This window comes from Dermochelys coriacea, chromosome 3 (assembly GCF_009764565.3).
Source record: "Dermochelys coriacea isolate rDerCor1 chromosome 3, rDerCor1.pri.v4, whole genome shotgun sequence".
Lineage (NCBI taxonomy): Eukaryota > Metazoa > Chordata > Testudines > Dermochelyidae > Dermochelys > Dermochelys coriacea.
The window spans coordinates 201,010,439-201,154,617 of record NC_050070.1 but is presented as its reverse complement, the minus strand read 5'-3'; the positions used below and the strand labels follow the sequence as shown (position 1 = coordinate 201,154,617).

The 144,179-nt window shown below is 43.2% G+C and overlaps 1 protein-coding gene and 2 long non-coding RNA genes across 4 annotated transcripts; 2 read left to right on the top strand and 1 right to left on the bottom strand.

The window, feature by feature from the left end:
* Positions 1-1,732: 1,732 nt before the first annotated feature.
* Positions 1,733-5,284, top strand: LOC122459583. Its single transcript, XR_006280374.1, has 2 exons — positions 1,733-2,185; positions 5,025-5,284. It is a non-coding gene; the product is annotated as an uncharacterized LOC122459583 (long non-coding RNA).
* Positions 4,461-8,679, bottom strand: LOC119853644. Its single transcript, XR_006279677.1, has 3 exons — positions 8,223-8,679; positions 7,312-7,410; positions 4,461-5,254 (listed from the first exon to the last, which is right to left on the bottom strand). It is a non-coding gene; the product is annotated as an uncharacterized LOC119853644 (long non-coding RNA).
* Positions 8,680-50,367: 41,688 nt separating this feature from the next.
* Positions 50,368-142,789, top strand: SNAP25 (synaptosome associated protein 25). 2 transcript variants are annotated; one of them, XM_038396950.2, is made up of 8 exons: positions 50,368-50,777; positions 105,787-105,922; positions 106,736-106,777; positions 116,614-116,662; positions 127,455-127,572; positions 131,629-131,754; positions 134,337-134,481; positions 141,420-142,789. In XM_038396950.2, exons 2-8 carry the CDS (start codon positions 105,851-105,853, stop codon positions 141,486-141,488), a joined length of 621 nt encoding a protein of 206 aa, XP_038252878.1. In that variant the 5' UTR covers positions 50,368-50,777; positions 105,787-105,850; the 3' UTR covers positions 141,489-142,789. The 2 variants fall into 2 exon arrangements, with proteins under 2 accessions (XP_038252878.1, XP_038252879.1); XM_038396951.2 differs by lacking the exon at positions 127,455-127,572 and adding an exon at positions 127,199-127,316 and having other exon boundaries at positions 50,373-50,777.
* Positions 142,790-144,179: the final 1,390 nt, after the last annotated feature.

The window sequence follows — 144,179 nt, the reverse complement described above, 5'->3', positions numbered from 1 at the left end:
GAAAAGTTAATGTCTCCAGGTAATTTCATTACGAGCTGCAGAGATAATTCACCTAACAAACAACAGCATTAGCTGAAGCACACGGGGCCAATTCTGGTGACATGCCAGTGTCCACACGGATAGCATTTCCCCAAGGCACAGCCTTCTGTATAACAAATAGGTCATTCCTATGCCAGACTCTCCACCAAGTAGAGCTGGTGGATGATTTTCTGTTGAAACTGTGCCTGGTTGAAAATTGGATTTTTGACTATAAACACATTTGTGTGTGTGTGTGTGTGTGTGTGTGTGTGTGAGAGAGAGAGAGAGAGAGAGAAGTGTCTGTTTTCTGTGAGAAAATATAGATTTTTTTCATCACAAAAACAGTGCCCCAAATGGAAATATTCCAGTTTGGAAATGGAGTGAATGCTGTGGAGTGAAGCATCATAGGGGTATCCTCATGTCCCCATTTATCCTGTATGGATTGGGCTCCCCAGCAGAACTACATTTTCCGTGATGAAACATGACCAGGGACTCCCATGATGCACTGCCTGCCCTCTCCAGGAGGATGGTGCATCATGGTAGATGTAATCTGAGCAGGGAATCTGACCTATGGGAGCTTGTGGCACCCAAACTATAACACCCAGGAGACACTGTGGCAGCATTTTGCAATAGAACTTTTTTCAGTCTTTGGCTGAATTTTTTTTGGGGGGGGGAGGGGGAATTGGCCAAATCTTTCAGTATTTAAATTTCCACCAAGAATGACAATTCTCTGGAATCCCTCCCCCACCTTCTTCAACCAGCTCTACCAAGAAGTCTTGGTTTTGGTCAACAAAATGTAAAGTTTTGTTGAGAGAATGCAAAGGGGGCAGGGGCAGTTTTTGCTGCATGTGACCTGAATGTAACTAAAGTCAAAAAGGCCTCACCTTGTTCCATGTCCCTGCTTAACTGCTTGTCTGCCATAACCAAAAAGCAGAGGTCCTGCAAGGTGCTCAGCTCTCACTCAAGCCCCAGCTGGGTCCTACCACTTCAGCAACACATGCAGGGCAGTTGGTCATTCAGGGATAGCAGGACTAAGTCTCGCCAATTACGGCCCCGGGATGTAGTGTGGCTCATGCACTGCAGGGGGCAGCGGAGGGTAGCCCCAGAGGCTGCAGTGCATCTGGCTGCCAGCAGGGGGAATTCTGGTACCGCCATAGGTGGCACAAGAAGAGGGCAAGGCAGACTTGGGCAGGCTTGGACAGAGGTCTCCAAATAGGCCTTGCTGCCAGACAATTTATTTGGGACTGCCAGCTACCACCACGCACATCGCACGCTGGACTGCCCTGCTCCCCAGTTCCATGATTGACTTCTCTGACTCTGCGCTCTCACATGTGGTGCTCACGGCACCCGGAGAAAACAATAGCTGTTGTGCTCATCCGGAGGGACTGACATTTCAATAGACGGCACCAGCTGTCTGTATGTTTCCTGTCGCTTGTGTGGAGTTTATCCAAGCAGCTTTGTTTTTCCCTGATGAAATTACAGACTGGTGGCCTGAAGCATAGAGGCAGAGTTCCCTTTTTAAAGACATGACATATGAAATCTAGGTGGCCATGGTGTATTTTATAGGCTGTGATGGGGCGCCCACGCCGCACAAGGCCTCGAGGGGTTAAAGTGGCTAGGCAGGCCAATTAACTGCCCAGCCTGCACTTGAAGGAGGAGATGGGGAGCAGGCCACTCATTGCAGATGGGCTCAGCTGGGCAAGAACAGGAGGGGCCTGTGTAAAGCCCAGGAGCTGTGAGCAGCAAAGAAGTAGTCTTCAGTCACTCCCTGGGAGGAGGGAGCTTGGGCTGGAAAACCCAGAAAGAGGGAGAAGCCCAGGGAAACAGCAGCAATGGGTAGGACCATACAGAGCTTGGCTGCTTGTTATAGGGTTCCTGGGCTGGAACCCAGGGTAGAGGGTGGGCCTGGGTTCCCCTGCCAGCCTCTGGGAAGTGGTGCAGGGCCTTGGAGATGCCAGCCAGATGGCTGGTCCAGAAGGACTTTTATTTCCCCAGAAAGGGAGGACCTTAGTAACCTGGCCAGAGGGCCAAGCCACGATCAGGAAGCTGCAGCTCCAGGAGCAAGAGCAACCGCATGATGAAAGAGATCATGGCTAGAGAAACTGCCAGAAAGCAGCGCCTGGCCAGAGTTAATTCCCAGAGCTGACAGGAGGAGGTGCCACATGTGGTAAGTGGACCCTGTGACACAGATGTTAGGTATTATTACATATATTCCTCCTTTTAATGTGAAAAATTGAAATCCATTTCAGGCTAAGAACATGAGAAACCTGCTGTTTCATGAAAACTTAGTCTTTTGAGTTGTTTTGTTTTTTAAGTCTCAGGTTTTCTCTTAGTTTAAACCATTCTTTCACAAGATAACTTTGTTACACCTTTCAGACCTCATCCCCCTGCTCCCAGGGCTTCCTGCGGGTCAGTTCAACCCCTGGTGCAATTTATAATACACCCAACTACAGCACTCCCAAAGAGCTGTTCTGCATAAGGGATTGCTGGAGTATACACTATGGTTCCCCAGCACTGAGGCTGGCAAGGGGGTGCAGTAAAGCCATAGGCTGACTCTAGGCAGGCTGGTTATGCCAGACAAATGCAAGGCTCGGCCAGAACCAGGATCTGTTCAGCAGATTTATCAGGGGCCACTTGATTAGTTTTCCTATCCCTTCTTTGGTTATTTAAGGAAAAACTTGCAGGCCTTCCCCAACCCTCACTTTGTGTTTTGACATCAAATAAAGTTTAAGGTTCTGAGTATGAATCACTCTTTTCTTGAAGAGAAATCCAGCTAATTCAAGGTCCCCCAAATGATCCTTCTTATCACTATTTATGTGAGTTCTCACACAATGCGGTTTGTTTGCGCATATGTTTGAGGCATGGCTGCTCTTCAGAGGAAAACAGATGCTGACTTGCAAACAAGAGTTTTCATGCTCTAACAAGAGTCTTCACTATTCACTTGGTTCTTTCTTTGCCAGTTGTGTTTTTTCTTTAAAAATCCAGGTGTTTTTTAAATGCAGAAACAACATCATGTGACAAGGCATGTAGTTATCATGATGAACAATTTACAAACAACCCAGAGGGTGACTGTTATTGCATTAACTGCTCATCAGATAACTATTGGTGAATAGGTTAATCAAAATCCATTTGTGAACAGGGGGGAAAAGAGGGTTATGTATTGAATAAGTTATTCAGCCAAGCTCCTTGCATTGAGTAGGCACTTTAGGGAAGGTGATGGGTCAGAGCCTCAGCTGCTGCAAACAGACATAACTCCATTGATTGCAGAAGAGATGTGCTGATTTACACCAGCTGAGGATCTGCCCCATAGTTTTAAACTATTAGCACAAATATTCTCCTTGCAAAAGTGTCTGGCTTTGCTCACTGCTCTTCTTCCTTTCTTTCCCTAGCCAGGGGGTATGCAGGTGTTTGTGCATGGGAAATTCTTTCTGATCTATTTGTTTGCTACTTTTCATTTCTCTGTTGACTCTAAGCTCTCCTTAACTCTCACAGGCTTTTTACACTTTGTCAATTGCATGTGCTTGCCTGGCACATTTTTTACTAGAACTTTGTTTAGTCTTTTGACCTCAAACCACAGAAGTTCATCCATGAACTTCAGCCCATCTTTGTGTGCATGTGGGTTGAGTGGTACATAAAATAACCTCCCGCAAATTACCACACTGATTCATCCCACCAAATAGCTGTCCCCTTCCCCTAAGCTCTGGTTCAACACACCTGAAGACAAATAGGGTCCATTCCCATTCCTATTTGAAGCAAATAGCAAAACTCCAATTGATTTCAATGGGATCAGGATCTGGCCCCAGCAAGGCGGGTATAGGGAGAAACGAGCATGTCTCCTTCAGAAGTTCAAGTTTATCAGACTCAAACCTCCTAAGAGAAGTTGCAGGGCTTGATTCACTATCAGTTCCCATGACCTAGACTGTAGGGTTTGCTGAGTGAAGTCCATGAACTGAACCCTGCAGGCATCCATCAGCTACTGAGTTTTCTGAGCTGTAGCTGGGAAACTCAGAAAACATCATAACCAAGGCAACCTGCCATATCTCCATAGAAAAGAGATTAAGGCTGTTTCAGCAACGTGCAGGAAAGCTTTCCAATGGCCCATTCATGAAGAGCATGAAGGGATGTGTCCATTGACTTTCACACATAGGCTGCAAAAAGAAAAGGAGTACTTGTGGCACCTTAGAGACTAACAAATTTCTCTAAGGTGCCACAAGTACTCCTTTTCTTTTTGCGAATACAGACTAACACGGCTGCTACTCTGAAACATGACACATAGGCTGGTAGAAGTTCTGGTCTGGCAGCGCACAGGTACAAGAATTGTACCTTTGAAGGCAACGAACAAGGAATGGAGGGGACCTAATGAATGGTATGTGGGACAGTGAACAGGGGCGTGTGAAGAGAGGAGGATGAAGAGAGAATAATGCTGTACATGTCCAGGAAAAAAAAAGTTACAGGCTATAGGGAACTCATCACTGTCATGAAATGAATGAAGGGAAGACTGGAAAAGGTGTGTTTTGGCTCTTAGATTGAACTTGCATTGTTTGGCTTTATTAAACTGTGTATAGTCAGGAATGTAGTAAGATTTCACTCCCACAAGGCAGGGGGCTCCTGGCAGACACTTGTATCACACTCCTAGGGAAGCTGCTTTGGGAAGAGGGGGGTCCTCACCCCTGGGAAGCACAGTTTAGAATTCCAGCTGTGATTCCTTGCTGGTGAAGGTTGCCTGAGGAGTGTGCTCTATTAAGATTTTATAGGCCAGATCGATAGCTTGAGTCCATTGACTTCAGATGGAGTGACTCTGATTTACATCAGCTGAAGATCTGCCTCTCTTTGTTTGAGGACTCTTTAATTGTTCTTGCTATTGATTTCTATATTGTTTTTAGGATTCATAAGTGCCTTTATTTACAAATGAATTGTTAATCAAAAGTGCTTATGTCAAACTGTCTCACTCAATACATCTGCTCCCACTGTGTTGCAGTAACACCTGCCTCTTTTCCTTACACAAGCAGGTCTTTCTTAAACATTGTGAACATCCAAAAGTCAACGTAACTGTTGAAGAATGAGCTGGATTCCACTCCACTTTGTACAGCAGCAACAGTAAATCGTGTTCAGTTCTAGCTGAAGAATCTACATCTGCAGTGGATCACAGCCTGATCTTTGGATCTGACTCAAGTCAGCAAGGGCTGGCATTTGGAAAAGTCATCTTGTAAACTGAGCCATTCTGGCAGGGGTCTTCCTGAAAAAGAATAAACAAATTGTCCTACTGTGTTACTTTCCCCGCGTTATTTTTCAGAGCAGAACCAGGGCTTAGATCAGTTTGTGGTGTCTACTTACTCCATGGTCAAAGATCAAAGAATTAAAGCTGGAGTGCTGATCCTCAGTTGATGTAAAGCAACATAGATCCTTTGTCTTCAGTGGGTGCCAATTTCCAACTGATGCTCAGCTAGAATATTTTGGACACAAATATCAAAGCTACCATGGGGCCAAGCACTGGCAACTCCTACTGGCCTCAGTCAGTGCTGAGAATGAGCGGAGTGGCACCTCAGGAATTGGCTCATGGCACCTGGCATTACTAAATATTTCTCCCAAGAGCAGATAGGTGAGAGAGCATGCCAGGTATTTCACTATTTGTTATATTGGTGCAGTTGCAGTGTCTTCTCTTCCTGCCAGTTTGAGAGACAGTCAGCTCTGGGAAGTTTGTTAAGCTCAGTTAAATAAATACTAACCAGCTATAAATCTTTGGATGATGCGGCTCTTCAATTTGCAATAGCTAAAAAGCTATTTTGTATCCAAGTGCCTGGTGCAATGATACTTATCTGCCAGTGGTATTTACCAATCATAGAAGACTACTCCCTTTCCATAAACTGCTCCTATTACAAGTTCGCTGTGGCTGGAACAGAAGGTTCACAAGTAGCTGGCGGTTTCTTCCAAATAAAGTGCCTGTGAATTAAGGAGGGCTGGTTTTATACAGTAGCACAATCACTATTGCAATGTGCTATTGTTAATGGCCTCATGGCGCTAATTATATAATTCCAGAAGGTGAGCATTGCTAGACCACTCCTGTCCTCTTTAGCCAGCCATTTCTGCTTAAAGGAAAACATTCTTTTAAGCATGGATTGCAGAGTGCTGAGGAAGCGTTCCTGAAGAGCATAGTTTTGTGCGGAAGTCACCTGCAGAACACTACATGCCTGAATATGTATTACTGGAGCAGAAAGGATGAGGAAGAGGGGAAAAAACATAGATCCCAGCCTTTCAGACTTGTCTTGTGGATTACCTAACATGGCACAACAACATGCTCAGGGGTATGGCATAACAAATTTTCCCTGGGTGAATCATTGGCAGCAGGGATTGATCTTGGGGCCTCTGGAGTCTCTACTGCCTGAGCTAAAACACCCAATTGTTAGCCAAGGCTACAGCAGTGTCATCAACCTCTCTCTGTGGCCCTGCCATCTCCAAAGAGAAACAGAGCACCATACAGAGTGGGCATGGGTTACCCTAACATTAGCGCTAAATAGTGACTTTGGGAAGAGCAATGAGTACAGAGGGCTGTGTAAGCTGTACCACCCCAGGAACAGACTTGGGACGCATTTTGTCTTAGACACCCTTCTGAGGCTTCTTCCTTGCTCTAGAGTGATGCAGGGTAGAAATTTGCAGGTGGCCTATTCCAGCAGCACTTTATGATACCCCAGCACTGGCTGAGCTCTGTTGGCTGGTGCACGGTGGAGGCAAGGCCAAGGCTCCAGCCCTTTCCTGCCCTTCCACACCCACCTACTCCTGTGCACCCAACCCAAGGTTGAGGTCCTGTTGGGTTCCGAGAGGTGCCCACCCATGGCTAAAGGCCCCTCCCCCAGCCTAAGGACTCAAATAAATACCGGGGACAAAAGAAGTTAAAAAACCAAGGTTGAAGTGTGAGGGAGGAGGTCCTTCCTCCTTATATCCCTGTACATGCATATAGTCCAAGTTACCATATAGCTCTTGGCAGTTAGTGCTGACAAAGTCCAAACTGGCCATCATTGAAGGAACAGGTTATGTACAGAATTATAGGAAGACGTTTACAAAGCTATGATGTATAAGCAAGGTGATGTTCACATCACAGGTAGGAACAGCAGTTGGCTGTCTGCTCCATCATGTATTCCCAAGCCTAAATGTGGTGACCCAAACAATCCCCACTGATAACCAGTATTGTGGTTCAGGTGTTGCTGATGATGTCTCAGAAGCAATTAAGGGTCTTAATGAATTAGTGAAAGAAGCCATAGTGCATGCACATATAATGTCAAATAAAACAATTTATACCTTGCATATAAATAGTGCCTTGCAGCCCAGAGTCTAGTGCACCCTTTCCATGATTTTATTATCTCCATTTGCAGAATGGCATTTGAAGGAACATTCTGGCTGCAACACAAGAACACAGATGCACAGAAATTATGAATTAGGGCTGCTGATTGATTAATTTGTGAAGCTATACTCCATCAATTGAGACAGTACTAGAACAAGATTAATATTAACAAAACTTGATATATGATAACAGTACATAATGTAAAAAGTTTCATATGGTGGAGATACATTTTATTAGAATGGCTACTGAAATTATGGTTTATAGTTAGCTACTAACTTTCAAACATATGTTTTACAGCCACTTTCTATCTGCCAACTCTAGTGAAAAATGGGTTTTGTCCAAATTAAAGACTGGGAGCCAAATTCTGCTCTGAACTAGACATGTTTGAAGATTTTTATTGACATTAATGGAATTTGCACTTGTGTATATGAGAACCAAATTTGATCTTAATATTAGGTCAAATTTTATTTTTCAAAAGTTAGTTAATGTTCCTATAGATCATGGTAGGGGAAGGCCTGAAGCTACAGAAAATTCCATATGTAAGTTTTTGGGACTGAAGTAGAGAACAGCCTACTGATACATCTGGGTGAGTAGGGAGAAGAACAGGCCAGAACTGCCTGAGAAGGCCAGATGGCAGGGAGGGAGTTCTGTGCTGGCATCTCTTAGTAAGCAAGGGGAAACTACTAGCCGAATTTTGAGATTGGGGGCAACAAAACCCTGATCCAGAATGGGGAATGAAAGGACAAGAGAACTTCACCAAATGTGCCGGAGGTGAAGGATCACCTTGACTGCAGCTGAAGTCAGGCCTGGCAGGGTGAGGGAGCCTGGGCTGAGTTAAGAGGAGAGGGAAAGAGAGGCTGGCTCCTACCTCCTGATGGTAAGAACTCTGTTCAGAGTCCTTTATACTGCTGATCCCTTTCTAAAGACTCAGCACCAAGGTGGCTTGCAGGTGGTGGATGGCTTTGAGGCAGCAGACAGAGCTGAGGTGACTTGGAGATGGTGAATTGCTGAGCTGGCATGGGCTGAAGCCACAGGCAGCAGGAGTCTAGTTGAGGGACTCCGGTGTGGACTCCCCTACCCAGCAATCAAAGGTAAAATCCCATCAGCCGGTAGAGCCACAGAGCGACCAGGCAACACTTCCTCTAGGGCTAGAGATGGACCTACCAGAATTCTTGGATTCCTCCAAACCTGAATAATAAACGGTGAGCAGAGAGGTGCTAGCCAGAAGTGGTTAGAATATATTATCACAACTGCGAGTGGAGGACTGAGGTTGGGGCTATTAAGACACTCAGGTGGAAGGAGGGGAGTCTTACCTAATTGATATTGTGAAACACAGCAACCAATACATTAAGCTTATTCTGTTATGCCTTCCCCCGGCCCCATATAAAGTGGAGAAATGTTGCCTATGAAGGGCACCCAGAGTGATGTATGTAGTTTCCCAGGTTTCTGAGTGGGGGCTTGAGCTGGTGTTTAAGGTTTCTAAGATTCTTTTGAAAACTGAACCCAGCCCTTTTTGCTGCTGACAGCACCTGGCAGAAGAGTGGCTTGTAACTTAATACATGTAATGGTTTCCTAGTGTAAAACCATTGGGCCTAATTCACCTGTCCCCTGGGGCCTAAATTTTCAAAAAGTGACTAACGATTTTTGGGTGCCAACCTAGAAACACTTTTTAAAGGGGCCAATTTTTCAGAGGGAAGATGCTTGGCATTTTCTGAAAATCAGGTCCCTTTAAGATGTTTCAAGTTGGGCACACAAAAACTGAGGCAACCAAAATTGATATTCACTGCTGCAAATATAGACCTCTATTAGCTCTTCACTGCCATATGGACATAAAGCCACCAGACAACACTGGTCAGGTAAGTTAAGCTGGCTTTACAAAAGAGAGTTAACAAGAGAGTAGAACTAAGCTGCTTTTTACAACTCCTCATACTTTGACTTTACCTTTGACAAAATTTTGAAAATCAAGTGAATTTCTCTCCCTTCCCCTCTCACACATTGTTTCTAGAGCTGGTTGAAATTTAGAAATTGCCAATTTGGATAATAAAAAAGTGGGGGGTGGATATCAAAGTGCTTGCAATTTCCTGCCAACCCCCTTTTTATCTCTACATGTAGAAGAGGTGAGCAAATGGTATGAGGAGCACATGCAGGTGGGCTCAAAAGCCTATCAGGTCCAAACATAAAAGAGAAAGGAAGCAAACAGTGGCATTCTGACGTACTTCAATACTTAAAACCCAAAGAGTGAGTCTGAGTTTGTTTTGTGATTGGGCTGCTCTGGGGAGGGGGACACCATGTGTATCTAATGGCTACCAGTATCTTGTCTTCCATTTCATTAGCAACTAATCTGATTCTATTCTTCCTGCTCATCTTTGCAGTCACCACACTCAAGTTCTTGATATTTGATTTCCTTTCTTGGAGGATTCAGAGAAGCAGCCATGTTAGTCTCTATTCGCAAAAAGAAAAGGAGTACTTGTGGCACCTTAGAGACTAACAAATTTATTAGAGCATAAGTGAGCTGTAGCTCACGAAAGCTTATGCTCAAATAAATTTGTTAGTCTCTAAGGTGCCACAAGTACTCCTTTTCTTTTTTCTTGGAGGATGGTGCTGTAGGTTTAGATGTTGATGAAGGCTCACAATCTTGCCACTATCTGATTGTCAAAGTGCTAAAACAGCCAACAGGCCTGATTTCTCCATTGCTTTGCATCTTGTGGAGTTATTTATAGCTGTGCAAAGTGGTTGCAAAATGGGTATAAAACACTGCTGTGCTGTTTTGGCAGCATTTTACATTAGAACTGTGAGAATAATGGATTTTTTCCAATACACTGGAAAATCAGAAAAAATTGAAAAGAATTGTTTTGGGTCAACCCAAAAATGATTTTTAGAATTTTTTTTTGGTGAATTGAAAAAAATCAAAAGATAAATAATTTTGGATTAAACAAAACATTTTGTTTGACCAAAAATGAAATGTTTTGTTTGGAGTATTTTTTTTAAATTTAATTAAATTTCAAACCAGCAATTTTAAATTGAAACATTTTGTTTTGAAAATATCAAAATGAAACATCTCAATTCATAATTTTTTTTTAGTTTCTTTATCTAAGCAATTAGCTGAAATCTATGCAAATTCAGCTGACCCGAATCTGTATTTCTTTCTCTCACAAAATATCACCCTGCTCTGTTTTATACCTGGGTAAATAACCACACAAGGTGCAGGGCCGCTGAGAATCAGGTCCAATAAATGATCTTCAGGATGCATCTGTTCTAGAACTTCTAGTGGAAGAGGGTGATGTTGGAGCTATACCAAAACCACAGCATATGAAGATTGATCTCTGAGTAGTAGCTACTGCTTTCGGGATACAGAGTGAATTCAATTCCAACAGGGCAGGTGGAGAGCTCACTTTCAGTCAGATTTGCTACAGACATAACTTCAGTTTCATCTTCTTCCAAATTCCCTGACTTCATGGAAGAAGGGGTTTACTCTGGACAGTTGCTAATTCCTTCCACATCATCTTGAGCTGTGCAGTATATCAGGAATGTAACTGGCTTCAGAGGCATCTTGATTCTCTTTATCTGCTACCTATGGTGCTAATCACCTTGCGTAACCCCTCTACTGAGTGTGTTACAGATCACAAGACAGAAGATGATTTGTTACAGCACCCAGCTGCAGAGCCTTGGCTCTTCAGTATGAATTGCAGCAGCTCTTGTTTTGAGATTTGAAGGTCCCCATTTCAATCCCCAGTTCTATCACCCAAGATGGTAGCTATCACGCTCACTCTTAATCTCATTCTGATGCAGTTGGCTGTGTCGTACAAAATTTGATCATGCGGTCCTAGTATATACTATCTATGATCCATTTTTAAGAGCATATCATTGACATGAGCCTGTCCGCAAGATCAGTAACTCTTGGTTAACAACACACGCAAACCCTTTTAACTCCTTTTATGTCTCTGTTAAAATTACATATAAAAGGATATGACAAGATCCACCCTGGTAGGGACATTTTTTGGCAGTTCTGACATCATTCAGTCACACCTGCCATGGCAGTGACAATGTGAGATGGATTGATGACACTCTAAATATTTTTTGGGCAGACTAGCATAGTGCTACCTTGTGAACGGTGAGGTGTGTAACAGGAAATAGGCTAGAGAGAGTCATGAGAATGGGCAGTGTGTCAGGGGGTCTCTGTTTCAAATACAAAATCTGGTTTCCTCCTTCCTGCTGGTCATGTACTTCTTAAATAAAAGCATTCGCTAAGATGGGCTGATTCCTCAGGAATGCTACTCTGATAAACTAATACTGGCCCATCATCTTTCTATAAGTCCCTAATGGACTTTTCTGTGACTTCTCACACAATAATTGGGAATACCCAGCTATCCAACCTCATACCCGGGAGAAAATATTTTAAAATCAAATTAATCTGCAATTACTTCTTCAATGAAACAGACAATTTACCTGGAAACAAGGCTTCAGTAATTTGACTTTTCAGGAATGCAACAAGGTCATTGCCCTGTCACTGATCTTCTCACTGACCAGGCATATGCAGTAGCGAATGCATTCTGGCTAGAAGTGAACTTTGTGTTTTCAAAGGGCCTTCTCAGAAGGAAGGTCAATGAGAATTGTGATGTTTCCTCTTAGTTTTATTATGTTGTAGACACAGCCCCAGCTGCTGTTTCAAGCTAAAGCTTGTAGGGTCAGATCCTCAGCTGTTGTCAAAGAGCAATGTTGATTTATACCAACTGAGGAGCTAGCCCTGGAGTGTTGAACCTCTGCCAGAACTTTAGGCCTAATTCATACCATGTGGCCCTTGTTGTCTTACACCCATCCATGGGTTGCATGATGCACTCACTGCCTCCGTTGGAGCACTGAGCAGGATTGGGCTGTGGGATGCACATTCTTTCTGCAGGTGGGCAGATGGAGTGTGCACTGTGCACCAATCATTAGCATGGTGCAGCATGCTTGGCTCTCCACAGCTGGCCAGATCTGCTGGCTGATGCAGGGCAGGTGTGTGTGGCTAGGCTACTAACTCTCCTCCCTCTTTGGGGTGGGTTGTATCCCCAAGGGGTGCTAAGAAGGAGCAGTCACCTGAGCCTGGGAATAGACTGTCTATGTCAAGACACTGTGCCAGGGTTTGCAGAGGGGGCAGGTTCCTTGTGAAACTTTCCTACACATTCTAGCCTTTAGTGACTAGTCCATGTAAAACACTGCACTAATCTAGTTATGGCAGGTATCACAAGGTGATGCTGCTACTGTTTTTCAAGTTCTCTTTCTTAGCATGACAGCACTACTCAGTCTTTGAAGAAATGCTCTGCTGTTAGTTGTGATGCAGTTTTTGGGGGGTGGGGGGTGGAAGCTGCTGTGAACAGCAGGGGACTTTAATGTCTGCATTAAGCTCTCTAACCAAACTCAGTTCCTGGGACAGAGTTGCTTCCTGGGAATCAGACATTGGTATGTTAGCTGAGGGTCCTGAAAGAGACCGGAATTACCTGCTTGCTGTCTGACCACCCCTTTTCAGGGATTGCCATAAAGTATAAATAAACCATGTCCCTGATTTCTCCTTCCGTAGGAAACTGATCAGCAAAGCCCTAAAACCTGCCACTGCTTGGCAGAAAGGCACTTCTTTGACCCTGATGTGCCATGCAGTGGTGGTAAAAGGGAAGGCATTGTGAAAATGAAGCTGTATAAACCAAAGGGTGTGATGTTCCCTTTGTGCTGCAATGCTGCTCACTAAAACTCCCCAGCTGCCCTCTTCTTCATCACCTTCCTCTCCAGTCCTCTTGCAAATCCAGCGAATAATATAATAAATAAAACAGACAGTTCCTTGCCAATAAAAAGTCCTGTTGAACTGCCTTGCTGCTTTCACATTTCCAGCTTATCTACAATTTGAAAATATTGCACCTTTGATCCAGGCACTTTCTTTAAGGGTGCAGTCTTTGTGCACTGTTCATTTTAAAATTGGTCTCTGACTGAGAGTTTTCTGTGACTGAGAGCCTCTAAAATGGATTGTGCCATCACGAGACAGAAGTTAACAGCTTCTGAAGCATGCTCTTGATCTATAGTTATGTACTTAAAATCACTGTATACAAAATTAGACACACACGCACGATGGTCAGCCATGAATTTAAAATGTAGACAGACAAATTATTCGCTAGCGATGAGTATGTTGTGCATGAGCCATATGCTTACAGAATGATTATTGTCAATATATTTTAGAGGGTTTTTTTTTTAAAAAAAAAACAAGTTCATAGGGATAATTTCTTCATCTGTCTGCCTATAGTATTAAGTGTTTAAGCTGTCATGAATCTAACCATTCAGGGCTCTGAGGGAGACAAAAATTAAAGTTAATAGATATTTTAAAACCTTTTCTAGACATAAACTGTAATTTGTTTTAAAGTTCAATATCCTAGAATCAACCAGAGCTAGAAGCAAATGCTCTGTGACCTATTGGAAGACTACAAATCTCCTTTTCCAATAATGGCAAGTTCTCAGACAAGATCTGTCTTCAAAATGATAGCCTAAACTTGGGGCTTGTCTACATTGGCAAGTTTCTGTGCAGTAAAGCAGCTTTTTGCACTCAAATTGCAGAGACGTTGCCAAGCCAGTTTGTGCGCAGAAACTCCTCAATTGCAGTGCCGCAAAAAAAAAAAAACACCTCGACAAGAGTCGTAAGGCTATTTGCGCAGAGGCTCCAGCGATCTATTGCCAGCGTAGATGCTTGATTGCTTTCTGTGCTGTAATTGGTCTCTGGAGCTGTCCCATAATGCTTCAAGTGACCGCTCTGCTCCTTGTTTTGAACTCAGCTGCCCTGGAGACCTGCGCCCCTCCCCTTTCAAAGCACCATTTCGGACAGCTATTGGGTGCTGTGCTGATCTGCTCCAGGACACAAAGCAAACCATTAATGTGGAATGCTCCTGCTGTTGAACACAGAGGGAGAGAGGTGTGTGTGTGTGTGTGTGAGTGTGAGAGAGAGAGAGAGAGGTTGCTGTGCAGAGAGCCCAGGGAGAGAGGCGGGGGCTGCTGATGTGGTTTCCCCCTGCCCCTGCCTCAGGACTGGTTGCTTCCTGCTGCTGTCTGAACTTACAAGACAGCATGCTGACACACACTCTGTCCCACCAAACACACTGTCTCTGTCCCCCGCTCCATACACACACATACTCCCTGTCATACACTCTCCCCCCGCCCACACACACACTTCAGTCGAAAAGCAGCTGGCAATGTAGTAGGATATCCATGGAACAATGGGATTAGGAAACCTGCATCATGTGATGCTGTGCCTGCCCCATGAGGCATTGCAAAGCCTTCCCAAAGCACCCTGTGGCCAGTTGCGCCATAGGATAGTTACCACAATGCACTGCTGTCTTTGCCACTGCAAGAGCTGCTAATGTGGATGTGCTCCAGCATCACAAGGAGCACAGTGTGGACACGCAACAGCGGTTTAATTCCAGCGTTTTCATAAAAGTGGTATAACTTGTGGCGCAGAAACTTGCCAGTGTAGACATACCCTTGGATTCCTAAGTCCATATTTAGGCACATAAATGAGTGGCCTGATTCTCAAAAGTACTCAATAGCCAGCAACAGCCATGTAAGTCAATAGATCCATTGCCTTAATCACAAAACCATCCTGGTGCAAATTCACATAGTTCCATTGAAGTCAAAGGCCCTACACTAATTTACACCAGCTAAGAATCAGACCCTATCTTTCTAGCCCTTATAGTTGAGAAGAAAACCTTCCAAAAGTGAACCCAGGATAAAGTAATGCAGAGTTCTCTTACTGAACATGAAGACAACCTGAAACAATAGCTCAAAGATAGGTGTTAGCTGTTCCCCTTCAGCCCAGAGTGTGTTGACTCTGAAACTTAATGATGGAACCCCCCCACCAGCAGCTACTAAAATAGCCAGTTTCCCATGGCAGCTTTACACTGCAATTACATGATTTCTGTACACAATTCTGTGGCACGATGAACATTTATGAGGCAATTTAAGATATGATGAATCTGATATAAAACAAATAACTCTAAGGATACTGTACTAAGTGTATTATTCATTTCCATATTCATTTCAAAAAAGCTTCCATTTTTTTTAGTTTCCCTGGTAGCTGCTGCAGTAGTTATACTCTGCCTCAATAGGGTGCAACTGGGAAAACAATGGGGATTAATGCTGAATTTAGCTGCAGCTTGTCAATTATTTTCTATGGCCTGTGTTATGCAGAAGATTAGACTAGGTAGCCATAATGGTTCCTTCTGGCTTTGGAATCTATTAATCCTGCTCCTTGCCCATATAAAACATCCACCATTTTAAGCAACGGAACCACAGACTGCAAATCTGAATTTAGCAGACAGTTCATGAAGGAATCTTAACTTGTACCAACATCGGCAGAATGAAGAGAACTGAACCTAAGTTTTTTCCTGGGATTCACCATCAGGAACTGACTCCCCAGGAGGAACCAGGAATTAGAAGAGGCTCAGCCACTGAGAACTCTTGGGAAGGGCTGGCATTCTGTGAGGAGGGACTCCTCTGGGCTGGATCAGCAAGCGCCAGGAGACCACCCACAAGAATGTGACCAGTAAAGACTTCATCTTCTGGAAGCCCGTATCTAGATGGTCAGTAAAGGATGGGCCAATGGAAAATTCTTGGCTAAGAACAAGTTTGAAACCTAAGATCCTTAGGTACAGCTAAGGGGAAGTGACTGGCAAGGACTTTGGGGCTATGTCTACACTGCAAATAGACACCTGTGGCTGGCCTGTGCCAGCTGACTTGGGCTCGCAGAGTTCGGGCTCAGGGACTGTTTAATTTTGGTGTAGACATTCAGGCTGTAGTCCCAGATCTGGGACCCTCCCACCTTGCAGGGTCCTGGAGCCTGAGCCCTGTAGTCTACACTGCAATTAAACCTCCCTGAGCCCAGGCCCTGTGAACCTGAGTCAGCCAGCATGGGCCAGCCGCAGATGTCTACCTGCAGTGTAGACATATCCTTAGCCTCCATGTTGGCTCATTTGCATGTAGACTATGGGAGATCTTTGGTTCTCCCAAGACATTTCCCCTCCCTTGCCCATTGGGCATGCTTATTCCATCTCTTAGGCTGTCCCTGGCTGCCATGTTCTGTTGCCCTATGTGACATCTGACACGGAGCCAGGCAGCAGTTTCTAAGTTAAAGTGAAGTATAGCAACCATTTCTTTAGCTGCGTTTAGGATGCATTGCCCTCATAAGCCTCTCTGTACCAGCTGCTGCGAGAGAGGTCGCCGTGCATGAGCATGTGCCAGTACTAGAATGGGTGAGCATCACGGTTGCTTTTTAGAGACTTGGAAAGTTATTGATCTCCCTCTAATCTTGACCACAGACACGGGTCAGTTAGTTCAGACAGAGATTGATACTTTTAGATCCAGAGGCCCAAGGGGTTCAGCATTAAAAATGATGGCCAATCTGGGGATCAAACCCACAATGAATATCACTTGTAATCTAAAAGCATGAGCCTTCTCCCCAAGACTGTAGGAGGCTCCTCATCCTCTCATGGTGGCCAGAGGGGACAGAGTGGGTGGGTTACACTCACAGCTGACATAGATAAATCCCTTGTATACCTTTGTGGCCAGGAGATCTTCTTCTAGCATCAGGTTGAGCCTCATTCCCCTGCTTGGACACTGCTGAAATTCTGCATGATGTGGGCTGGCACCATCATTTAAATAACTCACCTGCAGATTTGGCTGGTAACTTCTTACCCATGGTATAGAATGGGTTTCTAGTGGGCAGTAGAATATGGAGTAGATTTGTGTGGCTCTGAGCTCTGCTCATGGTTGTTCTTGCCTCTCTCCGTGTCTCATGAAAAGTGTCCTATGTACTTACCCATTTCAGAGACTCGTGTGCAGATCAGAGATCAGAAATTACTATCATGTGGGTGACTCTGAGTCCGGCTCAATACAACGTTCTCTGATCTGAGATGCCACTAGCTGTAGCTCTTCCTGGTACAGGCTTGCATTTTGATTGGAAATGTTGTTGCTTGAAGACGAAGTACGCTGCAGTGGCCCTTTATCTGTTGAGCGCATGTTATTTTCCTGCAGCATGTCCCTGGCAGCTAGCCAGTGCAGATGTGATATGAGGGATTGCCCCTACCCGTCTGAGCTGCATTGGCACGTGTTTGTGTGTGTGCTTCCCAGTAGCCATTACAGAGACCCTGCCTGGCTTCCTGTGCCATGCTTGGGGCCTAGAGCAGCGGAGGGATGTTTCTACATGTCGCAACCACAGGGCATAGCCGTAACTGGGGAGCATTCACCACTGTGACAGCTGCCTGGTGGCCAGCATTAGAGTCTAGGCATTGAGGCAGCTGGGCACTCAGATGAAGATTCCCAAAGCCCCTGCATGGCCAACCCTCAGCTTCGAAAATTCTCCTGAATTCTGGACCACACAGAGCTGAGCTGTCGCATTCCTGGCTGAATCTCCAAATACCCTTTTCCTTTGCAAATCCCTCTTCATATGTCAAATGGCTGCTGGCACACAGAACAGCAACTTGTGCCTGCAAAACTTCAGGTCAGAAATAAGAGACCAAGAATTCACATGGTCTGATTTTTTTCCTGAGCTCATCTAGTTCCCCTTAACTTCAATAGGAATTATGGGTGTTCATGAGCTCTGAAAACATTGCCATCCATCAGGCTTCAAAGCAGGATGACAGATTCTTTGCACGGTCCCATGCCAGAGCAGATTACAATCCAGCCCTTATCATGTGTTTGTCTCTTTGATTTGCTGCCCTGACACTAACTACTTTTCTATTAGCAACGGATCCTTCATGGGCAAGATCATGCATGAATTTTCTCCGTCATGTTTTAACATGGTGTGATGGATAAAAAGAAACATTAGAAATGGGAAGTGATTCCGGGGGCAGCGGGGGGAGGGGCAGCAGGGAGGGGCCCCAAATACCGTGTCCCACATCAATTGTCACGAAGAAGGAGACCCACAACCAGGCCCCTCCCCCCTGCACAAACTGCGCTCGGCTCTTTTTCTCAGTGCTGGAAGAATGAGTCAGGTTCCTGACACTCAACACTGTACTAGAGGGAAGGAAAGACAAAGCGAGAATAGTGTTGCATGTGCCAAGTCAGGGCTGCAATGAATTGATTCTGCCATGCAGCAGTGGTTTGTTCAACCTGATGCTGTGTGGGTTACAGTTTCATTGCAGCAACCAACTCGGCTGCTCTTTGTTATCTGCTATTTACCATGTGGCTTAGGTCATTGCAGCTGTAAACATTTTACTTCCTTATTAATAGGGTTTTATTAGAAGAAGGTGAGGGAACAAATGCATGCAGGTCCTGGATACATGGATTGGAGTGTGTTTGTTTCATTCCTGGAGCACATTGTCCATTTCAGCTGCATTTTTTCAGTGGCATCCCCTGCTGTTTCTGCACTTGTAAAAAGAAGCAGATTGCAAAATGTTCTGAGTGGGGGTGTCTGTGCAGACAGAAATTCCAGCTCTGGTTGGAGGCTGAGTCAGTTTGCATCTGTAAAGGTAAGGATCTGCTAAGGATACTGCCCACCACCCTAACGCTGGTGTGTTGGTTCTGTTTGCGACTTCAATGGGGGGAAATGGAGTCTCCCTCCCTCCTGCCTGCTGGAAAAAAAAATCTATCTTTGCCAGCATGGCCTGCAAGGACAGCTCCTCTGAAATGGGGGAAGGGATCCAGAGGGGTAGAAAGGAAAGAAAATCTTATGTCCCACAAGCAAATATATCTTAATATTAAGGGCAAAAATGAAAAATCGCCTAGAAAAGTTGACTGTCCAGCCTAAAATTTCCACTGGAAGCCCACAAGACACCACTGCTATTAGTCCTATCTGCATTACCGGGGGAAATGCACCCTGTGCAGAGGGCCAGCATGAGGTATATGCACCACTTAAGTTCCACTTAGCCCTCAAAATAGGGCTTATGTCTTACACTGACTTTCTTCGGAATTTCACCATACAGGAGTAATCTGCAAAAGGAGTGTTTTTAGCCAATATCTCCATTGTCATCATAGTGTAATGGTCTTCTGCTCCATTATCTCTGTATATTGGCCATTTATACATCTTCCTCATCTCTGCTATGAGAACAACATTGAGAAGCAGAGGACCCAATGCTCTGGTGTGGCCAAGGAGTACTTAGCACAAGTCTTGAGCCATGGTGTTTGGATGGCTACAAGATCAGGCAGAGAGGTGCTTTTGCTAGCTTTGTACCCACCCCAATCCTGGCCAGTCCCTGACATAAATTAGAGCAGCCTAAAGGCTGCTCTAATCTATGCTAGCTACCAGTAGCTGACCTACAAAGCATTTTAGCTGCTGGAGCTTGCTAGATATAAGGATGCCCCTGCATGCTGCTCTTCTCCTGCCATGGTCCCTACACTGTGATGAAGTGATGAAGAAGCACTGCAGTGACTCTGTGCCACCTGAAAACTCCACTATGGTGGTGCAATCTTTGAATGGTCTACTGGATCAGCTGGTGTTCAAGGCAGGGTCTGGCCTGATGGGAGCAGACTGTGTCAATACAACTAGACCATATTGGGGCTGGTTGCTTGCATGGCCCTATACTACACATTATGGGTGGCTCTTTTTTTATGCTGTTTCCAGTGTAAAGTGTGCAAACTGTTTGTGAAATCCTTTTTAAGTGGAATAAGGCTTCCCCGATTTTATGTCCCTGCATTAAACATATTGTACCATCACACAAATCCCTCCCAGGCAAGAGGCATCCATTTACAGAGCGTTGAGATGGCAGTTTACCTGTCATGCCCTCTAAAAGCAACAGAAGATGAAAAATGTTTCCAATGAAAGTTCATTAGGCCAGACTACGGCCCCAGGACCAGCTGGTGTAAATCAGCATAGCTCCACTGATGTCAACTGAGTTACACCCATGTACGTCAACTGAGGATCTATCCCATTGTGTTTGTTCTAGTTGTCCGATATGGTGACAGTATTATCTGTAAATAGCAGTGTTGTGTGTAGTGAGGGCAGGCCAGAGGGAATGAGTAATGGAATATGGATCCTTTCACCTTTTGGTCAGTCCTTCAAATCTGTCTCTGATTGCATTCCATGATTGTGTTCCACGTTTACCATGTTTACTCCGGATTCCATGGAACACAATCATAGAACTAGAGCACTAGCTACTGACACATTCAATCTGGCTTCCACAGAGTTTGAGTTCCAGCTTTGTCTTCCAAGTTTGCAAGACCTACAATCGGTCAGTAATGACCAAAGGTCATTTCATTTGAGGGCCACTCAGTGGCTGCTGAGAAATGGATTGTTGGCCTCAGTCTAGTTCCAAAAGGAAAAGTATCCACATACATCACCACAATTGGCATCCTTGGGGCCATCTCATTGGCCAGGCCAAGGGCATAAAGACCAAGTTGCCCTTTTGTATTTAGGGAGGGGCGTACCAGAACAAGGATGAGACACGTGGGTAGGACAGGGTGGGGAAGCTGGCTTTGTACTCCTCCTGTGGAGATGCAAAGAGCTTCTTTCACCAGGGCTGACAATCCGCCGTCTTTCATCAGCACTAATGTGTCTTGAGGACATTTCAAGGCTATGAGAATCAGTGTGTTTTTAAGAAAGAACAAAACAGCTGGCTAGTGTAAATGGTGAAGACTAAGAGCTATGCGAGTTAAGCTAGCAGATTGCACTGACTAAATACAGATCCTACTGGTTTCCACACAGGGCAGGCAGTTCTCCATCTGCAAGCTACATTAAAGCATTGCATAGAGAAACACACAGCATAAACAGTCGGAGTTCTAAATAAACGTGTCCTTCTCAGGGACTCCTCATAGACATGAAGCCCACTGGCATTTCCGCTACTGCATCAGTGGCACCAGTGGATGTTCCCTACTGCTCAGTTAGCATCTGATTCTGCCAGGCCTCTACACAAGGGTGTAATGGGGGTAAGGGAGATTCCATGGAGCCTTTCTCCCCCATGCATTGCCCATGTAAGAGCCCAGCAGCACTGCAGTCCCTGCAACCCGGGCATGCTGGGGAACTGAGAAGGGGCAGCAGGGAAGACATGAGCCATGTGACACCCCCGTGCCCCACCACACCAGCCAGTGGAGGAGGACTAGCATGCAGGAAGGAACAGGCTGCCCTTTCAATAAGCAGTGTAGTAACACACTCCTCCTGGGCCCTGGGGAGGCATTCTCAGTCCTTAGGCACATTTGTTATCCTTAAGAGGTGGATCCTTCAACTGATGTAAATTGACTTGAAGCTATGACAGCTTACACCAGCTGAGGATCAGCCCCTATACCTCTAAGCCTCTATTTCTCCCTGTTACTCCAGGTTGTTCCAATATATGGTTATATCTGGAGATTAATAATAATTGCAGGGTCAGATGGGCCATGGGGTAGAATTATAACAAAGTTATAATTATCTGGTCACATCGTCACTGCTTTGTAGCAGTCAAACAGCTTGTATGTTAGGGCCCAATTCTGCACACACTGAAGCCAATGGGAGTTTTGCTGCTGACTCCTGTAGGGGCAGGGAGGTGGAGAAGACTGAGATTGTGCTAAACCCACAAGGAGCCCTGGAAATGATACATTAGCAAAAGCCAGAGATCCCTTTTCCTGCTTGGAGCTTGAGCCCCATAATATAACTGTCCTGATGAAAATAAAATACAAACGCAGGGTGCGGGGGTAACACTGTTATATTTAAAAAAAAAATCTTTTCTCTTTCGCCCTATCCCACAACTTCTCCACTTGGTTATTTGCTTGGCTTTCTGAAGCTGTTTACTGATCTCTCTCTTCAATTAGCTCTCAGACAGAACTAGCTGTTTGCCAGATTCCTAAGAACACTTCTGAAGTAGGTGCTTTGTTCCGGAGCAGCATTCCAGTGGCTTGCATCCCCCTACACACACATACCAAAGGGAAAGGGAGAGTGGGCTAAGCTGCTATTGCATCTTCTCTCGCTTTGTTTCTTTGATTTATTTTTAGCTCCCTTGCTGCCTGTCTTCCTTTGGTGCTCTGAGGAGTGGTTCTTGCGCACCCCTGTCAATTCTGAGTCTCATCCCCCTCCCCAGTGCATTTCTGATTCCTGTGATGTTTCAAGTATCCCTAGATGCAGATGTCAAGCCAGATGATTTTATTCAGCTCGATCCTAGTATCTAGCATTTTTATGTTTGCCCGGCTCTAGAAAAGTATTTTCCTTCTTGTTGTTTTCAAGTAAAGAACAAGAATGCCTCAGTTTCCCAGCAATGTGCCCTTCTCTGGGTCCTATTTCTTCTCCCCAGAGATTCAATGCTGGTTTGATTAGCTTCCCAATTGTAAAGATTCCTCTGCTGGTACTGAGCTCCCAAGATTCAAATGGACAAACCATTCTTGGGCTCACTGCACCAATGAGGGATTACATTCTTGGGCCACCTACCTCTTCCAATAGACACATGGTTTCTTGGGGTTGTGGAGAGTGATGGGGATGTTCAGGAAAAAAAACTCTCCAGCCTGTGGGCCTTCTGCTGAGTGCCTCTGGGAAGCACTTGGCACCTCAGAGCATGAGGTTTTACATCCTCCACCCATAAAGGAGAGAGACAGATTTCACAGCCAAAGCAGATGGGTAGTTATATTGGAGGACATCGAGTGAGAACAACAAGGGTCATTAACGTGGACACTAGAAAAGGCAGGTACACAGTACAATGATCTAAGTGCATACCAGCACCAGGATAGATGAAGGGGGCTTCAGTCAAGTATGGGTGAGATGTAGAACGCATGAAGAACGCAACCTGCGGCATGCTAAAGGAAAGCAAACGCTGCTGAAAGCAATTGATTGTCCATTAGAAAAATTCTAACCCCTCCACCGGCCCCCAATCCCAAATTATTCTATCTATTGCATACAGTGATCCCAGAGAAGTTTCAGAACTTGAGTATTTAAAATAGGATTGGAGCTTAAGGGATCCTACATGGCAGGAGGCGGGGGGTGGACTAGATTATCTGTTGATTATTATTGTTACGGTAGCACCTGAGGCCTCAGCCAAGATCAGAGCCTTATGGTCACTTCTTTCTCTAATTTCTATACTAATCCATAATCATCTGTCTGACTTTCCAGACAGCAACAGCTTTTGGGAATAGCTAGGACCTCCCAGGAGTCCTGGCACCGGAGGTGGCTCGGGGGTTGCTGAATAAGCACATCCCTGGCCAGGCCCCCTGTAGTAAATGTAATTCCATCCTCTGCCTCTAGCACTCCTATGTTTTGTGCCTTGAACTTTGAGCCAGGAAAGAGTGAAGTGGAGGATCTGAATAAACAGAGGGGGTGAGCTGTGATCTCCATTATGGATATCATGCAACCTTTGCAACCAGGCGGTGTTGGCCACACACTCTGCACTCTTGCTGCCAAGTCTCACTTGTTCTCTGAGCTGGCTGGCCCTTTACACAGCCACCACATGGTACTTTCTGACCCCAGGACTTCCCGGGGTGGAGTTGATGTCTCCAGGGATCCTTACCATACTTTATTCCACCGGGAGCCTGCCTAAAACCCAAGGGAATTGAGCCCATTTTCTTCCAAATCCTTCACTCAACCAGTAAGTTGCCAACATCATTAAAATGGGTGCTACTGCCCTTTTATCCAAGCAATCTCCTGCTATCCATTGACGTCAGCAGAAGCAAGATCAAGACCATCGCAGTAGAGTGAACGGCAGTTGTCCTTGGTGTCCTGCCCAGGCCTCTGTCATAAACATACAGCTAAGGGTAGCATAAAATCCCTCCTTTACCTGTAAAGGGTTAAGAAGCTCAGGTAACCTGGTTGGCACCTGACCAAAAGGACCAATAAGAGGAGAAGATACTTTCAGATCTGTGGGGGAAGGTTTCTGTGTGTTCTCTTGAGAGGCACTGAGTCAGGGAAATCCATCTCCTCCAAACAATCCTGAAATGAGTCTCTGATGTTACAAAAAGTGAAGTAAACAAGGCAAGGTGCATTAGGTTATCTTTTTGTTTTAGCTTGTGAATTTTCCCTTTGCTAGAGGGAGGTGTATTCCTGTTTTTTGTAATTATGAAGTTAATCCTAGAGGGGAATTCGTCTGTGTTTAAATCTTTTGTTACCCTGTAAAGTTACCTTCCATCCTGATTTTACAGAGTTGATTATTTTATCTTTTTTTTTCTAAATAAAATTCTTCTTTTAAGAACCTGATTGATTTTCAGTGTCCTAAAGACCCAGGGGTTTGGGTCTGTGCTCACTTTGTAATCAATTGGTTAGGATATTATTCTCAAGCCTCCCCAGGAAAGGGGGTGTTGTGGTTTGGGGAGATATTTTGGGGGAGATAGGGCTTCAAGTGGCCCTCCCTGAATGTTTTTGTTTAAATCACTTGGTGGTAGCAACGATACCAAGGGCAAGGAAGAAATTTGTGCCTTGGGGAAGCTTTTAACCTAAGCTGGTAGAAATAACCTTAGGGGGTCTTTCATGTGGGTCCCCACATTTGTACCCCAGAGTTCAGAGTGGGGAGGGAACCCTGACAGCCTCACAAACTTTCCCCTGATTTTCAACCCCTCTTCCTTCTGGCCAGCACTTCTGAAAGAGAACGGCTGCCATCTCACTCTGTTCTGGTGCACGGTAGCAGTGCAGGTGAGGAGCTTCGGTGGATGATGGGCTTTCTCTGAGCCGCTGAAGCTGGGGGATGCAGGTCTTTTCTTAGCATCGGGATTCAAACTAGGAAAAGCTCCACACTCTATTGGCCCTTGTCAGCCTGCCCCCATGCCTTCTGATAGACTCTGTCTAGTCCCATAAAGTACATCACTGCATGTGCGTGGCTCTCATAATTGTTTTATTGCATCTGAAAATATTAATGTTGTCCGCCTAGTCCCTAGTTTTCCGCCTAGTCCCTGATGAAGATTAAGCAAATGAAAGGAAAATTGCATTGCGCTGAAACACATTCATTTTGTGTTCTTTGCTGCTGCTTTTTTGTACAAAGGGATTGAGCTGTTATCCTGATGTAAAATAGGACAGCTCCCTGGAAGCTCATGGCTGCTCAGTCCAAAATGTGACTTACTCCCTTGCCTTCTACCTGGTTGCAAAGTCCACAAAGATCTTTCAGTGGGGGCACTGTTCCCCAGCTCACCCCACTCCAAAACAATTTGTAAGCAGGCCCCACTCTGTAGTACAAAGAGGATGGATCCTACCCACAATCCCCTGCTCTTATGTAGAAGAGTCCCCAGCAGGCTTAACTCGCTCTCCAAGGCCCCTGGCTGAGCGGGAGAAGAGGAGAGTGGTTGAAACGTGACATACTCTGGCTATTCCAGCTGATGTATAGTCACTATAGGACCACGGCGAGGGGTGCAGTTTAGAACAGTCCCCAGTCAGCTCAGACTTGAGTCCAAGAGACATACAGAGAACCAGGGAAACATCACTGGCTTGCTAACAGCCCCCATCCTCTGCTGCATGCAGCAGAAGCTGAACTCAGTAGAGAATCTGGCTTGATGCTTTTAAAAATTGAATTAAAATAAAAAATTACTAGCAACCCAGCTGTCATGAGCGATCCTGCAGTAACAAACTAGCGGGCTTGCCCAATTAAAGGAATGATTTCTGTTTCCAATCCCAGGGGTTCTATTATCTAATGCTGGGTGAGCTATTTTTGTGGCAGAGTGGCCCAGACTCATTCACTTTAACCAAAAGAGATTCAAAGAATTCTTTCCTTTTGTGAATGAGCAAATAAGTTGTAAAAGATTTATTACGCTGGATCCTATAGGCTACACTGCACTAAATAAATTGGCCTGTCCTATGGTCATTCCCCTTACAAGTCCCAATTATTGTAAAACCATCTCTAGGTGTGGACAATCTTATCAGATTATCCATTTGTTTTGAAACTCACTAGTTTGTGAAAACCTGATGAGAAGGTTGAAATGAGGAAAACGTCACTTTATCCCTAGTGTTTGTGTGTTCATAGACTCATATATTTTAAAGTCAAAAGAGATCATTCGATCATTTAGTCTGACTTTTTGTACCACATCAGATTTCACCCAGTTACTTCTGTATTGAGAGCAATAACTTGTGTTTGACTAAGCAGAGGCCCTCAACCTTTTCAGACTACTGTACCCCTTTCAGGAGTCTGATTTGTCTTGCATATCCTCAAATTTCATCTCACTTAAAAACTACTTGCTTACAGAATCAGACATAAAAATACGAAAGTGTCACAGCATGCTATTACTGAAAAATTACTGACTTTCTCATTTTTACCATATCATTATAAAACAAATCAAGTGGAATATAAATATTGTACTTGCATTTCTGTGTATAGTATATAAAGCAGTATAAACAAGTCATTGTCTGTATGAAATTTTAGTTTGTAGTGATTTTGCTAGTGCTTTTTATGTAGCCCAGTGGTTCCCAAACTTGTTCCACTGCTTGTGCAGGGAAAGCCCCTGGCAGGCCGGGCTGGTTTGTTTACCTGCTGCATCTGCAGGTTTGGCCGATCGCAGCTCCCAATGGCCACGGTTCGCTGCTCCAGGCCAATGGGAGCTGCTGGAAGCAGCGGCCAGTACGTCCCTGGGCCCGCGCTGCTTCCAGCAGCTCCCATTGGCCTGGAGCAGCGAACCGCGGCCACTGGGAGCTGTGATCGGTCAAACCTGCAGGTGCGGCAGGTAAACAAACCAGCCCGGTCTGCCAGGGGCTTTCCCTGCACAAGTGGCAAAACAAGTTTGGGAACCACTGATGTAGCCTGTTGTAAAACTAGGCAAATATCTAGATGAGTTGATGTACCCCCTGATCTGAACTTCACACGCATATAATAATACTTTGCATTCATAGATCACCTTCTATCTCAATCCATGAATTCGCCACATGTGAAATAATTTAGCCTCCCCCTAGCTGTGGGGAAACCAAGGCACAGATAGACCAACTTGCCCAAAGTCACATACAGGAAGTCTGAGACAGAGCCAAGAACATCCTGGTCTCTTCCCAGCTCTTTTCCTCCCTTCCAAGAGAGGCTGATCCTTTTGGAAGAACATCATGCACTGACTTATTGGCCTGGGATGAGGGCCATTAGGAAGTTAGGAATGTTCAGTATAATGGCTTCAATAAGCACTGTGTGTTTGTGTGAATAGAAACAGTAGCCCAGCTGAAGCTGTAGATGGGTAGCTTAGATTTAGCCATTATTTCCTCCACTTCTGCATATTGCCTATTTGATCATCCCAGTTTCCCAGCTAGCCCAATTCCACTTTTATGTAAATGAATAGAGAAAGTGTTGGAAGTGTCCTGAAATCTACATATTAAAATTTGCAAAGGCAGTTCTTTAGTTTGCCTAAAAGAATAGAGGCTAAACACTTTTTTTAAAGAGCAATTCAGAATCCAGCTCCTTGTACCTTAAAACAAAGGGGGGGGAAGCCTTCCAGATGCAAAGACTTAAGTCAAGGCCCCCTGGCCTGGTTCTGGGTTAGCAGTGACAACCTCTTCCTCTGCTCCTGAGCAACAGCAGGTAAGCCTTTTTAACTGGCCTGCTGGTTCCTGATTGGTCAGTATTTTCTCCTGACCCTTCTAGGCCTCTGGAGGACTGTCTTGTTGGTCACTCGGTCTGAGTGGATTTTCCTTGGGTGAGGAGTGTCAGGCTGCTTATGCCTCCCTCAGGCTTATGCCTCCCTCAGGCAGAGAAGGCCTGATAGACCCATCACATTGTGTAAAATGCTGCATCAACAGACCTGGAGCACAATGGTCCCCTGTGAATGGGCACACTGAAATTAGAGTTAAGAGCCTAGGAGCTTTTGGAAATCAACAGGAGTTAAGTACTTATTTGCCTCTTTAGGAGCCTGAATACCATTAAAAATCTGTGTCATATTCTCACTGTGTCTCAGTTCTCCATCCATTAAATGGTGATAAGAGCATTTTCCAACCTCACAGAGGTGTTATGAGGATGAGTACACCTCTGTGAGGTGCTCTGACACTATGCTAATGGGGGCTAGTAAGCACCTAAGACTGATGCTGCAAAGACATTTTATACACAGATGCATAGCCATGGACAAAGGTGGGGGGAAAGGAGTTGATTTAGGTGAGACTGCTTCTGTATGTAAAGTCAAATACATGTGTAGGCTTCTTTGCATGCTCTTTTACTAGTGACAGTAAAACTGTTCCAAATAAGTAAGACCCTGAGTTCATACGTGCACAGAGGAGTAATCATTTGCATCTATTCCAGAGCCTCCTTATCATTGTTGTTGGTTTTTATTATTAAAGTTGGGTATTTGTCACAGGGATAATAGCATCTCCTACTTCACAGGGGTCTTGTGAAGGTAAAATCATTCCAGGCCATGAGGTGCTCTGTTTCTATGGTATTGGGAGCAGATAATTCCTAAGATAGGGAGAGAATGGCAAAAACGCAGCATCTCCCTATTCACTGGGACGGAGGCCTTTGGGGGACACTCCAGGGTCCTTGCACCTACGCTAAGGTAGATTTCTAAGTCGGATCACTTGCCTCCTCAACACCCTTTTCTCTAATGAAGATGCACCACTCTGTCCCCCACACTTGGGTATAAAGCTGTAGCCCATAGGGCGAGGTCTGTCTGGGGCCCCCGTCTGATTGGGCCAGCGATAGCTATTTGGAGACACAGTCATTGCACTGCACTGTTTTGTGTGCCTGGTTTGCATATGTTCCATTATCATCTAATGAAGTTGCAGCCAATTTGCTGAGACCGTAAATCATGTGTGGAGTCTATTCAATCGACCTCTCAGGGACAACATCACAATACAGGCTGATTTGTTATTTATTTGTTAGTTTCTGATGGTGTGCTCAGCAGCAGGGTAACTCTGCATGTTGCATTGTATTGCAGGGGGCTGGCTCAGCCCCCACAAGTTGCCAGCCTGCTGGTTGATTCTATTGCAGAGCACACAGCAATAACATGCAAACGTAGCAGGAGTGTTGTAAGCAAGACATGAGAAGTAATTCTTCCGCTAGACTCCGCACTCATTAGGTCTCAACTGGAATATGGTGTCCAGTTCTGAGCGCCACATTTCAGGAAAAAAGTGGACAAATTGGAGCGAGTCCAGAGAAGAGCAACAAAAATGATGAAAGGTCTAGAAAACATGACCTATGAGGGAAGATTGAAAAAAATTGGGTTTGTTGAGTGTGGAAAAAAGACTGAGAGGGGACATAACAGTTTTCAAATACATAAAAAGTTGTTACAAGGAGGAGAGAGAAAAATTCTTCTTAAGCTCTGAGGATAGGAGAAGAAGCAATCGGCTTAAATTTCAGGAAGCGGGGGTTTAGGTTGGACATTAGGAAAAACTTCCTAACTGTCAGGGTGGTTAAGCACTGGAATAAATTGCCTAGGGAAGTTGTAGAATCTCTCTCATTGGAGATTTTTAAGAGCAGGTTAAACAAACACCAGTCAGGGATGGTCTAGATAATATTTAGTCCTGCCACGAGTGCAGGAGACTGGTCTAGATGACCTCTTGAGGTCCTTTCCAGTCCTATGATTCTATGAATTGCCATACCAGATCAGATCAGCATTCATCAAGCTCTGCATCCTCTCTGACCGTGTCAGTACCACCTGTTTCAGAGGAAGGTGAGTAGGAATTGATGGGATAACCTACCCTTGGATAGGTCTCTCCTTGGCCTCCATTACTTAGAAGTTAATTTATGCCCTGAAGCATGAGGGATTATATCCCTCCCAAAACTCTAGGCTTTTTAAAAACCCTTACTCTTTGGTTTGAAAGTCAAATCCACATTCAGACCGGGGACGATGACTCCCTTTTGCCCACCTTTTGTCAGTCTTGTCTATTTAGACTACAAACTCTATGGGACAGGAATTGACTCATTCTGTGCATGTTTGCAGCCCCCAGCATGATGCTTGGCTAAGGCACTACTGTAACACAAATAATACAGAATAATATAGCCTTACATTCAGATTGTGGTTGATTTTTTTGTTTGTTTGTTTAAGAACCTAATAGTGCTCCTGTGGGAAAGTCCTATAGAACATAAGGGAACGATAACCTTCTTATGGAGGTTTTAAACCAACCTATATAATATTACAGCAGAGCTATCATTCTCGAAGGCCCAGACAGTTGCTGTCTAACGCTCCTTCCCATAGAAGTAAGGGGTCACTGAGTTGCAATCAGCTTCCCATTCTGTTGCACGGGGGTGCTGCCCTCCTACGCTGATCTTGTGACAAACTGCCGTTCACCCCTACTTCCAGAGGCTGGATTAAAGAGAAAGAGAGATGCTATCATTTGTCATTACATTTTGATTTCTATAGGGTATCAGTTTGGGGTTACAACCAGGGTGTTGCATTTTCCTGGTGTACAGTCGTTTGCACAGGGACTTGTTTAAATGTGCGGGGTTAACAGAACGTAATGAATTAAGGGACTCCTAGGACTTCTCAGAATGGATCAGCTTTGAATTGGATCCAATATAATCTCGGCACAGAAGGACAAACCTCACTTGGTCACGAAGCGGGCCAGATGATGAGACTGACCATTTTCAATAATATTATTAATATTCTCTTCAGATCTCTCTTCCCTCCCCCCCGCCCCCGTCCCATGCACAGAAATCTAATGGTACTATATTATTAGCCGCCTTGGAAAAAAGATTAAAATGCAGAATTTAAAAACAACACATTAAATCAACACCTTGGGTAGGCATTTGGCAGTAAATCTGTTCTTTTTTGGTATGTGGGAGAATTCCTTTCGATTACAGATTCGTACTTAGCACTATGCAAGACTACTGTCTCTGCCAAATAAGCAATAGAACTGGTGCATAGCATGGCAGCCATCCCATTGGCTCTGTGCAGAAAGAGAACAAAGGCAGTGGTACAAACTCAAGCAATTTTTCCGACAGGTAAACTAGATCCATCTCCTTTTCAATGGGAAAGTGGTATGTGGTATATTAATATATGCAGGGTGCTGCTGCCTTCAGCGTCTACCTATGTTGTGGCGCTTTCCACATATGTCTGAATGTGTGAAGAAACTAACCAGCAAAAACAATATAATCTCACCACATGCAAATTCTAATGCCTTTACTCGTTCTTAGCTCCACCTCTGTCCCTTGATTTCAGTGGGGCCACTCAAGGAGCAAAGGACTTCTCATTGTAAGGAAGGATATGATTATTTGGCCCAAAATGGCTAAATAGGAGACTGAGAGTAACTGACAGTCTAAAGCAGTTGGGCATATGGCTCTGGTAGGCAGGCAGTGTTGACTCATAGTCTGGCTGCTACATTGCTCAGAGTACTGCAGCTCTTTTAATAATCCAAGTAAAGGAAGATGCTAGACACTATAATCACTGTGAAAGGCTAGACCCTGTGCCCTTATGGCAAAGCCCATAGTAAGGGGCATGGCAGAGCTGCACTGTCCTAGAGAGACTCCCAGGAGGAGTTCTCCTGAATGGCTCCTGCAGCTTCCCGGCATGCAAATGACCATACATCAGCTGGAAAGCAGTCCCATGTAAGACACAGATCCTACTCAGGTCAAGAATCTAGGGCCTGATCCTGCACCCACTAAAGTCAGTGGCAAAACTCTCCAGTGTTGCTGTCTTTCATGAACCTCCTGATATGTAGTGGGTTTTTTCCAAAAGCTCCAGCTCTTGGACTCATGTGAATACTCCAGAATCTCAGCAGTCGCTTAAAACAAAGTAAGTTTTCTAGCCCTCATGACGGCAGAGATAAGCTTGGAAACGTGCCCCCCCCCAGAAAGCAAATAAACATCCCTCCAAGGATTGTACATTGTCTTTCAAATCTTATGATGTTTAAGTCAATTGTATGATTTGGAGGGACCCGACTCGTGATTGTTTAATGCTTGGGGTTGGCAAACCTGACTCCCGCCGAGTTTGGTGCTGGAAGATCAGGAGCTTAGTGGGTGCAATGATACTGATATCTACCAAATGAAGGACTCCTGTGCTGAAAGAGACTTGGCTCCAGTTCGAGGCTATTGCTGCTTTAGTGGGATAGAATCAGACCTTACAAACATTAGGGAAATTTATTGTATGGGAAATCTTAGGGAGGTGCCGGAGGGTATATTCTGCAGATAGACTCTCCTCTAGTCAGACAGAAAACAAAGAGCAATGATATGCATATGCCTAACTTGCAGAGGCCAAGGGCCAAGAGACCCATAGGAATAGGGGAAACTCTCCAAAACACAATCATAGAGCTTAACTACCCTGCCTGGACCCTCTTCATCGTTGCCCTCTGCCCTTTTATGCTTGTTAAGCTGGTGCAGAGGGGCCACAGAGAAGGCGTATGAGCCCCTGGTGAACACCCCAGGGCAGAGACTTAGGAGCAGCTCTGCCAGCTGTATGCTATCTCCACTGTAGTCCCCGGCACAGGTGGTGTTCCTAGGGTGACTGGGGGCAGGGCAGAAGTGTGCCATCGGTGGGCCAGAGTAGGGAAGGGCCATGTCCGGATGGGGGTGGGATGTGGCCAGGATATTCTCACTCCCTTGCTATCCTGCTGTTGAAACAGAGATACAACTCAGAGCAGCCCTCCGGGGCACCACACCACCCTGCCTGCACTGGGGCCCACACGAGTCCTTGCTACCACTAAGCTGTGAAACTGACTCCCTTCTGTTCCTGAACTGATGAATACACCAGTGCAGGGATGAATCTGGCTTATGCTTTTCTCTTGACTAAGGAGTCCTGAGAATTGCTGAGCAACCACGGCTTCCACCCAGGGGAGTGGGTGTTGCAGGTACTCAGGACCTATCAGGATCAAGCCATCATTGTTCTGACAACACTGGAAAGGCCAGTGTACAATGAAAACAAATCAGACAGAATTTGGGGGGGGAGAGGTAGGGAGAATCTCACCTTGTAAAATAAGTCTCATCCTATAATTTTTCTAGAAAGAAGAGCTGACACTTCTATCTCTGCACCGAGCCATCAGTGGATGCAAGGCAAGAGCAAAGGGGGGAAAAATTGCTTTGCAATATTTATTATAGAGGCTTGACACACTTGACCTATGATAATAATAGTCAAATCTAAACATAATCATAGCTTAATGCTGTCTGTGCGGCCCCAGTGGAATAAAATATTACATGGGAATGAATTTATTAGATCATAATGCATCCGATGAAGTGAGCTGTAGCTCACGAAAGCTTATGCTCTAATAAATTTGTTAGTCTCTAAGGTGCCACAAGTACTCCTTTTCTTTTTGCGAACACAGACTAACACAGCTGCTACTCTGAAACATGGGAATGAATAAATCACCTCCAAGGAACTCAGGAGAAATTACATGCTTTGGATCTACAGTTATGTAAGTGTTATAGTTATTTGTGGGGGGAAAAAGCAAATCCTGCCACATGCCAATTGCTAACTAGTCTTAAATGCTAGACATGTTTCTGGGCAGTGCTGAGTGTTCAGCATCCCTGGATTTACATCTCTGAGCCTAACACCAGCGATTAAATAAAACGAGATGGCACTGGTACAGCATGCACAGTCTGTATGCGCACAGGGGGCCTTCTGTAGAATAACGAGCGTGGTCCAAAGTGTGCTCTCCGTTACACTGGTACATATCTGCAGTCATGCATCTGACTTCAAAGGGAGTGACTCCAGTTTTACAATGCTCTCTGTTGCCATCAGTTTTACAGCAATGCTCCTCCGTTGTCTTAAGTCAAAACGCTCTTGATTTACACCATAGGACGGGAGCATCAGGCCAATTTTCAGTTGTTTCTCCTCTGTGCTCAGCACAGAGAGTTGGGGCGAAGGGTACGTGTTTCAAAGGTGGCTTTAATCCTCCTCTGTGCTGCCTGTATTCTGGGGCAGTTCAAGGGCCAGCATCGCCTCTGTCAACAGTCATAGGCGTTTCAGGGCTGTTTTTACACTTGGCTTCCTGTGGTCGCCTAGGGAAGCAGAGAATAGCTGGAATGCACCATACTGATATCACAATGTGTGCTCCTTTGCAGAACTGTGGGACAAAATGCACGAAACTGGTACAAGGCGAGGGTCATTGGGCACCAAATCATGGATGTCCCTTTAAAATGAGGAATCATGGACTCCCCCCCACCCCACTTGCAAGGATGAATTCACATTTAGGTGTGATGTGGGGCCAAAAACTGAATCCTCTGTGAGAGCCTGGTTAGGAAATAAACATCCAAGCCACTTAGGATAGCTAATTTGGTGTGGAGCACTAATGTATTCTAGATTACCTGGCTCTTGGACAACATAGCAGGGGACATTTTGGAAGAGAAAGACATCTTGAATAACCAGCATGCTTGATATTTGAGACTGCTCTGATAGCCTGGGAAATGTATTTCCAGAAGAAATCTTCCATTTGAGTTAGATACTTGCACCTAGGTGCCTATTACCACAATCGGTAATGTAGGTATCCTCACAACAGCCCTATGAGATAGAGAAGTGAGGCACAGAGAGGCTAAGCAACATGCTCAAGGTCACACAGGAAGCCTGTGGCAGAGCAGGGAATTAAACTCAGGCCACCTGCAGGCAAGGCTAGTGCACTGTTCACTGGACCATCCTTCCTCCCTACTGGAAAAACGGGAGATGCTAAGGCCTTTTTGCCAGTTCTAGGCAAAGTGGGTAAGGGGAGAGAGAACAAAGGTTATGCTTGGCAAAGCCTGTGGAGATCGGCAGGTGCTAAGGAGCCTTTGGGGCGGCCCTTCTATTTATTTCTTGGAGGGTGATGTTTTGTGGTGGTTTGTTACAGTTAAATCTTGTGCCTTGTTTCTCTCACACTAGCATGGGGAAGTTCTCGTCATTCCTTAGTTTTAATGTCTCTAAGCCAGGGGTTGTCACAGCAAAATTTTTGGTGGCCTCAGAGTGCGGCCACCAACTTTTGATGGTGGCCGCTCTGACAATTTTTCCTAAAATACTTAATTAACTTGAGGAAGAACAAATAAATATGCACATATACAGGTCCAGATCATTGCAATTTATTTACGTAAGGTTTTGCAGACTCAATAATAAAAATAATGTACAGTTGTCTCTATTCTTTACTGGACCTAAACAGAATAGAAACACAAATAATGTGCTTTGCATGTTTTGCTTTCTTAGTTGATTGTTTCCCCCAGACTTGCTAGCTAGCAAGCCTGCTATTGTGAAAACTGATAGTTTTATATTTGTTAATATCACTTTTCATAGCAGACTTACTCAGACCCAGCAAGCTGGAGGACAAATTAAGCCTTGGATGGGGAGGTATGGTGAGGGGGATGGAGGAGGCAGTGGGGATCATGGCAATGGTGGGGAAATGAGCCCAGGGCTGGAGCCTGGGATCCTGCTGCACAGCTGGGGTCTGAAGGAGGCAGTGGGGTCGGGGCAACATGGAAAAGCAAGCCCAGGGCCAGAGCCCGAAGCCCGGCGGCTGGGGGATGGAGCCCACTGCTGCATGGCTACAGCCCGCCGCTCACTGCCCCGGGGCTGAAGCCCGAGCCCCAACACCCCTGGGAAGGTGAAGAACTCACATGGCTTGCCTGCCCCGACAGTGTTTGGGGCTCCAGAACAGGGGTAGAAACCAGGCCCGGGGGGGAGGGGCTACTGCTTCCCCCGCCCCCCATCATCACCCAGGAGGCTGTGGCCGCAAGAAAAGCCCCCGGTGGCTGCATCTGAGAAACGCTGCTCTAGGCTAGGCTTTCGCCATAGGCACCGCCCTGTCTGAGGGCTGGTGAGCGAACCGCTGTACTGCCCCAGGAGGTGCTGGGACTTGGACACACCCCTTCCATGCAAAACTCCTCGCCTGCTTCTTCCTTGCTCCCAGGAGCTAGTCATTTATCGCTAGTCTACACCAAACTTAAATGACTACCCCCGGCTGGCTTGGCTACTCTGGGCAGTGGACAGGAAGGCGGGGAGGATGGAGCCTGAAGTCTAACCACTGCTCACCTGCTTTGGAGGGGGAGTAAATGAGAGATTATTTCCAGGCAGGTTGGTGGTGAGCAGGTTTGGGTGGGCTGCTGGAATGGCAGGTGGGCAAGTCTAGAAATTGAGCAGGCTGTAAGACATAGAAGTGTTACTAAGTAGCAGACATGTTAGTGTCCACGGCTATGCTGACTGGATGAAGAAGAGGGGAACCAAGAGGTGGTGATGGGAGCGGAGGGAAGAGAGGTAGGCCTAGCGGAGGAGGACATGTCTTTGTTGTGATCTTTTATCTGCTTTTACCACGGTGCATCAGAACTAAAGGGCCATGTGCCCTCTTATCTCTAGATTATTTACTACACCTCTTGATGTCAGGCCTGCGTGTGCTGGTCAGAGTGTCAGAAAGCCTCTTCTGTTGTTCTAAAGCTCCTCTGAGCTTTCTATGCTCTTAAAACCATTATAAAGACTAACCCGCAAATCCTCACATATTAATTCCCCTTTAAAAACCAGGAGAACACCTAGCTGTTGTTAACCCTTTCAGCACAGCGGATGTGGCCATTTGTTGGTGCTGATCTTGCTTTCCCTCCCAGTAGGTGTTCAGACCTTCTCCCAGGTGTTGGTTGCTCCTTTGCGGACAGCAGATTCCCTTTTTCCTGCCTTGTTGTAAATGCCAGGAGCCTGCTGCCCCTCTCCAGATTCAGACTGATCCTCTCTAACCAGCCTGTTTCACTGAAGGGTCAGGCATAGGTCAGCAGCAGAGACCCAGATCGCCTGGAGAGAGCACAACAAGTATCTGAGAGGGTTTCTAGTAACTGAGAGGAAGTCCAAGGCTTGCTGAACTCAAAAGTCTTGATCCTTCATCACTGGCACAGTGCTTCCTTCCTGAGTCCGGGGGAGCTAGGAGATCAAAACCTAAGGGTGAACGAACCTCAGGTGCCAAAGGAAAAGCTTGTAAGATTGTGACTTCAGGCACAGTCATGAATGAGGGCTGGCATGAGAGCTTCCCCACATCAGCAGGGGCACAAGCCCCAGGAGGCACGACTCTCTTAGCCACAATGCTTCTCAACTTCCTCATTGCACCCAGGAGCATAGTAATGCGCTGTCGGCCTTTACCAGCAATGAATTGTTTTATATTCCCCGTGCCGGCTCAGCTACTGTAGCCAGCAAACAGGTGGGATGGCACCCAAGGTCCACCCATTCCCGGCCCACTTCCAACCCAGCTGCTCCAGTGGGATCTCTTAGGAAGTTCGCTCTTAGGAATCTGGGCCCAAGTAGTCATGTAGAGGCATATGAGAAGGTTCCGGTTCCTTTGCACAGGCACGGAGGCCAAGTGACAATCTAACCCTCCGTGCAGATACATCAACTTCATGAGCAGAGAGGTGAACTAACAACGAACCAAATATATTATGACTTTGGACTCCCCAGCCCCCTCTTCGTAAGTTAGGAGCGATGGCTGCGAGCTGGGATAAGTTCGGCAGTCCCAAGGCTAAGACCATTTTGTCTTGCCGTGTTTACTGGATGCACGCACAAGCATCGTCACTTGTGCCAACACTGAATATAGCTTTCAAGCTCTACAAAGAAGTATACCAGAAATAAGACCTGCCTCCCTTCTAGAGCTGTGTCAACTCTAAGCTTCCAAAGCGAGGCTTCTAGAGTTACAGCCAGAAGCCAGACAGCCCACAGGTGAACTCCATCTCCCTATCACTCCACTCCTGATAGGCCCAGCAAGATCCCTTATGAACGTAGAGCCAACTGCTCTCCCGGGGCCTGGAGTCACAGGGAGTCTTTCTATTGCTTTCAATGGGTTTTGGGTCAGGCCCTTGCATCACAGGTGGCTGCTTTGCCAGAGTAGCCAAACCATAAGAGAGATTTCTGATCATAAATGCTGTAGTTTTAAACAAACTATTTCATATAACAATCCAAAGCATCCTTCAAATGTATACTGCTGCCTTAAGACTGGATCCAAAGCTCACGGAAATCAATGAAGAGACTCCCATGGACTTTGAATGAGGCCCCTAACCCATTTTCTTAGTCTCTATTTTCTTGTTTTCTTAAACTTTGAAAGCACACAAGACAATGCAATCAGGCAATGTAAAAGCTTTCTCCTTACTCCATTAATGCACTGAAATCCTGAACTTCAAGAGCCCCTGCTAGTCAGTACAGGGCTTATCATTGGCACTGATTGTCAAGTACAATGACATTGAAGTGTTTGGTACTTATGTGATGTAAAAAATGTAGTTGAAGCATCAAGATGAGACCTCCTGGACTAATCTCTGTATTAAGCACTGCTGTTGCATGGGCTGAATGAATGCAAGTTACGCAACAAGAGTTTGTTTTATGCATATTGGACTGAGAATTGGGCTTATCAAAACATTTTTCATGGAAAATTTTTGATGGGAAAAATGGGATTTTGGGTAAATTTTTTTATTTTATTTTTCCACCGGAAAGCTAAAAACCTGAAAACTGGGTGGGGGGCTCAGTTTTTTGCAGTTTTTGACAGAAATATTTTCAGTATCCAGCCTAAAAAGTTTGGTTTCCATTTGCTGAACCCTGAAAAAATGTCAGTTTTGGATTTTCTGACAAAAGGTCAAAATATTCTGCTGAAAATTTGCAAAAAAAATATTGCAAAAAACGTTTCACTTTTATGTAAATTTTCCACAGGAAAAAAACCCCACACTTTTTTCACTCCCACTCAGTTCACACTTCTAGAGAGGAATGGGGAAAGCTTCATGCATAAAGCAAACCTGTTAGAATGTTCCTTTTTGCTGGCTTAAAAAACAGGTATAAAAATGTTCTTTTTGCCCTGTGCAGACTGGGAAATACTGTCATAGATTATACTAAGCTTCAAATTTTAATACCGATGTGGAGAAAAAGCACAAGCTGTAACATCCTATTCAAAATCATTGACTGGATATTGGTAAGGCAAAATTCTTCTCTCATGTGCAGTGCTTTAAATCCAGAGTAATTCCCTTTAAGTCTTTTGAGTTACTCTGGATTTATACCCACATAAACTGAGAATAGAAATTAGGTCACAAGAGAAGATTCCTGTGCTTTCTCCCTTTTTAACTTTTCTCTCTCTTCTGGAGTGATATTAAACAAATTTCCTACAATGTGGGTTGTGACTCTGGAGGATAAGGTGGGGTCATGATAGGTTTCTGGAGGGATCAAGGGGTTTACATGATTAACATTTTAATATCAGAATGTTTCCATTTCTCTAATAAAGAGAAACCTCCCCACTAGTCAATCTTAAATACAGTTCTTGTGTCCTGGTAAATAGGCACCTCCTGTAGTCTTGGGTGTATGGGAAAGAGGAAACATTCTTGGTCAGCTCCCAACCAAACAAAATAGGAATCACTGAAATGTAAGCAACATGAAGGCTGCCCTGACTCTAATCTCTAAACATCAGCCCCCCGTCCAAACCAGTAGTTTTGTTTCCAACTCCTGCATCACTCATACCCTACTTACATTGCCTTTCCACTGTGTTTATTTTGTTGGGAGTCAAAGAAACAATCACATCATATTTACAGAGAAAATAAAGTACTTTTCAGCATATGAAAGAATATAATGCACGTATGTAATGAAGAAGCTACTCAGAAGACCGTGTGGGCAATCTCCATTGTGGCGTTTCCTGACTTTTGAGTGCTTAATCACGCAACCTGAACATGGTTTTTAATGCAATATTACTATACTAGTCATATTCTAAGAAATAGTGTCTACTGCATTCTTCGTACCCAATTTTCAATCACTATTTTTCTCAGCTCTCATTTTGTGTTATGCCTGTTTTCCTGAAGAGATAAACAATAAAATTCAGGAACAGCTTACACGATATGTTGTTGTTATTTGTGTTATAGACATGCCCAGAGGCACCAACCAAGTCCCATTGCTAAGCACTGTACATGCACGCACTTAAAGACAGTCCATATCTGAAGAGGTTAAAATCTAAATAGAAGAGGTGGGGGAAAAGATAAGGGAAACCAAGAGGTGATTTGCTCAAAGTCCTCCAACAGCTCAGTGGCAAAGTTGGGAGTAGAAGCCAGGTCTCCTGAGTCCCAGTCCAGTTCCTAATCCATTCTGCCTCTCCATACAGCAAGTGAGAAGAGAATTTGAGTCTCTCCAGTACTGACAGGGGAAAGTAGCATATCTGGTCTGATGCATTAAAATCAAAGCAGGAGGTTAAGTTCAAATTAATAACAGAGTATTCCTGGCAGCTATCTGACAACCTTTCCTGATATATGATGGGCTCTGTGAAGAGGACAGGAGGCTTTTAGTTCTTTTAGGGTGTGTTATAAGCACAACACATCCTTCTTCTTGAGAAAAGATTAATAAAATCCTGTCTGGCTTATTGGTTAGGATAAGTCACCATGTCCTTCTGAGCTGCATATTCTGGATCTAAGAATGTTGCTTGGGCCCATCTGATCCAATGCATGATCCAGAGTTTCAAGCTGGATTTTGAACTCCCCACCACCCAAAGTCCAGAAGTGTTTTGATTTGGGGTTTGCCCCATTGAAGAGATGCAGGCAAGGCATGAGACACTCATATAGATCTAAGCCCAGATTCCAGCTCTCCCCGCAGTTCAGGAGATGGGTTCATATCCAGGATTGTGATTTGGATTATATTCATAGTATTATATTCTATACTTTTATTTTATTTATCCTGTTGTGAGTGATTAGGACCTAACCCACCGAAACACAAACCTCAATGAAGTCAATGAGACTATTCACATACTTATGAGCAACCACAGGCATTGCTGGACTGGGGTCTCTTGAGTTTTTCAGACTCTGAGCATGGCAAGCAGATGGGGATCCATAGCCCTGTTATGTGGTGAGCAATAAGACCCAGACATTGGTTTGCAATAAGCTGAAAATCTTCACCTCTTTCCCTTGGTAATTGCTAAAATCCCTGAAACCACAGTCAACACTGTATCTGCAATATAATATCCCTCATTTTTTTCTGTATACATGCATGATCCTCCTCATTGCAATAATTTGTGAGCTCCAAAAATTTTAAAAAAAAATCCCACCCAACTATCTTGCTTTCAGCCTGCTGAGTCACTTAGCTTCAAACTGATTTTGACTACCCGACTAGAGAGCAGCAATTGCTGTTACAGCAGGGAGGTTGTTGGAAGAGAAGGGAAGGGAGGAAATGATGCCAGCCAAGGAGTACAGTGAACAAAAAAACAGCTTTATAATTTGCCCAGAATAGGTGACACTTACGTATTTGTTCTGTTAAATGTTTCTGGGTTTGTCTAGGCTAGAGAGAACAAGCTATGAAATGAACTTCCCCCCTGTATGGTACAAGGGGAAGAGTGGGGAGTATTGGAGAAGGGATTGTACGGGAGGGCAGCTGTAAGGGAGCAAGCTAGGAACAGGTTAAATGAGGATGACCCAGTTTAAGGAAGAGGAGAGCATGAAATGCACTACGATAAACTGTGAACACCCACCCAGCCTCTCACACACGTTCACTCAGATTCCTCTCTGAAAAGAAAACAACAAGGAAGAGGAGCGGGAGCAAACACAGCAACTGTAGCACTTCTTTGTGCTCCTAACTCATTTCTTGTGGTCAAAGATGGCAAATGGCAAACACCACAGGTTGCCTATCCCCCTGTCTTGTTGCTTACCAGCATGCATGAGGCAGTGAGGGCAGACAGCAGGCCTGGGTGCACGATGCAGCTGCATACCAAGGCAGAGGTGGGTAAAAAGGAGGGCCAGATCCTCAGCTAGGGTAATTGGGTACAGATCCATTGAAGTCAGTGGCTTTAAGCCAGTTTTTACTAGCTGAGGGCCTATTTCTCTGCCATTTTAGTGGAAGCCATCTGGGGGCTTCTGCCCTTTCTGTCCCATAATCTCACAATAAGGAGCAAAGAGAAGATAATACTTTTTCTAGGCTGCCTGTGGTCAACTTGTGGAATTCACTGCTGGGGGATGTTACTGAGGCTAATAACTTAGCAGGATTTCAGAACAGTTCGATATTTCCATAAACAACAACTATACCAGCTCGGTCCAAAACATTAACCCTTAAAAAGGCAGTAAACTACTACAGCTGAATGAATTTGTCCCTACAGTGGCCTGTTAATAAATGACGTCTCCTCACCCCCGCTAGGCTTCTGTTATGCGCTTCCTCTCCGAAAAACACTTGAGTCACAATCGCTCCTAACAACTGAGCCAGTGCTGAGTCCTACGGCTTCCCCCCCTCTGATAGGCACCACAACCCTGCCTACCAGCCCATACAACATACAATTTCTAGATCATGCATTTAAAAGTTAGGGATATAACATTCTATAATAGGACTAGTAACACTCACACTTCAGAAATTCTCCCTGCTTCTCAATAGACACAGGGGCCCAATCCAACTCCCATTGATGGTGGACCTTGGTTGACTTCAATGGAAGTTGCGGTAGTGCGTTAGAAGGGGTAATTTGCCTTCCTCTGAAGTTTTGGGTGTGTGTTATAACAATTCCTAACAGCTGTACAACACTATTCAGCTTCAAAGCACTTTACAAATATTAACTGACCAGTGCCATGGGAAGTATACCGGATTTGATGCCCTCCTCTGCTATGGCAACTGCAATCGTCTTAGTAATATTAGTTGAGTCCCTGAGGGGAGGTTTTTTTGGTGTTGTTTATAACAGCAATCTGACTACTGAATTCATACCTCTGTTTGGGGAACCACCGGCTTTATCTCCTACTCTCACTAGAAGAGTAATATTTATTTCCTGTATATTTTTGTCCCTGAAAAAATTTTTCTTTATTTTCTGTGGGCCAGACCTCAGGTGGTGTAAATCAGCACAGCTCCCTTGAAGTCAATGGAGTGGTTGCAATTTATACCAGTTGAAGATCTGCCCCAGATATATGTTGCAATTGTAAGTGGACGGGGATCCACATGGCACTGTTAATTTGTTACTGTTGTTAAAAATCACAGGCCAGAGCCTCAGCTGGGGTTGATCATTATAGCTCTCTTGACTTCAAAATTACAAGCAGGCAACCATGGAACTAACTGGATTTTTCAGTTCTTGAACCCCTCTCATAGTTTTAAATGTCAGACATTTTAATAATTTCCTGTAGACAGTGGCTATATGGACAATATGTATCCATAGCTGTAACCATATTTTAAGCAAAGACAGGCAAAAATTGCTAATTTTCACTAGCGGAAAGCTTAGTGGCAAAAGAGGGCATTTGGTGGAAGTTTGGGGCTTTTTACAAATATTTTAGCATTGCACTGCTGTCTTTTCATCATCACAGTTATGCAAAAGAAAGCAAATGGGAGAATATAGCAGCAAATAGTGTGCATTATTACTCAATACACTATGAAGTAAAACCAAGAAATGAAATTAAAGAAGCCATAAATGGACTAACTTGTATAGAACTTTCTTGAACTATTGTCCTGTATCTTGTCTTTGTCTTATCTATTGTAAACTGCTATGGCAAGGAAATGTCTCTTCCTTAATGTTTGTAGTACACTATCAATTTCCAAAGATATTTAGGAGGAGCCAATTCCTCAGTTGTTGTTTAGCTCCATTCTGATCTCAGTTAGAGTAGTGCAAACGCAAAATAACTCTACTGAAGTCAATTGCGTCAGAATCTGACCCTCTATGTGAATGAATGTCATCATCAGCTTTTTAAAGTTAGTATTCCCAAGGGGAAATGAGTCTAGAGGTATGGAAAATGATTATTTATTTTTGATAAGACAATCAGAAAGTGGAGATTTGCATATTCAATCAGATTAACCACAGAATAAATCCAAGGGATAGTTTTATCTGCTGCTGAGGTTTGAATCAGGATACAGTCATTGGACAAAAAGAAAAGGAGTACTTGTGGCACCTTAGAGACTAACAAATTTATTAGAGCATAAGCTTTCGTGAGCTACAGCTCACTTCATCGGATGCTGTAGCTCACGAAAAGCTCACGAAAGCTTATGCTCTAATAAATTTGTTAGTCTCTAAGGTGCCACAAGTACTCCTTTTCTTTTTGCGAATACAGACTAACACGGCTGCTACTCTGAAACCAGTCATTGGACAAGAAGTCTCATTACTTAGCATTGTACTAGGACACAGTTAACCAGCATGAGGCAAGATTTTCTTTTCTCCTATGTAAAAATGCAAGTTGGCAGACTCTATGACATCAACTCTAGGAATATCTTTTTATTCAGTGATGTTAAACATCTGCCACCTCCAGAAATTCACTTTTCCTGTAGATACATGAGATGCAGGTCAGATATGACCTCAGGTGGTACAACTTCAACTTATGTCAATGGGACTTGTGTTCATTTATTCCATAGATAAATTTGACCCATTATATTTTGGGTGAGTACCCAAAGACACTCAAAGAGCTAGAGGTTATAGTGTGATGAAAAGTGCTGTATATGAGCTAAGTGTTCTTATTATTTATTAGTGCATGAGAGGTAAAATTTCCATTGAAGTCAATGGGAGTCAAGTCAACACAGACTGCTTTTGTAAATCCCACTTTAAGAGGCTATCACAATGTTCAGCTCTTGCACACTTCTACGTTGTTTGACAAATCACAGCTGGTTTTAATTGGTATTTACATTAAAGTTGCTTCCTCTGGGGTACAGCACTGTCTCTTATGGAAAGCACTAAAATATTGTAGTTCTACAGTAGAAATGGATTATTATTTATTATTAAGTTAATTTATGATGCCTTTGAAAAAGCATGGAATGACATGGTCTCTTTCCCAGGGAGCTCACAATCTACATTCTAGTTATGACACAGCAAGCCAGGCTGACTGTTACAGGAGTGCTGTATGTTTGTATATATGTAAATAGTTAATTTAGAGATAAAGTTCCAGTAGATGGCAGCCAAGAATATGTAATATAGTTCCTGGGCCTTGTAAGGCCAGTAAACATTATTGTGCAAAATGCAAATGGCTCCCTTTGTGCAGCCTTTACATTAGTTCTTAACAGTGACAAACGGTAAAGGAGCGGTGTGAGGAAAGGCAAGGGTTACAGTCATATGGTCATGTGATTACTCAGTTTAGGCATGTGAAATAAGATTTTCATTTCATTGCCCTTTTTATATTCCCTAGGAAAATCCATGGTGAAATTGATCCACAATAATAGCCCACCAACAGCTCTCTAGGTTTCTGCTTATCAGAATTTCCAGCCTTTGAAGGTCTGTTTGTTAAGGTAGGGGCCTTCCTGCTCCATCATCGAAAGTTGGTTACTGATTATGGGTAAGCATTTTTAAAGCACCTATTGACTTAGGAGCCTAAATCTTGTTGACTGTCAATGGGACATAAGTGCCTCAGTCACTTGGGTGCTTTGGAAAATGTTGCCCCATGTTAAAGCCCCTATACGTAAGAGGAGAACAATTTACAACAAATTATTATTTCTTTTATCATAAATGGTAGATTTTTAAACCTCTCTCTCTCACACACACACCTACACACACACACACCTTTTTCCACAACTACTTCATAAATAAAATATACAGAAATAGAGACCCATGTTGCCTTTCCTCATTTATCATTGAACCTCATGCTATATTTGATATATGTCATTCCCTTAATAGCTGGTGGGATTTGTCACAAGCCCACTTTTGATGTAAGTAATAAATGAGTAGTTTATTATTTGTCTTGATGGCGCGTCAGCATTGCTTTGATTGCATTCTGGTTATTTCTCCTTTATGTGTTTATTTGCATTTAAGAAATGTTGTATAACAGATGCTGAAGTTTATCATAATTGGAAAGATCTAAATTAGATCTGCCACTATGCACTGATTTCATTGGTAAATATTCAACCAGCAATCCTTCATTAGAAAGGTTTACTCTCTGAGTGAGAGCCACTCCAGTCTGCACTGAGCCCCTGTATCCAGTCCCTGTGCAGGGTGAGTGCAGAGTCATTGGGGGTGTGAAATCTATTCCCAACCCAGGGCTGCTGCACAGCACCCCCCGCCCCACACAGCTGCTGTTCATGCTAGATGGACAAGTTACTTGGGCCACGGGCTCATTGTAATTGCCCCTGCCAAGGGAACCCCCATGTAGCAGCTTTGTGAGGCCTGGGAGCGGAGGAGTTTGTGCTGACCTTCCCTCTACACCACAAGCAAATTTTGCCATTTGTGAACTAATACCACTCTCGCTTGTAATACAAGATATTGTCTCACCCACCTTGTCACTCTTGTCTATAGTCTTCCATATTGAAATTATTTTAGCAGTGGTGTTGTAGTTAAGGTCCTAATCCTACAGTTCATTTGAGCACATATCTCCCATGCAAGTCTTTGGAAGCTTTGCCTGAGTAAGGATGGCAAGACTAGGGACCAGAACTATCTGTCTATTTTAGGGATTTATGTAATCCTCACTACCATAGTATCGGAATGCCTCAAAATCTTTAATGTGCTCTCACAACACTCCTGGGAGGGAGGGCAGTGTACTTTACAGATGGAGGACTGAGACACCAAGAGGCTAAGTGATTTGCCTAAGGTCACACAAGAAGTCTTTGACAGAGCAGGGACTTGAACCAGGGTCTCCCAAATCCTAAGCTAGTGCTCTAGCTACTAGAGTGTCCTTCCTCTCTTTAGCTAGTGTCCAGCGAAGTCAATGGAAATCTCTCCACTGATTTCATTGGGCATTAGATCAGACCATACATTCGAATTTTCATTTTAAATCTCTGTTTATATCTTCACCAAATAAAGTTGAATTGAATCTTGGGTATGCAAATGAGTTGGGTTGAATCATAGATTCACTCTTTAAAAATATGATTTTACTATTGTTCTATATCTGTATATCCTGAAGGTGTAAAAACAATGCAGCTCAGATCTAGTCAGGGCTGAAAATTAATCAAATACAGCCTGGAGTAGGTAGTTGCCTCTCTCATTTATGTCTCTCAGCCAAATTCCGTGTAAGATATAAAGTGGCTATAAATTAGACATAAAGGTCTCGATCCTGAGATGTACTGATCACTCACATCTCCCATGATAATGCTCAGCTCCTCTAATAATCAGGCACAAAACAAATGTAAGTGGCTCATCATATTGCTGAGACAGTTAAAAATAAGGGGAGTTGAATGGCTATTCTTTCACAAACATTACTCGGTGTAGGCAAAATGTTCAAATATGGATGTATAAAGCTAAGCACCTAAGGCAATCTCTATGAGTTACCAAAATAAAAATGTCTCAATTTTCAGAGCACTGACAGCTCCTATTGCTTAGCAGCTCTGAAAAGTAGGTCACTTCCATAGAAGTGACAAAATATGTATTTAGATGCATAATTTTATGCACCCAGGTTTGGAAACTGGTAGCCTGTGTATCTTCAAACATTCAGATACACTGTGAAAAGTCACATTCAAACGGAGAAAAACTGTGTCTCTTTCTTGGCAAGTAAGTCAGGAGAATCTATTACCAGCCTATATATTTTCAAGCACAAATAAATAAATCAATAAACAGGATATTTGTTTATGTCATTTCAAAAATTCCTAGGCTTGGAAAATTTGGGCATCTATCAATGGGCTTTGGATCAGGTCTTATGATCAGGTCTTATGGTATATATACATAGACACACAAACTGTAAAACCTCCTTGTTAAAAATTCTACCCAGCATGCCCTTGCAATACACAAGTATTTTTGGAGGCTGCAGATGAGGAGAAAGATTATTTGTTTTGTTCTTTTTACCAGCTGGATAACTTTCACTATCTAAAACCAAAAATCTTTCTGATTTCTTGCGTGATATATGAAAGCTTTGTGTCATGTATGAAACAAAAGTGGTTTTCACGCTATCGGTGTGCTACAGGTTCTGCATTCAGTATCCTCAGTAGATTCGCTGACAATAACGTAGGCATCCTGGTAATATAATGTACATTTGCATCCAGCAAAACATGTTCATTTTCTCCTTACTCATGGATTGTGCCTGCATGTACTAGCTGTTCAGCTTGTTGAATATTTTCCTGAATAATGAGGAGGGAGCTGAATCATTCTTACACCAAATTTCGGTTCTTATCTTCTGTCTCTCCTGCTACCTTGTTTTTAGGTCTTGTTTCCGTCCGTTCTCCTACTTACTATTAAATGAATATCATAAAGAGTTGATAAACTGGTATGCATCCCACTTGTTCATTTTTTTGAAAATCAAATATCATAAGAGTGCTTCTGAAGCAACTAAAAATTGCTTAGTAGCATTTCTTTCAATAGAATTCTTAGTGCTCATCTGCAAAAGCCTGCCTCTTTGTATCTCTCAGAACAGATTATTCCACCTTTGTAAACAATATAGAATGTATCCCTTACCCATATAACTTTAGACATAAACAAATTTAGATAGTTACTCTCATTAGGACTATTGGCCATTGTTCATGGTCTATTCAATCATTTGGTCCCACTTTGTTTTATTAAAATATGTGTGTGGTGCAGTGGGGCTTGACAGCTCATTTTATATCCCAATCCAATTTGCTTACAATTGATCTTGTAGTAATGTTTTTGTCTGCATAATGATACTCCCCATCTGCAACAGCTCACTTTTTGCACATTTTGTATGGATTTCCTCTTCCTTTCCCCTATGTCACAAAGTTTGCTGTTGGAGCTCCTTCATTTTTATCATACTGTATTTTATGTTGCCATCAGCACTGTTTCCGAGCCCCCTCCCCCAACTTTTGTTATAATGGACCAAATTCATCCAGGGTTTAATTGTAATGGGCTGTAATGCTCCTCAAAGGCATTCTTGGGAATGAATCCAAAACCAGCCACGATTTTGCAGTGCTACTGACCTAAGCAAAGCAGCAGCTTATAACTTGCCTTTTGTTTCCCCTTTTTATTGTTAATTATTGTTCATAATGATTAGCATTGCTCTATTGGAAATCAAATTTCATTTCCAAGTGCCTGTCTAATAGACTGTTTAATTATTTTTTTAATTTAGATTTGTATTGATAATTTACAACCCATCATAAATGTACCTGCAGACTCTGGATTTTTGACATTCTGAATTTTATCTAGACATCTGGAATCTTTACCTAATCAAAACAATGGATAATGTTAATACAAACACGACCTGGATAGAAAATGGCTGGCTTTTCAAAACTGGCATTGATGTTAATAAATCTTCTTATTAATTAGTTTTAAAAGGGATATTTTTCCAAATGTCTTAACTAGATACATGAGATCTACACAGTCATAATATATTTATATGATATTCTTGCAAATCTTAAACCTGACTGATTGTTTCCTTTCCTGAGTCTTTCATGTGCATAGACTAATGGATACTGTAATGTATCAGAGAGCCCTTCTTGTCTGAGAAATTCTTTGTGGTATAATTAGCAAACTTTTGATGTCTTATTTAAACAAGGACATATTTTTGTGGGAGGGGGTACGAGCTGCCGTGATTGCCAGGCACGACCGACAATCATGTTTTTCTGTAGGGCACAACAGAGCATGGGAGGAGAAATCACCCACATTTCCCTTCTCTCCCACTCACTCCACCAAGCAACCCTAACAGGAGCTGCAAATACAGATGCATGGCATTTAGTCTCTCTCTGGGTTTTTCCTGCCACGCCAAATGAACTTGGTTAGGCTAGAATTTTCCCTAATCTGGGAAATACATTTTGACTCATATTATCCACACTTTATTTTAAAAAGCCTGTGAATTGAGTGTCAGGATTTAATGTGTGCCCTGAGCAGTTATCAAATCTTTTCTGGTTACAAGAATGTCTGAGACTGGGAAATTAATGAAGCATCTTGTCTTATATTTGTCTTAATTGTAGGTCTGGATGATTCCATAAGAGAACACATAAATCTGTATAGCATAACATTGGCATTATAGTCTATGGCATGAGATAGACCTTAGTATTTTATTTAAAGTCAGCCAACATTTTGTATGAAACCACAGGACTCTTCTCTGCATTTTGATTTCCACTTTTAAAATTCAAATTAAATAAGGGAGTTGTTCCAAATAGGATGTGCCCTGAAATGATCATTCCATTAATGAATAATAAATAATACCTTGTTTCTCTTGGAACGGATTAACCATTTTTATCCCTGCTGGGGGTGGATTTGTTTTAATCGATGATGTCCCCCCCCAGAAACGATCAACTATGCCGTGTGTCTTTAAATCTGGTTATTTGGTTGGTTTTGCGTTGAGGGGAAAACATGATCAGATTAATACACAGAGACCCCCTGACACGATGCTCTGAAAAAAGAAGAAGAAATCCCACACAAAAATAGCAGCCCACGTAGATTGGCCATATATGGAGTACCAGAGACTTCACAGGGATACCCTCTTCGGACCACCCCTTTGGCGAAAACAAATCACTACTGCATACTCTCTCTGCCTTCCCCCTCCAAAAAAAATGATTAAAGCAAAGCTTCGCTCAGCAGCCTCCCCCCCGCGCGCACACACAATCACACCCTCCCCCCCCCCCCCAGAAAACCAGCGGCTGCATGCTGCACATGGATGATCACAGCCCATCACATGGTTGCTGAGCTAATTCTGGGGCCAGTTGTCTCTGGCGTCTTCTTACTAACTGGAGGGGAAATGCAAAGGATTGCAGTGGAGTAGCAGCATCTGACGACTCAGGCTCCCACAGACTACTCTCACCCCCCCCACCGCGCCCCCCGCCCCGCTTCCTCTCTTCCCCCCACCCCCTGATAGATGTCTATTAAAAGCTGCTGACGTGGGAAGGGACGGCCATCTTTGATGAGGGCACAGCTTCCGATCCATTGAAGAAGGAGGCTTGGGGAGGGTCAGGAGCGACTGTCCTTCCCTCCCAGCCGCAGCCCAGGGGCTGAGAACCCGCCGCCGGGCTGCCGACACCGGACTTTGCGGAAGCCAAGGTAGGGGCGTGCGCCTGGGCAGAGCCCTTTGTTTCCTGCCTAGAGCCCCAGGCACGGGGGCAGGCAGAGCTGCTGCAGGCTGGGAGGAGCGCGGTAACCTCCACACCAGGTTATTTCTGCCCGCGGGAGGGGAGCGGGGAACGACTTGTAAAGCCCTGTTTTCCTGGGATTGATTGTGGCACCCAAGGGGCTATGGAGCTGGCTTTTCTGCACTGGGGGGACAGGAGAGCAAATAGCTGTTGCATTAACCCCCCCCCCCTCCGCCCCCTTGGGGAATAAGGAGGAGGTTGCGCCTCTGTTTCCCTGGGGTCAGCAGCCTCCATCCCCGGTCGGCCGCCCTGGGCACAGGGCAGCAGCGTGGGGGTCAGCACCGGGGACAGCGGCGCTGGCCCGCGGCCGCAGAGCCCGGTTCAGCACCTCGGAGAGCGACAGAGGCCGGTCTGTGGAGCTCAGCACCCGGGACAGCGGCGCTGGCAGGGGGCCGGGGGGGGGCACCGGTGCGGCGTTGGGAGACCGCGCTGGCGGGGTGCAAGGGGAGCAGCGTCCCTGTGACATACGCTGCAAAGTGCTGGGGGGGAGGGCCCTCACCCGCCCGTCCACACCCACCTCTACAGCTGCAGGCTTTGTGTGTGTGTGGAGGGGGGGGGGATGTGCCCATCCGGATCTTATTAATACCTTCCTCTGCCGCCAGCAGCCCCGCAACTGATCCGTTTGCCCAAATCAATTGCTCGCCAGTTTCCCTTCCTCCACCCCCTTCGGCCCCCCACGCCCCCTTTCCCGCCCCCCCCTTCTGAATCCAGCAGTACCTGCCTTCCTCCCCACACAGGGGCATGCATGCCGAGCCGTGCCCGGGGGGCCCCATCACATGGGTGTGCGCGCCCACGCGTGTGACTCCGGGCTGTTCGCTTGTCCTTGGTGCACTCCTGCACTGAACGGCGTGAATGGCTAATCCGGGGTTCAAACCAGGGACCGGGCAGTAGTTGTGGTTTGCAGATGTCCCCGGTTCCCCTGTGTCCTGCGGCTCTAACACCTGGGGAGGCGGGACACTGAGCTAACAGCTCGGGAGGGGCTAGTCCGTGAGCCACCCGCGGTGCCTCCCCGCGGGGCTAGGGGCTGTACACCTGCCAGTGGGGATCTGACCGAGACACCCCGGGCTGTTCGCCCCCTTTCCGGGAGAGCCGCTCGCTGCAGTTTCACTAAGGGGCTCCTCAGCCCCATGCCCCCATTTGGGCTGCTGCAGAGCCAGAGTCCCTCCCACACCGGAGCGCTGGGGCAAATCCATTGTCTTGTTCGAGGCGCGAGGGCGCCCATTGAAATATGAATTTACCCCCCCCCACACACACACACACACCCCGAAGGAGGGGAAGGGGGGAGTCCAAGCTGTACCCTGTGCCCCGGTGCCTGGGCACTGCAGAGCTCGGCTAGCAAAGCGTGCCAGCTTATGTAACCTATTTGCTGGCCTGCCCGGGCATGGCCTGGGGTGGCTGCAGCCCAAACCCGGCCATGCCCCGCGGCGGGGGGGGGGGGAGAGACACAGCCCCAGGGCCCGTTGCAAGGGACGTGGGTAACGTTGCAAGGAGGGGGGGGGGCTAAGCAAGGGGGCTTGTCCGCAGGGCAGGAGAAAGCAGCGGGTGTGCAACGCCGGTGAAACTTCCTAGGGCTGCTCTCCCGCCGCACGGCCCGGCCGCTCTCTGGCCGAGCTGCGTCAAAGGACCGCTCCTGCAGCGCGGCTGCCGCCTTCCCGGGCCGCTTCCCGGGGCAGCGCGCGGCTGGGTCGGCTCCAGGCGCGTAGGAGGGACGCGCGGGGGGGACTCTGCAGTGGCAGGGGGCGGGGATGGTCACGTTTTTAAGGGCACGCTCGGGGAGCGTCTCTCTCCACCCCCCCCACTCCCCCCCCCGGACTGCTCGTCACGTTGCCTGGACTCCTGCAGAGGTGGATGTCCCCAATCTCCTGGGGGGGGGGGGGGTCAGAGACTGGCTGAGAGGGGGGAGCCCACCGGAGAAAGCCACCATCCCAGGCAGAGGTGCAGGAACTAGGGGGGCTGCCGCACCCCCTGGCTTGAAGTGGTTTCCATCATATGGCAGGGTTCGCGGTTTGGTTCAATGGCTCTCAGCACCTGCCCCCCCTCCCCCAAATTATTCCAGCGCCCTTGATCCCATGTTCATCACGCTTGCCAGCCTCTTTACAGTCAGTGGCGGCTGTCAGGCAGGATCGGGGCCAGATTAACCTTTTGTGGGCCCGGCACCAAACATATCTGTGGGTCCCCATGGGGGCAATGGAACATGGCATGGGGGAGGGGGAGGTCGGTCCCCCGGAGCGAGGGGCCAGCCAGGGGCATGGCATGGCAGGGGCGGCCCCGCTTCCCCCAGCCCAGTGCAAGGACACTATTTACAAACCGGCAGTTGCCAGACGCACAATGGCCCACCTGGCCCTGGGCTGCCAGCCTGCCCTTTCCCCATGCTGAGCCCATGCTGCACAACACAGATGCCTGCCCAACACTGGACCCCGCTCATCCCCCCCTCCCCCAATTCCCTATGACCAGAGCCCCCACAGACTCACTATGCCCAGCATCCTGGCTGAGCTCCCTCCGAACCCACTTGCCTGGAGGGGCTCAGCCAAGCCCCCCACACTGCCTCCCCAAATTGGCTGAGACTGGCCAGGTTTCTGCACCAGTCCCAGACGGCTCAGCTCCGGGGAGACAGGTGGGCCCCCCCAGGTGGTGGGAAGCAGAGACTGCCTGGAGCTGGAGGTGCACTTGGGTCCTGCCAGGAGGCAGAGAGAAACCGGCGGGTGGGGTCAGGGGGTGAAGAGGAGCCCTTGGCCAGCGGGCAGGCCAAGAGGAGCAAGTGGAGGGGGACTCAGTGGGCTGGCAGGGTCTTGGGGTGCAGTGGAAACAGAACAGGCCGAGGCCCCTTCTGAGCATGGGCCCGGCTCCGTGGCGTCACTGGTGCCATTGTAAACCTGGCACTGGGCAGGCTATGCTGGCGATGTGGGAGATCAAAGAGCGCTGCTAGGAGGCAAGGAGAGCCCCCTCCCTCTTTTACCCTGGGCTTGCTCCAGCCTTTGGACAAATGCAGGATCTGGCAGGAAATTGCCCACATCCTGGCTGGGTTCTGTCTGCTGCCTGAACTGGGTGGGTGGCACTGGCACTAACAGGACTGGCACTGGCACTAACTAATTGGCTTTGCTCTCCACTCCAGGTTGGACATGCTCCAGCCTAGTTTTATGCAGAGCAGGCAGGGCTTGGAAACGTACCTGCCAAAGGGTGAGGGAGGAGTGCTGCTTTGCCAGTGCCTTGCAGGGAAGGTAATTTTCCAGGGCTTAATTTGTGCCAGAAGGGCTGAGCCCTGGCACCTCTGGGCTTGGCAGTTCATAGCCCCTCTCTCCCCACAGCACCTCTGGGTGGCAGTTCATAGCCCCTGCATCTCTGGGCTTGCCACCTCAGTTATGAAAGTAAAAAAATTGCTTGAGCCCCTGAACCTAATTGCTTGAGATGCTGGGCACCTCTTTCATTACAAATTAAGCACTGTAATTTTTCCCTGCTGGTCAGTGCCAAAGGTAGAAAATGTGGCTCAAACTTCAGTGCTGACATGGGGGTAGTTTCGTCCTTCACTGGCACTGTGACTGGCTGGGAGCTGTGGTTGGCAGGGTAGAATGACACGACTGAAGCCCCTTCATGGCAAGGGCTGGGAGTCCAGAAAGTCTGTTCAGGGGCCATGGGATATGTGTGACTACCAGGAAGGGGAGGACAAGACTGCAGTGTGCTTAGCGGGGAACACACCACTCAACAGAGAGAAAAGGAGTAAAAACGAGCAAAAGAAGGAGAACAGGAAAGGCAAAAGGAGTTAGGAGAGAGAGGAGAAGGGGAAGGGAGAAACGAAAGGGTTGCCTCTCTGAAGAGGGTCAGGAATTCAGTCCCGGGCTGGGTTATACTTGAAGTCCACAAACTGGTTCTAACACCTTTCCGCAGAGTCCCACCAGCTGCTTTTCCTGTCTTTTTGTGCCCGAATCATATTTCAAAATACTTAGCCAGGTGCTAGAAAAAAATGGTTGGAAAATCTTTCAGTAGTACTGCGTGTCTTTAAAGAAACCCCAGACTCCTAAGATCAAGTGCATTAACTGAGAAGGAAGAAGATGCTGCAGTAGAAGTGTGTGGGGCTGGGAGGTGGACAATCTCTCCCTCTGCCTGCCTGGTCCCAAATATTTGGCAACCTCTTTTTGTGACATTAGGGGAAGGAATTTCTTCAGAACACAAAATACTAGTATCAATGCGGATCTAAATCAAACGGGGTGGGGGGTGGGGTGGGATGGGTAAAATATGAGAGTTACGATGCAGACAGATGGTCTTATTATTTATTCAGAGACAAGAGAGCATCATTTCTGGAGTTTCAAGGGACTCTTGCAGTCCACCTTTAAAAGACAGAGCTGCCAAAATAGAGTTCCACAGTGTCCCATCCCATTGCCAAGAGATGCAGGCTGTGAAAATTAGAATGAAGCCTTTTTTTTTGGTACCTCTGCATAGTGCAGACAGAGGTCAGCCAGGAGGACATTCCCTGCATATTCAATGACTAAGATGACTCGGGAGAATCAGTTTGTAAAGGGACGACAGACACACCTCCAAAAAAAAAAAAAAAGAAAGAAATAGATGGCCAGATGTTTCAAAGGTGCTGAACTCTGTTTGCAGCTCCCATCAAACTCCATGAGAACTCTAGGGGCCTAGCACCTTGAAGAAATCAGATCAATATTATTTAACTTACTGTGTCAACTGGAGCAAATATAAGGGTGGGCTTTTCAAAAGTAGTTAGTATTAGCCTAAGGCAGTTGCCACTGGGAGTTTTACCATTAATTTCAGTGGGACAGAGCTAGTCCGATGCTGAGTCCTCTTGAAAATATCACCCGGAGGACTTTCTCTTAAATGAGAAAAAGAACTGATTTTTTTTTCAGAGGGGCTCCCTTAAAAACGTGAGTCAACATGCAGCTGTAGATTTAAGCCGTAAGGACTTGATCCAAAGCCTTTCAAAGTCAATGGAAAGTCTCCCACTGACTTAAATGAGCTTTGGATCTAGCCCATAACACTGTATTGTTAAGGCAAATTAAGCCTGGTCTACATGCAGCTTTTGTGCTGCTTTAACTATATCTAAATTTAGGGGACTCAGCTATATCAATATAAGCACCTTTATACTAGTAAAACTGCATCCATGCTAAGGGGTTGTACCTCTTGAACTGTTTCTTCACCAATATAGATATAAAGTGGTACAAAAAATGTGCATAGTCCAACCTGTAGAAAATAAAATCTTTCTCTATAAAAAAGATGAAAAAATTTTAATAGACTATTTTATTTTTACTAATAAGGTGCAGCCAATGCATAGTAACTAGGACTATGGCTCCTTTTTAATTAAAACCTCTTTTAGGGTCTGATCCTGCACCATGGAGGTCAATGGGAAGTTTGCCATTAATTTCAGTGGGAGCAGGGTCAATTCTTATAGAACCAAGTTAGGACTGGAAATTTTTTTTTACAATTTGCTAATCATTTCTCTTCCAGTTGAGCCCAGGAACATAAGACATTTCAGAGAAAGAAGAAGCTATGCAGCTAATTAGTTTAGCCCACACCTCTTATTTAGCAATTGTACCCCTCTAAATATTTTCAGTTGAATTTCTGCCTTATTTCTCTGTAATATTATATAAAATAGTTGCTCCTTGATCATTTAATCCCTGATTTAGCAAAACACTTAAGCACATTATTAACTTCAAGCACGTCTTTAAATCCTGTGAACTAAGAGTATGCTAAAATTAAGCATGTGCTTAAGTGCTTTGCTGTGTCGGTGCCTTATTTCTGTTATTTGTAGCCGATTCCCTTTGGGCCTGATGCTGCAGTATTTGCCTGGGCACAATTCCCATTCAGATCAGTGAATTGTTGGCTACACAGGAGTACACGGCTAGACACTTTATTCACTAGAGAGATCACCAACATTCTTTTAGTGTCTGTCTCTACTTTATCTTAAACAAAACCCTTTTTAAAGGAACACCTTACCAGCAGTGTAACACAAGTAATAATAGCAATATTACTTTCATAGAGCATCTTTCATCTTAAAGATTTATGAGCTGCTCTAAAGATAGCGGACAAGATACCTCCCACTCAGTCACTCCAGATTCTCATTGGTGTAATTCCACAGTTGTCAGCAGAGTGAGTCTGGATTTACACTAAGTATAGAAATTTATGTACAAGACGCATTGCTTCACCCACTGCTGAAATGCATACCCCACTGGGGACACTAGAGCTAGCATGCCTACTCTTAAGCAGTCAGGTGTCATCTTCCATGGCCAGAAATTGTCAAAAACATAGCTTAGCAAAGCACTCATCCATCTATAGCCACCTTCCTTTCATCCCTAACTGATATCACCCCAATGTGCCCCCAAGTTTCATAACCTTCTGTTTCTGACTTATTGGCCTTGCAGTTGAAACTGCTGCATTGCACTGCAGCAAGAGCTTTCCTAAAGTGCACATCCATTATATTCATAGATTTATCCCATCAACTCCCGCTTGTTCCTTTATCCCAAAGTACTTACTCATGTTTTTCTTTTTGGTGAAGTCTATACTTAATCGGACCACAACTTTCGATACCTTGCCCTGTCTCATTATTTCTAGCATTTTCCTCCATGACTAAGTCAAATTTATAGGACTGGAAGTTACTGGCCCTCTCCTGATCTTGGATGATGGTAGCTATTCTCCATAGCTAAGATGGCAGGACCCTTGCATTATCAGTGCTATTTTTGTCTCCTTTCTTATCATAAAGCATTTTTAAATGTCTGTTTTAAAGTTTTTCCTTTGTCTTTGCCACTTTCCTTTAGCATTTTGGAATGGAACTCTATTTTGGCCTGAAGAATGTAATTATGTTAATTTCCTAATCACCTTTTCAGTCGTGAGCATGGCTGTCTGCAACAATAATCAAATAGGGATCAATGGACGTTATAATGAAATGTCAAATCTGAGTTCAAATGTCAAGGGAGCTTTAAATCGATGGTCTAAAGAGAAAAGAGATTTTGCAGTGTACTAGGGGTCTGATCCAAAGCATATTGCAATAATTGGAAAAACTCCCCTTGACTTCAGTGGACTTTGGATGAGGTCCTAAATGATAAGGCCATCAAGATTTTGACTTCTTAATGATGAGAGCAGGGGATGGACAGGTATCAAAAAGATACCATTCCCAAGTGCAGCATTTTACTGATTGAATACATTATCCCAATGGAAACTGTGCACACCATTCATCTTTACAACAGGGCTTTGTTGCACATTTTAGCAATTTAAATTTTAAAAGGGCCAACAGAATGATCTGTGTATGCGTCATCTGAAATGTATTGTTATGCTGTAGTCCTAAAAAGAATAACATTTATTAAAGCTTTCTAGCTTTTCTTCATTAGTAATGTTAGATATGATATCTCATTTTATGCAAGAAAGGAGGTCGGATTCTAATCCAAATGAAAAAAAGAGGCACAAAGTAATTAATCACAGATGTTTCACTGTTCCTTTGGAAGCTGAATGCTCATTTGGCATTGACCAAACTGGCTATTCTGGCCACGTACTTGGGAAGCACTTAGGTTTTTGGTTATTCTTTTATTGTTGTTTCAAGCTATGGTTAGTTATTGGGCCAGATCATCAGCTAGGGTAGCTTAACAGAGCTCAAATTGATCGACAGTCTGGCCACAACATTATTTTTCAGTCAATAGCTGCTGTTGAGTTTTAAATGAATTGGTAGTTTAGTCATAGGCTTGGAGGCCCAGACTTTTCAAGGTATTTCCTTGGGAGTTGAGCACCTATACACCTTTAAAAATCCGGTCCTAAAATCCTACTCTTTTTGCATTAATATTTTCATGAAGTTGAAGTTTCAAATATTATTCTTTAACAGAAAGATTTGAAAAAGTTTATATTTCTTATAAATAGTGATGATGATGATGGTAGGAAGAAGATGACGATGAAGAAATATACACACCTGTACTGATTAATAAAATTATAATTCAGTTTTGGGTTCTGCTGCAGACTTGTGGTACATGATATCAGCAGAACTTTTTAATGAGGTTAACAGCGATGAGCCAGATTCAGTTCTGTTACTGATGTGAATCCATCTGAGTTTCAGCTGATGCCGCTGGATTTACCCAAATGTTCAGAAGGTCAGAATCAGAGACAAGAATCTGGCCCTAGTACTCTATAAATATATGCATACACAAGTAAATCTGTTCCTCTAGAAAGTGTAATGCATTTTGATTCCATATGGTGTCTTTCCATGTCAGTTTATTAGTCCTGTCTAATCTTCAGTTTTGCCTTTTTTTCTTTATCAAGGATATTTGACAAATATCTTCTAAACTTCAGTCCATATCGCTGTCACATTACCAGATCTATTAAAAAAATACATTTAACCCTTTAACTCCCACCATTTCTCATTCTACCAGCAGCGTGACTCAGCTGTTGGTGGGCTAAAGTAGAAAAAATGAATCATTGAATACATTTCTAACAGGAAGCAAGGGAATTGATACTTTATATGTATATTTTTATAATTATAGTTTTCCTTGTGTTTTTAATATGGCAAAATTATGGTGCCCTAAATATACTGGTAAAGGCAATATTATAATTATCATAGTTCTGTATAATTGCTAATAACAAAACTGTGTTTTCTAGCCCGTGATTACAGAAGGATGTTTCACATATGTGATTTTTTACATTTTACACTGCATGATTTGCCATTTCTTGCTCAAAAACCTACCAATTAACAGGGAGGTGCATATTACTGCTAAAAACACTACAGAAGCACTTCATATATTTTAACAAGTATTCTACAGAGCATTTGCTAGGGCATATTTGTAGTTCTATGCTGATTGCTTTAATCTAATACCATAATAGCCTGATTCTGCAAAGTGCTGAGTGCTTCATGAGGGATGGTGTACACCTTCAGTTCTCACAGAGTCTGACCCAAAGCTCATAGAAGTCAACAGAAACACCCCCGTGGGCTTCAGTGGGCTTTGGATCAGGCTCCTAGATATCAGGGTGGGATATGTTCTAAAGGCTCTCAGTACTACCATTCTTTATAATGTTTGTGGATCTGAAATACTTTTAAATTAGAAGAAATTCTGGGGAATGTTTCTATGGTTATGATATGAGTGTTCCCAAACATGTCATTTTATTTGTTCTCATACAAATAAATCAATCATTTGTAGAATAGGTGAATTGCTTGTTTTAATTACCTCCCCCTCTCCCCCAAGGAAATCTCAGTTTATAATGATGCCGGTACACATGCCAATTTATCGTTCTGCTTATAATATGTGTTTGCTTGACCTACAGTAGAAATCTATTTGAACAGAACTGAACTGTCAAAAACTGAATGACTATTCATAGATGGATGTTTTAAAACAAAAAAAATTGAACATTATGGATTTCTACTGTAAATTAAACAAATACATGCCTTTTTACCTGCTATATGCCATGTGTATCCCAACAGACTCAAGGGTTAAGATACATTATATTCAAATGTTGCTCATATACTTAACCTCTTTTAAAGGAAAGCTGCTGCAAACTGTTTCCTGAAAAATGTTTTAGTTGCATCTACAGGATTAATTTGTATTCTGCTTTGCCTTGTTTTTTGTCAGTATTAATATTTTAGGTCCAATCCTGCTTTCATTTCTATCAGTAAGAATTTTGCCTATTACTTCAAAGGCAAATAGGATAAGATCCTTTCTTCAGAAAGCAGGGCATTGAACTTGATCAGCTGGTGAGAGTACTTCAGAAATATACCCGACATCTGTCAAAGCTCAGAGTTTGGTTCTTGAACTATCCAGTATATTACAAATCATGTGAAGAGTGATATTTTGTTCTTAATTTATTAAACACAAACATCTCTCTTTGCAATAGTGTGTTCTTGAAGGAAATGCAGGCAACAAAATTGCTATTAAAATAAATTTGGGCCTACGTGTACCAACTATTTTGTTATAGGAACCCTAGTCTAGCGATTAAGGCATAAGACTGGCACTCCGGAAATCTAAATTCAGATCTAGGTCTGCCACAGGCTAGTTGCGTGTGACCTCGGACAAGTTACTTTGACTCTCTACGCCTCATTTCCCGCATCTGTAAAAATGAGAATAATGGCCTACATTTTCAAAAAGTGATTTTGTTTTGGGTGCCTCCCTTTTTGGCACCCTACTTGAGACATTTTAAAGGGGACTGATTTTCAGAAAGTGCAGCTGATACGTCTTCTGAAAATCTGGCCCCTTTATTTGTCTCAAGTTGGGAACCCAAAAGTTGAGACACCCAGAAGATTTAGCCACTTTTGAAAATGTTGGAAGGTGCAATAGCAAGACAAAGTATTTTTATTAAACATTGCTAGGAATGTATTATATTTATGGTAGCACAAGGAAAAATTAATGGGGGAAGGGAAAAATAGGATGAACCATGTATGGGTCTGATTCTGATCTTACTCTGGTATATATCAGGAGTAATGCCACTAATGTAAATGGAGTTACAATGGTGTTAAACCCATGTGTGTAAGAACAGAATCAGGACCTATGGATCCAGCCCTGACTAACTGACACAGTGCAAATTCCAAATTGAGAACACTAAAGTTAAATATACAACTTGAAATTTTCTTTGTGTGAGCATATGAGCTTAACATTTACTTTCTGCAAGTATTCATACACGTGACACGCCAATGTTTGAAGGCTCTCAGAAAGCAAACCTAAAAGGTGTGTGAACGCAAATCAAAATGCACTATTGAATTGCAGCAAATATCCACCAGAAAAAGTTCCCACTATTTGCTCGCCTGTATGAAAATGATTGAAATATACACATTGTCTCTGCATAGCATTTTCAGGGATTTCTTTTAAATCTTTACCATTAAGAAGTTGGTCCGATGAAAGATAGCACCTCACCCACCTTCTCTCTTTAGCATTAAGAAACGTTTTGTTAGGTTCTGCCATCCACTTCTGCCCTGGCTGAAAAACATTTCTGTCTCCTATCATAAGAGGGTGTATTAAAGACGGACTGGATGGTTCTCAGATGTGGTAGCTTTTGTTGGGGAATTTGTTGGGGAATGTCAATTTAGTACATTTCTGAGACAAGTATGTCAGGGAAAAGACAGTGGGGAAAAAAACCCTTAAGGCTTTGAGAATGTGCTGAGTATAATTTAAAATGCTATATAGACAACTTCTTTAACGTAACACAGTAGGGACAGCTCAGTGCATCTTTAAAGTTATTTTCTTTTTTAGCAGGGGATTTTGCAGTCACCAGATCTTCTAGTCGTTCGTTTCTCCATGATTGACTGTTCTTAATACTATGAGGTGGTTGTTCTGGGAGCAGGTAGCTTACTTTCACAGGTCATGCATCTGTTCTGAAAATCATTTGCTGAATGTGAATATGCTACACAAAGCTATTTAACAGGTTAATGACTAAAAGGCAAAAGGGCTGCATGGACAGTGAAGTGGATGTTCATTACTGTAGTACCTGAATGGTCAGATTAGCCCCCGGGGCATTTAATGCTAGTATATTAAGCTGCCTGGCAGATGGCAGTGTGTTATAGAACAGGCTAGTGGCACTTCAGGTTCTCAGAGGGCATCAGCTCTGTGCCCCTTTTGTTTCTTGAAAATGTAAGGCAAAAAGCTACCCTCTTTTCTACAGTGCTTTACTCCTGTTCATGTCAGTAAGGGAGTCACACACATAAGAAGAGAAGGACTCGTGGATCCAAGGGGAGAAATTTAAATAATGCACAGCATTTTTATATGATCAAAGCACTGTACAGATGTTAACTAACTAATCCTTCTAGTGGCCCTGTGAGGTACAGTTACTAGGATTGCCCCTATTTTACAGATAGGGAAACTGAGACAGAGAGGTACAGTGACTTTCCAAGGCCATAGGGTGTTTAAGTGGCAGAACCTGTAGTACAATTCAGGCGTGCCTGAATCTCAACCCTGTACTCTTTTCTCCAGACCATGTCGCTGTGATAGTAGTAAGCACTGATGGTGTGGTAGCACCCAACAGTTCCAAATAGGATCAGGGGCCCTATTGTGTTTGATGCTGTTCATAGAAAAGACAATCCCTGCCCTGAGGGCCTTGCAGTGTAAAGGCACAAGCAGACGAAGGGTAGCAAATGGGGACACACTGTACAACCAAATGAGTCTGGTGACAAATTGTCTCAGGTTTGTTAGTTCTATGAATTGCAGTCATTCTTTTGGTTGGGTTGGGCTTGGTTTGATTGGGTATGACCCCCACCTTTCTGTTTTACCCAGAGATTTAAAAATCCATAAAAATGTCATCATGGTTGACAGTTAATTGTGTTACATTGTACATGCCATGATATTATTTGTAATTTTAATAAACTTGTTACCTGTGTTAGAGGATCTTGCATCTTGGACGTAGGCTGTGGGAGGTGGAAACGGTGTTTGGTAGTCTAGATTTTTTTTGTTAATTACTTTTGGAGGAGGAAATTAAGCTGTTTTTTTTTCAGATGGTTAGAAAAAGTATTCTCCTGATCTTTTCCAAAATACATTCCTTATGCCAAGTTACACCTTCCACCTCAACTGGTAGATGGGGGACTTGCATGTCGTACTTGAGAGCCAGCTACTGGACTTTTCTTCTCTCTTGGCTAGATGTTTTATGTACTGGCTCTCTCCTCTAATGTACTGGACCTCAGCAATTAATTCCACTTCTGTCTTGATTACTCTATTTCTCTCTGACATCCTCTCTGCTCATTTCTCACATACAGAAGATCCTTTTGTCGAGGTTCCTTTGTTCCATGGATTAGGCACTGACCTCTCTGCTTGCCCCAGGATTCATTCTTCCATGTTACCTTCCATTTCTTCTTCAGATCCACTCCTATGCTTTATTTAACCCCACTGCTCTTCTCTGCATCATCCATTACCTTGATCATTACCTTCTTCCTTACCAAGTTGATTCTGGAGTCCTGTTATTCTTTGGTATTTCTCAAAATGTCCTCCTGAGGCTTTTCTTGTATTGCCCAGTTCTCCTACAAAAAAAAAAAAGTAGCTTTCAGAAGCTCTCTTCTTTAACTGAGAGAAACAGCTAGAAGACATCTCATTGCACAGCACCATGGGACTGAGAAAAAGAACATGGGAAGAATGTTGCTGCTATAGTGATTAAAGGCAAGATTTTCAAAGCACTCAGTATTGGTCTAACTGCTTCCATTGCAATCAAATTCCCATTGGCTTTAATAGGAGCAGAGTTAGGCCAGCACTTCTTAGCCCTGATCTACACTGGCGGTGGGTGTCGACCTAAGATACGCAACTTCAGCTACACGAATAGCATAGCTGAAGTCGGCATATCTTAGGTCGACTTACCTGGCCGGGAGGATGTTGGCGAGTGGACCACTGCCGCTCCCCCGTCGACTCCACTTCAGCCTCTCATGAGCTGGAATTTCGGAGTGGATGGGGAGCATGTTCAGGAATCGATTTATCATGTCTAGACGAGATGAGACAAATCGATCCCCAGTAGATCAATCACTATCCGCCAATCCTGCAGGTAGTGAAGACCTGCCCTTAGCGTATGCACAATGTGGCACGTGACCAGGATTCATCACTGAATTTGGTCTGCTGGTTGGATCATTAGCTTCCCCATCCCAGGCCGGGTACTGATGGTGAGTGTGATGTCAACGCTGATCCCTGCCACCCAGGCGAGTTCTGAGAAATTCTGAAAATCCCACCTCAAAGTCTTATTATTCATCTCCCAATCACCTAGCAAGGCATCCAGATTGTAAACAGCAAGAGACAAGGACAAAGAAATCTTCTTGTGCTGACTGTATCTTTACATGCTAATTGCTCCCGCTACATATAATGCATGCGTGATGACAATTACTAGTTGTATGTTATGAATATAGTTTCTAAATGGCTAGTGTTTTGTTGGTTGCTAGCAACCTGGCTTCAGTGTTTAAATTACTCTTGGTTAAATTACTATGGTTAAATAAGGAGTAGTGTTTGGGTTACAAACTTCCTAGGTTACTGTGGTTAAATTTTGTATATTATTTTGCTTGGTAGGTTTTTTTTATTATTATTCATTCTGGCCTTTTTCCCTTCTAGACTAATTTGCCACATATCCTGAGTAAAAAATTTTAGCCAAATTTTTAGCCAACACCAAATCCACCTCTTAATTGGTTTGCCCATTGCTTTGCATGCAGAATAAGACATGCATTCCATTTGGATCTACAGAACCTGGATCTGGACATGCAGAATGAGCAGCTGGAAGCCCACCTATCTAGTTTGCTTTTGCATGTGACTATGTGCAGACCCAAATCTGTGCATGCCTATTTTGGCAGATGCAATCAGCTGGATCCACAAATTTGGAGGCTGGGGCTATCCTGCTGTTTGGTGCATGCATGTTCCATTTGTAACAAAAATATTCCAGGGAAATTTTCCAAAACCTCCTTTTTTGGACACAAGTATGTAATCTGTCTGCCACTCAGAACTCCCATGGACTTCACTGGGAGTTCCATAAGGAGGATGCTTGCAGGAATCAGTACTTAATGTCTGATAAGGTACATATATAAGCTGTTGATTTTTAAAGGTAATCCCTGCTTGCTTGGAGAGGCACTCTGTCACCCCCTAGAAATTGATTAGCCTGCTACAGCCTTGGCTAAGAAAATGCACCATTTAGCTCCAGAGGTCCCAGGTTTGATCCCCATTACCAACGTCACTGTGTGGGTTGGCATTAAAAGAGGTTTTAAACTGGATTATTTTCTCCTGGGAAAGGCACGAGTACATTCTTGCCGTATCTTTAAGGTAGAATGCACATTTATGGAGCTCCGATGCTGATCATCTGCCTCCACTGTCGCTGTCTGTTTATCCATCTTTCAAATGATCAGTCTTGAGAATGCCATGCCAGTATCTGAACACACAAGTTTGACAGTCTGTCCATAATGAATGTAGCCATTTTTCCCTGTGAATTCCTCTCCCTCTACATGGAAGTGTCTGGTGCTACCTGTTTGGGATCAGAGTCTATTAAATAGTGCCACTTTTGTCCCTGATGCAATACATAAGTCTGCATTTTACAGTGATTGTTTCTTTTTAGAAGGTTTGGAGAAGACTTTGATCCGTTCACTGAGGAACACACCAATGTTGTCACTGTTGCCAGAGAACATTTTTACTGATAACATGAAGTGCTTTCTCTTGTCTGAGTCAGAGATGTACAATGTTTTGGCTGTGCAATAGTTCTTTCCTTCCAAATTCAGCTGTTGCATTTCTTGGTCACTGTGTCCTATTCCAGTGAAAGCAGATGGTTGTGACTCTTGTTCAGAGCAACTATCACATTCCCTTTGCTTGTTTTTTTTTCTTTTTCTTCCATCCACTGCCCATACAATCCTTTCCATGTTTCCTGGTTTTGGTACATTTCCTGAGCACCTTATTCGGGGAGATTCCAGGGCACTAGATTACCATAATCCAGCCTGTTCACTGAAGGTGCAATACTATACCCTACAATTAATATTATTCTAATAGGGCCCAGGATAATTTGCTTTAGGAAACTGATATTGTTCCAAAAAATTAGGCGCTATGTATACTTCGTAAAAATAATCTTTAGCACTTGAATTTCTGGCAGTGGAGCCTCCAAAAGGTATTAATCTATTAGGGTGTATAGGGCTCTCCCCCATTGGGTCTGATTTTAGCTTCAATTCTGGTTTAATCAGAGTCCTCTACTTTAGCTCAGCAACAAAATCTGGGGTCACCATCACTCAGCCATATTCCTAAATAGGTCTTATATTTGCTCTCTATAAATATATCAAAGGGATAAATACAGGAGAGGGATTATTTAACCTCAGCACCAATGTGGACACAAGAACAAATGGGTATAAACTGGCCACCAGGAAGTTTAGACTTGAAATTAGAAGAAGGTTTCTAACCATCAGAGGAGTAAAGTTTTGGAATAGCCTTCCAAGGGAAGCAGTGGGGCAAAAGACCTATCTGGCTTTAAGATTAAACTCAATAAATTTATGGAGGAGATGGTATGATGGGATAATGTGATTTTGGTAATTAATTCATCTTTAAATATTCAGGATAAATAGGCCTAATCCCCTGAGATGGGATATTAGATGGATGGGATCCGAGTTACCCAGGAAAGAATTTTCTGTAGTATCTGGCTGGTGAATCTTGCCCATATGCTCAGGGTTTAGCTGATCGCCATATTTGGGGTCGGGAAGAAATTTTCCTCCAGGGCAGATTGGAAGAGGCCCTGGAGGTTTTTCGCCTTCCTCTGTAGCATGAGGCACGGGTCACTTGAGGGAGGCTTCTCTGCTCCTTGAAGACTTTAAACTACAATTTGAGGACTTCAATAGCTCAGACATAGGTGAGGTTTTTTGTAGGAGTGGGTGGGTGAGATTCTGTGGCCTGCGCTGTGCAGGAGGTCGGACTAGATGATCAGAATGGTCCCTTCTGACCTTAGTATCTATGAATCTAAAAATATCTACTCTCTTCAAAGGGGTGCGGTCCAACTCCCACTGATGTCAATAGAAGGATTCCTGTTGATTTCAGTGGGTGTTTTTTTGGGCATTAGGCAATTAGCTTTGCAAAGCATTTTTGTGGCCTGGTAGGATGAATCTGACATCCCTTGAGACTGGCTTCCTAAACTGGCCAGTGCACTGACCAACAGGGAGTCCTAATTGGCCAGATGCTTGTAAACTCTCACTGCTTCCAGAATTTCTTTTCCTTAGCTCTAAACCTTACAGAGCCTACAAGGCAGAGTCCCAAGGCCTTTCTGCTAAACATGATCTCCACAGGGCTATGCATCTGTCAACACAAAGATTCCCCACTGCTCTGTTAGAGATGGTAATATGGCATTCAGGCCTGTATATTTGCCTGAAATAGAATTTTGGGGTTTGTTTACCCGTTTGACTTTTGATATTCTTATATCCTTACTAACAAATGTGAACAAAGAACAAAGACACTGTGTGTTGCTTCTACCCAACCAGATGGGTTAGTATAATGAGAAGACTCTGAGAGGTGTCTCGGAAGCACTATGCATCTTGAGGCTACTTGTGGGATGGTGCAGAGTATAGATCACCCCTTGCTCAGGGCTATGCCTAAAGGCATAAACTACAGCATAGTTGGCAGATTTAAACAAAATACAGCTACACGACTGCATGACATCAAGTTTCCCCATCTGTGAATTAGCCCCTTGTGCCATTAGTTTTTGGCACAGCTAGAACCAACTTACATATACATGGATGTCTGCAGGAAGCCAATGTTTGCAGAGTACAGCCATTGTATAATAGCAGCGTAGCTGTTTCTTTAACAGAGAGAGAGACCGGTGAGTGAAGTGGTAAATATTGCCATCTACTCCTTGGAAATGCATATTTCCTATGCAGCTCTCAGTCAGGAAATCAAAGTGAGTCACCATTTGTAATTGTCACAAGGGAAAGATTGGACTTTGTCTTTAACTGAAAAAGTAAATGAGATGGTATCTATTTGGGAAAAGAATTATATTTCAAAGGATGCATACATAGATATCTGTACAGAATCCTGGATGTGTTTTGGGAAAATGCTGTGAATTAAAGTGTTACTTCAGTGGAAACCATGATACAAAATGAAGGGGAATAAAAAGTGCATAGAACTGAGGTGATCACATAAAGCTGCGCTGGTAAGCAGTTACAGTGTCGTTCCATTAGAGAAGATGATAGCTATTTGGAAGATTATGTTTAGTAGAGACCTTGTGACTCTGACTTCTAGGCTGTTAAAGACTATTTGTGAGACTAACTGTGCAGCAGTGCTCCTCCCTCTCCCCCACGCCACGTAACCCAAACCACAAACCGGCGCCCCTACCTAGTGCCACAGTCCCATGTGGCTGAAGTAAGCAAGGCAGCAACCCGAAAGCGAAAGGAAAAATCAAACCCAAAGTAGGCTTTTAAGCTCTTTATCAGCAGTGTGCTCATGCACAGAGAAGAGGATTGCACACCTGAGAGCCAATCACCCTCTCCAGCGGGAAATTAAAAATATAATTTTTAAAAAAGTGGAAGGCCTCCCCTCCCGCCCCTCAGGAAACACCCCAAAACAATCAATGAGCAAATATAGGCACAATAGAGCAATTACACAAAGAAAGAAGCCAAAATCCGCTTACTGTGAATGGGCTTAGCAACATTCTGAGTCGGAGGGGATTGACAATCTCCCAATGCAGGTTCCTTTGCAGCCTTTACATTCCAGTCAGCTGTGATAAGGAAGATAGGCCTGGGATGCTGGCAGTTTGTTTCAGACTTGTTAGTAGGTTGTCTCACTAAGAATTAATTTCACAGCAACGCTGAGAATCAAGAGCAATTGATTAGCAGTAATTCGAGCTGGCTGAAAAAAGGTAACTATTTCATGACAAATTAAAAAAAAAATCCATTCGATTTTTTCCATGAAATTGTTCATTTTTCAATGCAAAATGCAAAATGATTGTTTCCCTTTTTTTTCCCGCAAAATTTCCAAAACATTTCATTTTGGCTGGAAAAACAATGTTTTCTCTCTCCTTTTTTACTTGTTTGTCTTGTTTTCAGTGGAAAAAATAAATAAAAGTGAGAGAAGGTGGGGAGTGGGAGAACTCTTGTCGTTTATTTTCCACTGGAAAAGGGGAAACAAGAAAAAATACCAATTTTTTTCATTTTGTATTTTTATTAAAATGGAGGCATTTTGAACAAATAAATAGTTTGCAAACATTTTGATTTTTGTCAAGGCAGTATTTTCAATCATTTCGATGAGCTTTAAAATTTTGACCTGCTCTAATAGTAACTAAATGGCTCACCATGATCATTATCGGTCAGATTATGATGACTTTATTCACATTGAATAGTATCTCCATTGAGTAGTTAATGAGTGGTGTTACTTGTGGAATTAAATGCCACCTAATATGAGTAAGGATATTAGAATCTGGCTTTATAGTAACAACCAGGATTGTTACTTTTAATAAAATGGATAGTATTTGTATAATAGGTTTACTCCTAACTATAAGAGATAATGGATGTTCTTTTTCCACTCCGTGGTGACACCAAGCATCATATCCCTTGTCTCAGTCCCAAATACCAATGCACATGTGCTAAGAGCAGTTGCATTTTGCTCAGGCAGTGGGCTTTGGCAGTTGGAAGACTAGGAACAAATTGTACCCATTTTCCATCAGCGAGAGGTATATTTCCAAGTCTGCTCTCACAGCCAGGTGACCTCCTCCATGTATTAGTGAGATATACTGCTTGACTGGCATGCCGTCAGAACATACACACACAATTTTTTAAAAAGCAGTAGATATTTTTTCATTATGATTCGGTATTTAGGGCTAGCTCCTCAGGTGGCGTAATTCAGTGTAGTTACATTGCAGTCAAAGGAGCTACACCAATTTATACCAGCTGAGGATCTGACCCATTTAGTTTACAAAAAAACAGATAGAAGAAAAGGAAAAACGTACAGGAGGTGATCTAGTAGTTTTAGCTCAAGATGCAAGAACAAAAGACAGGCTGCTCCTCCTTTATAAAGAAAGCTCAGTATGTACCTGGAATGGGTACTGTAAAAGGAATAATTACAATTGCATTGAGAATACTTCTACACATATACTCACACTCACAAGCAAAGGGCCAGCACACATCCGTGCAAAACCACTGAAGTCAAGGGAGCTATCCTGGTGAACTGCTGAGGATCTGGCCCCAAAAATGCATAAATACATACATACATACATTGACCTGAAGGAGGCAGAAAAAAAAAGTTTGATTACACACTTCAGGTGAAACCCTGACTCTGTTGGACTCAATGGGGGGTTGCCATTGACTTCAGTGCAGCCACGATTCCTGCCTTCATGTCTGAGTGAGAAGTTGCTCAGGATATCATTCTGAAATGGCTGAATATGAATGAATCACTCCTGATTAATCAGCTGTTAAGAAGTAGTATTAAGTAGGGGGTGAGTTAGCCAATTTGCTTATCAGCAACTCAGTAACCACATGACCATCTGAAGAGAGATACTTAAGGCATGACTCAGCTTTCGAAGTGGGAGAATAATTAGCAGTGAAATGTTTATGTAGTGAATTTTTCCCTCTATTCTGGTTCATGAATTGCCTGCCACCAGATCATGATTTTCTCAGACTTACTTGTTAGTCAAACTTATTTGCTGAGTAATTTCTGCAAATATTTTTTGGTCCTCAGATTGTCCATTGCACATATTCAAAATTCGAGCTGTGTTGCCTACTTTTAATGGTACATGAAAGTCACATGACATGTTTCGGTTCCCTGATTGGATGACAGTAACTCTTAGAATCAGGTTGCTGGTGCAAAAGCTCCTTGTTACTGTAACAGTGTGGCCTTCCCCTTTTAGGGGCCAGAGGCCTGGGGCTGCCCCAGCACTGTTCAATCAGCTCCACTGGTGCCACAATTAGCTGTATCCCTGCCTGACTAGGACGGAGTGAGGAGGTCAGGTGTTAGTATGGTGAGCATCTGGGCCTCCTAATAAAAAAGACTTACAAGAACACAGAAGGAAGTTGAGGAGGAACCACAGGAGGTGCCTGGAATCCTGTGGAAGACCCTGGAGCAGGATGCAGAAGTGGGGCTGAGACAGTCAGGGCTCTATCCCAGAGCCCAGAAGGGGCTGGGAACTGAGCCCAGAGAGTGGGCTGAAGGGGAGTCCAAGGGGGTGAAAGACTCTTTATTTGTGTGAACTTTTGGTTAGACTTCTGTTATCTGGGCGGGGGTTAGAACTAGATGTGACTTAGCTGCAGGGCTAACTCATGGACAGAAATAGGCCATCAGAGACCAAAGAAGCAATCAGCAGGGGGTGTTAGTGGCAAGCCCCCTGCAATGCCATGCACTAATGCCAGGGGGCATTAAGGCCATGAGTGGAACCGTTTACAGTTACGAATTCCAAATTTGCTTTCCAGGAATATTCTCCAATGGTCACTTCAAATTTGCTGTTTCTACAAACATACCTGCCAGCAAACTTACTCACTAGAACTTTCATTGGAAGCAAAAAACACAAGGGATGTGAATCTCGCATTATTTAGAGTCATCAGATGATTCCATTAAAAATAATATTGCAATTGCAGGAAAGTATCTTGGTCATATTCTCCCATATGAGGATACCAAGCCCCATTCTGCAAAAATAGCAATAGTCTCTTGAGATGCGGCCACCAGAGTACCACCCTGAACAAGAAAAGATATTGAGGATGATGATTTACCTGTTAAGATTATACCATGTCTTGCAGGAGTTTTAGCATCACTAAGAGATCTCCAAAAGGAAGATCACAGCACAACGAGGCCTGGTCTGCGCTTAAAATTTAGGTTGATTAGAATAATACCTGATTAAAATTTACTATTAGCTCAAAAACCACCTGGCTAACCAAGGGATGTTGACCATAAAAGATATTATTGAACAGACAGTTTTAGCCTCCTTCACATATCTTCATGATAAATACCAGCTGCCAACAGAGCAAGGTCCTTTTTGCAATAAGCTTTGACTCAAAATTATGAAGGAGCTGGGGAATTGTTGGCAGGCCACAAATAACATCCTATGTGAAGTGCAACTTAAAAAGTATGCTAGCCAGAAACATTTTGTGGGCAACGTATGCAAGTGGCTGAACTCCTTGATTTATCCTATTGACTATCCCATAAAATACAAATGGAGGTAGAAGCTAACCATCTCCATTTCCTCTGATGGGTGGGACAATGTATGACACAACATATACAGGTTTCAGAGGGGTAGCCGTGTTAGTCTGTACCAATAAAAACAATGAGGAGTCCTTGTGGCACCTTAGAGGCTAACAAATGTATTTAGAATCATAAAATATCAGGGTCAGAAAGGACCTCAAGAGATCATCTTGCCCTAGATCCATAAATGGCCCCCTCAAGGATTGAACTGACAACCCTGGGTTTAGCAGGCCAATGCTCAAACCACTGAGCTATCCCTTCCCACCCAAGGCATGGCCTTTCATGGGCTAGAACCCATTTCATCAGATGCATGGCGTGAATTAGGCCTGAATAAAGACTGGGAGTGGCTGAGTCACTGCAAAAAGTAATTTTCACTCTGTTGATATTCACCCCTTCTTGTCAACGGTTGGGAATAGGCCACATCCATCCTGATTGAATTGGCCTTGTTAGCACTGATCCTCCACTTGGTAAGGTAACTCCCATCTTTTCATGTCCTGTATATTTGTATCTGCTTACTGTATTTTCCACTCCATGCATCTGATGAAGTGGGTTATAGCTGGGTGACCAGATGACAAGAACAAAATACTGGGATACATGGTGGGGGGGCAGCCACAGGCTCACCCCCCACCAGGGCCGGCTCTAGGTTTTTTTGCCGCTCCAAGCAAAAAAAAAAAAAAAATAAAAAGCCGGAGTGCCGTGGAAGCAAAATATCGGGACAAATGACGTCCCAACCATACATCGGTCAGGACGCAAGATGAACAACTAAATATCGGGACAGTCCCGATTTTATCGGGACATCTGGTCACCCTAGTTATAGCCCTCAAAAGCTTATGCCCAAATAAATTTGTTAGTCTCTAAGGTGCCACAAGGACTCCTCATTGTTTTTACAATATATACAGAACATCCTGTTCTCTGTTTTTGCATTTCTTTCAGAACAAAATTCTAAATAGATATTACTGGACTCCTGAGTGTTCGCATACAGATGGATTCACCCCGCATAGAAAATGTTAGAGATATTACAGCCCTAATGTAACCTGTCTCATATAGTCTTTGAATGTCAAAGTATATCCACATTTGGGAAGGAAATATGTGGTGCTCCATCTAAGGAGACTGGGGTCAGGATTTCCCCCATGTTTGTGTTTTGGGGATTCTAAAAGATCTATTCTGTTTGAATCATGCCAGGAAATGGATTGCTGCAGAACATATAGTGGCTGAAAGAGTCATTTTATGAAAATGGTAATCTGCTATTCCCCCCGCCATTGTTTGATTGGCTAATTGCGCATGGAAAAACTGACATTAATCTGTAGAGGCACAAGATCCAGCTACGAAGACACTTGGTCTTTCATGAAAGCATTACAAACTGAGTCCAGGTAGACTGGGCTTCTGATGCTTCTCCCTTCTTTTCTTTTGGTGGGCATTGGTAGGGAATTATTTTTCATAATGTGCTGGAGTATTTATATCTGAATATTTCATACTGTGTTATTGTTACAGCTGAACTCCTGTTGCATTTTCTTTGTTATTATATTTGAATCTGTCGGTATCGATATATTAAAACTTCTGAAAAATAAAATATAATATCTTTATGTCACCATAGCTATGTTCACAGGTAGGAAAAATCCACACCCCCATGCAATGGAAGAATGCTTCCTCGTTTGGTGTTTCCACAGCCACAGAACTACCCTTTCTGTCAGTGTAGGCTCCATCTATGCTCTAGAGTTATGTTGGCATAGCTACAGTGCAGGCCCGTTGCTATACAGGTTGAACCTCTCTAGTCCAGCACCCTCGGGACCTGACCGGTGCCGAACCAGAGAATTTGCCGAACCACGGGAGGTCAATATGTAGTGAGCAGGTCTCTTTATTTTTATCTCGCTGAGGTGAATAAATGGAACAACGCTTGCAATGCCGCCAAGCCAAGGCTTACTGACTCTCTTCATAGCAAAGTGGTAGTGTTGAGACACAATTTTACTGTATTGCCACAAGGAAATAAGTAGATAAAGCATAAAAAACATAAAATAAAATCATGCTGGACCACGGATGTTGCCAGACCAGAGAATTTCAACCTGTACTATGATGTAAACAGAGCTGGACAAAAAATGAAAAACTGATGAAAAAAATTAAAATTTGGAAGTTCTTTTTATTTTGGAACCTTCATAGGAGACATTTATAAATCTTGTTTAGCATTTTTTCCATATCTTTTCATAATTTTAATTGAAAACATTGACATTTAGAATAGGTGGTGTGGGAGAGGGGATTTTTGGCAAACAAAAAAGTCAAATGTTTTATAGCATGTTTTAATTTACAACATTATGAAAATATATTGGGTAAAAAGAATGTATATTTTGTTAAAAAATAATTGATAGTGGTGATTTTGGAATCTCATTTTGAAAAAGGAGACCATTTTTCAATGATCAAATTTTTTGTTTGAAAAATTTCCACCGGTTCAGATGGATGAATCCTATCTAGGACTTGGGGTGGAAGGTGTACTGCAAGAAGAGAAGCCAGTGGTTCATATATCCAAGTCACTATGCATAAATTGCAAAAGAGATGTTCAGCTGTACACATTTTTCTTAGTATGTGCAAGGGGGGAAGTTACATAGGCCACACATGACCACATGTCTTTGGTGGCAATCATGCAAACATAAATGGTGGAAGTTCCCAGAAAGCTAAAAAGAATGGTGAAATGCAATGCTGTAGTTAAACACAGACCAGGAAAGGATTATCAGTTGCTGATACCTTAAGCAGATTGTCTCTAACAGGGCAGGACAATATGGAGGAGTCCTTTGAGGAGCTAATTAATTGGTCTAACAGGTTACTTGTGTTGGACCAGAAACTGACATAACTACGGTGTGCCACTAAGCAAGACCCCATTTGTCCACATTGCTGGAAAATATCCTGGCTGGCCAAAAGGAAAACATTAATAAATATCATGGCTTTTGAACCTGGGGGTCATAGGCACGTCCAGGGGGGGTTACAAGCATCTTTCGTGCCTCTATGGCTATGTCAAGATTCCTTCCCCACTCTGAACTCTAGGATACAGATGTGGGGACCTGCATAAAAAACCCCCAAAGCTTATTTTTACCAGCTTAGGTTAAAACTTCCCCAAGGTACAAACTATTTTATCTTTTGTCCCTGGACTTTATTGCTACCACCACCAAGCATCTAACAAATATAACCGGGAAAGAGCCCGCTTGGAAACATCTGTCCCCACAAAATCCCCCCAAGCCCTACACCCCCTTTCCTGGGGAAGGCTTGATAAAAATCCTCACCAATTTGCATAGGTGAACACAGACCCAAACACTTGGATCTTAAGAACAATGAAAAAGCAATCAGGTTCTTAAAAGAGAATTTTAATTAAAGAAAAAGTAAAAGAATCACTTCTGTAAAATCAGGATGGTAAATACCTTACAGGGTAATCAGATTCAAAACATAGAGAATCCCTCTAGGCAAAACCTTAAGTTACAAAAAGACACAAAAACAGGAATATACATTCCATTCAGCACAACTTATTTTATCAGCCATTTAAACAAAACAGAATCTCATGCATATCTAACTAGATTGCTTATTAACCCTTTACAAGAGTTCTGACCTGCATTCCTGCTCTGGTCCCAGCAAAAGACACAGACAGACAGAGAGAAGCATTTGTTTCCCCCCACCAGCTTTTTTAAAGTATCTTGTCTCCTCATTGGTCATTTTGGTCAGGTGCCAGTGAGGTTATCTTTAGCTTCTTAACCCTTTACAGGTGAAAGGATTTTTCCTCTGGCCAGGAAGGATTTAAAGGTGGTTAGCCTTCCCTTTATATTTATGACAGGCTAAATACAGAGGGAACCTCAAAACTTGTTTCTTTTGTAACATGGGAGGTGGATAGTATGGAAAAGGCTGAGAACTGTTGATCATTTCCACAGTGACAGAGTACGAGTCATCCCATAAGTAGAAAATTGTTATGGAGGATTTGATTTTTAAAGGTCCAAGGCTCAGAAGTCTGTGATCACCAAGACTGAACATGACAGAGAGGCACATGAGGCTAGAGAAGTACACATAGAGGGCCAGAGATGGGTTGATAGGGGCTGTGTGAATGCAAGAATTAAAGGTGAGATCCACCAATTCAAGCACTGTAATAGGAACGCTGCTGGGCCTTCTCTCTCCCCCAGGAAGGAGAGAAGGTATGCATGCAGAATGCTAATAGTCACTAGAACTGTTGCAGCCAAATTACACATGCTGAATTCCTATCTGGTACAGATGGACACTGGCGGAACGTTCAGATGTAACTGTGGACATTTGCTCACATCACAGGAAATCAATCCATTTCCTTTGTGATTATAACTCAAGAAGCTCTATTTCCAGACCAGATGTCAGTTTTCTTAACCATTTTACAAACACATTTGACCATGCCTGAAGTTTTGCTGCCCAAAATTCACAAAGAAACCAAAGGACAGACAAGCACAGTTGGATGCTACCTGAGCTGGCTCTATTGTAAAATTAACATTTTGTAATTAAATTAATATTGGAATAATATAAGATGTTAAATAGTGATGTTCTGAAATACTCAGTAGAGAGAAATGTCAAGCTATACAGCATGTTTTCTTTTTCTTTCTCTGAGAAAGGGGAGTGATATTATTCTCACCAGATGGCGTTATTACAGATCATTTTGCTAGTTCTGTTTATGTGCAGGAGTAAGAGTTAGCTCTTGGAGGAATGTTTATTCCCAGGCAAGCAAACAAAATGAGGCGAACTCTCTGCTCATCTTAATTTCTGTCTTGCTTCTACGTGACCTGGGATCTCTTCGGTAAAGGAGATTCTAATCTCACTGGCCCCTCCAAGCACAATACATTGCTAGTGATTTGATTTTAAAGAGCCAAAATGTCACTGGAAACCTCATATATATTTTCGGAGGGGCAAGGGGGATTCACAATGGATGTCCATAAAATCAGGGGAAGTGTGTGCTGTGTTTTCAGGACACTTCTATCTATGGAGATTGAAGGTTTCATCCAGTAATGGGGACTGATGGGCTGCATGGCATTTTTAAAGGAGATTTTTTTAAAAAAAATTCTATGTAGAGTTTGTCATCAGTCTTTAATAAAATAAAACAGGGCTGCATGCTTTCATGCCAGCAAATTATAGACGGGTCTCTGCATGCTTTAGTACCTTACTCCACAAAAGTAAGGTTTACAGTGGGCTCTGGGATCAGTGGGAATGACTTGCAGAGTAAAGTACTGATCAGTGGGAGTACGTGGGGTGAAATTCCACCCTCCTTCAGTTATACAACAGGACGGTCTGTGCAGTTATTTTGCATTGCACTGAACAGGGCTCAGTCACCTTTTCCCCTCTTCTTCCTATCCACTGCCTTCCTCTGCTGCTCTCAATCTACAGGCGCCTCTTTGCTCCTAAGGAAAGTTTGCCACTCCTGCCCATCACACACCATGTTTGTATCTCTGGAGTGGTAACAGCCAGGGGCAGTATTTAGAACACATGGGACTAGACAGGAAGGATGGCCTTGTGGCTAAGACCCTGGATTGATGCTCAGGAGCAGTGGATTCAATTCAGACAAGAAAATGGTTCTTTTGAGAGCAAGCCTGTGCTTCGATCTGAGTGACTTTGATTTCAGATTACTAAGGAAAAATGCATTAAAACAACAAAGATCAAAAGCAAAGTCACCACGAGAGAGAGCACTGTGTGTGTGTCTCACCTGAAACTTGCTGTATCACCCCGCTGCACAAAATGGCAGTCCTAGAAATGCGTCGTCTATAGGAATAGGGAAGTATCCCTTTAAAGCATTTGTGAACTACTCAAGGTCATCTGGCAATGCAGCTTGTTCATTTGTCTCCAGATATTTCATGATCCCATTGGACAAGACTCGAGAGGCTTATCATTCAAACACGCTTGTTTTGTTTGAATTATTGCATAAAGTGACTAGTTTAGGCTGGGATGTTACAGAACATGGTCCTGCCTTCATACTGGTAGCGTTCTGTGAAATATGTGTCAAGTCACTGATCCTTGGCTGTGTGAAGCCTGTAATAACTTTAATTGACATAAATATTTTTATTTTTCTGGCAATGACAATTTGTATATGCTTAAAATGAGAGGTTTATAATCTACCAGATGCTCCCATGTCAAATGTCCTTGAGAATGTCCTTTACATGTATTTGTAAAGCTTAAGAGAGTAGCATCACTTAAAGCTGCAGTCCTCAATTCACCCTAAGGTCAAGTGTGGAGGAGGCTGCTGTATTCAAAATCTTTAACATTGCTTGGATTTTCTGCAGCGTGCCACCAGGGACTCTGATCTCAAAGGGAGGAGGTAATCATTGCTTTTTTTTTTCCTATTGAAAAATAAATGTCATCATCGTGAACACAATCCAGCCTAAAACATCTGAATTTAACAATACTATGTGGAGAGACCATGTTCTGTCTGAGGTATGGAATTGTTCTTGCCATTCAGATTGTTCTTCTGAAGAGACAGAGACTCACGGATTCTTTCCACAGGAATTTAGATCATGTAACATATGAGGAAAAGGGATGTCTGCTTTAGATTTAAATTGTTGCAATAGAAGTTTAGGGTCTGATTCTGCTACCCTTGCACATGTGAGTTCCACAGAAGTCAGTAGTACAGCTGATCAATATTGTTTGGTCAGAAATTTTTTTTAATCAAAAAGGTCTTTGTCTGTGGGAAAATTTGTTGTTTCTTCTAAAATTTTCCAGTTTTTTGACCAAAACCAAAACCCTCATATCTTTTGGTTTTCAAAAACCGAAAACAGAAAAAAAACAAAGTATTTTTTGCTATTGTTGAAAACCCTGAAAATTTTTGCTAAAAATACAGAAAACACTTACCATTTTCCAACTAGCTCTAGTCAATAGGAATCCATTGGAAGTCAATCAGATTTCTTGTGTAAATAAGGATTATGAAGTTAAGTGGTAAAGAGTCATGGGTTTGGGCCTGTACACTGGAATTTTCAAGGAGTATAAGGGAGTTTGCTACCCAAATCCCATTGACTTTTCTTTGAAAATCCCAGCTATTATTTGTAAACCTCATACAGTGCTTGTATAACTTCACCAGACAATGTATCAGCATGTTGCATTTAATGTATTCACAATTCCTAATGCATTGCCATTATCTTTTCACCACAACAAAATGTGTATCTTTTACTTAGAGACAATAGTGTGGATTTACATGGAGAGTTGCAAAAAGGAAGACAAAAGAAAATAATATGCAAAATATGAAATAAATGAAGTTTGAGATTTTAATCCCACAAAAGTAAGGAAATTCAGAGTGAAAGTCCCTATTGCAATCTTTTATCTCTGCCCCTTTGTGTGCATGCATTACAAACAAGGTCTTTCATCACATGACAGATATTCAGCAAAATGCTATACAGAGCATATGTGCAGCTGTTCATCTTATCGCTACCCACAGCAACTTATTAATGCCAAAATGAAATTAATTAATTGCATTCAAAAAGCTAAATCAAAGCAATATCAAGGGTAAAGGCTGAATTCTGTGAGGAGACTTGGCACTTGTTGCAAGATTGGGCACTAAGGTTTCTGAGTCAATGTTAATTTGGCTGCATTGCACATTCTGTATATTTTATGATACTGTATTCATGATAACCTAACAGCTAGTCTGTTTTGCAATGCTGGTTGCCAGGAGACCATCACCCCAATGCTCCACTTTCTGCACTGGTTCCCTAATGAATACAGAGTCCAGTTCAAAGTCTCTGTCCTGATATTCAAAGCCTTCCATGGGACCGGCCCTAGCCACATTAGAGATTGCCTCTCCCTCAGCAACTGTAACTTTTCACAACAGTTATGCTCCACTGGAACAATGAAACTATTAGCCAACAGGGAGAGACTTGGGAGCATAGGAGACAGAACTTTCCCGGGAGCAGGACCTAAGGTATGGATCTCACTCCCACAAGAGATAAGCACCTCCCCAGTTTCAGAACATTTCTTTGACTCAGCTTTCCATGCTCACCTACACCCAATATAAAACGGACAATCAACAAGAAAGGAACCTATTAACTACTTCTTCAGTGTGGGGAGAGAGAGAGGTAGTTATTGTAATGACTAATATATGTTACTCGTTAGGAACTCAAAATTCTACGGTGATGGGGGCTGATGAGGCTAGTTACATACCTAACTAGCTAGTTAACTAGATCAAAGAGTAATATGCTAGGGTTTAAAGTTTTGCAAATGAAGGAGGATTGACAAATACCATATATGTGCTACTTGGCCCGTTTACTGGCACAGGAGCAATCTGACCTTTTAGACTTTCCTCACTACTGAGTGCTTGATGTCACAGCTTTAACATTATGCTGATTTTCTTTCTTTCATTAATACATACAATGTATGCTTAATAGCAATATCTCCTATTGCTTTTCTATTCCCGCCCTATTTATTGATTGGTGCACATATCCTTTGCCATGCCTATACCTGCGCATTTGCAGTCTGGGGTATCATCATATTCTTTTCCTGGCCAGACATGCTGTATGATACGTAGCTGGGCACTCTCAGTTCTGCTTTGTCATAGAGTTTGCCCTGTGGTCTCTATCTGTAGCTCTGTAAGCAAGGATGACTGTTAATCCCCGTAGAACTCTTAGCCTGACTCATATTTTATACCACTCTGGAGACAGTTTTATTGATAGCCTTCTGTCCTTGAGCCACATTCTACTCTCATTTATACTTAGGCTAAATTTTTATTGGTAAATGTCAGTAAACATCAATTTCACCAAACACGCAAACCGATGAAAAAATACTTCCATCGATAATCAGAATTTACAGACAGGCAAAGTAAGAAAAATGTTGGTTGAGAACTTATTGGAGTTTAATTTAAGAATATTTACTTTGTATATTTTGACAATATACTTTGTATAATGTTGACAATTTGTGTTTTGCTTATGAAGCTTTACATTTTTAAATCTCGGTGTCTCTTGTCATTAAATAATTATCGTCTGATCATCCATAGTTTTGCACAACTGTGAAAATTTAAATCGGTGAATATTTTAAAATGCTTATAATTAGACATCAATATTATCTGTCAAAAATATTTTTTTAAATCTAATTCTGCCAAGTCTATTTATACTTCTGTAAATCCAGAATAAGTCCATTGAAATCCAGACTGAGTCTGGACTTATATCAGTGGAAAATGAGAGCAAATTTGGCATAATAAGTATGAATCTGGATGTCTTTTAGGGGGTCTATGAGCTTGTAAAACAAGCACTGTTCCAATCTTAAAAAAGTCAAAACAGCTGTTACTGTTATCTAACAGAAGAAATGCTTTATTCCTTCATGTTAGCATCACTCCTTAGAGTGCCTCTGGTCTTAAAGGCCCAAATTCTGTCACCACTTACATCCAGTAGCTCCCACTGATATCAGGGAGGTTTTTAAGGGTTTAAATGAGTGAAGAATTTGATCTTTCCTTTATAGCCAGTGAAGCAAACTTTCTTTGCCCTCAGATGTACAATGCACATTTTGCTCCCCAGGCTGAAAACACTAACTGTAGGTCCTTAACACTGACACAGTCTCTTCAGTGGCTAACTTACAGGAATATCTAAGCAAAGAGTTCACTGATAATCATTTACTTGATGGATTTTGACATTTTTTGTAAATTGTCCAGAGCTGGTCAAACTTTTTTCAGACTTAACTGAAACTCTTTGCTGAATTAGTTCTTGGAATAATTCTGTAGATTGTTCATGAGCCACTTCCCTGCGGTCATTTACCATCCAACATCTGAGGTGAGTTGGTTAGTTTTGATTGGACAAATGCTGTAAGTCCATGGTATTTTATCTGTTCTCTGACTGGGCAAGTGTATTGCTTACAATGATGTTTCCTGCCACTTTCACATCCCCACCTTTTCTTCTCAGCCAGAGGAGCGATTTGGTCATTCCAGGCTCATTCCTTTCTGCATGTCCTTTTCTGAGTAACTCCCTTGCCTGGGTATGCTTCTCTCTCTGCACCACTTGAACACAGTGGCTAGTGTTTTTTTGTGAAGTTCTCCATTTTCTTTGTTTGGTAAGAAAGCTTGGTGTGCTGTGAAAATGAATAAATCGGGGATCCCCTTTGGATGTCAACAGGAGTTGTACCACATTTCTCAGGGCAGACTTAGGCACTGAGCATTTATAGGGTTTTATGGGGATTCCTGCTTCATCTTTGTCCTTTGGACTACATTGCCATCCACTTTTGTCACACTGCTGGGACACTGGTCTTGTCTACACTTACTGGGGGATCGAGGAGCAGGGATTGATGCATCGGCAGTTGATTTAGCGGGTCTAGTGAAGACCCGCTAAATCGACCGCAGATCACTCTCCCGTCGACTCCTGTACTTCATCATATTGAGAAGAGTAGGGGGAGTCGACGGGAGAATGTCTCCCATTGACATCGCATAGTGTGATCCCCCCGGTAAGTAGATCTAAGCCATGTTGATTTGAGTTCCACTATTCATGTAACTCAAATTGCATAACTTAGATTGACTTTCCCCTGTAGTGTAGACAAGGTCTAAGAGTCAGTTCTTATTTATCGTATTTACGTGATCTAAATTAATCCCATAGGCAACTGTTAAACTGAACCTGGTAGGGCGTGAGCAGCCTGTCTCAGTACAGTCCATGTGCGCCTGGGTTTTCCCCTGCAGATTGCATCACTGCCTCATTTAATCTTTTCATCTCAGTCATTAATGAATATAGACTTTGCCAGGGAAAGAAAAGCAGCTGCGGTAACTTTTCTTTCAGGGCAACATCTGCGGTTTGATGAGACCTCAGTGCAAGATATCAATTGTAATGCAATCATAAAGGTTAAGAAAGGGGCAAAATTCCCAAGAAAAATTTGGCAAACATTATACTAACAAATAAACTCATTAGGCTGCTTTATTGAGAGAGAACAGCACCATTCTGGATCATTGTGCATGACTTTGTGGGTCTTAATTCCCACAAGAACATGTGCAAAATGGAATGAAAGCAACTAAATAAAATCTTACATGCAGAGGGAAAGATTTTGAACCTCTGTTAAAACAATTTGAACAGAAACAAATTTGCAGCCTCTCAGTTAATCTACTGATCACATGATTGAAAGTGATGGCCTTGAGGCACAATGCAGCCTGTTGTTGTTTAGCTGATTGGTTTTCAAAAAAATGCCACTGACAAACACCCAAAACCTCAAAGTAGATGTTGTGCTTTTATATTAACACAGCATAAATCCTCTCATGAAAGGCTGTGGAATCTTTGGCATACTAAAGCTTGTATATTGGACTCTCCATCAGCCTGTGAAGGCTGAAAATGTAGTTCAGTGGAAGGAGAGGTTTCTAAATCAACCTCAGGAGACAGTAATAAAAAATGACAGGTTCTCCTCTGCTGCAGCAGGGAAAGCCAGTGTGCGTGTGTTTGGCCTATTCATATTTATACTACTGAGAAGTGAGAGGCAGCTAGGAATTAGTCACAAGTCTGAATCAGAGAGCAGCAGTGTGCCTTCGAAATGACTGAGTAAGTATCACAAGGCTGCGGGGTACTATTAAATATTCCTGTGGCTAATAAAATTTTTTGCTCAGCCTGGAAATGCCAGATGCTTTCAATATTCGACTTACATATGTATCTGAAAATCTACATTTTTAAATAGTCATCAACCTGGCGTCTAATGATCCAAAAGCAATACGTATTCCCACAATTAATTGTGCTTCTGTATTTACACAATTAATTGTGAGGGTGAGTGCTAGGAGGTAGCCGTCTAACAACTAGATCACGTTCCCCCCCAGTTAGACAGCTGGTCAGCTAAAGCCTGTCCCTTGCTCCTATAATCAACTGAGCTAAAATCAGAGACTGTATTTCAGAACGAGCTCCAACGTGCTCAGGGCCAGATTGTGAACCTCTCACTCACACTGGTAAACAGCGACTCACATGTGCAGTGCCACTGACTTTGATGGAACTAAGCCGATTGACAGCAGCTGGAGATCTGACCTGGAATTTTTAGTACTTTGGAACTCTGCAGTGAGCTTTGAAATAACCAAAGTCAGAGCTGAAAAACTATTAGAATAAGGAAGGGGGGTTCTCAAACTTCTTAACAGTATAGGCCACACTTTAATACAGAGATTTTCTTGTGTGCTTTCTCCCTTCTAATATGTCTGTCTGTCTGTCTGTCATCTGTCTATGTGAACAAATGAAGATATAGAGAAACAGAATCCCTGGAGGTCTGACTGCTGAAGGAATAAGTGAGTTAGGCAGATCATCTCAAATGCACAAATAATGGTCAATTAATCCCTTATATTTTTACACCACTGTGTATCCTATATAGACCCAATCCACAGCCCAGTGAAATCAAGGGGAGTCTTTCCATTAATTTCAGTGGGTTTTGGATTAGGCCCTGTAAAAAGCTATTTCAGAAATGCTGGAGATATTTTTCCAGGGTTTTGGTTTTTTGTTTTTTTTTTTAAGGAGAGCGGCTCTTTGTCATTCCCCAAAGCCTCCCTGCAGCTTTAATGTGCACTTCTGATGTAAATTCCCTGAGCTACTGTATGCCACTGGAGAATCAGGCATAGCAGAATCCAACTCCTTCATGTCCCCAATCTTCCTTTCTCTTGACAGGCCCCCTCCCTCCCCTTATGCCAGTGGGAAGGGTCCCATGGCAGGAGGCAGCAGAACCGGTGGTTTAGCTGGTCCACAGGCAGTGCAAAGTGACTTTCAGATAGGAGAACCCAGCCCTGGAGTCTTCTAACAGGAAAGACATTCAATGGGGCATGTTGGAATGTTTTGGAGAAGAGCGTCTTAGATCGCCCCACTGTTCTTTGCTTTTCCATCAACACACATTCACCATCCTGGGAGAAACTAGTGGGCAGTACCAGGGATGTGCCCCTAGACTGTAGACAAAAATCACGTGCTTCTGTTTGGGCCTGCTTGGGGATGTGAACCTCTTGTGGATACATTTAGAAATGTTGACTTAAATGGGCTTCATCTCTTGTGCCCATTCTCTTCCCTGCGTTGCACTCCATTACCACAAGATGGTGCACTGCACCATCACCGGCTAGGCTAAGTCTACACTGCCCCTGGGAGGTGTAACTTCCAGCTCAGGTAGATGTACACACTCTAGCTCTAATTGAGCGAGCACCTAAATATAGTAGTGTGGCGATAGCAGCATGGGTGGACTGGCAACATGGGTGAGCCTACCACGCACAATCCCATCTGAGATCCTAGGTCAGTGCTTGAGCCACCATCCACGCTGCCACAGTTTTGCTGCTATTGTAGTGTGCTCATTTCAGCAGAGCAACCACATGTACATATGCCTGAGCTGGGAATTACACTTTTCAGCTGCAGTGTAGACATGCCCTTAATGCAGTTGTCCCCAAACTTTTCATGTCATGCCTCCCCTTACACCTGCCCACTCCTCACTCCCCGTCACCCCCAGAATCATGGTCAGGAATTGGGGCCGGGAGTGGGGCCGTGGCTTCGGGGGGGGGAGGGGAGGGAGAATGGCAGACATGGGTAAGGGAACCGAGGCTGGAGCCAAAGCTGCAGCCGGCCAGGTGGTAGAGCCAGGGCTGGGAGCGGAGCCACGGCTGGGGGTTGAGCTGGGGGGGGTGGGGCCAGGGTCAAAAGCGGAGCCGTGGCTGGGCCGCGGTCGGGGCCAGCAGCCAGGGCCATGGCCGGGTGCAGAGCCACAGCTGGGCCAGGAGCCAGGAGCAGAGCCACAACTGGCCATGGCTAAGGGTGGAGCCGGAGCAGAGCTGGGGGCAGAGCAGGGCTGGCTGGTGCTTCCTCCCCACCCCCTGTTGGGCCTGGCCTGGGACCCATCACACCCCCCTGAACATTCCTCCACTGTGTGCCCCACAGTTTGAGGACCACTGTCCTAATGTCTAGACATGGACAGGCACTAAAATTGAGGAGCTCCTTCTCTTATTGTGGTTTATTTCAACTGCTATCTGATTGATTGATAGATAGATAGACAGATAGACAGACAGATAGATAATATGTATGAGGAGGGAGGGAGGGATTGACAGACAGATATTGAATTCAGAGGAGCTACTCTGATTTACTGCAGGTGAGGATCTGTACCTCTAAATCAAATGGTAGTAAAATATTCGTCTTCACCAAATATCACAAGGACTATGGGATCTTCCCTCTACCCCCACCCTCCAAAAAACCTTCTTCACTGAAAATTATACTGTAAAAATAATACCAATAATCCTGTTTTACAATGTCTATATTTTGTCAGCAGCCAGTTTGAGTCTGATGACTTAGTTAAAGGAGATTTGTTCTTTCGGCTAAAAATATACCAGGTCTCTGGTTAAAATATGTGCACATTTACCAGCAAGCAAAACTGAAGGGATAAATTGACTTGAAATTTTATGATTAAATTTATAATTTAAGATATTTAATATATTTAATATAATATAATTATATATATTATACATATAATTATATAATGATATTTAATATAATATAATTAAATCTATTTCTGTTGGTTATAATCTATCTGCATTCTAATGCTCTCATCACTGCAGTATCTAGATGACATATTCTTAAGTAAATGCTTGACTTCTGTACACAATTAGACCAACACTCTCTTTCTCTCACTCATTTCTGCCAGTAGAATGGTGCTAGGCCATTCTGTACTGTAGTTTTCTTTTTAGGAGAAAAGCCTGAGCACAGAGGTGAGTCTTGCCTTGTGTCCTAAAAGTGATCTTATCTGTGGAGGTCGAAGGGACCGCCACAGTGGTCACTTCTGACATAACTATTGTAGCAGAGGCCCTATGGAAAGGGGAAATAAGGGAGCGGGCTGGAGGCAGTCTGGACTAGCAGTCACAGCCGGGCTTAGGTCCACACAGCAAGGGTGGTAGTCACTGAGCAGGAGCCGGAGGAATCGCAAGAGCCAGGTTCTGTAAGCAAGAGTCAGGGTCAGGTTGAGGTCAGAGACCGGAGCTCAGAGATAGCACCAGCCTAGAAGCAGGAGGCAGGAATCAGGACTGGAGTCGGAGGCTGGAGATCAAGGAAAGTCTGGCATTGTAGCAGGCCAAAGTCTATGTGGTTTCCTAGGCAACTTGACCAATCAGAGTGCTGCAGGGTACTGTCACTCTGGTCCTGTTGGCCGGCACTTCTGTGGCGCCTACTCTCCATAATGCTCCCTGGCTGTGTTTCTCTGGCCTCCTGGTGGCACTGTGAGAACACCAGCCACCCCAGGCTCTGGAAACTTGGCTTCTAGTCCCCAGATCCTTACAGGAGATCTCTGAGATAGCCTGGGCCTAGCCCATAAAGAGATTTGGAGATTGGGGCCCCCATCTTGGAAGAGATCCAGATCTGGCTAGGAACCCAGCGAAGAGTCCCTAGCATTGTTCTGTTTATCTCATTAAGGAATTTGGGATGTTGTCTATTGTATGAATGGTTTCAGTCACCGTCAAACCCCATGGAGAGCATCTTTCAATAATGCAGCCTGGCTGTGCTGGAAGCATGGATCATTACAGCTATGACTTCACCTGACAGGATAGAGAGATAAAAGGAATTTCTGGCCACTGTTGCTTATTTAGGTGTTCAGGGTCAGAAAACCCTTGAGGAGTCGCACAGGTGACCATCCGAAGAAGATATCATACCTTTAGCAGTAAAGGGGGAGATCCTAGCTCACGCCAATTCACCAAAATAGTTTTTCTTCCTAGTAACATCACCTCCATCTTTCCTAGAGTTAAACTGAGCCTAGATTCCTTTCACCAGCTTCCAATTTCCCTCAGACACTGTGACAGCTGGAAATTAGCATTATGTCTGCTGGATGGGGGAAAAAAATGGTTTGTTTGGGGTTGTCAGCATATTGACAGTGCGTCTCGTGATCTCCCCGGCCAATTGAACATAAATGCTGGGCAAGAGAGGTGAAAGGACTGGGCTTATTAATCACTTATTCCAACAAATACATGGTTATAAAGTTGTCACCATGCCTCTGTGGGTTACAACTGAGAATACCAAATTCAGGACAAGCTGCTGGGGAAAAGGGCAGACACACTTCAAAGCCAGTGGTTATTCTTCCATGAAATATACCAAACCAGCAACAAAAATAAACCTCTGTCTCACCACACTGGCTAAAAAGAAGTCAAAAATGCAGTCTCCTTAGGTACTCCAGTCCCGGATCACCACCAAAAACACTGAACTTAATGATGAGTGGTTATATAAAACCAATTTCATCAAACAAAAGGGTTCTTCTGATCCCAAAGGACCAGCCACATACCCAGGTCAATATATAACTTCGATCTTACCCAATAATCACACCATTGCCAATCCTCTAGTATCTAAAATCTATTTTTTTATAAGAAAGAAAGAAAGAAAGAAAGAAAGAAAGAAAGAAAGAAAGAAAGAAAGAAAGAAAGAAAGAAAGAAAGAAAGAAAGAAAGAAAGAAAGAAAGAGAGTTAAAATTGGTTAACGGAATCAAATACATATAGTAATTGCAAAGTTCTTGGTTCAGGCTTGTAGCAGAGATGGAGTAAACTTCTGGCTTGTTAAGTCTCTGGTTGCTTCCAAATCATTGGAAGGTCCTCAGTTCCTTGGTTAGAATGCTCCCATTAGTATAAGTTCATAGTCCAGAGGTTGGAGCAGGAAAGAGGCAAAATGGAGATGTTTCTGGGACCTTTTATAGCTTCTGTCAAGTGAAGGGAAACCCATTGTTCTCACTGTGGAAAATTACAGGTAATAAGATGGTGTTTGGAGTCACATGGGCAAGTCACATGTCCATGCATGATTCGTTCAGTTACAGCAGAAGCCATTACCCATATTCCAGTTAGAACATTCACAGGAAAGTTCATTAAGTGTAGATAGGTGTCTTCCATTATGAGTTAAGTGTTCTTTGATGGGCCATTCAACTTGAATAGTTCCTTCACAAAGTGCTGGTTAAACACCTTGTTGGTGTTTCCACATGAGCAAAGATTTGTTGCAGTTCATAACAGTGGTAGCAACAATGCTCTACATGGTCATACTTTACTCAGAAAACGTCACACAAGTGATATCCAGAACATGCAAAGCCAGGCTCTTAGAAGTGTCTATTTGTGCCATACAGCTGCTTGTGTTTTTTCTACCCTTATCGTTGCAAAGAAAACATTGTAAATGTGAACCAAGTACAAACCAATGCATTGTCATCTTCCTGACTCCATAAAGAGTCTGAAACAAAGTCTTGGAGAGGTGTGGTTTGCCATATTTATCTCAGTGAGCCTGAAATCTAAGACGTGACCAATTAAATGTCAACATATTTAACCATCTCACTGCCAATCATTGTAGCACAAATATCTAGCTATTGTGCATATCACACAACCCCAAACTTTTTCCCATGCTTCCCTATGTACCAAAACCCCCAGCCATCTCTCAGTCAGCTCCCGACAACACTAGATTCATCCTGACAGCTTCTCTCATGCAATTATGCATCATCAGGATTGAAAATGAAGGAACAGAACAAAGTTAAGTGACTTTAATACCAAAATAAAGAACACAGGGCTACTGTACTGACTGTATTACTATGACATTACACATGGTATAATCTGGACTGTTGAGCAGCTGTGTCCCCTCAGTTCTCCAGCCTGGTGTGCCTTTTACACTGCTTTGCTGAGAGAGCAATCACTCCTGGTTTGCTCATGCACAGCCTCCAGCATGTAAATTACTCCCAGCTATACTGTGTGAACACTATGGCCAGCCACTCTTGAATTACACTACAGAGCAACACCAGCAAATTCCCAGTCCCAGACTTTCCCCCAGAAATGTGGGTCTTGTTCAGCCCAGCCCCTCCCTGTGCAACACAAACTCATATAAAGTCTGTCATTTTATCAATAGAAAATGATATGCACAAATCCTGTTATCGCAAATGGAGTTTGCCAAACACTTCAATCCAAGCACACCGGTTTAGCTAAAACAATAAAAGAAGTTTATTAACAACAAACAGATAGATTTTAAGTGATTACAAGTAATGAGGCATAAAGGTCAGAATTGGTTACAAGAAAACAAAAGTAAATGCAACTAATACCTAATTTAACAAGCTAAGTGAATTCAAAGCAAAAGTCTCTCTCACCACATGTTCTTGCAGGCTGACTGGCTGAATTCTTTTCTGCCAGGATTCCTCCCTAGTCCAATGATGATTCTTTTGTCCTTCAAGTGTTGCTGTTGTCATGAGCAGAGATGAAGGGAGAATTGGTTTGGAATGTCTGTTCCCCATTCTTTATACTTTTTCCTCTTCTTTGAGAATCATCTCCAGCTGGGCTTTAGAAGACAGAAAGTCTGTGGGGACAGGAACCTCCAGCTATTTCTTTGCTAAGATGTAAATTTCTCGCTCGTGCCCTTTTACCGGCCAAAGAATGGCCGCTTAACCAGGAGATAGTCCATTTGATTTCATTGACACCTGGCTGAGGCATCAGTTTGCTTTTGTCTCTGAGGAACTGGTTTGTGGTTGTGTCCCCAGATTTAAAATATGCCTTGGTAACATAACAGAGTAGAATCATATAATTTTACATAAAATGTTGCCACACATATTTTACCTGGACAGTAATGATCAGCAAATGTTTTTCAAATGATACCTCACAGTCATGCTTTGTGCAAAAATTATCATAGTCCTATAAAATGGGTGGACATAGGGATACAGACTGTCACAATTACTCATTTTCCTATTTAATTAATTAAAAACCTCACCTGTTAATTAATATGAAACTGCCACAGAATTTCCAGTTGGCCTCATCAAAGGATAATAGAACACAAAAACTGCAGTAATTAGGTCTAGCTTGCCACAGAGTTCAATGCAAACAAATGCTCTGGCCTCCCTGTAACATTGTTTGGTTTCTCCTTATATTAGTTATATTCTTGGCTGATGTCATACAGAATCTTACTCTACTTTCATGCATGTCTTGGACCATGCTAAAAGATTTGGGGTCTGATTGGCCATTACCTGGCATTTGGTATCATTGTTTACATTTGGCAAAGATAAAATGCTACCATTCTGCTCTGATAGTGTTTTGCACCAACTTGGCACAGGCATGATGACTGTGCAAGGGTAGGACAATGGAGACTCAGCCCCCTGGTTTCCTTTGAACAACGGCTGATGTTTAATGTCCTTCTGCTGAAACACAATTTTCTTCTGACTCATCAGTTGCCAGTGGGCCTTCTCTTCTTGTTTTACGAAGATCCAGACCCTTAACCTGGGAGAGTAGAGTGACATCAGCAACTCTGACTCTTAGGGCACTGGGCTCCAAGGCATCCAGACTGGCAGGATTAAGAGCAAAAGAATGAGCCGACTTTGTTGAGATACTGCAGTTCTCTTGTGTTACGTTATATGATATGTATCCAAAGTGCTCTTGACTCAGAGACACTGCCCGAAACTCCTTTGGGGGACTGAGTAGTCATTGGCACCATTAATTTTGGGTATTATACAATTATCTTCTGGGATCAAATCAAGGATTTTGTTCTGCTTGCATTTGAGAAATGTGCCTGAATAGGCTGTTGGGCGTGATCTACCTGCTCCTCCATTCGCTGACTTTCTTGTTGACTGCCATCTCTCATATCGCACTGAGTGCATTGAACAGTGAAGATAACATGGCATAGCCTAACCAGTTATAAAAAGAGCATGATTTGATGCTAACAGGTGCTGAGCCCTTTCTGGGCTGGGAGAGGTCCCTCATCACCTTACAGAATAGTCTCTTTCTGCTCAAGCTGCATGATATAAATGAAGATTGTCAGACTCTTTGAGATGCATTGTCCTTCACATGGAACTGGCTCAGACATGTGTACAGTGCACAGTTCCCTCACTGACTGGAAACAATACCACTCTCTTGTTCGTCTTCCTCAGCCATCGTTTATATTCAGCCCTGTCATTTATTTTCATCTTCTCACAACCAGAAGAGATCCGCTGCATTATGCAAAAGAAATGTGATCCAAATGTTTTGCATAATGGTTAATAAAGATGTAAAGGACATGAGAATAGTTGGATTTGAGCACATCTCCTCAGTGCAGGAGCCAGCTAGAAGAACTAATATATGAATGCCAGAACATCAACCATATGAACAGTTGAGTATAAAGGACTTGCTTGGGCCTCTCTGAGCACAGTCCCATGTTGGGATGCAAAAGACAGATGCATTGCCCTAATGAGCACTCCAGGAGATTATATGTCTTCTGGAACTTCCAGAAATTTGATGGAGCTTGGCTGTTGCTTCATATTCTGGCAGAATGCAGAGTTTGCTCCTGTTTGCACCCAGCCAGGCCTGGGTCACCTCCACTGACCAACATGGAGGTGGTCAGTCCCATGATCTTTGAAGCGTCAGGCAGGTCCCTTTGAGGCCCTTTGAAGGAGGCAAGATCATGACTCTTGCCTCATGGACCACAGTCCTACCAGTGGCACCAGCCTTGCACCCAGTGAGGGTAAGACCCACCCATTTATACACACACACACACACACACTCATGACTATCCTGCGTATATTGCCAGCAGAATGTTGCCATCCAACAACTAGGGTGAAATCCTTGCCCCCTGACATCATAAGAACATAAGAATGGCCATACTGGGTCAGAACAAAGGTCCATCTAGCCCAGTATCCTGTCTTCTGACAGTGGCCAAAGCCAGGAGCCCCAGAGGGAATGAATCAAGTGATCATCAAGGTAATCATCAAGTGATCCATTCCCTGTCACCCATTCCCAGCTTCTGGCAAACAGAGGCTAGGGACACCATCCCTGCCCATGCTGGCTAATAAGCATTGATGGACCTATCCTTCAGGAACTTATCTAGTTCTTTTTTGAACCCTGTTACAGTCTTGGCCTTCACAACATCCTCTGGCAAGAAGTTCCACAGGTTGATTGTGTGTTGTGTGAATAAATACTTCCTTTTGTTTGTTTTAAACCTGCTGCCTATTAATCTCATTTGGTGACCCCTAGTTCTTGTGTTATGAGAAGGAGTAAATAATAATATCTTATTTACTTTCTCCATACCCATCATGATTTTATAGACCTCAATCATATCCCCGCTTAGTTGTCTCTTTTCCAAGCTGAAAAGTCCCAGTTTTATTAATCTCTCCAGTGACTTCCAGATTTGAACTCCAAGTGACTTCAATGTGGGATGGATTTTATCCCTTGTTACTAGTGCTCTCTTTTAACAAGGTTTAGTGACTCAGTAGTAGAAGTGTGAATAAGCCGTGACTTCTCCTAGAGGAAATATAATCAGAAGGAGAGAAAGAGAGTCTTCCTGAAGCCAGACATGTTTCTTTTTGTTTGCTCTAGCAATTAGGGGTAGGGATTTTCAAAAGCACCTATGTAATTTAGGAACACAAATCCCATAAGTCAAGGGGACTTATATTTCTACATCACTAAGGCACTTTTGAAAATCTCATCCTCTAGCTGAGGAAATTTCATTTGCTTCCAGGTTAAATTCTAGGTAAGGAAAGCAAACAAACTTTGTTCATTGGAAGGAAGGGTCAAGACATTTTCTTTAATCATCCACTGTCTGGAGATAAACTGCATCTATGACCATCTGAATGCCCCACACCCTGTGGTGGTTCTTTTGTTTACCTTCCACCACTGTGGTAGGTCTGTCACTTTCAGCCCATGTTTCATTTGTGATATTGTTTTGTTGCTGGCAGAAAAAAATGAGTGGGTAAATAGTTGTGAGAAATGGCTGTGAAGAGGTAAAATGTTGAAAGGTTTATTTTCAAAAGTTTTTGATTAACAGGAAAATGTACAGAAAGCAAATCAATTCTGTGAGGCAAAAGAATCACAAAATGGCTGCCCTCAGCTTCCTTGTCTTCAGTATAGAAGTCAGCTAAAGAAAACTAGTATGTGAATTGCAGCACATCACCCACCTGCGCTGTTGTTTAATCCTTATAAAACACAAGTGTTGTCAGCCCACTGGCAGAACAACAATGAATTGCTTTGTCATGTGGGGGACATGGCTTTGGGCGTACATTTTAGGTCTTATTGTTAAGCTCTGAGATGTCAAAAGCAACTTTTTTTCAGCTGTCACTTCTATCCTATTTCAGTGCCTGGGGGGAAAGCCGTGGGATGTGTTACTCATTGGCCCCTCTATTTGCAGGTCCCAGGAGCTAAGAGCATTTGTGTCAACAGTACTTGCATACTCACAGCAACCACGCATTTATAAAAGAGTGATCCGGGGTAGGTGATGATCCTTCTTATGTCTTGCATATCTCAGGTTTCAGCATCACGCTGGGTTTCAGTCCGAGATAATACTGAGTGATCATGACATATCTATTATATTTAACTCCAAAGAACCCCCGGGCAGGTCTAACTCCATGACAGGTTGCAGCAGCTTCATGATTTTGGAGACTTCAAGTGCCAATGACATCCCTTTCTCCTCTGTCTTGCTTCCTGCAGAACCCAATATAAGAAGTCTCTCTTTCAGTGTGGGGAAGTATTTGTTGTTGTTATATATTATTTGTGTTCCCATAGCACCTAGGAGCTCTTGTCATGGATCAGGACCCCGCTGTGCTAAGCGCTGTACAAACACAGAACAAAAAGATGGTCTATGCTCAAAGATGGTCTATGCTCAAGTCACAGATGGATACAGACAGTCAGGGAAGTATAAGAAAACATCAGCATGATAGAAAAGTGGCTATGGCACCACAGCAGCCTAACCATTGTCAATGTTTTGTAGGTATCATGTTGTTCTTTCCCTTAGATTTTGGGAGAACTCTTGCGATGTTATTACTAGTCCCACAATATTTGGTGCTACATTTTCACTTAGGGCTACAAATTTTTTTTACAGCTATATCAGATAGTTAAAGTGGTCCAACCCTCTACTATGGATGTGGTTCTACCAGTACAAAGGTGCATACTTGTATGAGAATCAGCTATACCAATAGAGGTGCATTTATACCGGTATGAGTATATCTACACTAGCGTTGGACTACTTTAACTTTATCTGTTTTGATATAGTGATAGCATTAGCTGTACAAAAACTGCATAGACACCAGCCCGTAGGAAAATTGGTTTTGAATTATTTTTTCAACATATTGGGTACGGTCTCATGACTTCATCTATTTATGCTTCAATAAACATCTTTGTTTTGGCCTTTGAAGAGTGCTCTTTCCAGTTAGATTTGCGCTCCCTTGTGCTCCTCTGGCAGTAACTGGGGGAAAGATGCAGCCTGGGGTCATATCACACCCCTGCTATTATTTAAAATGTCTATTACCGTAGCATCTAGATGCCTCAACTGAGATTAGGCCCATCTTGGGCTAGGTGCTGTACTTACACATAGTGAGAGATCGACCCTGAGCCAAGAAGTTTGCCAGCTAAACTAGACAGGACAGATTAAGGAGGTGAGAAAAGGAGTATTATTATCCCCATGTTACAGAGGGGGTACTGAGGCACAAAGAAATTAAGGGATTTGCTCAAGGCCACACAGGAAGATTGTGGCCAAACTGGGAATTACACTCAGGTCTCCTGAATTCCTGACTGCAAGATCATTCTTCCAATCTTTTCTAATATGATTCCTTTTCAAGGCTTTCCTCATAGTGGTTGTTACTCTTTACTATTTTCTAAGGCAGACTGAGATGAATTATCCACCTACTTTGTTGACCTGTGCAGATCCAGACTGGGTCCCAAGGGTTTACATGAGCACAAATTAGCAAAAATGTAGATGCTGAAGCTTTGAATTAAGCAGAAATGTATCCGTGGCAAACCCACTGTCTTCGGAATTGCTGGATAATGCCAATTTCCCTAAAAAAGGTTGCATGATCCAAGACAATCCAGTCAATGAGCCTGGCACAGGTTTTACATAAAACAATTTTTATTCAAAATGTTGAATTCACATATCATATCTATTTATTTAAATATAATATCTAAACAGCCTGTCTGTTAATAATGCTTCATAGCGATAGCGTAAATCTTTAGATAGGATTTTTCATTACAGAACAGACTGGATAGGGTTTAAAGGTGCTTTCAGAGCAGTTAAAACACATTTAGGGCCTATCCGGTCCATGGTTTCGGTAGTGGCAATATTAACTGCTATAAGCACCCTATAAACCAAATGGATAGTGTTAAAGTAGCATGATGGGATGTACAAGCCCCACACTGTGAGTAAAGGGGTTAAAGGACAAAACAATACGGTGAAGGTACAACCATAGGAGTGTGTGTAATTTCTGTGGGGAGAAGGCAGGAGAGGAACCATGTTCCATGACATGCTGAGGCTTGTCAGCTGGACTGCCCCAGTGGTGGCAATTGGGAGACACACAGGGGAGGCCTCAGAGAGTATTGGGTGTCCAGACAATGGAGCAGACTCCGCAGCGGTTGGTGGGCCAGCAGAAGAAGCTGAAACAGACCATGCAATCTTTCCAACAGTCACACCAGCTGGAGAGAGAATCCCTGCTGGCCTGGCAAGCAGCACCATAGAGGAGCTTACAGGAATTTATCAGGGAGCAAGGACAAGTGCAGCAGTTACTCCTGGTGAGTCCCACTACGGGGAATGGAAACCAGAGCCCTGTGTAAAATGGGGCCTGCTGATGATCCCGAAGCTTTTCTAGTGACATTTGAGAGGGTAGCAATGGGAGCTGGCTGAGACAGAGGAATGTGGGCTCTCTGGTTTGAACACTGTTTTTGCGGCGGTTCTATTCTTGGCTTCTCCATTGACTTGCTCTGCCACTTTGGTCAAGTCACTCAATCTCTTTGTGCTTCAGTTTTCCCCTCTGTAAAATAGGGATAATAATGCTTACCCACCTTTGCAAGGCTCTTCAAACTCTACAGAAGAAAAGTCTCTATATAAAGTATTGTTACTGGCAGTCTCCTATATATATATATGTTCTTTGTGTAGAATATGCCAGTGCAGTCATCCTCTGGCTAAGGATATCCAGGGGAAAAATAGATTTGCACTTTTACACAGTGAGCGTGCTTGAAAAGAAACAGTTGCTTTATTGCGATGTTGACTTTGCCATGGTAAATTGCTGCATTTTCATTTTCCTATATTTATTGTGTTGAAGTTTACATCACAGTAAAGTAAATATTTCCTTTTAAAGGTCACCCATTGTATTGCTCCCTCTTCAGGGACATATGATGGTTCACTTAGTGCTTCAGAATAATTCCACATAGATAAAACGTTCTAGCTACCTGATTCTTTATTGCATCTGAACTTTACCTGTAATATAATAAATGCAGTGTTCAAACTGAAGTAGACAATGTGTTCTCCTCAGTCAGTTTCTTTATTACTTTCTCTTTAACCCTCAGTTTCCTACTGTTCTTCTGTATCGGAAATACAGCAGCTGGTATCAGTGGGCAAAATAACAGGTCTCAGAGTAGCAGCCGTGTTAGTCTGTATTCGCAAAAAGAAAAGGAGTTCTTGTGGCACCTTAGAGACTAACAAATTTATTTGAGCATAAGCTTTCGTGAGCTACAGCTCACTTCATTGGATGCATTCGGTGGAAAATACAGTGGGGAGATTTATATACACACACAGAGAACATGAAACAATGGGTTTTATCATATACACTGTAAGGAGAGTGATCACTTAAGATGAGCCATCACCAGCAGGGCGGGGGGGAAGAAGGAAAAACTTTCATGGTGACAAGCAAGATGGGCCATTTCCAGCAGTTAACAAGAACGTCTGAGGAACAGTGGGGGGTGGGGTGGGGGGGAGAAATAACATGGGGAAATAGTTTTACTTTGTGTAATGATTCATCCATTCCCAGTCTCTATTCAAGCCTAAGTTAATTGTATCCAGTTTGCAAATTAATTCCAATTCAGTAGTTTCTCGCTGGAGTCTGTTTTTGAAGTTTTTTTGTTGAAGGATAGCCACTCTCAAGGTCTGTAATTGAGTGACCGGAGAGATTGAAGTGTTCTCCAACTGGTTTTTGAATGTTATAATTCTTGATGTCTGATTTGTGTCCATTTATTCTTTTACGTAGAGACTGACTCCTCCCCCACTCCACCCCCCACTGTTCCTCAGATGTTCTTGTTAACTGCTGGAAATGGCCCACCTTGCTTGTCACCATGAAAGGTTTTCCAAAGTAAAACTATTTCCCCATGTTATTTCTCCCCCCCACCCCACCCCCCACTGTTCCTCAGATGTTCTTGTTAACTGCTGGAAATGGCCCACCTTGTTTGTCACCATGAAAGGTTTTCCTCCTTCCCCCCCCATCCTGCTGGTGATGGCTTATCTTAAGTGATCACTCTCCTTACAGTGTGTATGATAAAACGCATTGTTTCATGTTCTCTGTGTGTGTATATAAATCTCCCCACTGTATTTTCAACCGAATGCATCTGAAGAAGTGAGCTGTAGCTCACGAAGGCTTATGCTCAAATAAATTTGTTAGTCTCTAAGGTGCCACAAGTACTCCTTTTCTTTTAGTGGGCAAAATATTAATCTAAATAGTAGGAGAATAATTGCTTCCATAAATCAAATCTGCAGTGTCTAGTGAAGCTGAAGGGATTTTACCTCACATCAGTGTTTATTTTAGCTTAAACTGGGATAAGCACCTGACTCCCTTTGAATTTCAGTGGGTGTTGGGTATCTAATTAAAGAATCCCATCCCCAATGTATACTATCCCCCGTGCTTACGGAAGATTATTGCAAAGATATGGGCAGTAACCAGTATCAACTGCAAAATCTACCCAATTTCAGCCTGCATCTAGACAAATTACGCAGTTTACCATATTGTGTGCCTATGAGTAACTTGTATTGATTCCTGGGCATGGTTTTCTATAAATGAAGTTGAATCAGCACCGCAGTAGGGCACTCATGTTTATGACTAAAACACTTTGTAAAATGGCTTGCCTGTAAGAGGGCTTTGTGGTGTTTCCCAGTCCATTCTAAGTGCTTTACAAAAAAAAAAAACAGTTTCAATCAACTTGTCAAGTTTAATCATTTGCTACAAAACACCTCTGCAGTTATAACCTCTGACATTTTCTAGGCTGATGGAAAATGGGATGAATCTATCCCTAAATGTAAACATGGTGGGATATATTAATCAGAAACTATAATTCTAAGGGTAAGTCACAAGGGCTCCATATCTTTCTACTTCTCATCACCTTCCAAACTTACTGCTCATTCGTGATCATTAAAATGCTGTAATCAAGAGCCTGGTTGTGGGGAGAGATGTCTACTGCAGAACTAATTTACCTGTGCAATGTTTAGAAACTATAGTGATTCATAAATACTATCATTAGTTTTTTATTAATTGCACAAGAATTCAGCTCAGCATCAGTCTGCTCAGGCTTCATTTACCACCTAGTTTACACTGCGTATGCTCAGAGGTTTAAAACCGATGCCTTATTAGCTTTGCATCGTCTTATTTATCTAGCATCTCCCATGCTAGGGACACAATGTCAATAGCAATGTAGCACTAGAAGGGATCTCGATAGGTCATCTAGTCCAGTCCCCCCATGCTGAGACAGGACTAAGTATTACCTAGACCATCCCTTATCCCCTTACTATTTAGACTATCTTTACACCAAATAGGTAGAAAGCAGATTCTAGTTTCTTCTTCACCCACTCATATAAACGTTCAAATCGTATTACTTCCTAGGCTGTGTCTAAATTAACATTTTCCCCCCTAAAATTCACTTGTGCAACTCCACCAATGCTAGTGTAAACCAAGATGCAGGCAGCTGCGAGTATTTTAAGCACTGGGTCACTTAAGAGCAGGTATAGACAACATGGTGGTTAGAATTCCCAGCTCCTTGTCTCCATTAGTGCTCCCCCCATGGCTAACACTGTTAGCAACGATGAGAAATTCTAGAGTAGGAACTCTAGGTTAAGCAAGGCTCTGAGATCCAGTGCCCTCCACTAAAATAGCACAAGAGCCCACTGATGTTCACATGTCATGGGATAGTGATTCTCCAAAGCTGATTGGCAGCAAGCCAGCTGGAGACAAGCCACAAAGAGCTGTAAAGAACAGTGCATGTCTTGAAAGTAATACACATTGAGGGTGCACTGCCCTTACTCAGGAGGGAAGGCTCTCCCTGCATTACCTAGCTTCTTGCGGTGACAGGGTGAGGTATTTGAAAATGCTGAAACAAACCATGGGGCAGATAGTCAGCTAATGTAAATGGACATAGCCCCACTGAAAGCAATGGAACTAGGGCTGTTGGGAAGTGGGGGGGGGGAGGAGAAGGAGTGGAGTACAGTTCTACTAAGAGACCCCAAAACATCTGTGTAAATAAAGTAAAAGGGGAGGGGTGGGGCCCCAGGACTATAATATACCACGGCCCCAAATTTTTCTCACCAGGCATGGAACCAAGCCAGCTTATAGCAGTTGAGGACTTGGCCCCAAGTTTGTAAAGAATGTCACACATCTATATAGCAGCTGAGTAAATCAGGCAGGAAAAATAAGGAGGGGCTGTAAATGAGAATTGGTTCTTCCCCAAGTTGCCCTATTGCATCAACCCGTACTGAGAGACACCCCCCCGCCCTACCCACAATGGAGAGAAAAGCTTCCACTCAATGTTCAGATCATGACTAGGGCCAACAGGCCAGTTAGAGAATACCTATTCCAAGGGCTTTTGTACCCCTGATTGTTCTACAGGCCTGATCTCATGGCCCATTAACTTCAGTGGCTTTAGGTCCGATCTTTAGTGTCAAGTAGAGCTTGTTGGGAAATTTCTGGCGGAACAGTGTTCCACTAGAAAATGCAATTTCATCACAATCTAAATGTTTAGCAGGAACCTTGGTTTCAATGAAACTGTCTATGGAAAGAGTAAAAATGAATCATTCTAACTTTCTCATTTCATTCCTGTAATGCTGAAACTTTTCATTTTGACTGTCATTTTGATTCATTTAGACTTTTTTACATCATATAATACAGTATTAAAATTAATATTTTATATTTGTATATACTGAATATCTATAGCATTTAATAATTTTACATTATATTACAGTGTTTCCATATGATGGGTTCGCCGTTTCGAAACACAACACATTCAATGGTTCTGAACTGGAATGTTCATTCCATGGAAAATTTCAGAATTTTGGCAGCTTGTTCTAATTTGGGACAAACAAATTTTGACATGTTGGAATTTCCCATGAATGGAAATTCTGTTCTCTGATCAGCTTTAGTGCCAAGCCAAACAGGAGCTGTGCCCCAGGTACATGGTGAGGAAGGAGTCAAGGAGCAGGTCTACGCTATAGCTGGGATCAATGCTCTGAGATCAATTTATTTAGCGGGTCTAGTAAAGACTTGCCAAATCAACTGCAGATTTCTCTCCAGTTGACCCCTGTACTCTACCCCGACAAGAAGGGTAAGGTAAGTCAATGGGAGATTTTCTTCCGTTGACCCCCCTGTGGTGTATACCCCACAGTAACTCGACCTAAGGTACGTCAACTCCAGCAATGTTATTCATGTCGCTGGAGTTGCATAGCATAGGTCAACTTACTGCGGTAGTGTAGACATAGCCAAGGAGTCCTCCACTTGGGCTGCAGAGCAGCTGTTTTATGGAGGATACTTCAACCTCCCCTGACCACTTGCCTGTCTTCCTCGTTCCCATATAACCTCTGCATGTGGCTGTTCAGGGAGTGACTCCTCATGGCACTGCACTCTAGGCACACAGCCCATCCAAATCCAGTGCAGTGGAATCACAGTGGTTCTGCCTCCAGGAGAACCCATGTGGGCTGGGGCTGGATTGGCCCCTACAAGAACAATAGGATTTCTTCATTCACTCTTACAATGTTCTTCTTTGGAAGCAGAAGGATCCCTGATGTGTCTCTGCCATGGAGCTCCTAATCCCTGGAGTGCTCCCTATTTTGGGGCTAAAACCTGTTTACTGCTGACAGCGAGCATCCCAAAAGTGGCTGATGTCAAACTGCATATTCACCATGCCATTAAGCCAGGCATTTGCATCAGCTGAGCCCACAGATGCATTTCTTGCCGTTTAGCCTTAATGGTGGTGTGAATTGCCCAGCCATCCAACACACCAGGTAGAACTGCCTACCCCAGCTGCTATTCCAGGTTATATTGGGAACTTCTAAATTTGATGTGACCCATCACAGGATGACAGGTTTCAGAGTAGCAGCTGTGTTAGTCTGTATTCGCAAAAAGAAAAGGAGTACTTGTGGCACCTTAGAGACTAACAAATTTATTTGAGCATAAGCTTTCATGAGCTACAGCTCACTTCATCGGATGCATCCGATGAAGTGAGCTGTAGCTCACGAAAGTTTATGCTCAAATAAATTTGTTAGTCCCTAAGGTGCCACAAGTACTCCTTTTCTTTTTCCATCACAGGATGTTAGCCTCCCTCAGACAGGGATGTTGCGATGTATTCAGTGTTTGAGATTGATGTAAACAGAATGCTGTGCCAGTTGCTTGGGGGCTGGCTTTTCAGTCTCCTCTTTGAGATGGATTTCTTCCTGCTTTAGATTGAAAAAAAGCAAGACAACCTCAAATGAGAGCACAGCTAATGTACAAGCATGAAGGTCATACATTTCCCTCCTTATATAACAATTCTTTGTAGATGCTGCAGAGGATATGTAAGCAGCTGTCTGTTTTTCTTACATATTTGTAAGCAGATAGAGCTTGATTCAGCAGCAAATATCCTTTGCTGTCTGATCCCTGGAAGGCTATGGCTCCTCACTCGGTGGAAGTTGATTTATGCAGAGGAAAGGCCATCCCATTACAGAATAGTTGCTGGGAAAGAAAGTTGGGCGGGGGGGGGGGGGGAAGGACTAGATAGATGAATATGAAAGGACGTCTAATCCAAACCAGAGTTTAACTCACTGCCATATATTGGCTGATTGCTACTTAGACAGTTTTGGATGGTTGGTTTGTTGTGTTCTGCTGAAATGGGAGCCCACAGCTGGGTCAGCATCTAGCCAACGGCCTTTTGTTTGGCTTTAATTAATCGGTATGTGTTAGCAAAGCAAACGCCAGTGTTGCTCTCCACGGGGGCACTGCTATTGTTGTGCAGAGTTCCTTCCTCCCAATGCTAATTCGTACACCTGCCTGGCTATTGTCCCATACAGATGAAGGAAATACTCCACTTGGTGCAGAGGAAGTGGTGTGGTTCTTCTGAGTGGGGGGCAGCAGGCAGGGAACCCCCCAGGGAGACTTCTGTGTCCCCATGTGCACTACGGGGCTCAGTCTGTGTGAGCTTAGAGGAGTTTGCACCGGGGGACCTATCCATGTCTCTGTGAATCAAGCAGGCACATTTCCTCTCCTCAGCAGCTTAAAAGGTGGATTTCTAGCACAGGCTCATGGCCGGGAAAGGGGGTGAGCATCCCATCTGCTCCTGTGCTCCCTGTTTGCAGACCCTGGGATCTTGGGCCTTATGGTCCACTTCTGTCGTCCTTAATCTGTGCTCCTACTGGCTTCAGTGAGAGTATCGTCTGAGCAAGGACCGAGCCCGACTTAAATACATAATAGCTAGTTTTTATAGGCAGATGCTATAGTTTATTTGCTGTTAAACTCCTAGGGCCAAAGGCTGCCCTGACTCGTCTTTTCCATTAGAGTGTCACAAGGTGTAAAGCCAGCGCAGAATATTAGGACCCATTAGGAAAGGGATAGATAATATATAAATCCATGGTACACCTACATCTTGAATACTGTGTGCAGATATGGTCACCAAATCTCAAAAAAGATGTACTGGAATTGGAAAAAGAACAGAGACGGGCAACAAAAAAGATGAGGGGGATGGAACAGCTTCCATGTGAGGAGAGATTAAAAAGGCAGGGACTGTTCATCTTAGAAAAGAGACGACTGAGGCAAGGTACGATAGAGGTCTATAAAATCGTTCATGGTGTGGAGAAAGTGAATTTACCCCTTCACATAACACCAGAACTAGGGGTCACCCAATGAAATTAATAGGCAGCAGGTTTAAAACAAACATGAGGAAGTACTTCGTCACACAACGCACAGTCAATTTGTGGCACTCATTGCCAGAGGATGTTATGTAGGCCAAAAGTATAATGGGGTTTAAAAAAGAATTAGATAAGTTCCTGGAGGATAGGTCCATCAATGGCTATTAGCCAAGATGGTCAGGGATGCAACCCCATGCTTTGGGTGTCCCTAAACTTCTGATTGCTGGAAGCTGGGACTGGATGACAGGGGATGGATCACTCAATAAATTGCCCTGTTCTGTTCGCTTCTTCTGAAGCTTCAGGCACTGGCCATTGGATACTGGTCTAGATGGACTATTGGTCTGACCCAGTATGGCCATCCTTATGTTATGTTATTATGTAATTGAATAAAATGGCCAGTGCTTCATAGCAGTTATTCGCAGCCCTCTGCCTCTCCTTCCAGCTGGATTAATGCTTCCTCTAAGTGATAAACCCTCGCTGAGCACTAATTTTCAATCCGGCAGAGAAATAAAACAGTGATGATGTTCTACAGACTTCAGAGGTGGCGGGTGGCCCCACTTTTCCTTTTCAAGTCAGCAATAAAAGCCATGTTGTATCTTTTGGTTTATAATAAAAGCTAATATCTTCCTAAACTAGATTCAATGGATGGGGGTCTGATCTCAGGTACAGGTGAGTTCAGTGGATTTACTCTGGATTTAGACAAGAGTAATCAAGATGAGAATCTGGCCCCACTAGATGCAATAATAAAAAAGGCCAGCTGGGTGATATAGTACAACCCCCTGCCAGGCCTTTAAAAATGTATCCAGTGTAGTTTTGACTGGCTCAGATTTCTGAGATGAAGTTTTTGGGCCAAATCCTCAGCTGGTGAAAATCAATCAGGCTCCATTATCTACAAGCTACTATGGCACGACACAGATTTACAGCTTGACTAAGGATCTGGCTCTCTGTCAGATAATCCTTCCCTATCCTAAAAGGCAAATAAAGGCAAATATACCTAGGGCAGGTCTACACTACAGCCTAAGTCAATATAATTTACTTCGCTCCCAGGTGTGAAAAAGTCTTCCCTCCCCGCAGGAGCTATGCAAGTTTCACGCTGTCCACACCGGCACTATGTTGGAGAGAGATACTCTTCCGCCAACATAGCTTCCGCTTCTCACCGAGGTGGAGTAATTATGCTGAGCGCAGAGCTCTCTCCCGTCAGCATAGCATGTTTTCACCAGAAGATGTAGCTGCTCCAATGTAGCACTGTAGTGTAGACTTGCCCTTACTTGCAAGCAAGTATGGGGCAAAACCCTAGAGCTGAACCATCTCAACTTCAGAGAAGTTTGAATGCAGCTCAGCCCATGCTTAGTTACAAGTCATCCCTTCTGATTCTGCATTTTATAAGTGTTCGGTGCTTAATGGCAGTGGAAGCGTGCCAGGTAGAAAATACAAATGAATTAATTTCTCTGTAGGGAAGGCAGCGAGGATCCATCCATGCTCCTATACAAGAGAGTGACTAATAGCCCAGGAATAGAACATCACCTTGAACAATCCACGGGCACTCTTTCATTTGTAAGAATCACCAGCCCTGATGAAAGATTGCTGGCGAGAGCACTCATATAAAAGCATTTGAGGGGATTGACATTTAAGCACAAATCTGCAGAGTGCAGCAAGTTTAACCCCAGTGTTTGTTCCCTATTTGCTGTCTTGCAGGCTCACGGGCAGAACAAACACAAATCCTTGGTCTGAAGCCTGGACAGACACACTCACAGCTAAAATGGCAGAAGAACTTGATATGCGTAATGAGTTGGAAGAAATGCAGCGGCGTGCTGACCAGCTGGCAGATGAGGTAAAACCAATGGCAAACGAGGAGGGTGGAAACACTTGAGGTTCTTCTTGCTGTCCACAGGCTACATCCAGAAATGTGCACAGCTGTAGCAAAACATATGTCTAGCACCATATCCTGTAGTTCAACAGGTTTAGAATATCGGAAGACGAAAAAAATTCCAGCATCAAGCGTTCCTCCTTGAAAATGCCCTGCCGCCCACCTACCCTTGTTTAAATGAAGGGTCGATTAACTCAAGTGCTCCAGCAGATCTCAAGTGCCAGGGTATTGGTGGTGGAAAAAATGGAAGTGATACTTGAGTGAGGTAAGGCAGAGTTAGGATCTAAGGGTATGTCTACATTGAAAAGAAAAACCTGCAGCACCGAGACTTAGGGCTTGGGTCAACTGACTCAGGCTTGCAGGACTAAAAATAGCAGTGTAGACATTTGGCCTCGGGCTGAAGCCCAGGCTTTTGAAACCTGGCAAGGGCAGAAGGTCTCAGAGCCCAGGCCCCACCTTTAGATGGGGAAGGAGGGCAAGGCCAGGGCTATCCTCCCCTTATGGGAGTATTCATCACTGCCAACAGTGCTACTGCTAGAGAGTGCTAGCTGCAGAATTCCGGCTACCTCCCAGGCCAGAGTGCCTGGAGAAACGCCGTCTTCCCTCCTTGCACTCCCACGCTGGGATAGCTGTAATCTGGCTATTAGAGGGTGGGGGAAGAAGCACTCAAAGACTTCTATATGAGGCTATTCATGACATTTATACACGCCTGCACACTAGTGACAGAAATGGCATTTGCCAAATCTAACTCGCTTTTCTCCTGTTTTTTTTTTCCAGTCACTTGAAAGCACCCGTCGTATGCTGCAGCTTGTTGAAGAGGTAAGGACTTACACTTTACCCTCCCTTCTTTGTAGATAGAGGTATGGGAAAGCCCGACACAAGCAAATGCCTGAGCCACTTGCCAATATTCACACACCAAGGGCATCTCCATAGGTTTTTGTGACCCTCAAAAATGGGGCATTTTCAAAAGGTGTTCCTAGGAATTAGTCCAGACAAGATGTGGTGTAGCCATTGATAAGATTGATCAAGCAGTTGAAAGACTCAACTGAACTGCAGGCTAACTACTATAGTTAATGGGGAACTGTATTCAGTCCATATTTTAATTTTGGTTGAATTGAAATATTCAAGATAAAGCAATGAAACACCCTTAGTACATGACCTCTGGTCAGTCACTGTGGGCTCGATACCCACAGTGGCAACAAGCTGCAGGGAGCTGATAAACTCCACAGAGGGTGAGATTTGGTGGCCTGCATTGTGCAGGAGGTCAGACTAGATGATCATAATGGTCCCTTCTGACCTTAATATCTAAGTCAATGGGGAGAAATGCGATGGTGTGACTGGCTCCTTATCCATCTGTTCATCCATTTCGGGTCTTTATAGAGCCCCAGTCACTGCAGAATCTAGGCAATGCTTCTTTATCTTCTCTTGTAATGTTGTTAATAGAGGATGTTAGGGTTCATGAAAGATGGCAGATTGAGAACCCAGGAGACAGAAGGCCTCTGATCATCCACAGCATTGGGAGTCAGAGTGAAAGTTTGCTCAGTCTACCCTGCTAATATGCCTCAATCCTCACCAAGTGAGGACCTTCTGGGAGGGAGAGGGTAGTTCACTCGGATGCCGATTCCTCCTAATCATGGTGGAGGATTTTATAATCTGGGACATTGGATTCATACCACCAATCAGCCATCAGGTCCCCTGGTCACCTGATGTATGATTTCAAACAAGGCTGTTAGACTTTGTTTATGGCCCTCAGACATTAATAAGTCATCAACTTTGACATGCTTAGTATTGCAGGGCACCTTCAACCCCCATGCCTGATTTGCATCGACAACAGTGGGAGTTCCAAGCAAACACAAAGGGAAGGAAATAGCCTTGAGTCACACGTTTATAAGCTGGTATAAGCCCCAGCCTTCATTTCCTACCCTCATTGAAATCAGTGGTGGTTTGCTTTTGACTTCAGCTCAAATGGAGTTGGGCCTTATATTGTGGAGTCCAACACCTATTGATCAGTAAACATCACAACTGTAATTCTCCACCCACCTACTTCAGCTCTCTCTCTCTCTCTCTCTCTCTCGGTTTGTTCTTTCACAATTCAAGAAGGCTTTTCTCTCCCCTATCCTGAAACAACCCCACCGTAACCCATCTACCTGTCCTTCTACCACCTCCTCCCTCCGCCACTTCACTCAGTGAACATGCCTTATGCAATCAATCCTTCTCCTTCCTCTTCCCTAGTTCTACCCCTGAGCCTGTCTATTCTTATTTCCAACCTTTCTACTCAAATGAGTCTTGCAAACACAGAATAACAGACAGGGCCTACCCCAAAAAGCTTAAATAGCTGAGACAACAAAGGACACAGAGATAGCAAGTGACTTGTCTCAGTCAGTAAGTATCATACCTGTGTCTCTTGAATCTCAATCCAGTGACCTATCCATTGACTATATCTTCCTGCATGTGTGGACTAGCCTATTGTGAATGCCACTGGAATGCAAATATTAAATAACAGTAATTGATCTCCACGGGAAAAAGACTGGGTGTATTGAGTTTGCTGATCAGTACATATAGGAGCCTAGCACTTCCCGGGAAGATCTCAGCAGATCACAGGATCTGGCTTTTATTCATCTTATACAGGAGCTTCCCATTCAGCCAAAGAACTTTCTAAATATAGCACTGGTTAGTCTGAAACATCAGGAGAAATCTCTCACAGTGATCTGAGCATCATTTCCATTAAGGTGACTACAGAAGGCCTTTCAGATTTCCTACCACAGTCTAACAGTGGCACTCTGCTTGATATCAGCTGCCAACTAGACATCGAGCCATTGATCACTACCCGTTGAGCCCAACGATCTAGCCAGCTTTCTATCCACCATGAAGTCCATTCATCCAATCCATACATCTTTAACTTGCTGGCAAAAATATTGTGGGAGACCGTATCAAAAGCTTTGCTAAAGTCAAGATATATCACGTCCTCTGCTTTCCCTATAACCACAGAGCCAGTTATCTCATCATAGAAGGCAATCAGGTTGGTCAGGCATGACTTGCCCTTGGTGAATTCATGTTGACTGTTCCTGATCACCTTCCTCTCCAAGTGCTTCAAAATGGATTCCTTGAGGACATGCTCCATGATTTTTCCAAGAACAGAGGTGAGGCTGACTGGTCTGTAGCTCCCCAGATTCTCCTTCTTCCCTTTTTTAAAGATGGGCACTATATTTGCCTTTTCCCAGTCATCTGGGACCTTCCCCGATCGCCATGAGTTTTCAAAGACAATGGCCAATGGCTCTGTAATTACATCAGCCAACTCCCTCAGCACCCTCGGATGCATTGCATCCGGCCCCTTGGACTTGTGCATGGCCAGCTTTTCTAAATAGTCCTTAATCTGTTCTTTCACCACTGAGGGCTGCTCACCTCCTCCCCATACTTTGCTGCCCAGTGCAGCAGTCTGGGTGTGTTCACCTTGTCTGTGAAGACTGAGGCAAAAAAAGCATTGAGTTCTTCAGTTTTTTCCACATCATCTGTTACTAGGCTGCCTCCCCCATTCAGTAAGGGTCCCACACTTTCCCTGACCTTCTGCTTGTTGATAACATTCTTGTAGAAACCCTTCTTGTTACCCTTCACATCCCTTGCTACCTGTGATTCCAATTGTGCTTTGGCCTTTCTGATTACACCCCTGCATGCTCAAACAATATTTTTATACTCCTCCCTAGCTATCTGTCCAAGTTTCCACTTCTTGTAAGCTTCCTTTTTGTGTTTAAGCTAACTGAAGATTTCTCTGTTAAGCCAAACTGGTCGCCCGCCATATTTGCTATTCTTTCTGCGCATCGGGATGGTTCGTTCCTATGCTCTCAGTAAGGCTTCTTTAAAATACAGCCAGCTCTCCTGGACTCCTTATCCCCCTCATATTAGCCTTCCAGAGGATCCTGCCCATCAGTTCCCTGAGGGAGTCAAAGTCTGCTTTTCTATAGTCCAGGGTCTGTATTCTGCTGCTCTCCTTTCTTCCTTTTGTCAGGATCCTGAACTTCACCATCTCATGGTCACTGGTGCCAGGTTGCCACCCACTTCTACTTCCCCTACCAATTCTTCCCTGTTTGTGAGCAGCAGGTCAAGAGGAACACAGCCCCTAGTTGGTTCCTCCAGCACGTGCACCAGGAAGTTGTCCCCAACACTCTCCAAAAACTTCCTGGATTGTCTGTGCACCGCTGTATTGCTCTCCCAGCAGATGTCCAGAGATTGAGGTTCCCCATGAGAACCAGGGCCTGCGATCTGGAAACTTCTGTTAGGTGTCTGAAGAAAGCCCTGTCTACCTCATCCTGCTGGTCTGGTGGCCTATAGTAGACACTCACCATGACACCATCCTTGTTGTTCTCGCTTCTAAACTTAAACCAAGGACTTTCAACAGGCTTTTCTTATGCAGACATAAGAGCTGCTTTGTAAACCCCAAACCAAATGGGACTGTTTTTCTCATGTTATTATAAGATTTGGTTTTACATTTAAGCTCATTGACATTTCAGAATGGAAACTGTGGCATATAACTGTTTCACTGGACCACCATATAATGTCATTTCAAGCTGGATGCTTAGTGTAGGGTCACTATTTTAACTGACTTTCGTATACATTAACATGCCCTCATCTGCAATAGGGAAATGTTTCCCCATGATATCGCTCTTTCATTCTGAATGTTCCTCAGTGGTAGCCTAATAAGCATCACATAAAATAACATTTTGGACAATGTAGGGCCTGATCCATTGCAAGAATCCCTTTGATTTCACTGGGCTTTGGATGGGGCCTCTAGTCAAGAAAGAGTATTACTTAGTTAATGTATCTCTCTGGAAGCAAGTTATCTGCCCCAAAATGAAGCTGGATCCTAAAGGATTAGATAGCATGCCTTATAGCAATAGACTCAAGGAGCTCAATCTATTTAGCGTAACAAATAGAAGGTTAAGGGAAGTGACTTGATTACAGCCTAAAAGTAGCTACATAGAGAACAAATATTGAATAATGGGCTTCTCAGTCTATCAAGAGAAAGGTCTATCATGATCCAGTGGCTGGAAGCTGAAGCTAGACAAATTCAGACTAGAAATAAGGTGTAAATTTTTGATGATGAGTAATGAACCACTGGAGCAACTTACCAAGGGTTATGGTGGATTCTCCACCACTGATTATTTTTACATATTTTTCAAAATTGGACATTTATCTAAAAGATCTGCCCTAGGAGTTATTTTGGAGAAGTTCTCTGGCCTGAATTATACAGGAGGTCAGACTAGATGATCACAACAGTCCCTCTGGCCTTGGAATCGATGAATTTTCATGTCAATTGTAAGTGTGCAGGGCCAAATCCTTCGGTGGTATAAATTGGCATCGCTGCCTTGAAGTCACTGGAGATATATTGGTTTCTGACAGCTGAGGATCCAGCCCACAGACTTCAATAGAACTACATTGATTTACACCAGCTGATGTTCTGGACTATCAGGTGAATTCTAGTAGTGAGAGAATGGATTAATTCCTTTACTCAGACCTGGAGAGACAATACTATACTGCATAGAGCTACTGCTATCTTGAAAAAGGGGCTGAGGAAATATACTATAATGCATGACTACGAAATGCTTTGTTAGCCAGACTTTTGTCTTTAGGGTATTGACACTTCCCTTTAGTGTCTTTGTGAACTGCTAGCAATGTCAGCCTGTCCTGGTAGATAATTGTCTGCATTAATTTATTCAGAACAAAGTCTATAAGCCATATTGATTGAAGTAGAATTCTTTATTTGCCTGGGTGTTTATGTCTGCTATAGTATTTGGTCATGATCAAGCATATACTTGTTTTTCAATGTACCTACTGAAACATATGGAAAACATCTGCTGTATTTCTGATTCACTTGCTGATATATTTTCTGGGCTAGATTTTCTCAGTGCCTGGCACCTTATGTTGTCCTCCGCACCTGTGCAAAGGAGAAGAGTGTGTAGACCTCCACTATATCAGAAAAGGTCCTTTTTAATGCCACTTAGCACAGATGTGAATGTCTGCACAAGGTGCAAAGCAAGGAAGAATCAGGGCCACTCTGTTTCTGAAATGATTGATGGGGCTTTTGAGTAGTTTTACATTGTCCTTCCCAGTTTCGTTCCCTCCTTGGGAAATTAAGCCATATAATGATAATACTTAGCGGTTATATACCAATGCATTTCACCTTCAAAGTGCTGTGGAAACTTCAATGGAAGTCTTTCCATTGACTTCAATGGGCTTTGAATCAGACTGTAATAAAAAACTATGATTAACATTACAAAAGATAGAGGGTAGTTATGTCATATTCACTGATAGGGTCAAATTCTGCTCTTGGTTACACTGATTTCATTGAAGTTATGCCAGGTTTACAATGATCTATCCAAGAGCGGAATTTGACCCATAGAATTTAAAATCATACGCCATTCCAGATTGTAGTTTTCTAATCAGGAAATAGATCCAGCAAAACATTTAAGCATGTGCCTCACTTTAAGCAATGGGTTGACTCGCGTGCTTAAAGTTAAGCACATGTTTAAATTCTTTGCTGAATTCTTTATGAAAAGGCTACTTTATTAGTACTTAGAACGCTGGAGCTTAGTAGTACTGAATAATGGAAGAATAAGAACTTATTGCTCTTATACATTTTTGTTTTCTATTCTTTTCTATTCTATTAATGCAATTAATGTCTAACTAATCAGTCACCAGTTCAAATTCAGCTCAAGTGTTTGATGACATAGTTTTTCCATTCAAAAAACTCTAATTGGCTTCCATAGAAGTTCCATTTGTGAAAAGGACTTTGGTCAATATCATCTGATGGCTGTTCGGTGGTTTATGCGAAATGTGTGGGTGGTGTCAGGCCAGTCCTTAGTGGATATATGTCCACATCACAAGAAATACTACGGCTATTTGCACTAATTGGCATCTTGGCATTCCCAGCATAGGCCAAAGACTGTATGGTCATGGAGACTGAACTACTCATTTCTAGAGTCAGGGTTGAGAAATGTATTGAAGAGATTACCCTTCTGCTGCCCATGATGTACCTGTCTTGTGGATAAACAAAGGATTGCAGCCTCCAGACCCACCAGTTCAATACCTTACAAAATCCCTAGAGTCTCTGATTTATTTTTCTGAAGACCAGACGTATAAAACATTCAGGTTTTAATAATGCCATGGCAAAGCATGTTGGTCCAAATGCTCTTCTCAGGTACAATGGGAAAACAAGGGTAGTCTAAGTATTACTGAGAAGAGACAGTTGCATATTTTAATTAGTTAGCCCAGATTTGGAAAACCTGGTTTCATGATACTTCAACAAAAGGAGACCCATGCACATTGTAGTGTCCTGTGTATAGGCTATACCTCTCTGGTCTGAGATACTTCAAGAATCTGATCCTGCATTTATCAAGAAACTAAATCTCCTGTGGGATTTTCAACAGCACTCCACACTGGCTGCCCTCTGCTCCCACTAACGTGAAAGCTAGTGTTCATTCTTCTAAATCAAGGAGGGTTTCACGTTTTCACATGAATCCTCAGTTTTCTGAGGCTGAGGGCCAGATTTTCAAAGAAGCTCATCTGCATTTTGGCACCAAAATCAATGAGCCTGTCTCCAAAAAAGAACCTCAGCCCTTTGGGTACACATTGGCCATTGAGCTGTTTTGAAAATCTGGCCGGAGATGTCTGTCACAAACTGACACTGTCATAGGGTCTGTCTGTGCTGCAAGCTGGAATGTGAGTGCAGCACCTGTAGACCTAGCGAAGCTTGCTTTAATCTAGCTCACTCATGTACTGCAGCAGCATGGGGCTTCAGCACAGGCTGTATCCAGGACCTTGGGTAATTACTGAAGTGACTAGCCCATACTGAGGCTTGTGCTGCTATTGGTCTGTGAGCTAGCTAGATTGAAGGGAGCTCTCTTATGACGACATGTGCTGCAATCACACCCTGTGGCGTAGACACACCCACAGCATCACACTGTGAGGTGCTGGGTGAAAATCTGGCTCTTCTTTAAGTCCCTGTAAGGGAGCTGAGCTCATTTGAAAATGTGGGCCTAGCCGTTTAGCCTTGTCTGGGAGGGGAGGGACGGTGGGGGGGAGAAACAGCTGAAAACAAATGATAAAAGAATGTTGGAATATGAGTAGATTATCACCTAGCACCTGATCCAGCTCCCATCTAAACCTGTGGGAACCTTCCTCTTAGTTTCAGTGGGCTTTGCATCAGGCCCAGAATACACACAAATATATCCGCTGTGCACTCATTTAATAAATTCTTGGTTGATCGCATCTGTATTAACCCTGTGGCATCCTGTGGAACAGGCCTCCTTGGTAATAAACACAGAATAAATTCTGCTTGATCAACAGAAATGGCAGCTAGGGCCAGGTAGGCATAAGAAAGTTGCACTCGTTTTCCTCAGTGCAAGGATTTGAACAGATGGACTTGTCACCAAATGCAAATCATGGAGTCTTTCTCCAGGCACAACTCCCAGGCACACTACTGGTCTCACCTGAGTAGGGGCTGCAGGGTCAGCCCCTGCAGATGGTATTTGGCAAGGAAGTTTTTCACTGCATTTGGCATTTCCAAGCCTGGCAGTGGCTGGCTTTGCTGAAAACAGACACCACTTGTCACGCCACAAAACAGCGGGGTTTACAAGACAACTGCACATCCTGGGGGGTCCAGCATGTGGAGGGGGCCCATGTCAGAATATGAATGACATCAATGAGCCAAATAACAGGGGCATAGGGCAGCAGCAAATGTCCACCTCACTATTGCCTGCAAACGGACTTGAAATGAATAGCTGCAGGAAGGAGGGGAGGATGGAGAGGAGGCATAGGACTGGCCCCTCCTCTCTCCAGCCTCACCCCCTCTTGGTAGGAAAGGAAAGGAGGAGGGGGGAAAAAGGCGGCTCACAGATCTGATGGCCCCCAGCCACCTTCTGGCTACAGTGGAGTTGACAGTTAGGGTCATTAGGAGAGGTCCTTGCATCACTTGTGAGGGGCCTGAGTGGAGGGGACAGGCCATGGCCTCTGAGAAATCCTTGAGTGTCAGAAACTCAGTCACGTAGCTGAGCCAATGCGCTGAATGTGCTGCCAGACTGCCTAGGGATGCTCAGCACTGAGGGAGGGTGGACCAAGCCACTGACATCCCAAGAGGCAGCAAGGACATCATTGTGACCAGGAGCTGATAGTGGCAAAAAAGCAGGTGGGAAGAAGTCTCTGTCTGGGGATATTAAATGTTGGTGGACTGAGCCCTTAGGTAGCCTCAGGGAGGGAGGATGGTGGTGTGGCTGAGACACAAAACTAGGAGGTTCTATTCCTAGCTGCTGCCGCAGAGTTCCCGGGTAAGGGATTCAATCTCCTTATACTGCTGCACAATGAAGGTAATAATCCTTATCTCCCTCACAGCGGTATTGTGATACTCAGTTAATAGATACCGGGAAGGCAGTTAAACTGTGCAGAAGATAGTTGCGTGGGACCCCTTGCTGGCAGCCCTTATTTCCTGGCAATGTGTCAATATTACCGTGTAGGGCCATAAAGAACTTGATTCCTCTGCTCTTGAAATGCAACAGACATGAGCATTTTCAGACCCTCAGTTATATGCAATCATTATTATTCCACTGAGCAGAAAGAGTCTAGCCTATCCTTAGTAATTAAAAAAATGCCTTTCTGGTCTATGGTATAGTTTAGTGTTGAAAAACCAATAATATAATTTATCTCCTTCCAAATCAATGACAATAATGGCAAACACCATGTTTGTAAAGGGCACTTTGCCATTTGTACACTTAGGCAGGATTTTTAAAAGGGCTCAGCATTGGCCTAACTGTTCCCATGGAAGTCTGGACCCAAAGCCCAGTGAGGTTAACAGAAGACTTTCCATTGTCTCCTATAAGATTTGGATCAGCCCCTACATCTTTTAAACCTTTGTACCAAAAAATGATGCATACAGGCAATCCTCGAGTTACGACAAATGGCACGGACGTTTATAAATTGTGATTGTGTTTCAACTTTACAACGTCGGATTCGACTTTACAATGCTCGATCTGACATTATTCCTATGGAAAATTCAAGTGACGACGTTTTCGACTTAAAATGCGATTTTCAGGAACCAACTGCATCGTAAGTCTGAGGACTGCCTGTGTTCATCTTGAGTATTAACCAGCTTTATGAAAGGTTTCCTAATATGTAGTGAGGGAGAGTAATATGTCTTGATGGCCTCATACAGTTGGTTCCACTCCTCATACTTTACCAGTATTTATTCATGGGCAAGATGTTTTCCTTTGGAATTTCTCCTGGGGAATGAATGCACGTTTGCCACATGTATCTGGCCTCCTGTGGAACCTGAAGATTAATCCTTTTGTTAAGAAAATGGCTGTTGTCTAAAATGTTAATTTCCAAATGCAGCCCTGGGATTTTCCATTTTTTTGTAGTAGCTCTGTATCCCAGTGAGTATTACATGGGTTATGGCACCATGGAGAATGCTCAGTTTCCATCACCGTATTCATTCACATGAAGGCTTCCAATTATTCAACTAGCCCCTTATGGCCTTACCAGACCTTTCACTGTTTTTCCTTTGTCTTCCTAAATCCCAAATCTAGGGTTAATTGTTCCCTCACTGATCTCTCTCTCTCTTTCTCTCTCTCTCTCTCTCTTCTTATTTTGCTTCCATTACTGGAATGTAGAGTAAAGATGCTGGTATCAGGACTTTGGTTATGTTGGATGAGCAAGGAGGTAAGTTCAAATTGCTTCAGTCAAAAAATAAAAGCACTCTCAAAGAAGTGTATTACTTATGTGCAATTATAAATAATCACTAATGCTCTTAAAATACACTTGTATGTATTTGTGTATGAGGTAAGATCTGTCATAGTCTCACTGTCTCTAACCTCTTTCTGTAATAAAGTGGCCTACGATAAGCATATGGGGGGCTATTTTGCCTTTGATCTCTGTGTATATGGTACCTATTCATGTAAGGGACCTGTTCTAACACCCATTGAAGTCAATGAAAATCTTTCAATGGGCTTTGGATCATGCTGTAATATCACACAAATGTGGGAGAATGTATCCCTGAATACTTTGTTTAAAATACAATACTATTTATGCAGGCACTGTATGATTTTTCCCTTTCTAGCTGTGAATCAAGAGTAGGCAGCAATCCCAAACCACGGAGAAAAATAAAAGATGCATCATATGCACTCTTCCATCATTCCCAGGGCAGAACTCTGAATAAAGTCAATGAGAGTTCTGCATGAAAAGTGATGGCAAAATATAGCTCATTATGATGTACAGTTTCGAAGATTATAGGCTTAAAAGGGAGCTCAGTGTATGGCTCTGATATGGGCAAAACCAGAGTTGGATATGTTTAATATAAGCATGGGGAAAATGACACTGTTTGCCCATTGTAATCTTGATGACCAGTAAATGGAATATTTTCAATAAAATTAAGAAGCATCCATTTTGCTGCAGTCCCACAGTAGCAACTAAATGGTATCTCCAAAAATAAATTCCCCAATGTACTGTTAATTCCTATGGCCCTATCTCATACCAGCCTCCTCTGTGAGGCTTCGGTACATCTTTGAATAGAACAGAACATGAAACATTAGTGGAGAATGTTTTCTAGACACTAAACAACACTATGCTACAGAAAAAAGCATCCGGAACAATCTTGTATTACTAAGGAATGAAGTAGATAACATAATAACATAACAGCCCTTTTCTTCTGTAATCTTTTTTTTTTGCTTTTATGATGTTAAAATGAATGCAATATTATAGTGGAATTTAAATGGAAAGTATTTTTCCCTCCTTGCTTTTTTTTTTTAAGAGCAAAATCTCATATATTTGATCAGTGAGTCACCATTGAATTACCGTCTTATTAAGTCTAAAGAGGGAATTTTCAGTTCTGGGTCCCAGTATGTACAGTGTCACTTCTGTGTAACATTGGCAACTCCTGGTAATAAGACAGTTCTTTCACTGTGGAATTCTGATGCCTGGATAAGCTGCTCTGTATCACAAATGAATGAAAGGAAGAGCTTCTTGACAGAGCTGTTGCCAGTATTTCTCTTTAAAGGGAAAAGTGGGAATGTGTTTATAATATTATGCCAAAGATCACAAGGAAGTGAGAGGTTTGGGACCAGATCCTAATGGAGCTGGGCCAATTTACGCCAGCTTTGTGGTTGTTGCCTTGTGTCGCTTTTTTGCTAAAAGTCTAACAAAGGCTTTTAACCCATAATATAAACATTGTTTAAGTTCCTCAGTTAATAACAGGCTATTTCTGATCATGCTGTCCTTGTGCATCCAAAACTCTCAATTGAAGTCAAAGGGGCTGTAGGTGTGACTATAGCAGGCAGGAGATGGCACTGCAAATACATGTCTAGAGCCCGATACCACATTCCATGGGCGCTGAAAACACCTCTTGGCACTACTTGCATAAGCAAAACAAGCCAGATTTGGCCCATAACCATTATGTATACCTGCTTGTCAAAGCCACAGTTCAGGCCTTTCATGTTTGCTCTGCAATAGCTGATAAGTAAAGCAGTGTGAAATATCTGAAACCAAAGTGAAAACTCCTGGAACACACCCACTTTTGTGTTTCATTCCAAACTCCAAACTAACTGTACTGGAAAGTGTGCTATGGTTCATGGCCTTTTAGAATGAATCTGAGCCTTGTTTTATAGCTTTTTGCATCAAAACCAGACAAAACTCATTGGAGTTTCATTTGCTTTGGGGTTTCACTAAATTCTACTTTAGACACCAGTAAAATCCAGAATAATAAATTACAGAATCATATCCTAGGAAAAACACATTTCAAAGTAAGGGATACATTCTCCTCTCCTGCCAACATTCATAACGGGAGTGTCAGGAATGAATCAAAGAGAGAATACTTCCTAAGCCTGTTTTCTTTTAGTACAGAATTCACCCCTCTGTATTGGGCAGCACAAAGTCTATGCACCATTTAAGTCCAATTTCAGCCCAATTTTGAGGGCTTGAGTGGAACTTAAGTGGTTCATAAACCATATATAGAGTTTCACCCTTAAAGCATTAGATAAATCATTTTTTCACATATGATTTTTATTGGAATCGAGTTTGCGCAGCTTTAACTTTTCATGAATAATACCAGCAAAGAGACTTTGAGGTCTCAGAAATCAAAGATTAGCTGTGTCAAAACGGATACAATATCTGCATAAATAACATGTATCCTTTATGATGCATAGAAACGACTGCATTTTTAAAATAAATCAATAAGCACAAATATTGTGAGTGAAAGCCTGTAAATATCCAAATGAGTCTATCCTTGCAATTCTCATTCCAATCAATCGAGACCTTACTGCAGTGCTAAAACATCCACAGACTAGTTAGGAAATTTACAGATGCTCTTTCTCTCTCCATGAATGGATCTTAAATGTTCAAGTGCAGTTAATTAAAGTTGTGCCACGCACAAGAACACAGACTAGAATCAGGCTGGGAATTTCAAAATGGTTTAGGGGAATTAGGAGCTTACCTTGCATTACATTTCGATAGGATTTTGATGCCTAACAACCTTCAGGGCCCTTGAAAACCTCAGCCTATGTCCATAAGGCCTTATCCAAAAAGCTCAATGGGATTTTTCCACTGACTCCGCTAACTGCTAAAGCAGCACGTTATAATCTAACTGCTATTTTCCATTCACCATATTTTTGTCTCTTGAATATTCTTTGTTCTCAGACCTCTGCCATTTAGGGTCTGATCCTGAAATGCCTTATACATACAAGCAGTCCTTAGTCATGTGCGTAATCCCATTGACTGCTCACTTGAGCAAGGATTACATACATAAGGGTTGCAGGATTGGGCCATTTGACCACTTTATAATCCAGGAATCTCAGTATTAAATTCCCATTGAACATACATGGACATTGTATGATCAAGTACGCAGCCAGTCAATACAACTGGAAAGACTCAGACAACATAAAATGGTTATGGTCGTATTTTGAGTGCTTCAGTAACTTACTCTGGTAATTTTTGATTACAGCTTTCTCAAGTAAAAGAGACTGATCATGTTGCAAACCAAATATTGTAATCATGGCACTATGTTAAATGCATTTTCATTATGTTTGTGTCATTTTTAGCAGTGTGTCGTTCTAATAATAATTGCTGCAACTTGTTTTTTAAATTGTGATATACTTATTATGTGTAATTGGGCAAAATATACCTAGGATGGCTTTTAAAACCCTACAGTTACTGCAGTGTGGGTAACTCATGGATGTCTCATCAGATTATCAGATGAATGTTAACACAGCTGTGTGATCTTTTTTCAGCTGACCTGATGGCACAAGTTACTTAAGATTATTAGGTGCCATCTAGACAAAGAACATTACATTGATCTTTCCAATGGGTGGCTAACAGAATAGCTAATCTTTCCAACCACTCAACCCCCTTTGGGTTTTTCTGTTTGTAGGTTTTCTAGACAACGTGTTTGCTTTGATTTTGTAGACACCTTACTAGAGACATTCTTCTGAGCCAACTTCAGTTTCAATAGCACAGAGCAGAACTCACTTTCTGGTACCTGTAAGCAAATGTCTTTGAGATCATCACTACAGAGGAAAGAGGCCAATGCATCTTTTTAATAGTAGGTATTTAGATGGTTTTCTGGGTAAAAACCAGTTTGGCTAGCTCCTCTTGGCTGGAAGAGTTCAGTCTAGTCTGCAGGCCAGGAGGCTGTATAGTACATTGTATCACCACAGTCAGCTGCTGCCAGGTGGGCCATCACCATGCCCTTTGTTATAATAGGTCCCCCAGGGAATGTGACTGCCGTGAGAACTAGGGGCTTGGTCCAGTGCCCACTGAAGTCAGCGAAATCTTTCCAATGATCTGAATGGCCTTTAGATTAGGCCCTAATACATTCAGAGAGATATTTGGTACCCAAAACTCCCGAGAGGCCAGACATTCCCTCCAAAGCCATTGGGATTAGCCTCAGTAAGGAATAAGTAGAAACTGCCCCTTCCCAGGAGAAATCCACTGAAAGATGCTTAAAGGGAGAGGAGGTTCTCTTTCTGGAGATTTCTTTCCAGTCATTCCTCCCCTTTATGGAATATGCTGCAGGCCCCATCCACAGGCTCCGAGGATCCTTAAAGGTCCCTCACCCACCCACACAGCTGCCCCATGGTTTAACTGCAGCTCTGGATCTCCAGCAGCCCACCCACCTTGGCTGTGTGACTCCAATGGAGCTGCTTGACAGAGCTCCCACCACCAGCAATTGTTTTGTCCACCCCTTAAAGGGGCATGCCCAGTGTGAGAGGAGAGGGGTGGGATATAACATGGCCTGAGATTACACCATCTTCTTCCCTGAGCTCCAAAGGGTTTCTGAGGAATGATGCACATTCTGCTTCTTCCCCTACTCCCCCACCCTGCCCACTCTCCCCTCGCAGGTCCTAATGCATTCTACAGGGCATGGGGGGACAGCGGACACTGCACTAAAGGTGAATGGACCTCCTTTTGCATATATTGAGATTTCTGCATGTAGGGTTCCCTCTGCCCATAGGCCTAGGTGAGGTGACAACCTCAGAGTTTGGCCCATTGACTTCAGTGAAGATTGCAGACTCTCCATGCTTCCCAGGGTCAAGCCACAGGTTCCTACATTGTTTTGCTCCTGTTGTAGATCTTACCAAGGAAAAAGCAGAGGAAATGCACTCTTGTGTTCTCCTTTTAGGGTGTTAAATACATGCTTAATATGCTTCTTAAGTTTTTGTTTTACAAACCAAACTCCATCAGAAAGTACAAAATTACATCTGCAATCAATGGGAGTTAGGCACCTGAATACCACTGAGGCGATGGACTGAAGTGATTAAGCAGCCTAAGACCTATTTTCAGAAGTAACTTATGGGCAGGCATTTAGGCAGATAGGCGGCTAGTAAGATTTTCAAAAGCACCTAGGTACCTAAATCCCCTGGGTCATGACTCATAAGTAAGCTGCCACAGTGCTTTTGAAAATCCCTCTAGGCACCTGTCTGAATATAGAGGCACCCAAAATACAGCCCAAGCCAGATCCCCCAACCTAGAAATGGAAGTTTCCTTATTTATCAAATTATTAAAATATTGCATGTAAATTTTAAACTCCAGATCGGTGGTGCAATAATGGATTGTTTGTGCAATGACAATAGCTGTCATTCATTAACTATTTCTCCAACAGATGCTAACTTTAAAAATATGTTAAAATGCAGCTGTATTTATAGGGCGATTGTTCAAAACTAGTTTGATATCACTCCTCACAATTTAAGCTTACAGTGCGCAATGGGGCTATGAAGTGAAGAGAGTGCCCTTTCTCACCCAGGAGCACCATACTTGGATAGCATCCTCAGACAGGGCTATCTCAGCCCTACCATCCTTGACGATGGGTGCGGTGATACACTTGCATGGTATGCTGCAGAGAGAAATAGCAGGCTTGGTTCTGCTTCTGCTGAAGCCAGGGAAAGTTTTCCCATTTACTTCAGTGAAAGCAGGATGTACCATTCAGGAGGAAGGCCAGGGTTTCAGACACAAAGGTTTCACCCAAGACAAGACAGATGAAGCCTACATCTCTCATTTGTCAGCCACTGGGAAGGCACTGCCCCACTAAAGGAAGCCAAGCTTTGTCTGCCACTGCAGCCACAAACGCACAGCCAGCAGAGCCCTTGTACCAAGTGCACAGATTAATCAACCCAACTGCATAATGCAAACATCGGACACAAGCACTGGTCTCTGTGAAAAGCTCTCTTCCTACTCCACAGATAAGCTCACCCACATGAACTCCATGAGGCAAAAAAATCTACATCAGAGCAGATGGCTTTAGCTGCTCTACCATGCCTGACTGTGTTTGGCCCTATCAGACATGGTGAGAAAACATATGCTGCCACCACCTGGAAAACAGATCCTTGCTTCTCCTGCATGGTGAAAGCTAGCAAAAAATAAATCTGCACAGCAGCAACCAGGACTTATCAACCCTTTAGAGAAGAGAACCCGTCAACCCCATTGAAAAATGCCATGGGCTGACCAGACCTCAAAAACCCAATCCTTGATGCAAACCACCTATCCTCTCCCATTTCTAGGCAAAATTGCTGAGAGAGCATTGACAACCAAGCTCCAATAACCTGTGACATCTGTCATTGCCTTAGATACATCACAACTGGGCTTCAGACCAGGTCACAGCATGGAGACAGCCCTAGCAGCATTACTGGATGACCTCCACATGGCAATGGACAGAGATCATATCTCAGTGCTCCTACTACTTGCCTTCCTTGCAGCTTTCGTCACAGCTGAGCAAAAGGAACTGCTGGCCCACTTTCAGGGCAGAGCTGAGAAGGTGTTGACATAACTACAAAGTGAGACGCCCGAATTCTGCAGCTGACAGCACTCCAGTCACACCCAGCTGTAGTTCATTTTCCACAGATGGCACCAATGCTGTCACAGAGACGTCAACAGTTGGAAGAAGAACAACTGGCTCAAATTACTCCTTCGCAAGACACAATGATGCTGGCCAGGATTGGGGAAGTGCTTTGAAGAACTAGCCATGACACTGGCTCCCCTCCCATCTATACCACATTGGTCACTGTGGGGCAAACCTGAAGGATCCTGTGGATTCATCCATGGCACTCATTGACCAGACAGTGCCAGTGTCGAGAGCTGCCTTCTCTTCCACTTATTAGGAGACTGCACCCTTGTCTCTCAGATAAGGCTCTGGCCATGGTGATCTGTGTGCTCATCATCACCAGACTGGATTGCTGGAATTCCTATCATTTATAGCCATTTGAGATGGAGAGTCTGTTACACTAAATCACATGGGAAAAGACCCTTTGCTCGTGCAAATTGTCATAACCTCTGCCCCAGCTGATTTAGTACAATAGAGAGAACATTAGATTAGGGGAAGCCAGTTAAATATATATGACATTAACCTTTTGTTAGCCATCAGATGCTGTATCAATTAAAAAAAAACAGTCTGGGCCAGATTCTGATCTCTGTTATACCAATGTAATCCACAATAACCCCACTTCACTTTTATTCCATTGTATTGGTGATCCTGATCAAGAGTCTATTTATCAGTCTTGCCAGGGGGCCTGACCTTCAGCTTGTGTAAACTGGCATTGCTCCATTGAAGCCTCGGGAGTTATGTTGATTTAATTCAGCTAAAAATCTGGCCTACTGCATTTAAATTAAACAAGTAGTTTTAGAAGGAGCAGCCAGATGTCTAGACGGATGGGCTACTAGTGCAATACAGGCTTTTCGGACTGATGAGGTTTCCCTTAATGGAAGATAGGTTGCCTGAGCATCCCCTTGTTCCTCAGGAATAGCATAAGCTCTGATGAAGGCTGCCATCAAGTGAAATCACAAACAGCAGCACACTCACAAATACAGAAGAATGATAAACTAAAGCAGAGCTGAGGTGAGAAGTATAATTTAAAGATAAATCCTTGAGCCATGTAAAATACACCCTCCAATTAAGCCTTGCCTAACCTGGACACTATGGGGAACATCACAGGGAATCTATTGGGAGTAAAAGTTCAAAGGCCCCATCCTACTCTTGACTTCAGAGGGTGTTTGCCTGCATGAGGATCATTCTCAAGGTCCATCATTCATATTTGATCTGTGATTGACCCTTGCTGCCTTGGATTGAACCCAGTGTTTTCTACTGGTCAAATTATGTTGCGAACATATATGCAGGTATCCTGTGAAAAGTAACTGTAAAAATGGCACCACAAGGTTCTGTAGGGATTGCCTCTCCCAACATTTTCAAGTAAAAAGATGATTCTTCTAACTGACCCCCGTCTGGCATCAGCAAGTCCAGTTGTTTCATCAAAACCAGTAATAAGTAACCCATAACTGGGACTTAGCTAGCAATTTTCGTTATGATGCATGAGTCAGAATAGAATCCAGCTCAAACTCCCACAGCTGCAAGGGCTATTTCCAAGCTAAAGAGTATTAGCCAAATAGTCAGCAGCAGCAGGTAGGACTTTGAATACCCAGGGAGCAGAATGGGTGAGCAGAAATGCCATATTTACATCATATGGTCACTTTTCAGACCAAAGTACCACTTTAAGACAAAACTGATGATCAAGTAAGATAGTTAAGTTCAGTATGTGAGGAGTCTAATGATAATTGTCAGATCAAAGTTTCTGTTAAGCCTCAACATCAAAATTATATTGTTTCTCAAAGCAAAACACCCATTTTATTTTTGGTTCTTCATTCAACAATTTTATTTGACAAAGCAGGTGAAATATGTTGCTCAGGTTTTCACATCAATGTTTAACTCTTGAACCCTCTGAAGTGTATTCCTTCTAAAGAACACTGTCAGGTAATTTAGGCCCCAAAATGTAGGGTTTAATTAAGATTCATTCAGACAGTTTCCTGCACCACTGGGAACCCAAACACATGAACATACTGATAGGGGATGAGACCAAGAAAAGTGAAACCAACATACAGCCTGCTGACACACCCATTTTCACTTTCAAATTAAAAAAACTTAAATAGTGTAAATACTGAATGGTAAATTCAGTGTTTAGAATTCTTTCTTAAATAATTGGAGCTGAGATTTTCAAAGCCCCTCGTGAGTAAAATGCCCAACTCCCATTAAAATTAATTAAAATACATTAAGTTAATTGTAATGGGAAATGGGCATCCAAATACCCTACGAAGCTTTGAAAACCTTAATCTCAAAGTGTTATCAGAAACCCAAGGAGGAAAAGAGGTCTGCTCTTTTTCCCGCTGAAGCTAATAGAAGATTTCCACTGACTTCAGTGGAGACATGACTGGGCTCTTGTTTCTAAAATATATTATTTGTATGTTGACACGGTCCATATAAGTTCAGGCATCACATTGCACTTCTATTGCACTTTTGTGTTCTCTAGTCCTTTTTTTCCCCTCAGATCTAACACACGGAAATGTCTGGATGTATTTTCTCTATCCAGTGCAGGAAGTGCGAATTTAACCAGTTTAACCATGGTTAATCATTCCTTATTTGTGTATAACCAGGCTTGCTTCAATTGACTAAAAGTTTTGATGGACTAAAATAGCACCCTAAGTAATTTTTGTTCGACACATGACACTTCTTTCCCTTTAAAACAAAACTAAAGGCCAGAACCTCAGCTGGTGCAAAATGGTATAGCTCTGTTGAAGTCAAAGTTAAGATCCAGGATCTCAATGGAGTTATGACTATTTGCAGCACCTAAAGATCTGGGCCTAGGATTTTACGTTACTGCATATTGCTGCTTTGGACCTTTTCTTTTCAGCTTTAGTTTCAGTGAAGAAATTACTATGTGAAATTATTCTCAGCCACAGAGTCACCAAGAAAAAGGTGCAGCAAATTCAGCCCAAGTGTCACCAAAAATTCCATTGATGTCAGTGAAGCAGCATAGTGTCTGTATAAACCGCGCTATTGGGCTGGATACTTTGCTCACTAGTTCTAATGCAAATCTGGAGTAACTCCATTAAAATAAATGGAAGTAAAGTGGCATAACAAATTGTTGTGAACTTCATTGAGGGGCCTAATACAAAGCCCATTGAGGTCAACTGGAATCTTTCCATTACCTTCAATGAGCATTGGTCCAGGTCTCTAGATTTGCATAACTCCCTTGACCCCAGTGACATTACTACTGACTTACAACAGAATCCCAGAGATAAGAATTTTCTGATTAGAAATGGACCAGAACCAAGTTTCTGGATCTCAACTGTCCCAGTCTCTGCAAAAATGTGTACCTGGACATAGGTCTTAACTTGACAGCTCATACCCACCCCTAACTTCATTACTAACTATTCCGTCACTTACTCACCCACAAATCAAACCAGGTACATTGTCAATCATCTAATTCAAAGGCATTTGTAAGTGTAAGTAATTAAGGTATTGTCCATTGAATGAGACGCTCTCTTTTATTAATGCACATAAATGCAAGATGATAACCCTATCTCTCTCTTTCTCTTGGATGTCATTGGTGTCTTAGTAAGTGGATGTACTGTATTATGTTTCTGGACTTTCAGGATTATGATAGTGTTTTCTTTCTACATCATTACATCTTGTTTAATATATTTCAAACATCTCTCTCTTTTTTTTGCTTTGTTTTGCTTTACTCTACTCATGTTAGTAAAAGGCATCATACTTCAGCATCTAGCTTGGCATACATCCCAGCAGCAATGCATCAGCCCAGATTAATGCATTGTAATATTGCTATTAATTCAGTTTCCCATGGTCATTTTTCATGTTCTGTTGAAGACAAACAAACAAGCAACAAAAATACAATTCATTCCATGCTGTCATCCCTTTGTCCTGACCAGAACAACTCGATCGTGTTGAAGAAGGCATGAACCATATCAACCAAGACATGAAGGAGGCTGAGAAAAATTTAAAAGATTTAGGGAAATGCTGTGGCCTTTTCATATGTCCTTGTAACAAGTAGGTACTGGGTACCGGCTCTGCTATGTGATGTCCAGTTTTTTGTCACAGTGAATGTCTGAAGTTTTTTGTCTTTTTTTTCTTTGTCCTTTTCCATCTGCTTCATTCTGTGGGGATAAAATACTTGTGTTTAATCAGAACAACTGGAACGCATCGAAGAGGGAATGGACCAAATCAATAAGGACATGAAAGAAGCAGAAAAGAATTTGACGGACCTAGGAAAATTCTGTGGTCTTTGTGTCTGTCCATGTAACAAGTAGGTGCTGCCTGCCTGCCTGAATCTTTTTGAGCACTCAAGGCCAATCTTGAAAGCCTTGTGACGCTCATCCTTGCTAGGCACATGGACAGGATGAGCATGTGGCATGCAGATAGAACGATTCTGGTTCCAATGCATTCATCTCATAGTGTAGACAATTCAGTGGGAATTACTGTAGATACATTAAAATCAGGCATACTGCAGTGAAAGCTTTACTGTAAAAACCTTTTAATGATAAAAGTTTCAACATTTTACAGAAAGTGTACTCCGTGGGTCTACTACCTAGTTGACAAAAATCATGGTAACATCAGGGCTGTTTTTTTCTGGAGACCCTAAATTTTAAAACACATGTTGTCATGATCAAGCTTAATAAAGTTTTTAAGACTCATAGCTCAAACATGCAGAAGAGGTCATTTGGGACATATATCTCTAATAATTATGGAAGAGAAATCACTATCTTCTCATTGCTCAGCAGATATCTCCCTTGACATGATATTGAAAGAGACATGATGTTTTGCAATTTGATCCCAACCTACAGTATTTACCATCTTGTTGTAAAGAATCAAATTTTAGTGGTTGTGCCAAATTTCTCTCCGTTGGGTAGAGCGTACACTAAGCAGAAATGTTGAAATGTGTCTAGTTCGCTTGCATGCCATCACACTCAAATGAAACTCTTATCCAAGTACAACGAAGCTTGTTTCAAATGCAGCATAAAAATATGATATGTGGTTGTGGGGGTAAGGAAGCGAGGAAATACACTGGAAAGACCAGATTTCTCGATGGATAAAAGACCTAGCATGCAGTCAGGCAATTTGAAGGTTATTGAGAATAGAGGGTTATGGAGAATACATTTATAATTAACCAACCCAAAGATTTCACTGAGAGTGGGGTTATTATACCATGTTACAGTCTTTTGGGGGGCACAGCTGCTTGATTTAGTTCACAACTGGGGTCTTATCATGTTGCTATTCTTACTGAGGCAAAACTGGTCAAAAGTCTCCTAGAATTCCCTGGGAATTTTCCCTGAGTAAGAACAGCAGGATTGGCATTTTTCTCTTAGCAATCGCCGTTTCTTTTAAAGTTAATTTCTTGAGAGGAAATGTAATACTGATATTTGTTTGGGAGAGGGGAACGGGACATAAAAGCAGTGGTTGAGCTTTAAAAGTCAATTTTCTTACTCTGATTTGCTGCACCAAGGTATAAATACCCTCTCCGGTGTTGCCCCAGAGTGTGTCTAACCCTGCCTGGGTGCACAAGGTGGTGTTGGGGAGAGAACTCAAGGAGACACATACACACGCATATGCCCTATGCAGGGGCTACCTGTCACTTGGACTGTAGCACTGGTGTGGAGTCTTGGTTCTAGCTCTGCCTCCCCTCTGCAGTGGGGTGTGGAGCTGCAGGGAAGGAGCATATGCTGTTTCCTTTCACGAGGTAGATCAGCAGCCACATTTTCCCAGCTCTCCTGGAGTCATTGTACCCGAGATAGGAACAATGCCTCTGGAGCTTCCTGTTGGGGAGGGAATCCTCTGCAAACCCTATGCCACAAGGGACCCCTTTGAATACAGAAAATCCCATGGGATATTGCAGTAAATCTTGACTTTTTGAGTGTACGAACGGTTGGGAAAGCCATTAAAAACTCAAAGCGGATCATCAGCTGGTGTGAGTCAGCTTAGCTCCATTGGAGCTGTATCAGTTTACACAGCCTGAGAATTTGGCCCTCAAATATTTACCACTTCATGGTGATGGCAGTACCATGGACTCTCCTGAGTGCATATTGAAAGGGTCCTGCAGGTTTTTGGGGTGGTACATATTAGTTTTTAAAGGTGTCACTCTGCTACTAATTGAGATTACTGTTTCAAAATAACACATGGTCCCAGACCTGCAGCCATGACATGAGTGGCTCAATAAGCAAGTGATACTACCATTCAGTGGGGGTACTCACCTTTTAAGGCTGCAGAATTGGTCTCATATTGCTTTTAGAGGCAGTTCTCACAGATATCAAGCCAGGAATCAACTGCTTTAGAAAGGGCGACTGTTCTTAGAAGTGATGTTCGGCAGGAAGAAAAATCCATACGGTCCTAAATACTAACAACACTACAACATATTCCCACAATTCCTTTTCCCGGGTAGCCATATATGAGGAGACACTTTCACATATAATAATTCCCTGCTACATGGAAATAACATTAAATGAACCATGTGTTCTAATTTAGGGCCCATTTCCACATTCCTTTAGCAGCCAGAATTCTCGTTGGGTGAAATCTTGGCCCCATTGAAGTCAATGTTAAAACTTCCATTGGCCGCAATAGGGCCAGGATTTCACCCATTGATTTTGGGTGGGAGGTTGGCATGCACAAAAAGTGTGGGAACAGGCTCTGGGTGGGATATAAGAACTCACTGGAGATCTCTTACTCTCTGCATGTGTCTAAAAGAAAGTGCATAGCAATAACTATGTGCAGCATTTGGGGTGATAATCACTAGCCCTGTTTAGAGACATTTCCCTAAATCGTTTCCAGAAACGATAATGTATCATACATTTCACATAGCAAAAAACCCTCAATTTCTTTTGTCTTACTAAATTCTAAGAGGTAAAAACAGCAGAATTGATGACTCTCCAGAAAAATCCCCTTCAATGGTGTTTTATTAATACCCTTTTGGTATGTAACTCATCTTTGCACAAAACAAATTCCTGGCAGCTCCAGGGAGAGTAGAATTACATGATGGGAGTATCTAAAGCTTATTTCCGTAACGTCCCCAATTCATCTTAAAGTGTGTTCACTCCCTCTACAAAAGTGCAAGCTGCAAGGCTGTTTCTTACACACAGTCATAGGCGTGTGCAGAACAGGGAAATTGGAATTTGTCATTCCCAAGAGCTTGGCTGAAAACAGGCTCAATTTCGGGAACCAAATGAAATTCTTTGGTTACAAACCCAAAAAAGCTCATGATCACTTTAGTGTCAGAACAACCCAAAGTATGCTGCACATCTTAATATCTGCCACTGCTGGTATGCCTGGATTTTAATTTTTCTCATCATGGCAGCTCAGTCAAAAATGGCTCTGGGAAAGTTTGCATAAGCTAAAGAAATGACCTGTTGGAAGGCAATTTTTTTAAGTCCTGAGGTTTCAAGTTCCTGAAGAAGACCAAGATCTATTTTTGCCTGGGCATTGCTCATTGTGAAGGCTGTTACTGCTGGTGCATTAAGAGTATGATGAACCACGGGGGTAGTTGTGCTTAATGAGAATGCTTCACTTCTTATTCATGCCTGTAGCTGGTGCATGAAGAAAGTGTAGAGAAATTTCCCTTTCTGATGCTAGTTTGCTTGTATTTATTTTCTCCTGCGCTCATCCCACTTCTGCCTATTTTACTTTTTGTCTCTGTGGACAAAGGTTTGTACATCAACGGTCGATGTATGGTTACTATTTTCAAGTACCGATATATTATTTAGAAATCTAATGAAATTACACTCACTGTGATGCAAACGCTAAAAACAAGCCCCTCCTCCAACAACGCTATATACTTGAAACAACATTGGACAGGTTAGGGCCTGAGATGCCCACAATGCCACGATATTTTTAAAAGGACTCTTTTGCATGAGAATGTGTTAAAATCTCACCTACTCTATTTTTCTCTAAGCCAGTGTGTTGCTGTGATGTGATGTACACACTATATTTGGCAGTTTTGTTTTTATGTCTGTCTGCCAGTGTGTTCTCTGTGTCTTATGTCGATATACACACCTGTTGCTGTAATGCAATTGAATGGTCTCCCTGTTATCGTTATTTTTATTCTTGTTTTATTTTGTTCGAAAACCCAGTGTGCAAAGTTGCGGACTTGACCATTGCAATTCGCTCTATTGGAAACGAAATCTCGGAGCACTCTAGTTGTTGTGGCAGTGAAAAAAAAAGTTTTGTTGAGGTTTATGATATATCGGTATACGATAAATGCCCCTCTATCTTAAAACTCATTTGCTTGATGTAGCTCGTAGCTTGGAGAAGTAAAGATTTTTGCACTTGTCTCTTTCTACTTGGTGCTTTGTTGCTCACCCTCTTTTTTGCATAGGCTTAAATCAAGTGATGCTTACAAAAAAGCCTGGGGGAATAATCAAGATGGGGTTGTAGCCAGCCAGCCTGCACGTGTTGTGGATGAGCGGGAGCAGATGGCCATCAGCGGTGGCTTTATCCGCAGGTAAGCCTTGTTATCCAGTTTTCTTTCTATTTTCCCTGGTGCTGATATATTTAGATTTCTTCCAGATGGTCAGAAATCCTGTATTCTTCATTAATTCGCTCTGTGGCACTGGGGAGGTTACTTAAGCCAACATTTTCTACTGATTAGTTGGTGCTCACATCCACCTGATGTGTGATTTTCAGAGGTGCTGAACACCAGCCGCTCCTGTTGACTTCAGCTGGACTTGTGGGTGCTCAGCTGATCTGAAAATCAGGCCCTATGTACCCACACTGAGTGGCCTCTTGAAACAGTGGCCATTAATCTCTCTCCTTTAGTTTCCCCAGCTGTAAAATGGGATGAATGATAATTACTTGACCAAGGAGTTGCTAGTACTCAGGCACTGACCCTGGGTGGACTTTTGTGCCCACATGGTCCCCATTGACTTTAACGGGCTTCTGCATGGACACAACACTATGCAAAAAAAAGGGGGGGAGGGGTCTAAGTAATTAATGATTGCAAATTACTTTGAAGATGAAAAGTGTCCTATAAATGCCAATTTATTATTACTGTTCCAAGATACCTAATGGTTATCATTGAGCATCAGCACTGGAGTACACCACCTAATTTAAAACCTCTTATTTTTTATCGAAGGGTAGGTCTACACCCAACCTCCCAGCCTGGGTGGACAGGCTTGGGCTAGCGGTGCTCACACTAGCGCTGCAAGAATGGCTGTGTAGACAGCACTGTGAAGTGGTAGCTTGGGCCAGAGGCTGGAGCATGGGCTCTGATGTCCACGCCCCTCCCTAGGCTCCAGAGCCTGCAGTGAAACACCTGCACAGCTTGCTTTAGGGTGGGACCAGGGCACCCCACCAGCCCCAGTCTGTCAGCCTGGAGTGGAAGGCTCACACTGCGTGCGATGGACATGCTCTCTAAACAAATAGTTGTGCAGTCTCCCACTCAACAAGGCCCTCAAGCAAGTACATAACTTAAAGCACATGAGGGGTGCCGTTGTCTTCTGTGGAACTACCCAAAGCTTAAAGTTATGTGCATCCTGAGGCCCCTTGCTGAACCGGGGCCAAAGTGCAGTATCTGGGATCCTGTGGTGCACTAACTGCAGGTAAATGTTGCCATGTAATGGCCACCTCTGAGTATGTGGTGCTGAAATGAAATCCACTGGTACCAGGAAAATGTGCTGACTTGGCTTCCCACCTGCTAACCTTCTCTTTTAGCTAAGGAGACAGCGGTAAGGAAATATTGATTATAGTGTCTATAAAACTGATATGTAGGTGTCAATGCTATCAGTCAAGGTCATAATGACAGCTGCTCCACAGAATGGCCTACCAGTATGCAAAGCTTTGCTTTATGAAGACTGAGGTAACTGGATTAATAGGTAAATATTCTTCTGTTAACTACTAACCACTCACCTTTTGGATGCTGTGATGAAGGGAGATGTGTGTACTATGATGGGACTGGAGGATGTGGGACAGGTGGAATCTCTGTCTTTAGAGGTTTTTAAGGCCCGGCTTGACAAAGCCTTGGCTGGGATGATTTAGTTGGGGTTGGTCCTGCTTTGAGCAAGGGGGTTGGACTAGATGACCTCCTTAGGTCCCTTCCAACCCCTATATTCTATGATTCTATGATGCTGACCACAATGGGACCCAGCTGCCATTTAAGTACACGAAGACTGCCATTTACCTTTTCACCCCTAGAGGGCAGCCCCTCCAAGTCAGGTATGTGGCGCAGTGGAGGAATATCACAGGGGAAGCTTACGCTGCTGTTCTATTTGTTCTGCAGATAAACAGAAGACATCTGTCTTCAGGGTTATCCATCTGCCACCTTTTGTAAGAAACACATGAGATGGTGAAAAGCAGTGACTTTCCAAGCGGGCCAAACTTTTTCCAATGTTTGAATCACTGACCAGTAACTCCCTGCATAACTGGCCAACTATTAGAGCTGATGCATAATTCAAGATTTAACGGCTGAGTTCTTTTGCAGAGTCTGCTCGCCACCAGCTAGAATTTTCTCTTTAAACTGCAAACTCCAGATGGGATTAATGGGGGCAACAGGGAATTTATACTAAAGCAGATGAATCCAAGAGAAATTGATGCACTTGTTTATTTTTTTAATTACTTAAAAATTCATCATTTAAGCCAAAAGTTTCAGACATGAGACTGCTCCTCGTCGTGCTCGATTAGTCTCAAATCTGCCAGATCAGCACTTTCATCATGAGTTAGGCTTAGGTAACTCAGAGCAGGTAGATGGGATCTCCTTGTCAGCAGCCCACAGGTAGCTCCCAAATATTCTGTTCACTCATAGGCAAAACCTCAAATCCAAGAATAGCAATGCTCAGAAGAACCACCACTAAAGATAACACTGCTGTGTTAAGCCCAGACTTAATCTGTCAGTACTTCTGGCAGTGGCAGGATTAGCTTGGTTGATGGTGAATGGCCCAGAGGAAGGTTGAATAGCTCCAAAGTGAAGGGAGATGTAGGGATGGGTAGTAGCTGGCAGGGCTGAATGGACAAGGGCCGCTGGATAGCTGTATACGTACCCAGACTGGTTGAGTCCATCACCACTCAAAAGAATTGTGTGTTCCCTCATAGGGTAACAAATGATGACCGAGAAGGCGAAATGGACGAAAACCTTGAGCAGGTCAGCGGCATCATTGGAAATCTCCGTCACATGGCCCTGGATATGGGCAACGAGATTGACACACAGAACCGCCAAATTGACAGGATCATGGAGAAGGTGAGGGCTGACTTACCTCTTGGACTAACAACTTTTCCATACTAATCCTAACAAGTCACATTGCCCAGCAGGCAGTGCCAGATGGAATGCCCCCCAGCCCTCTCTGCAAGCCTTCGCCTGCAGCATCCTGCCAATTCCCCACCTCCAACCCACAAAGACCCTTATAGATTCATAGATATTAAGGTCAGAAGGGACAATTATGATCATCTAGTCTGACCTCCTGCACAATGCAGGCCACAGAATCTCACCCACCCACTCCTGCAATAAACCTCTCACCTACGTCTGAGCTATTGAAGTCCTCAAATCATGGTTTAAAGACTTCAAGAAGCAGAGAATCCTCCAGCAAGTGACCTGTGCCCCATGCTACAGAGGAAGGTGAAAAACCCCCAGGACCTCTTCCAATCTGCCCTGGAGGAAAATTCCTTCCTGACCCCATTTATGGCGATCAGCTGAACCCTGAGCATATGGGCAAGATTCACCACCAGATACCCAGGAAAGAATTCTCTGTAGTAACTCAGATCCCACCCCATCTAGCATCCCATCACAGGCCATTGGGCCTATTTATCATGAATATTTAAAGATCAGTTAATTGCCAAAATCATGTTATCCCATCATACCATCCCCTCCATAAACTTATCAAGTTTAATCTTGAAGCCAGATAGGTCTTTTGCCCCCACTGCTCCCCTTGGAAGGCTGTTCCAGAACTTCACTCCTCTGATGGTTAGAAACCTTCATCTAAGTTACTCTGCAGAGACCCATATTTTTGGCTCTGGGAAGAGGGAGTTGGGTCTGGGAGCTGGCAGATCTCTGTCCTCCCTCCTTCCCCCGCCAAAAAAAAATCCTTAGGACCAAGCAGAGCATGGTGCCGAAGAGTCTCCAGTAACTTGTGCTGCTGGCCCTTCTGTGCTGGGGCAGCAGCAGTTGGGAGACAGCACAGCTCAATATGGTTCCTGCAGGAGCTTGGGGATTGGGGGAGGAGGGTGCATTGCAATGCAGAAGTCCTCAGAGATCTGCAGATTTGACCGGGGGCGGGTGGGGGCAATGAAGGCTGAACCCTCTAGCACTTCCAGGGTAGGGGAGATTAAATTCCCCCTCTCCCTTTCCAATGGAAGAATTAGAAGGAAACTCCATGAAAGACCTAGAATCCCCATCTTCTTTCATGGGAATAACTCCCATAAAGGAGACTGGGGCCTCATTTTTAGCATGGTGATGGCACCCATACATCTCATCTGAACCTGAGATTGTTAATTCTTTGAGGCAGGGTCTGTCTTTTCATTGTACACAGTGCCTGGCACACAAGGGCCCATGCTCCCTGATTGGGGCTTCTGGGTGCTACTACAATACAAATAATAAATATTACATTTGAAATCACTATTAAAACCATGCCTGCTAAAAAGTCAGGGCCACCAGTCCAACACCAGACCTGTATTGCAGATCTTTGGAGTTTGGGTCTCTTTTTACTTTCAAAGAGCTGACAGCAACTTCCATGCTTAACTAAGAATCCATTAGCAGCCTCATATCCGAAGAGCCACATAGTTCCTACCTTTGTATTGGCAGATCTCCTGAAAGGCACTGAAAGAAAAATAAGGGGGCAGAACTGCGGCAGTGTAAGTCGCTGTGGCTGTATTGACTTCAACGGAGATTTACACTAGCTGAGGATCTGGCCCAAGGAGTTAATTCTGACCTAAGCCAGAATAACTTGCACTATTGAACCTCCTCTTATGGGGGGCCAATAGGCTACATGTGCTTTTCCACTGACTAAATCAGAGAGCCCAGTGCAAAATGTACGCATGTCAGGCATAGGTGCTGGAACTAGGGGTGCTGCCGCACCCCTTGGCTTGAAGTAGTTTCCATTAAATACAGGGTTGACAGTTTGGTTCAATGGCTCTCAGCACCCCCACGATACAAACTGTTCCTGCACCCTGACATTTGGGGACAAGTAGCACTTTGTGACGTTCCTTGTCAGATTGCAAGCCCATGAAGCAATGAATGAAGGGCCTCATGGTTTGATGACAGTAACTGCACCTGTGATAGACATCAGGGTGAGTCAGGACACATTTTCTTCAGACCAGAAATCTAAACTTTATAAAGAAAAGGAGCTGGGATACACTGAGAAAGGCATGACCATTCTCACGGCACCATTTGTAAAGCTTCACACTTCTGGAGTGAGGAAACCTGATATGCAGCATTAGGAGATTGCTAATATTCAGCTCAATGTTGAATGAAAATTGCCTATCTGTGATAGCAGAAGGGATCGCAGTATTGCACGGGCATGGGTCATATCTGTCTTGGAAATGGGAGGCATAGCACACAAGTGTTTTTTTAGATGAAGTGCAGAAGCACATGCTAGCAGACAACAGTAGCATGACATAGCCTTACCAGTAGGTGATTTAATACAGATGAAATATTGGTGTGTGGCATTTGTGCCTATGGGACGTGACAATGCACTGAATACTAGCTAGGAATATCCCATTGCTGGGCTGGATCCAGTTCTTGCTTAGAAAATATCCTGACTGATGTTGAAAACATAGACTAGGCACTTTGTGTAGATAAAGCCCTGTGGGTCAGATCTTTAGCTGGTATAAATGGATGTAGTTCAGGAGTTATTTCACCTACACGGATTTATACCAGATGAGGAATGGCCCTCCATGCAAACCTCTTACATAGCTAGCTGTACAACACTGTACATAGTTTAAGAAGCTATGTTGTAGTCTAACACAGATGTTTAAATCCAGCCGGAGGTAGAGCACTGACTTGGCAGGATTCTTGGCTTCTCAGCATTTGGCTGAAAACGCTGACCTGTGTGCTTCTGAATAGTGGATCTGCACACCATGCTCACAGAGCAAGCGTCATATTTTTGAAAAGGTAAAATGAGGCGGTGTTCACTGTGCACCAAGCTCTGTGTAAATTCCCAACATCCTTCCTTAAAGAGTATTGTCACTAGAGGCCATTTCCCATCCATAGCGTGTTCCTTCATTCTAACCAAATACCTGCAATACAGACCAATACAGCAAAATATGCTACCACCCAGCTCATCAGGGTACACGCATCACACAAATATATCATGTTAACTCCGTACTCCAGATCAAGAGAAAATAATGGAGCCTTAAATTGACCAAGTCCTTGGCTCATGAAAACAACCAAGGAACAGTACCGATATCATTCCCTCTAACCCTACTGACATTACTTCAAGCTATGAGATTTAAGGCCAGCAAAGCTGGATCAGGTCAACTTCGAGGGAAAACCTGGGTGCTCCTAGTAGTGGTAATGGTAATTCAGTAGGGAGGACTCTTCCCCCTGAGTCAATAATGGACTAATGGTCTGTCCTAGTGATATGGTCACGGTGTTGCTGAAGGTGCTTTCATTCAGAGGAGATAGGAAACTGCAGCCTGGATCACTTGGAGTAATTAAAAATCCCCCTGCTGCCACTCTCTGTAAAAACAGAGGTTCACAGCCATGCCAGCTCTGGGTGCTTATATGGCACTGGACTTAAGCTGGATCTGTGAGCAACCTGGAGCTACCTAAGAGGACTGAGCTCTTGACTGACCTATCCAGTTACGGAGCATGGTAAAGAAAAGCCTTTGTTCTTTCCCTCTCTTAAGTCAGACATCCAGATATAAAAACTCAGGAACATCCTGGAGATTTGACACATTCTCCAGAGGACTTCAGGTGACAATGAGCCATAAATATGGGGTGGGGTTTTCAAAAGTGCTCTGCTTTGGCCTACCTCTGCTCCCATTGAGGTCAACTGTAAGACTCCCACTGAGTTCAATGGCCACCCATGGCCTTTACCATTTTCAAGTAGACTGTCATGCCTTCATCTTCAATGAAATATAACCTTGCCCCAGCATTGTTCCTGTTACTTAATGGAAAACTGTTCATGGTCTTTCGCCATTCTAACAGAGTCACCATTTGTCATGAACAAACACAGATATCCAGAGATACCTGGGGCCAAATCCGCATCCAGTACAAATGCTCCAGTGACATCAAAGGACCTATGCAGATTTACACTTGTGGAGGGGCTGGCCCACAGATAAAACACTGCATAAAGTAGCACTGCATTCACTACTGTACTAAAAATATCTTTCTTCATAGCCTTTCAAATCAATTATGGGACACAAGGCAGCAAACACTAAAGAAAAGATGATCAGCCTATCCATTTTGCCACTTTTAAAAAGAACTTGAAAGGCCCATGTCTGGGCAAGTCACTGTGTCGCTCTGTGCCTAAGTTTCCCCACCTGTAAAAAGGGGATAACTGTACTTACCTCTCAAATTCAGTGAAACGTATTTTTTATGCCACAGAAAATTGGAGACAGAGTAGATGCTAACAAACAAAGACAAACCACAGAAATATTAATTCATTTTCCAAAAAGATAGGTACAGTGTTCTCCATTAAATCTTCACAATTGCCTGAGTAAGGCATTAATGTTATTGAGTATTCATGGCATTTTCTAACCTATAACATATAAGGAATACTATTGTGTCATTATCAGATTATAAAGGCTAAAAATTTTAATGGTGATGAGTCTAATATTAATGGCTCAACTTTATCAGGGGTGCAGAAACACAAACAATACCTAGCTCTGATATAACACTTTACAGAGGAGGTAAAATAACACTACCTCTTTTATTCTTTTATTACTATATTACTATTATTATTACTATACCTTTTATTCAGTGCCTTTTCATCTAGCTCACTGGATTATCTGTATCCCCATTTTGCAGCTTTGAAAACTGAGCACAGAGAAAGGAAGTGACTTGCCCAAGGACAGCCAGCCAGCTAGTGGCAGAGCCAGGCCTAGAACCCATTGCTCTAGCCTCTGCTCAGGAGAATCATAAGGGGAGGGGGGGGGGTTGGTTTGTTCAGGCGAGGTAAAAGTTCTCTTCCCCAGAGTGTTTGTACCTGGGAATGAGCTAGAAAAAGGCTCCAGAAAGACCCACTATTTCAGACTGCATCACCAATTTTTCCACCAGGTTTTGTTTTATACAGAAATCTTTATAAACCCAGGTCCCACTTCTCTGGCCACACAGATGACAGACAAAACTCCCATTGACCCAATGAGAGCAGGACCAGACCTTGAAATGACAGAAACGTGTCCCCATACTGATACCAGGATAGTCATCATGAAAAGCAACACTGAGACAATACCGAGCTAATAAAATGAAATGGACAATTGCTCATTTGAAATGAATGCTAACAGAGCAGTAATGCCATTCTCACCCTTCCCAGGGTGTTGCCAGCCCTCCCCGATTGACCTGGAGGCTCCAGGGATTAAAGATTAACCTTGAATTAAAGATTATGTCATGCAACAAAACCTGCAGGAATACACACAGCCCCAGCTGGCAGCCCTGCTTCCCATACCTAATACATTGGTCTATCGACACTGAAGAACACTTGGGACTAGATCCTCAGCTGGTGTCAGTGGGAGTAGCAACATTCACTTGGATACAGCTGGGCCAGTCGACTTCAGTTTAGATAATGCCCCTTTGTCTCCAAAGCTGACTTTGGGCAGCTACTACAATCCAGAGACAAAGGGGGATCCGATTAAAAAAAGAGTGTCTGTGCCAAAAAAAGGGGAGTTGTTTAATTTTCAAAATTACTGGGCTAGATCCATCCCTGAACAACAATGACATTGTATGAAGGATGAATTTAACCCCCTGTATTCAATAAAATCCAGTCTGATTATTTCAAATGATATTTACATTTCTCAAAAGGAATTGCCATCCTGTTCTTATAATGATATCCCAGTTAGCTCCGAGATGGTGAAACCTGTATTCCTGGACTCTTTCCTCCACATATACCCCTCTACAAAGTGTTGCACGGAGTGTGTCAGCATCTCTTTTAGAGCCAGTGTCCAAGGGGGCTCCAGAAATCTTTTCTTTTTGCTTCTTTTTGTGGACCTAATCCTGCCTGACAATCCCATTGATTTCAATGGGATTTTGAGATGCAACCACATGTGAGGAATAAAGGATTGGGAGCATTGTAAGTCCTTGTATACATCTGACACCAGAGCATATGGTGGAACTGATGGGGCAGATCCTTGGTCTCTCTCAATTCCCATTTGTGCTATTATCTGCTGGTAAAAATTAGAGTAGCCTTGAGGTAGCTGTAATTTGCACCAGTGCCAGTGGATCTTGTGGGAAGGGTGGAAGGGTGGCCTAATGCCTCCTATTCCCTTCCCACCACAAGTGCAGCAAGGGCTGCTCTGGCCTGAGGATTCAATCTGATGTATTTTCAAAAGAAACCTGTCTCTTCTCATTGGCTTTATATGAGAGGACAATCTAGCTCTCTGTCCCGATGGATTCTCCACTGCTTTGCCAATGCAACAAAAACAAAAGTCTTGTTAGGCAGCTTGGACAAGGTTTAGATCATTGTGCAGCCAGGACAGAGCCCAGATCCATGGCATCCCACATGCTTATATAATATCAAAGATCAACGAAGCCTTCGGTCGGGGAAACCAGCACATCTGTTACAATTGTTGATGGATGAATTTCAAACTGGGTCAGATTCCTAGCATTCACTTTAATGGTGCTACATCAGTTCTCACCCGCCAGGGATGTGGCCTAGCATTTGAAAGCTCAGACAAAAACCTGAAATGTAAGATGCTTACCTGGAGTTTACCTGAACCTCTTGGGCTTGCAAATTCGGGTGGGAATTCCATGCCAACAGGTGATTTCTATTAGTCACAGAATCACACAGTTTAAAGTCAATCTACAATCTATAATTTACTCTGTCTTCCTGCTGGGCCCCAAAAAACAAAACAGCCAATTCCATGGTATTTCTGAGCTTCCCCTTCCTGAGTTGGCCAGGATCAGGAAGCAGAGAGGTAGCTAGTAGAGAGGACCCCGATCGGTGAAATACTCTACTACATATTTAGCAAAGCAGATATTCTCTCTCTGCTGTGTAATCAATTGTTTCTTTCCTTCCTTTCCCCTAGGCTGACTCCAACAAAACCAGGATTGATGAAGCCAACCAACGTGCAACAAAGATGCTGGGCAGTGGTTAAATGCCACATAGTGCATTTCCCTCTTAGCACTGTTCCAGACGGCAGTCTCTTCATGCTTTTCTCATGGTATTTACCTTCTAGGTTTGCACACATGCACATATCAGCCCCCATTGTCAATGTTGTCCTGTGTAGTTTGTCAGCTTTCCAAAAATGATACTTGTAATTATTTTTTTTCTAGAGACCTTTCTTTCCAAAGGTTGTACATAGTGCTGATTTGATGGCTCTAGCTCACTTTGAAGTTTGGGGGGGATTGTTTGGTTGGGTTTTTTTGTTTGTTTGTTTGTTTCAATTCTCTCTCTCTCTCTCTCTCTCTCTCTCTCTCTCTCTCTCTCTCTCTCTCTCGGGTTGTTTTCTTTTCGTTTTCTTTTATGATGTTTGCTGAATGACAACCATGTTGGAATGCTAACTGTGCTGTAAACCTTTAAATATACAGTATTGTTCTTGTAAAACTGTGACATTCCACAGAGCTACTGCCATACTTCTGTCTTTGGGTATCACTTAAACTTACTGTCTTCTGTTCTCCATTGCTGTCATCTGTTGTTATAATTTCATGATAAGACAATGTGGAATTATGTAACTATAACAAGCATTGCACTAAAAAGTGATGTGATTTATGCATTTATGCATGAGAAATAACTAGACCTCTAGACTCCTACTTAAACAAGACTTTTCCCATGGCAGTAGCACATCAACAAATGACAACAAAAGCATGCTCGGTATTGGGACTGTGTTATACCAGCAAGTATGCAGTCGTGCCACTTTTTTCTTGTTGATATATATACAGTTTTTAACCATGATAGTTTTTTTTTTAATTCTGGAAAAAAAGATGGATTGGGCACTCACCATTTCATCATTGCCAGTAAAATTGAACCTTTGGCTGAAAATATGTCAAAGGCAAAAAGAAATAGGTGTAATATATTGGGTTTGTCTGTTGCTTTTGAAGACTTATCTTTTGGAGGAAACGACTACCATAGGAATCGATGCAAAGAGATGTAATTTTTATAAGGCTCTATCTTACGACTCGCTCTCCTCGTGTGGTTTGTTATCAGTACAGTTCTCTATTGCTTACCTAGGGCTATGCACACCAAATCGCTGAGATGTTTAGTAGCTGACTTAATGAAAAATAATAATAAAAAATAACCTACACGAATGAAATCTAGATAAACTGTGAGATAAATAGCATTGCCGCATGTAATATGAAAATTCTTTCTGTCTCCTGTCAGTTTGTGACGTGATTGACATTTTGTAGCTAGTTTAAAAATTATTAAAAATTATAGACCTCAGAATCTAGGCTTCCATTATCCATTTGTCGGCCTGTGTGTCAGTGATATCTTGTTATTTTCCACCCACGTGCAAAAAGGGAGCCAGGGATGGAGTCCAAGGGCTCTTTGCAAATCAGTGGTATGTAAGGGCTGGAAACAAAAGATTTCCATTTGGGATGCTAATTAAAGTGACAGGGAATTATTCCGAACAAAAGCGGTTCATACTGAGCAAACTGTGATGTGATTATTGTTTTAAATTACCTCGTTTTGGGGAGCTAGCTGAATACTGAGATGAAAATTTCTCCCTGTTCTGGGGTAGAAAATAGAATACCTGCGCCAGATCACCAGCCGGTATAAACTGGTGTAGCTTCACTGAAGTCAATGGAATGTTATTGATTGATACCAGCTAAGGGTCAGGCTTCATGTTATTAATATGGCTGTATTCATATAACTCTAGTAACTGTAACATTTGTATAGCCTGAAAGGAATGCCTTTAACAAAGGACTAAATATAGGTAAATATTTACTGACAATGAATATGGTTAAAAATAGGTTTGGCATATTTTTTCCAGGTATTTTTCTTATGGGGAGTCCAATTATTGTTAGCTCTACATGAGTGAACAATTCATTCACATATCTAAATGGATCTCTGTCAAAACATATAAGAAAGCAAATGCCAGGCTGTGTTTGTTCTTGCAGTTATTTATTTTTAGTATCTGTTGCTATTCCGTTTGTGCAAATAATTTCCCCCCCCCCCACACTTTCTGTCGCTAAAGGGTAAACTTCTGGCAAATATTATTATGGATCAGACTATGCTAAAATTAAAGAGCTATGTCAGACTCAGGGAAATATGCAAAACTGTGGGTTTAGATTTCCAAGAATGGGTGTCTAAGTTTAGAGTCCTAAATCCACATTTACATGATTTATATCCCAGAAAGATCTTGTCCCGCATTCTGATGTTATTAGAACCCTCCTAAATAAGTGACCAAATTGTCAAAACATAAAACCATCACTGATAACGTTTGCAGATGACACAAAAATTGGCGGAGTGGTAAATAATTAAGAGGACAGGTCACTCATGCAGAGCAAACTGGATTGCTTGGTAAACTGGGTGCAAGCAAACAATATGTGTTTTAATATGGACAAAGGAACAAAGAATGCAGGCCTTACTTTCATGCTTGGGGGGGCTCTATCTTGGAAAGCAGTGACTCTGAAGAGTTCATGATGGATAAAACGCTGAATGTGAGCTCCCGGTGCAACACTTTGGCCAAAAGGACTTACTGTGATCCTTGGATGCATAAACAAAGGAATCTCAAACAGAAGTAGAGAGGTCATTTTACCATTTGGCACTGGTGTGACCACTGCTGGAATAGTGTGTCCAGTTCTGGGCCCACAATTCAAGAAGGGTGATGATAAACTGGAAGAGTTAG

What these genes read in the sequence shown, in the direction of transcription:
- SNAP25 (XM_038396950.2), top strand. Translation starts at nt 105,851, where the DNA reads ATGGCAGAAGAACTTGATATGCGTAATGAGTTGGAAGAAATGCAGCGG. An exon ending in CTGACCAGCTGGCAGATGAG is followed by an intron (nt 105,923 to 106,735) that starts GTAAAACCAATG and finishes TTTTTTTTCCAG; the next exon opens with TCACTTGAAAGCACCCGTCG. An exon ending in AGCGGTGGCTTTATCCGCAG is followed by an intron (nt 131,755 to 134,336) that starts GTAAGCCTTGTT and finishes GTTCCCTCATAG; the next exon opens with GGTAACAAATGATGACCGAG.